We start from the raw sequence: 144,179 nt of genomic DNA on the forward strand, positions 1-144,179 counted from the left end.
TTGATTGAAATTCAGGCCCATATAACAAATACAAGTTTAAAACATCAAACCAGAAAGGAGAAAGAACAGTTGGAACATACAAACGCACCTTCTTGGGTCTGGGATTCAGGACAGCCATGCCCTAGAATATTTTGTTGAGGAATATTGGAAATCTCACCATCGATAGTATTTGGCTCACATTCCTATGACATGTTTAGGAAAAAGGTTAAAAAACCTGAAGACTCAAATGTATATTCTACCTATTTTTAAACAAATATTTCACAAGTTACCTTTATACTACACATCTCTTGCAAATTAGAGTTCCTTCAAAACTAATCCTTACATTTCGGGTTTTATCATTTTCAAAAGATTAGCATGTAGCAATTCATTGTCTTGTGAAGTTGAAAAGCCTGAGTCAACTTTAATTATGGTTTCAAGACTGCTCCACTGTAATACAGAGGCCAATCCACCCAGAATACATTGAAACAAGTCAGCTCTTGATTGCTGTCTCTGCTTCTGCAGCCCTCGCTCAGCTCTCCAGGTCCAGGCAGCTGCACTTACAGGAAACTTCTCTTTGATGACTGAGTCATTGTCTTGACATACTTTTCCTGCCAAACACTACCTTGAACTTCTTTAAAATGAAAAATTCATTATTCAAATTAGCTGAACGGAATCAAATTAATTTAATTTTTTTCCTAATAGGTAATATTCAGACATTGTGTGATTCTATACCCACAAATAATCCAATAGTCTGCATTCCCAGTGTTAGTCTTGATATGGATTTTAGCATTAGCCCCAGACAGGAGATACTCCTGACTGTTAACTTAAACATGCCAAAACTTTGAGGGAATTTGGATATAGATCCAACCTAAGTATCTGGTCCCTGTTTCCATACTGGGCTCAGCCAAACCCTGACCTGACCATATCTGAACTTTGGAGAAGATCAGAACTGTGTCTGAGCGCCTCAGCTCTGGTCTCTCTCTAGATTAATCTATTTCCTTTCCACTGAAATGGAACATGGTGGTCGAAGTCCTAGTTCTTGATAATTCACTGAATTTCAGGTCCAGCCAACCAGAGCCGCCCAGAGGATTCAGGGGGTCTGGGGCAAAGCAATTTCTGGGTCCCCTTCCATAAAAAAAGTTGCAATACCATGGAATACTATATTCTCGTGGGGGCCCCTGCAGGGCCCGGGGCAAATTGCCCAACTTGCACCCCCCTCTGGGCAGCTCTGCAGCCATCATTAACTGTAGTGGGAATTATGTAGATGTAAAGTCTGCAGTCTCAGCCCAAGTCCATAGCCAGGAATACTACCTATCCTAGAGAAATTATTTCCTGCGAGTTAATTTGTCTGAAGAAAATTAGAAAAACCAAATGCATTGACATCAATGCACAAACCACCTGAATGACAGCTAAAGAGACTAATAATCGTCATCATCATCATCATGACCATTCCCTTTGAAAACCATTTCCACAACATCAAGATGAAGTAATTAGTTAATACGGTTGTAATTTCCTACAAACAATTTGAATAATCCCTTTTTGTTCTCCATGTGTAGAGTAACTAGAATGTGTTCTGAAGCATTTTATGGGTCTATAGAAGATTTTATAAAACAGACTTATTACACATTATAAGATTCTCATTCAAATATTAAGGTTCACAGTATCTAGCTGGAGTCCTATCTTACTTAGCAATTCTCCTACTGGAGGGGCAAACATAATAATAGCAATTCAAGTGGGCAAACAGCAGGAACACTGAGCACACCAATCTGATTACAATAGAATTCCTGCTGGCAGGACAAAAGGAACACAACAAACAAGGCAGCAAAAAATAATGAGCTTTTAAATGATAAACAGACTGACAACGTTCTTCTTTAAACAATGTGAAAAGGGGGATATAGAAATTCAGTTATACATTTAAAAAAAAAGCTATGAATAAAACACCTTAGACAAGTTATTATAAAATGAGAGCTGTTTGCTGTACGGTTGTCAATGAAATTGTATTGCAGCATTTGAATTTTGGAAAAAATATAAGAGCATCTGGAGACAGCTGTTGACTGATAAGGAGGGACTGCCTGGATTTCAGTAACATTTCCTTGCAACAGCACGTAGAAATTAATTTGGTTAAAAGGAAAGACATCAACACAAAATGGAAATAGAATGAATTAAAAGAGGTTTCCTCCAAAAGCACAGGTTTTTCCTTTGTGTTTTATCCTTTATTTCCCTGCAGTTTCTGAGTCTGAAATGTGTATCTTTTAGACAATTCCCTCCTGTTGCAAATTCAGATAACTCAGATGTAATGACAGTTGGAGGCACTGGGAGAAATATTCTATATGTGTTTTGATGGAACATTTCACATTCTGCATCCTATCTTTAAAGGGTTTACATAAGTTGAGTGAATATCAGCCAGTACAAGATTTGTCTGGAAATGGACCAATAGCCACACCTTTGCTGTCATTTGTGAACAATGCCTAGGGATTTAATGGAATGGAATACCTGCTGTATATAAAAATCTCATTTTACAACAAAATGAGATTTGGCTATTTTTGGCCACCTGGAATCAGAAAGCAAATCATAAACAAAACAATTTCCCTTATGTTACATCTGAGATAGCTCCTCAAATCTAGATTTGTTTTTTTCTGGGAAGAGAGTGTAGTTTTGCTTTTCTTTTGCTTTGATTTAACTCACTGAAACTCAATAGCATTTATTTGAAATATTCTCCTCATTAAACATTGCCTAAAATTCTATGAGAACAGGGATTTCCACGTGGGATTAATTCCCACCATTCCCAGAAGAAATCATAATTATATGTTGTCATGACAAGTTGAATTAAGACACTCATCACTTTATAATTCTACAACTTTATGACTTCAGTTATACTGACTATAAAAAGCTTTGAGATTTGGCAAAGATCTGAAAAAATATATATCAGGTATATAATATTTAACAAAAAACAATACATGTCTTTCCCATTCAGGAAGAGATCCCCAACTGTGATGGCTTTCATTAATTGTGACATTTGAGACAACAATACTCTAACTTGATCCAATTTCTAGACCTATGAAATGGCATTTATTATTAATTATAAGTTATTTTATCTATAAAGCTCACTCCCCATGCATCAAGGGGCTCAGGGGTCTACCTAAACCATTTCAAATGAGATTGTAACAATAAATATTTATAAACATGAGTTAAAACATCATACAATCTTTCACAGAAAAACTACTGTGACAAAGCTCCAAGCCTGTATTGGTGGGTCCCATGCTTCCTGGTGGATACAGTGGCCTCAGAAGCTCACTAAGGCCCTCAGTACAACCTCCCTTTCCCAGTATGGTGGCAAAGGTTACAGCTGAGTGAGCTATTTTCATCACAGGCCATTATGGGAGGTGGGAAGGTGTACACAGTACACAGAATACCCACAGTCTCTATTGCTCCTTAGAGCTCCATAGGCACCATTTGGTCTCCCACCTGGACCAAAGTCTGTTTCTCCTTTCAAAGGGATCTCTGTAGATCATGCAGGGTAGAACCCAGGTCCACTCTCTACTCCAGGTTCCAGCTAAGGGACCTTAATGATAGCAGCTGCTAGCAGCTTCCCTTCTCCACTGATGCTGCTTTGATTCCCTGAGCCACTTCCCTTTTTCAAGCTTCACCCTTATCTCAGGGTTCAGTAATGCTTCCTCACCTCCAGCTCCTTTCATCTAAGCTCCTCTGAGAGGACTGGAAAGGAAATCTTTTAAAGAAGCATAAGTGGGACCTTAATTGGTTCCAGCTGTCTCCATTAGCCTAACAGCCTTAACTGACCCTTTGTCAGTTAATTGAGGTCAGGTGCTGGCATTAGCCTAATGACCTTCACTGGTTAAATTGGCGTCAGGTGTCTTGATTGGCCTGGAGTAGCCCTTGTTTGGCTATCTAGGGAACAGGGCCCCACTCCTTCTGAGGCTGATCTACCTGCCTTCCACTCTCTTGAGGCCGGTCTGCTGGCTGGTTGCCCCCCTGGCTGCTGTTGCTGCTGTGGGGAGGACCCTGCTGGTGTGACCCTCAGAGGGGAGTGCAAGGCCCCACTTTTGCCATCATTTTTGGGCCCCCCTGGCTAGGTTGCTGCTGCCTTTACTGCTGCTGGGGAGCTGTTACAGCTACTGCTGGAACTGAGGAGGGAGTAGAGGAGGCTTTGTTTCGTGGAGGGGGGTTTGTTACATCCCTGCTTCTGTGGTGGTAGGTGCCTTTACTGCGTGGAGTGGCCTGGACCCTCCCTTTGGGCTGCTCGCTCCCCTGCTGCCACCACCACTGCCCCCTCCACCTTTCCACCTGCCTTCTGGCTCTGTTCTCTAGCCTAGCAGTTCGCTCTTCCCCTGTAACCATCCAGAGAACATAGCGGCAGCAAACAGGCATTTGTTTTTCAGATGCCCGTGGGTGCTCGTTTCCCTTCCCTTCCTTTGGTCTTGTCCTCCCTCCCCTGCTGCGTTTGGCCAGTGGGCCCCCTTTCCCTCTGCCTCGCCCACTGCCCTATTCTTGCAGCTGCTTGCCCCCTTTCCCCTTGCTGCCTGCCCTGCCTGCCCCCCTTTTGGCCACCCCGTTTCTCTGGTTTGTCCTGGTTTGCTTTCTGATCCTTGCTTAGTTTGTTTGCCCTGCCCTTGTCCCGTGGTGCAGGCCTGGTTGCCAGCCACATTCCTCCCCTTTTTTTTTTTTTTGGTTTGGTTGTTTGTTTTTGAACCAACCCTGTTCTTTGCTCCGTGCCTGAGGCACACCCGCTTTAGCCCTCCCCTGAATCCCACCCCCTTGTTTCTTGCCCTCCCTCCAGGTCAGCCCTTCTTGCCTGTGTGCCCACGTTCCGCTGTTGGCGTTTGAGATTCCCTCCTCCCCATCCCCCCTTTTTTTAATTGCATCCTTCACTGATGCACTCTCCTCCATGATGTCTTAGTTCTCCCTTCTTTCCCTCAGTGCAGCCGGGGGAGCCGGTTTCTTTTTCATCTTGTGCTGGAGTTGTGTTCCTTGTCTCCCTTTGTTCCTTTCTGTTGGTGCCCCTCCACCCTGCTTTCAGCCTAGCGAGTGGGGTGGGGTAGCCATTCTTTTCCTCCCTCCCCTGCCCCTCCCTTTCCTCCCATTCCTCCCTCCTCTTCCTTCCATCTACCTGCCCTAGTGGCTGTCCCCTTCCCTCCCTTTCTGTGGTGGGTCATTCAGGGGGTGGGACTTCCCTGGATGCCCCTGCAGTTCCTTTTCGGTCCTCCTCCCCATACCCTCCCTTGTGATGGCTGCCTCGACTGCGGCTGCCAGGCTGCCCGCCATTGCTACTATTGAGGCACTGGCAGGCATGGATGGGGGCTCCTGAGACTCCGCTGTTGCTGCCGCAACCTCTGCTGCCTCCACTTCTGAGACCGCTCCCTTGGCCGGTGGGAAAGGCCAGGGGACGAAGAAGGGCAAAGGCCCTGCCCGGAAGGTGACTCCCCCCGTGGCAGTGGTTCCTTCTCCTGCTGCGGCCCCATCACCAGCTGCAGCTCCCCCTTCTCCCTTGCCCGTGGTTCCCTCCACCAGCTCTGGGGATGCCACTCCTTTGGCCCCCAGGACGTACGTCCAGGTGGCTGCGACCCTTCCATTCGCCACCTCGCCATCTGCTCCAGCCACCTCCTGGAATACCATTCCTGGCGGCCAGGGCCCCTTTCCCACTCTCACCACGGAGCACGGGGTGCGTTGCCTCCTGGTGCCAGCCTCGCCCCACGTGGAAACCTACGTGCGGGTGGTGGGGTCCACGGCCATGATGGTGGCCTCTAAGATGTTTGGGAAGGTGGTGTTCTTCCCGGTGTCGGAGGCCGCTGCCCAGGAGGCGGTGGAGAGGGGCTTGGCAGTGGGGGGGGGGGCATTCACGTCCCCCTCGAGCCTTTGGAGGACCTGGGTGTATGGGTTGTTCTCTCTTCTGTTCCTCCCTTCCTCTCCATTGCTGCCCTTTTGCCATTCCTCTCCACCCTGGGGAGGCCCCTGTCCATCCTCAGCCCCCTTTTGTTGGGCTGTAAGGACCCCACCTTCCACCACATTTTGTCGTTCTGCCGGCAGGTGCAGTACCGAGTTTATTATTCGTCGGGGGTGGCCCAGTGCTTTCTCTGCCGAGTGGCGGGGCACGTCCAGAGGGACTGCCCCCTGACCCGGCTTGGAGGGGCATCTGGGACTCCCGATACCCAGAAGGGCGTCAGGTCTATCATCACCAGCGTCCCTGATTGCCCAGTCTCTGGGGTCACCCCTCCTCCATCCTTGACCTTTGTCAACTCCGCTCGGCTCTTGGGGGAGGCCCTCCCCCGACGTGCCCAGATGAGTGTGCGGGCCCCGCCACTGAGGCGGGTAGTAGACTGGGGCCCGCGGAGGAGAGGGTGGCAGGGCCGGTAGCAGGACTCGAGCGGGGCTTGCCTCGGGGAGTTTGTTCCTTTCCCTGTTGTCCAGCCCTTGTCTTCCCTTGCCCTTCCGTCATTGCTCTCGCTCTCTGGCCCTGACCCAGCTGGCCAGCCCCCCTCTTCGTGGAGCTGGGATCTTGTGCGGGGGAGACATCGCAAGTGGGGAGCACGGACCCAGAACCCCACCATCATTGGCGAGTGGGAAGGGACCCCCTGTAAAACTATGAAGGGGGTCGCTGGTGCTGGGTATTCCGTTGCCTCCCCTGCTGACGTTCATTGTTTGGAGTCGGCCGAGGTCGCTGTAGCTGCAGAGGCGGGTAGTACCATCTCTCCAATGGACTCCCTCCCTGAGGGGGTTCCAGACAATTCCCCCACTGCCCCATTGCCATCTGTGCCCCCTGTCGGTGCCGCAATGGCTACTGCCCTGGCTGCTGTCGAGGGGGAATCTGTAGTGGCGGGTAGGGACTTTGCCTCTATTTTTGCCGAGACTGAAGCTCTGGGCTTGACCCCAACCACCAAGGGAGTGGATGCCCCCCCGTTGGAGGGCCTTGGTCCAGGCGATTGCTATCTGTCGTCCCCCCATCCTCCCTTTCCCTCCATCTCAGGTGGTTGCCCCTGATTTGGCCTCTGCAATGCCCCAGGCCCTGACCACCTGCCTGGCCACGACTGGTAATCTGGGTGACGCCACTGTGCTCATTGTGGTGGTGGCCGACACTGAGCGGCCAGGCTCTGAGCCCATGGGTGCCCTGCCCCATGAGATGGGACCGTAGTTTTCGCCTCCCCTCAGTGCTGTAACTCAGGGTGCCTCGTTTAGTGAGACATCTGAGGCTAGCGCTGTGGAGTCACTCCATTCCCTTGCTGTCCCTTCAATTGCCGTGTCAGGTCAAGAGGCAGCGTGCTCCAGTAGCTCTGCTGTTCAGGCCCTAGATGTTGCCCCCGTTCCCTGCCCTGACCCTGTTCCCATCCTGGATCTGTGTCCTGTCCCTGACCCTGACCCTGTTCCCGCCCTTGACCTCTCTTCCCCCCCTCTTTCTGTTGTTGCCGTCCCCAAGGTTGCCTCATTTTCTTTTTATACAGGCTCCCAGGAGGCGGTCTTTGTTTTTCCTTCTCCCGGCCCATCTGGGGCTGCAGTTCTCCCTCTGCCGTTGTCCTTGAGGCCAAGTGTTGTGTCAGGTGGCACGGTGCTGGACGAACGGGCACCGCGACGGGGCTTTGATCCCTGCATGCCTGTTTCTATAGAACACAGGGCTGGCAGAGGGGGTCCAATTGGGAGATGCCCCAGGGTCCGTGACCCCGGTCCCCGTCGCACAGAGAAGCAAGATGCACTCTTTCTTGGAGGACACTCGTGGCTCCACGAACAGAGCGCATCTCACTCTTCAGCGCTGGGGTGATTTCCATCTTGTTCTCCAGACCATGAGGGCCATTATGGGAGAGGGCAAAGGGACCGGAAAGCGGGATGCTGCAGTTTACCAGAGGACCCGCTGCTTCCGTGATGCCCTGCTAGCTTTCGGGGTTGGTCACGGTTTGCTGCGGGGTCCAATAGGCGCCGCTAGTGCCCCAGACCTCGAGGATCATCTCCAGCCCTCTTTATGTCACCGTCCATCTTTGCCACTTTGAACACCCACGACTGTAGGTCGGGTCTCTGCAGGTGCCAGGTGCTCTCCTTCCTTCGGGAGGGGAGATACTCGGTTATTTTCCTTCAGGAGACCCACATGGACCCAGCCGCCGAGGCAAGCTGGAGGCTGGAGTAGGGGGACAGGGTCTATTTTAGCCACTTTTCAGCCCATCAGGGCGGGATGGCGACCCTGTTCTCCCCGCACCTACAGCCCGAGGTGCTGGGGTTTACCGAGGTCATGCCAGGTCGTCTGCTGCCCCTTCGGGTTCGGATGGAGGGGCTAATGTTGAATCTTGTCAATGTCTATGTCCCAGCATCCGGCCCAGTGAAAGCGTGCTTTTTTCGGCAGGCGTCCGCCTTCCTTGGTACCTTGGGTCCTTGCGAGTGCCTGGTCCTGGGTGGAGACTTCAACTGCACCCTCAAGGAGTGGGACTGCAAAGGGATCGAGCTGAGCCTGGCCACTGCAGAGATTGTAGTCCATCACTCTCTGGTGGGACGTCTGGCATGACCACCACCCGGATGATGACTCTACGTTCGCTTGTGTCCAGGTGGAGGAACACCGGTCAAGCCACTCCCGGTTGAATCGCATTTACTTTTCTCAATGTCATCTCTCACAGGCCCACTCCTCCAGCATTCGGCCAGCCCCGTGCTCGAACTACCATTTGGTGGCCGTGATGGCCTCTCTTTCTTCGAAGAGGCCGGGGCCGGCCTATTGGCGTTTCAATAACAGCCTGCTGGAGGATGTGGGGTTTGTGGCATCCTTCCGGAAGTTTTGGCTGGCCGGATGGGAACAGAGGCATGCCTTTTCCTCAGCGCGGCAGTGGTGGGATGTGTGGAAGGTGCGCACCCAGCTCTTCTGCCGCAGCCATACCTGGGGCGCCAGCCGGCACAGGGATGTGGTGATAGAGCAGTTGGAGCAGGAGGTATTGGAGCTGCAGAAGTGTCTGGCCACCAGCCCTGGAGATCCACTCCTCTGTGGAGCACACTGGGAGAAGCAGGAGGAACTCCGAGCCCTTGACAATCTTCGGGCCCGGGGTGCCTTTGTACGATCCCGCATCCATCTCCTGTGGAAGATGGACCGCGGCTCCCGCTTCTTCTACTCCCTGGAGAAGAAGAGGGAGGCGAAAAAGCACATCCTCTGCCTTTTAGCAGAGGACGGAGCCCCCCTCATGGATCCGGTGGAGAGGCACGAGAGGGCCAGGGCCTTCTACGCTGGCCTTTTCTCCCTGGATCTAACTGATGCCAATGCCTGCGGAGCGCTTTGGGACGGACTCCCGACGGTCAGCACAGGCAACCAAGACCGGCTGGAGCTGCCTCTCACTCTGGCCGAATTCTCGGAAGCCCTTCATCTCATGCCCACTAATAAATCTCCGGGTATGGACGGGCTGATCGTGGAGTTCTACTGCGTGTTCTGGAACGTCCTTGGCCCGGACCTTGCCATCGTCTGGGCTGAGTCCTTGGAGAGCGAGGTCCTCCCTCTTTCGTGCAGGCAAGCGGTGCTCACCTTATTGCCGAAGAAGGGGGGACCTCTGATCCCCAGAATTGGTGTCCCGTCTCGCTCCTCAGCATGGACTATAAGGTGGTGGAGAAGGCCAATTTGCTGCAGCTGCAGTCCGTGCTTGCAGACTGGTCCATCCAGACCAGACCTACACTGTCCTGGGCCGTGCCATCTTTGACAATCTTTATCTAGTCCAGGATCTTTTGGAGCTTGGGTGTAGGGATGGTCTGTCATTCACCCTCCTGTCTCTGGATCAGGAGAAGGCGTTCGACTGGATGGACCTCGGGTATCTCCTGGGCACTCTGCGGGCTTTTGGCTTTGGACCCTGGTTTGTGGGGTTTCTCCAGGTGCTGTATGCCTCAACAGAGTGTTTGGTCAAGCTCAGTTGGACCCTGATCGCACCTGTCAGCTTTGGGCGAGGGGTGCGTCAAGGCTGCCCGCTGTCGGGTCAGCTGTATACTCTGGCCATTGAGCCCTTCCTTTGTCTCCTTCACAAGAGGTTGATGGGGTTGGTGCTCCATGAGCCGGAGGTGCAGCTGGTTCTGGCAGCATATACTGACGACGTGCTCCTCGTTGTCCAGGACCTGGACGACCTGGTGCGGGTGGAGGCTTGTCAAGATGCTTATTCGGCGGCCTCCTCCACCCGGGTCAACTGGGTCAAGAGCTCTGGCCTGGTGGTTGAGGCCGGGTGGTGGGCGAGCCCCCTCCCACCTGCGCTTCAAGCTATTCGGTGGGACACGGGTCCACTGCTCTATCTTGGCATTTATTTCTTGGCCACGCATCTGTCTCCGCCGGATAACTGGCACGGTTTAGAGAGCAGGGTGACTGGGCGGTTGCGGAGCTGGGCAGGACTGCTCTGGTGCCTCTCTCTCCGGGGTGCATAACCAACTGGTCCTGTCCATGCTCTGATGTTGACTCAACACCCTGTGCCTGCCCCCGGTGTTCCTGGCCAATCTGCAGAGGTTGGTTCTGGGGTTTTTTGGCCAGGACTGCACTGGGTCTCTGCGGGGGTTCTCCATCTCCCCTTGGAGGAGGGGGGATAGGGCCTGATGTGCATGCACATGCAGGTCCATGTCTTCTGCCTCCAGGCTCTGCAGAGACTCCTTTATAATGCAGGTGGCTCGGCATGGAGCACATTGGTGCACGCCTTCCTCCACCGTCTGCGAGGGCTCCAATACAACCGGCAGCTCTGCTTTCTTCATCTGAGAGATCTTCCGCAAGACCTCTCTGAGTTGCCGGTCTTCTACCAGGACCACCTCCGGACCTGGAGGCTGGTTTCAGCAACCAAGTCCTTTGTGGCCACCGAGGGGGTAGATCTCCTTGCGAAGCCTCTGTTACACAATCTCTATCTTCATGTGCAGGTGGCGGAGTCCTCCTCGGTGTGCCAGAGGTTGGTCCTGGTGGGAGTCACCAAGATCAGAGACCTCCTGGACTATGACCTGGGGAGTTGGGTGGATCCCCAGGCGCTCGGTCGGCACATGGGGCTCTCCACCCTTACGACCCCCCAGAGCGTACTGCAGGAGGTGGAGGCAGCCCTGCCTCCCATGACTCGGTTCTTCCTCGAGCAGGTCCTGTGAGAGGGTGAGCCCTGTCTGCTCCTCACCCTAGGCCCTCCGGACCTTTCCATCGGCCCCCTGCCCTGTGAGCCTTCCCGGCCTTTCCACATGCATACATTTAGCCAGCTGCATGTCATGCAGCCGGTTCGTTTCCAAACTGCACCATGGGACCATCTGTACACACTCATGCTGCACACGCTTCACTACTCCACCCTCATGTCCCACCCAGACACCAAGTGGTGGGACCTTTTACCAGCAGTGGCAGGTGGGGAACCCCGGTGGGCCAGTTTCTATTCCACCTTAGTCCCACGGCCTGCCGGGGATATCAGCTGGCGGCTCTTGCATGGAGCTGTGAGCACGGGTGTGTACTTGGTGCGGTTTACCACTGTCCCTGACATCTGTCCCTTCTGTGGCATGAGGTAGACCCTGGCTCAGGCGTACCTTCAGTGTGCCAGGCTGCAGCCCCTTTTCCAGCTCCTCCAGAACCTCTTATTGAGGTTCTGGCTGCACTTCTCCCCACATTTATTTCTCTATGCACACCCAATCCGAGGCCCCATGAAGTCGCGGGACCACCTTCAACCTCCTCCTCGCTGTGACCATTCATAACACCAGAGAGGGGAGGTTGGCAGAGGGGGAGGCCTGCGACTGTGGGCTGTTTTCCATTCTTTCATCTGTTCACATATCCGGGCAGAGTTCCTCTGGGCAGCGTCCGCTGGCTACTTTGTCGCCTTTGAGGAGCAGTGGGCGTTGTCCGGGGTTCTCTGCTCAGTGTCCCCATCAGATTCCCCTCATTTATCCCTATGACCTCACTCCCGATCCTGTTTTTTTCATTGGTTGTCCCCCGTACTTATTTGGTATCACAGACCTGTGGATCCTCCCCTTAGACTGGGGAGAGATCCTTTAGCAGTGGGCTTCGCCCGCCCACTTCCTGGATACCAACAGGACTACCCTCTTATATCCTTCTGGCCTGAGTCCATCACACTACATTAAAGGAACATTAAGATAGCAAACTGAAGCATTCACAAAGAATGATAGGAAATGACAAAGTTAAGGCACGGCCATGCTACTGTGGCTACACTTTAGGGCACTAGATCTCTGAGACCTAGGTGCACTATGTCTACTTGATCTGGGAATCACACCCTCAGCTCCAAGTGTAGACATAACCTAAGTGTATATTTCAGTTTTGTGTTTTTAAAGAAAAAACACTAATGCTATCACATGTGATTATTTGTTTGACAGCACAGAATGCTCTGATCAGCACAATATCTGCCATTAATAAAGCTGGGGCCTTTCCTTTCTATACATACAACCTGTAATGGTGCATAAAGAAGTAGGGTGAGTAGCATCATGTACACACGTATGTGCAGCTTCAGTAGAATGTTGGCAAACTGCGTAACTGTACAACAAAAAACTGTGTGTGTGTGTGTGTGTGTGTGTGTGTGTGTGTGTGCGTGCTTGTGCCTATTTTAAACCACTGTAACTCAGATAAATCAAAATAGATTTTCATCAGACTATTAAAAAACTTACATCTATGATGTAAAATGTAGGTCCAAATTTCAATAATCTCTTCTAAGAAGTTGCAAAAAATTTTACTTCAGCAAAAAGACGTTTTTGCCCTCTTTCTGCAGCTGAAAGCCACTCAGCCATTTTTAATAAAGCTTTCAGAATAAAGCTTGCTCTCCAACCGACAGCAATCATGCCAAAACTTTGAGAAAGTTATAAGCAAGTGAAAGTGACACATTAGAAAGGAAAAGTGAAAAAGCTTGAGCAATCTGAACTAGAACATAAGAACAGCCATATTGGCTCAGAACAATGGTCCATGTGGCCCAGTATTCTGTCTTCTGACAGTAGGCAATGCCAGGTGCTTCAGAGGGAATGAGCAGAACAAGGCAATCATCAAGTGATCCATCCCCTGTCATTCAGTCCTTGCATGTGTCAGTAAGAGGCTGAGGAACACCAAGAGCATGGTGTTGCATCCCTGACCATCTTGGCTAATAACCACTAATGGACATATCCTCCATGAATTTATCCAATTCTTTTTTAATCCAGTTACAGTTTTGACCTTCACAACATCCCCTGGCAATGAGTTTCACAGGTTAACTGTGCATTGTGTGAAGAAATATTTCCTTTTTTTTGTTCTTAACCCACTGCTTATTAATTTAATTGGGTGAGCCTGGTTCTAATGTTACATGAAAGAATAAATAACACTTCTTTATTCACTTTCTCCACACTATTCATGATTTTATAGACTTCTATCATATCTCCCGTTAGTCACCTCTTTTTCCAAGCTGAATAGTCCCAGTCTTTTAAATCTCTCCTCATATGGAAGTTTTTTCCACATCCTTATTGATTTGTGTTGTCCTTCTCTGTACTTTTTCCATTTCTAATAGATCTCCTTTTGAGATGGGGCAACCAGAACTGCACATAGTATTCAAGGTGTGGGCATACCATGGATTTATAGTGGCATTAAATTTCCTGTTTTATTACTTATCCCTTTCCTAATGGTTCCCAACATTCTGCTTGAACCCTGCTGCATGTGGAGTGGATGATTTTTAGAGAAGTATCCACAACGATGCCAAGATCTTTCTTGAGTGGTAACTAATTTAGATCCAGTCATTTTGTATGTATGGTTGGGATTATGTATTCCAATATACATTACTTTGCATTTATCAACACTGAATTTCATCGGCCATTTTGTTGCCCAGTCACTTCATTTTGTGAGATCCCTTTATAACTCTTCGCAGTCAGCTTTGGACTTAACTATTTTAATTATTTTAGTTTTGTCTGCAAACTTTGCCACCTCATTGTTCACCCCTTTTTCCAGATCATTTATATGTTGAACAACACTGGTTCCAGTACACATCCCTGGGGAACACCACTATTTACTTCTCTCCATTGTGAAAACTGACCAAATATTCCTATCCTTTGTTTCCTGTCTTTAACCAGTTACTGATCCATGAGAGGACCTTCCTTCTTATATCCCATGACTGCTTAGTTTGCTTAAGAGCCTTTGGTGAGGGACCATGTCAAGGCTCTCTACAAGTTCAAGTCCAGCTATAGGCATCACTTTACATTCTGCCTGTAACGGAAAACATAACATGTCAGATGCTAAGGTATTCACTGAAGGCCTGATTCCAGACATACTTCCACAATAAGTTCTCTTTTATATGTTTAAGAGTTTTTGGACAGTAGGACTCCAGTCATGCAAAGAAATCTGCAAAGTGATCACCACACTCTCTGAAGTCAATTAGGGTAGCCCACATAAATCCTTTTAAGATTTGAACCTCAGTTTTACTCAACCCATGGAAATTTGCATCAGGATCAATGGGAGTCAATGTGGGTACAGGCTGAGTAAAAACCATCATTTGGCCCCACAAAGAGTAAAACCCAACTCTACCAGCATCACTTAGCAAAGCCAGAGAATCCTATAGGGGCCAGATCCAAAGTCTACCATATTAACATTGATTTAAAAACCACTTTCAAATAGGGGGTGCAGGTGTTATTTGGGATTGGGTAGGTGTGATGGGATATTCACCCCATGCTAGCCCAAAAAGAGTTAATACAGTCCAAGCAGGGTTAAGAAACTTCATAGGACACACGTGAGAGAGAATTAGGCTTGATGACCAAGCACTGATTGAAGATGGAGCCCAGCAAAGCAAGAGCAAGTGGGACTAGCATAAAGCCAGAAAGTTTGCAGCAGAAAGCAGGGCTGCAGTCAGAAGCCTGAAGTCACTTTGGGTTGAGAGAAGGAAAGGAGGAAATCCACGGGGAGAGTAGAAGCCCTGGGATCCTGGCCCGAGGGAAGGTTTTATCCAGAGGGGTGGTGGAGCAGAAGCTTGAAAGAGGCAGAATAGGAAAAGACTCAGAGAAACAGCAGCAAGGGGCAGACATTGGCCACTGATTCAACTGTCCCTGAACTGGAACCCAGGTGTTGGCAGGCCTGGGTTCCCCTACCAGCATTTGGGGAAGTGGCACTGCTTTGGATTGGAGGACTGCTGGGAATGACATATGGTCACCTGAGTGAGACTTTGGTACACCAGAAGGGGAAGATATAGTAACCTGGCCAGAGGGCCAAGCGATGAAGGTGGAGCTCCTTGGGTCACAAAGTGGAAGCACTGCAACTCCTGGAGCATGAAAGGATTCACAGTGCAAAGGAGACAGAAAGAGGCACCAGACTGGGCAGAGCTATTACTCAGACATAGTTACAAGGAGGTGCCCCAATGGTGAGCACAGGGCCCTGCAAGAGAAGGGATTGCCTGCAGCAGATGCCCAGAAGGATTGCATTCCACAGAATACATAAGAAAATTTGGGCCATATCCTTGTCCCATAAAGTCAATGAGAGCTTTGCCTTTGTCTGCAGTGGGACAGGGACTTGTCTCTGTTTTTCAGGGGCAGGCTCAAAGTATAGTTTCTGGCCAAAACTGAAACACCAGAACTGCTATGAAGTGGCAGAGCTGACAGAGCATTTTGTGCAATGACTAGCATATCAAGCATCCTGCATGTCCATTACTTCAGAATCCCTATACACAAAAAGACAGCTTTGGTTTTACATACTGCTTCAAAATATTAGGTTCTTTGTCATTCATTCTGACCAAAGTGTCAGTCAGCCCCTTCTTCACACATTGTCCTTGCAGAAATCTATGCAGTAGAAGTACAGTTAGAGGTTTGTGTTTGTTTGTTTTTTCCCCAATACTGCAGCTTTATGATCAAGAATAACTTTCACAACCATCTCAAACACAAATATTTAAATCCTGGGACATTTTCCTTTCTGCACAGAGAACAAAGTTAGTAAGATTACATATTCTATGGCACACTCCCTACATACCAATATTGAAACACAGGAAAAGAAATAGGACTTCAGGACTTGACAGTTATTTCTTAACCTACTGTGCCACCGTGAGGCCAGAAAACAAAAATACAGCTATCATACACTAATTTTTGAGACAGTGTTCTGTGGAAAAAATAAATATTTGTAGGTATGAGACTGTAAAATTGCTTTCAATTTTCCAGAAAATAGTATCTCAAATTCAAATATTAATGAAGCAGAAGGAAAGAAATACTGTGACTGAAATCTCCCAACCAGCAGATTTCTGTGAAAAACACAATGTACATTTCAAACCGATTGCAGATATTGGCACAATACATAAAGTTGTAGTGACTTACAAATCTGCAAGAAAATGTAGCTAAGGAATGCCATAGAACTATAATCATCATGGGTTAAGTTTAGAAGTATATGTAAGTTTGACCCAGCACAAATTTAGACTCCCTTCAATTTACTTACACCCATTTACTGATATGTAAGGGAGTCTAAGTACCTACACACTGAGAAGCCAGTGAAAAGGTATGAGGAATAAATTAATGGAATAGGGGCTATATTAACTTGCAGCTCCTTCTAGTTCCTCTGGGAACACATTACACAAATGTAGACTCCTTTGCATGTACAGGCTAAATAGATCTAAACATTAACAAACAATTAACTAGTCATCTAAGACAATCCATACTGGAGCACTCATCTGATTCACGAAAACTTCCAAAACAGTGATTAGTGTTTCTCACATGCCCATTAATGCTCTGATTCAGATGAAAATGAGACCTTTTCATTTCTTCTTTAAAGTGAAGAATCAATACTGCATGTGATTGTTAACCTGTGATCCATCACTCTGTTAATGTGTAATGTTGCAGCCACAGTGGAACTGATAATGATAAAGAGGTAGAAGCATTTGTAGGACACAGAGAAATATATATGCCAATATTATGTGACAAACTGTCAGAGATCAGAAAAGCTGCAGGAGTGGCAGGTTTTTATTTGTACTAAACATGTCAGAGGTACATGCTCACAATATGAAAAAGATGTGTCTCGAAATTCTGGAATATTCTATGCAAAGAGACACTACTTAACAGTGTTAAAGGTCTGCCATTCTGTGACATTCTTTCAACATTGAGAAAGAAAACTTTGAAAAGAATACATAATTATCATTAGCAAATGCAGAGAATGAGCAAAGTGATGGTCAGGAACAAGAAAATATACACCGGCAGTACTGACAACCAGCAGGCACTGTGAGGCTAGGGGAGGGATAGCTCAGTGGTTTGAGCATTAGGGTGATGAGCCCTAATCCTTGAGGGGGCCACTTAGCAATCTGGGGCAAAAATCCATCTGGAGACTGGTACTGCTTTGAGCAGGGGGTTGGACTAGGTGATCTCCTGAGATCACTTCCAATTCTCTGAAGAGAAAGGAAAGAACCTTTGATGATACCACCTTACCTGTCAGGGCCCCATCATCTCAGCTAGATAATCAAATATATCTAGTTGCCATGGACTATAATTTGGATATTGCATGTTTGTCATAAGGATGAACCAATTGTTCTGTTACTCATCATGGAAGTTCAGAGTAACTATGTTTTACAGGACAAGACTCAAACTTCAAAGAAAGATATGGCCCAGATCCTAAAAGAGTATATTTATATTGACATCAATGGGATTATACCAGTTTACAGCAGCTGAGAACCTGATCCACAGTTTCCATCATATCAATATCAGCCCTCAATATACTCAGAAATGGAGAAGCTGGAAGAGCTGTGTAGACAGGAATCATACATCAGGAAGATCCATTTTTAATAGGGCTGATTGGAAATTTTCCATTGAAACTGTTCATCCAAGCCAAACAAGCAAACAAAACAAAAAAACCTGAAACAAAAATATTTTTATTTGGAAATTATGCTGCAGGGCCTCACAGGAGTTAAGGTTTGGTTGCTTCATCAGATACTATGGTGATAAAGTGCAGCATAAGAACTTATACATAATTTAATAGTGTGTTTTGAGAAGACAGTTCTCTCTTTGCTCTTATGCTTATTTGCAGTACACCATTCACAGCCAGTAGATGTTTCACTGTGCTGTTTTGAGTTCCAGACAGAGTGTAGTCCCTTGTAAACAAAGGAAAGAAAGCTGGAATTCAAGCTGTGTGGTAGTCTATTTGTTTGTGTCTATAGTTGCAGCTGCTTTCTTTAAATGTCTCCAGTTTCAGATGGACTCTAATTCCTTGTATTATGACAACTACACTTCAAGGTGTAGCGTGAACTGTGAAGAGAGATGCCTTCCCCTGGAAACATTAAGACCTATGTACTATTCCTACTCTCAGCAACAAAATGGCCTTTGAGAAAGAAGCCGAAAGGGCCTGTCATAAACAGATGGTTAAGGGTTAATGTCTCTTTTACCTGTAAAGGGTTAAGAAGCTCAGTGAACCTGGCTGACACCTAACCAGAGGACCAATGAGGGGACAAGATACTTTCAAATCTTGGTGGAGGGAAGTCTTTGTTTGTGCTGTTTGTTCGGTTCGTTGTTCGCTCTTGGGGCTAAGAGGGACCAGACGTACACCCAGGTTTCCTCCAATCTTTCTGAATCAGTTTCTCATGTTTCAAAATAGAAAGTACTAGCCAGGAAAGGTGGATTAGTCTTATGTTTGTTTTCTTAACTTGTAAATTTGTATTTTGCTGGAAGGATTTGTACCTCTGTTTGCTGTAACTTTGAATCTCAGGCTGGGGGTGGGAGGGGAAGTCCCTCTAGTCTATATGTATCTGAATACCCTGTAAGCATTTACCATCCTGATTTTACAGAGATAATTTTTACTTTTTCTTTCTTTAATTAAAAGTTTTCTTTTTTAAAACTTGATTGATTTTTCCTTGTTTTGGAATCCAAGAGATTGAGTCTAAACTCACCGGGGATTGGTGGGGGGGAAAGGAGGAAGGGAATGGTTAATTCCTCTTTGTTTTAAGATCCAAGGAGTTTGGATCTGTATAGCTTCCCAAGGCTACCCAGGGAGGGGAAAGTCTGAGGGGAGAGAAGAGGGGGAATGGTTTATTTCTCCTTGTTTTAAGACCCAAGGGTTTTGGGTCTTGGGTTCCCCAGGGAAGGTTTTTGGGGGAGCAGGAAGTGTGCCAAACACTATATTTTGGCTGGTGGCAGCGTACTAAATTTAAGCTAGTAATTAAGCTTAAAAGTGATCATGCAGGTCCCCACTTTTTGGACGCTAAAGTTCAAAGTGGGGGGAAAGACCTTGACAGGGCCATTTGCTAAATCCGCTTACAATAAGTGGAAATTGGCTTTGTTTTAAGTGGAGTTGGCCTGTACTTGCTGTTGGTTGCTTGTTGACTTGTTTGGGGCTTGTCCCGGTTTTAAAGTAACTTGTTGCTGCTTTTTTATGAATTTTCCGCCGGAGAGCATGAGTGGCTGTCAGGCCCCGAACCCAGCCAATCAGTTGTTGGCTCCTGGTTGCACAATCAGTTAAAAAAAAAAAAAAAAGCTTTATAAGCTGCTGCCACGGCTGCATAAAATTCATCACTGAGTGCCAGTCCTTGCTTGATATCAGACTGCTTTCTGCAGTTTTCACGACAAACAGTCTCCCCCCTGTACTGACTGGCTGATTCTTCCAAGCCTCCTGCCCCATCCTCACTTATTTCAACCCCATCCTGCTGAAGTAACGGTAACCAAAGGAGTCAACGCTACCACATCTTTCTAACACACCGGGGGGAATCCAGACAGAGCCCGAGTGGTCTTTTTTGCAGTAGAGCTCATCTTGCCACCACGGTCTCCTGTTGGTATCAATGGTCTCTTGGAGCCCAATATTTTAGGGTCTCTATGCTTAGGGTCTCAGTGTCTGAGTCACCAGCGGCCTCACAGGTACCATGTCAGAGATCGAAGGGAGCTGACATCTTTGACTTTTTTGAGGTAGATTCCCTAACCTGGAGAACTCAGGACAGAGTCTTTGGAAGACTTATGAGAAGAATCTCGGGTCTTCCTTTTAGATGCCCCTGCAGAGTGTGGTTCAGAGATAGCAGAAACAGACAATTTACTTGGAGACCAGTGAATGGGGTCAGACACTAGACACAGCAAGTTCTCCATCATAAGGAATCAAAGTTTTATTTCCCTGTTCTTTCTGGCTCTATATTTTAACAACAGACAGCAGTTGCACTTTGGGAAAATATGAGATTCTCCAAGGTTGCAGATGCAACAGGAGTGGCCATCGCTTACTGAGGTCACTTCCCAGCACAACAGGCAACACTTAAATCCAGGAGAACCAGACATATCCTCAGAGAGAGCAATACCTCCCTAGAGTGGTGTGGGGGGGAGGGAAGGAGGAGACTAAAAGCTATGTCTGTACACCTTTTTTTAAAGAAGAAAACCTAACACAGCTAATGCTTACAAACTACAATAATATATCAGAGGGGTAGCTGTGTTAGTGTATAAGGTGCCACAGGACTTTCTGTTGCTTTTTACAATAATATACTAACTACAAAAGCTAAGAACACAGCTCAGGCAAAAAACTCATCTCGAACTAAGCTAAGGCTCTGTCTCTAGCCAGGGTGGTTGAGAAGGAAGTAAGGATGGTTAGCTCACACAGTGCTGTACAGCAATGGCATGGAGCAAGAGGCTGAGTAACACGGCGTGCACAGGCTGAACGACACTGCTGTGTGAAATCTCCAATTGAAGGCACAGGGAGAACATGCACAAATAGAATGGAGCACCCACGGGGACACTACTTGAAGATCAGAATGTTATTACCTATCACTTTCTGAATGGTTCCTTAAACAGAAAAGATCATATTGCCACTACATACATCCCTGGAACACGCACACATTGAATACTGCATGCAGTTCCTGTCACTCTATTTCAAAAGGGATATTAGAATTGGAGAAAAGTTGTAAAGAAGGGCAACAAATGTGATTAGGGACATGGAACAGCTTTCATATGAGAAGAAATTAAAAGACTAGGACTGGTCAGCTTTGAAAAGAGATGACCGAGGAGCAGGGCCGGCTCTAACCATTTCGCTGCCCCAAGCATGGTGGCATGCCAAGGGGGGGCGCTCTGCCACTCGCCGGTCCCGCGGACCTCCCACAGGCGTCCCTGCAGAGGGTCTGCTGGTCCCGTGGCTCCGGTGGATCTCCCACAGGCGTGCCTGCGGATGCTCCACCGGAGCCGCGGGACCAGCAGACCCTCCACAGGCACACCTGCGGGAGGTCCACTGGAGCCACCTGCCGCCCTCCTGGCAACCGGCAGAGCGCCCTCGCCCTCTGCGGCATGCTGCCCCAAGCACGCGCTTGGCGCGCTGGGGCCTGGAGCCAGCCCTGCCGGGGCGCGATATGATAGAGGTCTAAAATCATGACTGGTGTGGAGAAAGTGAATAGGGAAATGTTATTTACTCATTCACAAAAACTAAGGATCATCTGATGAAATTAATAGGCAGCAGGTTTAAAAAAAAATAAAAGGAAGTACTTCTTCACACAACGCACAACAACCCATGTAACTCATTCCTACAAGATGTTGTGAAGGCCAAACGTATAACTGGGTTAAAAAAAGAATATAAGTCCATGGAGAATAAATCCATGAATGGCTATTAGCCAAGATGATCAGGGACACAGCCCCATATTCTGGATGTCCCTAAACCTCCAACTGCCTGAAGCTGGGACTGGAGGACAGGGATGGATCACTTGAAGTTATCCTGTTCTATTCATTCCCTCTGAAACATCCAACACTGGCTACTGCCAGAAGACAGGACACTAAGCTAGATGGATCACTGGTCTGACCCAGTATGGCCATTCTTATTTTCTTATGTAAATTGTGGTCCAGTGACTAGCTGAAGATTTGGTATCTCATGACTAATCAGAGCTACAAAAGAACACCAGACTCCCCCAGCACCCCAGTCTTCCCAGTAATATAATGCAATTGTGTATAGCCCAGCTCAATCTCAAGATATTGGAGATCAAAAATAGCATTTATGCATATAATTAATGTCATGATTGACAGTTTCTGTCTCTTAGAGCCCTGTAGAGATGGACTCTTTGTGATAAGACAGCCTGATGCTGCAGGTGGAGGAACATGAAAATGAGTGCAGATGCTACTTTCAAAAATTCTAAAGTATTTCTAGATTAGTTTTCCTGAATATGATGGTGGGCTGTAATATTCCATTTGTTCTTACATTCATTTGGGATGACCTGCACTTTTGGATTTACAGATGCTAAGTCATCCCAGACAAACGCTGATAAGATACCAAACCATCCTGCTGTCACACATTCATACATACATACACACTTAGTTGTTTAGCCGTTAAAAACATGCCCTCTTCTCCACTTGCAGGCCCTCTAGGTATTACTGCCACAATAACTCTATTCAACATACCACAACCTTAACTCTGCCCCTCTTTGCTGCCTTTCTACACCTGTCCCTTTTCAAGCTACCCCTCCCCCCACTATTAGCAGTGGGTGATGGATGCAGCAGTTGTAAGAGGAGGGGGATCGTTTGGTACAGGGGGTGACAAAGTTAGTATCCTGGAAAGGTGTTTTTGTTGAACGTTTGAAACCTTCAACCCCACTGTATGAATGCAGTGTTTTGGTTCCAAGAGGTCCGTCCTTAACGTGCAGCTACTGACAGAAAAGGCTTCATCAGCAACTGCATATAAAACTTTGCTGCTGTAGGATAAAAATCTAACAAAAAAGTGCAGCCATTGATGAAGATTTTATCAGTTTACTGCCTGCTACACAAACTCTCAGTTATTAGGATTAATGGATAAAAGGATGATCTATCTAAGATACACATTTAGGATTTATTTGTTGCATCAAACCTCCTCAAGAGTCTCCTCTCTCACTTTTTGAGTAGTTAGACAATTTTTTAAAACAGTATCAACTAACAGAAAAAAGTCTGATTGCCAAACTTAAATTTAATCTCCCAACACATCAGTTTATTTTCAAACACCTGTTATTAAACATTTACATAAAGAAATGCAATAACTGAACAGAAAATTCAAAGGACAGAACAAATACTAAATGAAATTTCAGACTGAAAAACTACCTACCTTAGGGAAATCCAACCCCCTGCCCCCCCTCAAAAATATGCCCATTTTAAGTCAATTTCAGAGTTACATATGGAGCTGCAACCTGCACCCTCTATAAGATCACAAAAAGATGACTGAAAACGTTGCTTTCAAATGTACTCGGATTTATCTATACCAGCAGCATTGTTAGAGAGAACATTTCACCACATGAGGGCAGTCTTTCAATGGCTACAAATTAAAACACTGACGTTTAGAAGTCATTTTGTACAGTTGCTCTGAGTTACAGGGAGTCATTCAATGTCATACATAAACAGAATAATTAAACAAATGGACAAATATTTGTCCTGGAGGGAGCCTGATTCAAAGCCCATCAAAATCAACATTAGGAGTCTTCCCATTGACTAATGAAGTTAGATCAGACCCAGAATCCAGATTAATATTCTTGACTTGCATTTTTTTTTGCATCTGTAGTTTTCATTATTGAGCTGAAATAAAGAATATAAACATATTACTTAAGCTCTATAACATCATGCATCCTTAGCTTGAAAGTAGGCAAGCCAATATGAAATTCAGAAAACCCAGATAAAGCCAGGATTATTGGAGTGTCCTGTGTGGGGCTGACGAATGAAATCCACTCCATCTCCAGTTTGCTGCAAGCGTTTCCTCTTGGTATTCCCAGTGAATATGTTCTTCTTGAAAGAATTGTAAATCTCAGTCAAACTCCTTCAAGCAGGGCCCAGCTCCAGCATTTCTGCTGCCCCAAGCAGGGAAAAAAAAAAAAGAGCGGTGGCACTTCACACTTCTTCTGCAGCAGTTCGGTGGTGGGTCCTCCCTCTCTTCGTGTTCAGCGGCAATTCTGTGGTAGCTCAAAGAGGAAGAGAGGAAATGAGGGACCCGTCGCCAAATTCCCGCCGAAGACCCAGATGTGCTGCCCTGATACCGGACAGAGTGTGGCCCCTTTGAATTGACTGCCCCAACCACCTGCTTCCTATGCTGGTGCCTGGAGCCGGCCCTGCCTTCAAGGCATCATATTAATCTGCCCCTTCCTACTTATCCTTCCTTGTCAAGTTTCACATTGCCTCTACTACCTCTGCTTTACTTATGTTCCTACCTTCACTGCCCATTCAATTCTCTCCTGCAGTGGCCTCCAAGACTTCATAGCTTGCACAGAGGCCATCTGGATGATCTCCCTGAACTCACCTCAAGATCTCTACTGTCTCCACTGTTAAGTTCCTCTTAAAATCTCATGTCTGCCCCACTGCCTAGAGTGAATCTATTTGTTGCCCCCTTTCCCTGACCATTTTGTTGATCCTTAGATTGTGAGCACCTCAGGGCATGGATCATCGCTTCTTGTATGTCTGGATAGTGCCTAGCTAATTGCAGGTGCTACTGTAACAAATAGTTAATTATACTTAAATATTGGTTTGGCCCCAGCTTTGGCATTAAGTTTTCAACCTGGGAATGCTTCTACCCCATGACTTTTCTTAACAAAAATGAAATCTTATCTCAAGTATCCATTTGTACTTTTACATAGGAAGCCATACAAATATTTTTTCAGTTTATCCTTACTTTACTCATAATTTGATGATATACTGCCACAGTTGCAGTGAGTGGGGGCATGGATATTAGATCCCACTTGATACAATAAGGAGATGCCTGGCAGCTTGTTCTCCATATGGCTCCAGGGCTCTTGAATGCCTTCCTGCCTCTGGTCGGAAATAACCCAGACTTGTTGACACTAGAGGCCTACATTTTCTTCTTCCCACCTGGCCTTTGAGGAGAATTTGGGAGGTTGAAGTATTGGCCAGTGTGCTAAGTTTTATTTGTATTTAGAGCTACTGCGTAGTAGGATATGGTGAGAAGATTAAAATTTGCATTTGGATTTGCTATTTTAAGTAATTGGAAGGGTGCCCAGAATCTCTGTACAAGGGATTTGTGTTGTCCTGAATCAAAATAAAATGTAAAAATACTTACAGGTTTCTCTAATCCAAAGGCTAAGTGATAAATTAGGGCTCTTCAGCCATTGCCATGGTAGGAAGCCAAAGAGGTCAATCAGCCCAACAAGCTCTTCTGCACCAGCCAGCAAGGTTGCTGCCACCATATTTTGAAAGAGCAGAGTGTGCCCCTCTCTCTATATTGACCCAGCTGTCCAGGCTATTGCAAACAAAATATATAGCCATAGTCCCACTCTTTGGTTGGAACTAGTTTCCAGCATTCCTTGTGACCAGAGAAAGTAAGTGATGCAATTTTGACTGACCCCATGGCAAGCACTCAGAGGGAAGGCTTTTTGAACATAGCTCCGTAGGCTACTCATAATCTAGCCCTTATTCCTCAGACTGTCCCAATTTAATGATACAGTTGAGTAATGCAGCAGTGATGTGTCCTTATGTGTGTTTGTGCAACACTGAGCACAATGGGTGAGATCCATGAATATAAACAATTAGCATTTGCCAATAATTATTCTAACTGTATCTTACATTAAACATAGCATCTTTTATCCCAGAATATTCCCAGTCATGTTACAAATTACATTCTGATCCTTTAGCTCTTTGCGCCAACAATTTTTCATGTCTCATTTTGCGGTAGTATGAATAGCCATACAAATTTCACTTGCCACTGTGGTGGAACATGTTGGCTGTCCACTGCAAACCTAATTCACAACAGGTGATAAAAGCCTTCTCACCCTGAAAACAGGGGAAGATGGATGTGATGAGACCTTACAACAATGATTGACTATTTTGAAAGAAGATACACACACATCACAATTTGGGGGGAATACAATGTGGTTGATTCACATTCCCAGCTAATATATGTTTATCACAACTGATGATCTGGCCCACTAATTCTCTGAGGTATGCATGCATGATTTCAATATTAAACAAACCCAGCTACTGAATAAAGTAATTCTAAATTGCTTAAAGAAGGTTCTAGCTTTAGCTATCGGCACATGATTATATGTTTCTTTATAAAAGGCAAGCAAAAACACTGATTTCAACAAGAAAAATAATGCTTATAACAATAAACCTAATGGTTCACAAATGATGAACCTACTATGAAACAACAAGAAGGGAAATATATTATAACATTCATTATGTTGAGGTGAAAGGAAAATTACAGGTCATTATATACTACAAAAGACTAATCAGTTTCTAACTTTAAATCCCACTCCAAAAGTAGAATTTGAAGTTGGGACACACACAAAAAACCAAAAACAAAACACAAAACAAAACAAAACAAACTCCTGCAAGGTTCTATAGCATATTTCATACATTTGTCAGTCATCCTGCTTGTTTTAGCAAAACCTCGCTATTTAATGGGAGTAATGTCCATATTTATAAGTGAATTTGCATTGTATAGAGGAAATTAACTGATTTTTGAAAAGATCCCATTGGTGTTAAGTCCGTAGTTCTTTTGCCATGGATTTGGTGGTTGAAATTCACAAGTATTTAATCTTTACAAATTTTAACAATTAACACAATTTACTAGAGATCTATAATCAGTTATGGGGACAAAAAGAAACTGGCCGAACAGAAAAGAAAGGGAAAGAAATTAAATCAACTCAGTCTCAGAAAGGTGAATGAACAACTCCTCTGTCCTTCTCCTTTTGGGTTTCTGATGACTAGACAGGAGCTTTCGCAGATATTGACCAGCAGATTCCTATTAGGCTTTAGCAACACTGTGAAAAATCTACCATGCTGCTGGCTCTTGCTACAACACGATATGCAGTTTAGTTAAGACATTTCACACTTACCAAGTGGACAAACAACTGTATTATCACATGAGTTCCTGGAATATGCTTCAGCCTTTCATCTTTGATGGAACTATGTGAGAAGCTGGACTGGATAAGTAGAAGGGACACAAGCCATGCAAAGACCTAAAGGGAAAGACAAGAAGCTGGAAACTAGGGCTGTTGATTAATCGCAGTTAACTCACACAATTAACTCAAAAAAATTAATTGCAATTAATCACAGTTTTAATCACGCTGTTAAACAATAGAATACCAATTGAAATTAAGTATCAGAGGGGTAGCCGTGTTAGTCTGTATCTGTAAAAGCAGCAAAGAGTCCCGTGGCACCTTGTCACATGCGATGAAGTGGGTATTCACCCATGAAAACTCATGCTCTAATATGTGTGTTAGTCTATAAGGAGCCACAGGACTCTTTGCTGCTTTTAATTGAAATTAAATATTTTGGATGTTTTTCTACATTTTCAGATATATTTATTTCAATTACAACACAATATAAAGTGTACATTGCTCACTTTATATTATTTTTATTACAAATGTAACGTTAGAGCCCTCATGGCCAAGATGGAATCTGCTCTGCAGGCAGCTCCGGCGAAGAGAAAGTGTGTGCAGGAATGCAGCAGGAAAAATCTCTTCCACCCCAGGGACACCTGTTCCAAAACCTTCAAGAGTGAACACACATACCCATAGGAAAAGTACAATGGATATAAGAAATGGAAATATTTATTTACAGAGGGATGAGAGGAGAGAAACAAAAAGGGAAATATAGGGGGAGCAGTAAAACAGAGTTGCATCCAAGCCAAGGCCCCACGGGCTCAGTGGAGGCACAGTCTGGAAGGGCAGAGCAATGTGTCTGCACACAGAGTTCAGGAGTCCTGAGCAAAGTTCCAGTTCAGTGGTGAGTCTTGGGTACTCCTGGTCGTCTTCAACACCAGTGAACTTTCCCCCAACAAACTCCTGCAGTGCCCTCTTCTGCCGCTCTCTGCAAAGCCACACAGAGCAACCACTCTCTAGCAACCTCCCTCCTTGTTCCCAATGCAGAGTACTCACAGCCCCATGCAACTCTGGGCAGCCGTGATACTGGGTCCAGATCTGGCCTGTCCTTCTCGGGCGATTCCTCTCTGCCACAGTGCTCCTCCTGGCTCCTCTCCTGGGGTCTCCCCAATTGGCCACCCTGTCCTTCCCAGGCTTCAGGCAGATTCTCTGCTGCTTCCTTTGCAAGGACCTGCGGACTGATGCCTCTCTCTCCCTTTGAGCTTCAGAGCACCCCCTAGAGTTTCCCTCCTTTTTCCTCACTCTCCCGCTCCCCCCTAGGAAAAAGATTTAAAAGGGCCATGCTCTCTTAAACCCCAAAGAGTTTACACAAATATTTGCACTGTAAAAATGAGAACCAAAAGAAACAGTATTTTTCCAATTCACCTCATACAAGTACTGTAGTGCAATCTCTTTATCGTGAAAGTGCAACTTACAAATGTAGATTTGGTTTGTTACATAACTGCACTCAAAAACAAAACAATGCAAATCTTTAGAACCTACAAGTCCACTCAGTTCTATTTCTTATTCAGCCACTCACTCAGACAAACAAGTTTGTTTACATTTACAGTAGATAATGCTGCCTACTTCTTATTTATGTCACCAGAAAGAGAGAACAGGTGTTTGTATGGTGAGTTTTGTAGCCAGCATTATAAGGTATCTATGTGCTAGATATACTAAACATTTGTATACCCCTTCATGCTTTGGACACCATTCTTGAGGACAGGCTTCCATGCTGATGATGCTCATTAAAAAAATGTGTTAATTAAATTTGTGACTGAACTTCTTGAGGGAGAATTGCATGTCTCCAGCTCTATTTTACCCTCATTCTGTCATATATTTCATGCTATAGCAGTCTTGGATGATAACTCAGCACATGTTGTTCATTTTAAGAACATTTTCACTGCAGATTTGACAAAACGCAAAGAAGGTACCAATGTGAGATTTCTAAAGATAACTACAGCACTCAACCCAAGGTTTAAGAATCTGAAGTGCTCTCCAATATCTGAGAGGGTTGAGGTGTGGAGCATGCTTTCAGAAGTCTTAAAAGAGCAACACTCCAATGTGGAAACTAGAGAATCCAAACCACCAAAAAAGAAAATCAACCTTCTGTTGGTAGCATTTGACTCGGATGATGAAAACGAACGTGTGTCGGTCCACACTGCTTTGGATTGTTATCAAGCAGAACCCGTCGTCAGCATGGACACGTCTTCTGGAATGGTGGATTAAGCATGAAGGGACATATGAATCTTTAGCACATCTGGCATGTAAATATCTTGCATGCTGACTACAACAACGCCATGCAAACACCTGTTCTCACTTTCAGGTGACACTGGGAACAAGAAGCGGGCAGTATTATCTCCTGCAAATGTAAACAAACTTGTTTGTCTGAGCAATTGGCTGAATAAAAAATAGGACTGAGTGGACTTGTAGGCGCTAAAGTTTTGCATTGTTATTTGCACTTATTTTTGTACATAATTCTACATTTGTTAGTTCAACTTTAATGATAAAGAGATTGTATTACAGTACTTGTATGAGGTGAAATGAAAAATACAATTCTTTTGTTTTTTACAGCACAACTATTTGTAATCAAAAGTATAAAGTGAGCACAATACACTTTGTATTCTGTATTGTAATTGAAATCAATATATTTGAAAACTCCCAAAAATATTTAAATAAATGGTAATCTATTATTGTTTAGCAGTGCGATTAATCACACAATTAATTTTTTTAATCACTTGCCAGCCCTACTTGAAACTGATGCAGTGTAAGAGGGATTCAAAGCACCACGGGAGTGTGACATGATCAGGATGGCAAAAACATGATTATAGAATCTGTGCTTTGTATGAACTGGAAGGGACACCATCAGATAGGTCAGATAGGACGACATTGAAATGATCAGGGCCTGAAGAAGATTTTTAGGTGAAGGGGTAGAGAGAAAAGTGTGGAGCTTAGATGTTGAGGAGAAAAAGTCTGGATAGAATTAGTACATGTGAGAGTTACAGAGGAGTCAAAGATAACTCCCAAGTTATAGTACTTATGGTCATCATATGTGACCAGCATTGATGGGAAATGGAGAGTTTCAGAAGAATAATGAGAAATTTACTTTTGGCCATGTTAAAATAAACTGTGGCAAACCATCCAGATCTTGTGGCTACATCACACATTTTACCTTCCTTAGACTAAAGGAAAATATTGTCTGAAATTTTAAGTGACTTTGGCACTTGTGGAAGATTTCAGATTGACAACCCACAGAAACTAAAGTAGTATTTTTAGCCACAAAAGAAATTCAGTTTTAGCAGCAAAGATGTAAACTTACCCTTCCAGTTCAGCGTTGGAGCTTGTCTAGGTGTCAAAGGCTAGCTCAGGCTTTGTATCCATTTAGGACTTTTTGCTGAAACTGCAAACAGGAATATCATGTATTGCTATTTACTGTTTGAATGGTCTTGTGGTTAAAGTGCTGGATGGAGATTTAGCAGATCTGAGTTCAGATCTCAACTCTACCACAGACTTCCTATGTGAACTTGGGCAAGTTACTTACTCTCTCTGACTCAACTACTCATCATTGCTTATCTTAGCTATTTAGACTGTAATCTCTTTGAGTCAAGAACTCCCCCTTGCTATGTGTTTATAGCATGTCCAATCTTTGTTGGGGCCTTTGGATACTACTGTAACACACACATAATTACAGCCCTATGTAATTTACAATATTGCAGAAATTATGATCCCGCAACATTAGGCTTCCACAGCAGTTTTGATATTAGCTTGCTTTGCACAGTCCCCAATTTTGCATACATTCTGAGGTTTGCAACACACTTTTTTCATCCTTAGTACAGTAGAATCCCAATTATCCATGCTGATAACGGCTGGGGCTTGGACTGTCAGCGCCACACACGGCAGGGCTCTCGCTGTCAGCCCCATGCATGAATAACTGTAATATACTTGCAGCAAAAGTTAGCATGCACTACATAATACTTGAGTGTTTATTTTGTTCCAGCCTTTTTTTCTTAAACAAATAGGTCTTCTCTGGCTTTTCCAAATTACTTCAATTAAGAAAGGTCCATTATTACTTTTCCACAAATTTTCCATTTCTTGTCCGCAACTCAGATGCAATTATTTGACAATCATCCTGCAATTCAAGTAAGGCCTTTATATATAATAAAATCTTAACAGGTAGCAAAAAGCTCTGCCTATAATATTAATTTGTGATGGTGGTTTTATGATGTAGACTTCTGTCCACTGGGAAATAGCCTGAGACAACCAAGTCATTTCACATAGGTCATGGAAGAGACCTGAAATATTAAAGTCAATGCTTTGCTGTAACTTTCTTATGACCAATTACATTTCACTCAGTATTATGATAGGCAAGAGTTCTGACATTCCTTTAAATAGAGAAACAAGGTGGGTGCACCAACTTCTGTTAGTACGAGAGAAAAGCTTTCAAGCTTATACACAGCTCTTCAGTTGGTCCAATAAAATGCATTACCTCACCCACCTTGTCGCTCCAATATTGTCTGGACCAACCAAGCAAGAACACTGCATTGCTTTAAATTGTACAAAAAACTCATGTATTGTTCACATTTTTTTTCTTACACAAAGTTGGCTCTGCAGTGCTCCATCATTTACATTACACCTTTTAAAAAACCTTATTGGTTGCTCATTCTGTTACTGCAGCTAAAAAACAATGAATAAACACATTAGTTGGATGGTTCTGCTACAGTGATCAGAAGCGGTCATATAATTTTAGCTTTTTTTCCATGTCTCAGGGAAGTAGTCCAGAAGAGATGACAATTACTCCCAGCTAGGGAAAATGCACTTAAATACCAGGTAGTATTAACTAGCAACCCTCTTTTGAAGCTTGGATGATACACAGGACTCCCTCCTATGGAACTCCAACAATGAAGCCCAGATTGCTGAGACATCTGATAGGCAGGAAAAGCTACAAGAAAGTCTGGAATTAGATGTGCATAGAAATATTCATATCCCTTTTCAGGGACTTTGCTGGATCCAAAATCCTCTCCTCTATTGGAAGGCCACTCTGCCATTGTGCTTTGTGTAAAGGATGTACTTTCCTTAAAAGCAGAAGGAAAGAAGGTACAAGGAGATTCATTAGTTCCTGGAAATTTATTTTATGAGGGTTTTGGTTCTTTTTTTAAGCCACCTCGTTTATTTGGTGTAAAACTGGTGAATCCCTCCCACTCTCTGCCAACTCATTTTCATTTAAAACCTTTTAAAAGCACATTCTCAAAATGTGTCCCAGACTTTTTCTCATATTGTGTATTATTTGGGGTTATGTCACTTTGACATTTTCCTGTTTTATTGCTGAAATTTCTGACTGGGCTTCCAGTTTAAATAACTGACAGACCAACATTGTTCCTGATTTATCCTTATTGCTTTTCCTGAATCACATAACTCTCCCCCCACCCCAGAACATTTCCATGGCGTACAGCTCACAATACAACTTTGGAGTAAATACATTTCAATTCAGAGTGGAAGATGGACTAAAGCAAAGTTCCTTAAAAGACAATTAATGACATCAGTAAATTAGCCACTGCTCTCCCCAGATACAATATCTGAATATGGTTGGTTTCTCAAAAACTGCTACATACCAAAAACATTAAGCAGCATGATTATTGTGCTGCTTCTGATCTCATTCTTGTTTTTAAATCTTGGTGCTCCAGAAAAAAAAAGACAAATTCCTTCCCAAAATAGGTCTTCTAACCTGCCTATTGGTAGAGACTCTACAAATGGGATTTGATATTTCAAAATATAATCTGCTCATTTTAATGAACTTTTTTATAATGAACTGGTAACAAAAAAAATATATAGATGGTGGTACAAGTCAGTCCTTTACAATTGAAAACATTGGATCAACAGAGTTCAAGACAATACGTGTACTGTAAGCAGGGGCGGCTCTAGACATTTCGCCGCCCCAAACACGGCAGCATGCCGCAGGGGGTGCTCTGCCGGTCTCCAGTCCCGTGGCTCCGGTGGACCTCCCACAGGCGTGCCTGTGGAGGGCCCGCTGGTCCTGCGACTCCACTGGCATGGCGTGCTGGGGCCTGGAGCCGCCCCTGACTGTAAGGACATTCATGCAGTGTCTTGACAATATACATATTGTAAAGAAAACAAAGGAGAAAAGAAATAGAGCTCCTCAGCCCACTTTAAAAAGAAAAACTGAAAGCTGTTGGGTTTATAAAGCATTGCTGAGACAAGGAATGCTGAGTAAGTAATAAACTTAGTCTTGGAGTAAATAAGTGCTTCAGCTGTATTCCCAAATTTAGAGTCACTGGCTGATTTTCAGTACCTTTAAATAAAATATTTGTCATAATTGGTGTTTTCCCACATTGTGATTATTCAAATATCTGAAGATAACAGCTGTCTAACCTATAATGAGTGTTTTTTCATATCACACTGCACATGAGTCACCAAAATGTTACTGACAACACATCATAAACACAACACAAAACATCCATAAAAGATATATGTGCTCCCCAAGTGCTGTTATTTATTTCTGGAACTGCCCATGATGTTCTGGGACTTTCCAAACATAAAAAGGAGATACAGGCCACTGAAATGACAAACAAAACAAACAGATAAATGGTAGGAGAAAGGGATACATACTTACAGCCAATTCTTATTAACTAAACTAAAATTTAATAAAAAAGAAAAAAGAATTGGTTAAAAGATCAGCATAAATACAGACATGAGCACAATCCTTGAGGTTCGGATTCATAGCAGAAACGGTGAGCTTTATAGTTGCAAAGAGTTCTTGCAGAAATAGTTCACAGGTTATAGTCCAGTGTTTATATTCAGGGTGGTCCAGTCAGGACTGGAATCTCAATCCCTATGATTTAGGCTTTCCCTGCATGAAGCCTCAAGGAGATCGGAGATGACAGGATCAGGACCTTGGGGGTCTTTTATACAGTTTTCTAGCAGCCACTTGACCATACAGTCCTGGGGAAACAATTGGCTTCTGATGTAACCTTCTGTTTCCTAATTAACTACATGGATTAACATAAGATAATTTATCCACTAAGCAATTTATCACAAACTTTAAAGAGACATATAGACAATGATATTATTGCATTAAAGATTCATCTAAATGTTAATATTCCTTTTTGATCTCTGAATTGCTTTAGTAACAGATAGGAACTGTCTATTTATAGATACTAGCCATGTAAACACACACAATTAACATCACCTCAAATTCTCTAATACAGGATTGCACTTCAAAGTTCTAGCCTACCTAGTATGGAATAGGCCCTAATTGCCATTCACATACTTTTTAACAGCTCTTTAAAGGTTGGCTTTGGGTTAGATAACCTGCAAGCTGTTTAACCCTTTCTGGCCATGTATTATACTTTGAATAAGGTTTCTTGCAATTATACATCAGTGGTAGCAACACTGGTTTGCATGGTTATATTTTAATTAGACAATGTCACAGGCACCTGCAGAAAGAGTTCCAAGAACAGCCAGGCTCAGGTTTATGTTTGGTTGTTCCCACTTGAGTTAGCAATAAAACCAAACCCCAGAAACTGGGTAAATTTGGATTATATACATCAAGTATATTCTGTTGAGAGCATCATGAAAACTGTAGGTGCTTATAAGCCCAATGAGAACAAAACGATAGATTTGGGATAACAGCATCAGCTGTCTGAATTATCAAAATTAATGGTCCAGTACACTTAGCTCAGAACTTGGGGGTTCCAGTTCTAATTCTCTACCACTTAATGAATCCTTTATTGCCTTAGGATGGTTAGCATAGGCTATTCTATGGCCTTTAGAAATACTGTACACTCTCTGCCCTGCAGCTCCACTGACATGCAATGAAAAGTAAAAGGCTCACCTTTAGAGGACATGCCCTGGATGTGCACATAGATAAGAGCCACAAGGGGCTTGGTTGTACATACACTTGCCTGTTAGAATGTGTGGTATGACAGCTCTAATTGTGTATTTGAATGTGATATTTTATATGACCTACATTAAGAAAACACTGAAGTTGTACACATCAGAAGTTGTTAAAGCTCTGTCTGTTTCAGGATTTCATATTTCCGCTGACCCTTGTAGTACGAGTACTTTCCACATTTGAAAAAAAAAAAAAAAAAAAGCTTTCATAGAGTTTCTGGCAATTTTCCCTTTCTGGGTTATAAACTGTTCAGGGTAGGATTTTCTTTAGGGTTGGGGAAGGGGCGTTGAGCTGAGGGAAAGGTTTGTATAGGGGTAGCTGTTAGTGTTGTGGCTATCATGGTTATGCTAGGAAAGTTTTATAAAAAGAGGAAGGCTTTTAATTATATGATCACAGACTGGTTCTCAATTATACACACAATAACACATCACACAGTGTTTTCTATAATCTTAGATATGCATTACTCTGTAGGGCAGGTAGAATCAATGAAAGTCCTTTAACATGGTGTCATAACCTATTCCCAGATTTGGACCTTAGCGTCCAAAATATGGGGGTTAGCATGAAAACCTCCAAGATTAGTTACCAGCTTGGACCTGGTAAAGCTGCCACCACCCAAAAAGTTAGAGTGTTTTGCGGCACTCTGGTCCCCCCAAAAACCTTCCCTGGCGACCCCAAGACCCAAATTCCTTGAGTCTTACAACAAAGGGGAATAAACCATTTCCCTTCCCTTCTACCTTCCAGTGTTCTCTCCCTGGGTTCCTGGAGAGATACACAGAAGCAAGCTCCGTGAATCTAAACAGAGGGACGCCACCCTCCCTGTTTCCAGTCCTGGAAACACAAGTACATCCCTCTTCACCCAGAGGGTATGCAAAGTCAGGCTAGTAAATCTAACACACAGAGATTTTCCCCCCTGACTCCTTCCTCCCACCAATTCCCTGGTGAGCACAGACTCAATTCCCTGGAGTTCCCCACTAAAGAAAAACTCCAACAGGTCTTAAAAAGAAAGCTTTATATAAAAAGAAAGAAAAAAATTCATAAAAATGGTCTCTCTTTATTAAGGTGACAAATACAGGGTCAATTGCTTAAAAGAAATATGAATAAACAGCCTAATTCAAAAAGAATACAATTCAAAACACTCCAGCAACTACACACATGTAAATACAAAATAAAAAAACATATAAATCACTGTCTTATCTTTTTTGTACTTACAACTGGGAAACAGAAGATTAGAAAAGCAGGAGACAGAAATCCTCTCATAGCCGAGAGAGAGGACAGGCACAAAACCAAAAACAAAGGACTCACACACAAACTTCCCTCCACCCAGATTTGAAAAAGTCTTGTTTCCTGATTGGTCCTCTGGTCAGGTGTTTTAGGTTACTCCTTTCCAGGTAAAAGAACATTAACCCTTAGCTATCTGTTTATGACACATGGTAAGCAGCCATCTCACACAACTTATCTTACTTATGAAAGGCTTGACAACAATCACTGCTTTTTGGGCTGACCAGCATCACCTCATTGTTTCCTTGTGCTTCCCCCTTCCCCATATCTCTACTGCATCCACTTATCTCAGTTTATCCTTAGACTGTAAACTATTTGGGGTAGGGACTGTCATTTGTTTTGTGTTTGTATAGCACCTAGAACAATAAGGCCCTCATCCATTACTAGAGCTGCTAGGCACTAATGGGATACAACCAACATTGATGAACTAACAATCTAGAGCAGTGGTTCCCAAACTTGAACAATCTGTGACCCCCTTTCACTAAAACATCAAGTCTTACAAACCCCCTCCTAAAAATGAATATTTCCAGGGATTTTCTTCTTTACTAGAGTATATATTATAAAAGCAGTGATCTTGGAAACATAAAAGTTGTTTTTATGACATGCTTATTACACACTATTTATTATTAATCATTACAGTATTTTTTATTACATTATGAAAACGGCAACACTTCCAAGATCTCACTTTCGTAGCTTGTATCACTTTGAATAAGCCTGTTATAAAACAAGGCTCCTATGCTTCATCAAGGAGTATCAGACGTGAAACATGAAAGGTATTTAAGAAGCCAACTCAAAGAGTTCCTCCTACACAACATTCAAGTTTTGAGCAGTTCAGGCAAACAACGCACATTACAACAAAGCTTAAACTTGTTCTTCATAATAATTTTTAAAACAATACTAGCTGCCTATTTAATTTCAAAAACAGCAAAAAATATCCACCTCCCTTCCCATTTCTTGTAAGGAGTCTTGAAGTTTAAATTTCCTCAGTGTGATTGATATGCTTGCTTTCATCTGCTTAGTTCTTGGAAGTCCAGAGACTGCTGGTCCAGTGCTGCTCAGGTTTCTAGGGACAGCTCTGTCTGCCATTAGGGAATCTCGAACCCCCTGTAACATTTCACAAAAACCCAGGGGTTCACAAACCCCAGCCTGGGAACCACTGATGTAGAACGATAACGAAAGTGTTTTAAGTATTTCCTGCAGAGGAAATAAAAGCGTGGATCCAAAACTTCTGCATCACAAAAAGAACAAGATGAATTGTGAAATGTTTCACAAGACATCTAGAAGTTTGACTTTCCACTGAAGAAACAATCCTAAAAAAAAAAAAAAAAAACCCAAAAACAAACAAACAAACAAACAAACAAACAAACAAACAAACAAACAAACAAACAAACAAAAACCCCTAGGAATCCTATTAGAATTTTAATGGCTCTGTTCTACCCTCACTTGCTCAGGTATAACAATCAATTGACTTCAGCAGGGATTGAGCATTTATAACTAGGCTTGGAAGGATTTAATTTTTAATCCGTACATGTCAGTGACCGCTAATTTCACTGTACACGCAAAGTATTTCTACAGATGATAATCAAAATTTACATATAGGCAAAGTAAGAAAAAATCACTTGATAACTTAGAGCTTGATTTAAGTATATTTGCTTTATATATTTTGATGTGATTCTGATCATTTGTATTTTAACAGCTATAAAGCTTTAAATTTTTGAATCTTAAATTTGTGATTTAAATAATTATTTTTGGACCTGGCTCCCCATAATTTCCTGCAACTGTGAAAATTTAAAGATAAAAAAAGTATTTAAAAATAAATATCTAAATAAAATCAAATTCTGCCAAGCTTATTTATAAGAGAGGGGAGGACTGAGTACTAAGGCCAAAATACTCAGTTAGGTGCCCAAAGCTAGGCTACCAACTCTATATTTGGACACCAAAATAAGACTTTTGAAAGTCAAAGAGTCCACCAATCCCAGTGATATCAGTGGGAGCTGCATGTGCTCAGTGCTTTTTAAAAAAAACATATTTATTTAGGAGCCTAACAAACGACCATCCTGTGTGAAAGTTTTGGCCTTTGAATCTTAACTACAGTAGATTTGTTGTTCTGGAATACATGACGAAAGAAAAAAGGATGCAAAAGGTAACATCTAGAACCAAATATATAAATAAAGTATGTCATCCACTCCTCAGCATTAAGACAAGCAGAGGAAAAAGAAAAAAAAGGCAAAAACTAAACTTAAAATAAATCTGTGCTATCTGCATAAGAATAGAAATCGAATCCCAAGAACAATGTACAGTAAATGCTGACTCATCACAGAGCTCTGGAGAATACCAGCGAACATGACAGAAAGGGAACATTTAAAGAGCAAAAGAAGCTAACTGCACACAAATGTATTTTAGGGTAGGCTGGTAAGCTTGCCCAACATTTCCCATTAAAACACTTGATTTTCAATTTCTTGTAACTTTGCAAACTTCAACCTTTTGGCCTGAAACTTTCCATGCTGGGTATCTGCCTCACACTGAATATCATGGGAAAAATTCATTCAAAATGGTCTACTCGTTTCTGAGAATGAGGAGGAAATACGCTGCTTACTCATGTAAATATAATTCTAGTGTGGCCTGATCTTTAGCGTTTTGGAGCAGGGACTTGAAATTTGGCAGAAGGAGAACCTTTGTATCAAGGACATGCCTTACACAGTCCTACAGAAAATTGAGCCATGTTATGCACCTTTCAAAAAATGAACGAACAGTTTGCACATGCTCAGTAGAGACTGATTTTAATTGACTAAATTCTCCTAAGATGCCATCTGCACTGGGCATACTGAAATCATGGTGAACTGTGAGCAGGAAGACTTCTTCTCTGTGCAATCGATAACACCCTGCTGGGAGACTCAGGCAGCTGGGGGAAGAAAGCTGCCTGATTTGACTGCAGGGGAGCCAAGAGGCTGCTGGTGGCAGAATGGGTTGGCAGGGTGGAAGAGGACTGGCAGCCTTAATTCTAGCATTTCCTACCTTTCAGGGTTTGACTTCACAACCTCCATAATGTCCTTTGAATGCAGTTTGCAGGTGTAATACAAGGAGTGCACTTCCTGTAAAGCTTAGTGTGTACCACTCTGTGATGAAGCAAGCAGCTGCTGGAGGTGAGAGAGCCCAAGGAGTATCGCCATTAAAGGGTTAATAACTAAGTCTGATTTTTATTAAAATTGAACAATTTCTAAAGTCTCCACAAGAAAAAAGAAGAGGAGGGAACCTAACTGCAGAGAAGGTTCCTACTTCCATTTGCCCTGACAGTACCACAAGTAGAGACAAGGGCACTCTTACCTTAGACTAGGATCTTCTTATCTGGAGTTTTCTCTGGCCTCAGAAAAGGCCAGCATCATTTACTGGTGAACACCATTTTGGGTCACATGGGGAGTGTTTGTGAGTGTAAGCTCACACAGCTCAACCTACTCCCAGGGCTGTAAGTTAACACAACAACTTCCCATTGAGACATAGGAAACTGCCAAATATTTGTTGTGGTTGGTTCTAATTCAGGTTTGTTGTTTTGAGAGTTCATGGGCAGGCAGCTGGTATCCAGGCTTCTTATTGCCCCTGTCCAGAGGAAGCTAGAGTAGCAAGCTGTTTTAGTGGTTAAAACAACAAAACATACACTTTGTAACAATTAGTTAGATGGGAGTAGGAGGAAAGGGTTTTCTGAGCCTGGGTGTTGGGAAAGTGGGGAACCTTGAGGATTAGGTGGGTTTGAGAGAAAGTCAGTCATGACAGCGAAACAAAGAAGGACTTATTTATAGCTAGGATTGATCAAGACCACGACACTGAGGACTCCAGCTATCCCACAGTCCCCAGCAGTCTCCGAAAAGTATGTGCATTCTTGGCTGAGCTCCCAGTGCCTGAAGGTTCAAACACATTGTCCTGCGTGGTTCAGGGAATAGATCGTCAATTTACTCCCCCCCACCCATGAAAGAAAAGGGAAAGAAATCGTTTCTTGACTTCTTTCAATGTCACCCTATGTCTACTGAATGCTGCTGGTAGACGTGATGCTGCAGCAGTGAAGAGCAGTATCCGCTCCTCTCCCCTCCCTGGTGGCAGACAGTACATGCTTGATTGCTGAATACCCCTGGCTGGCCTCAGGGGTGCCTGGGTAAAAATAGGAATGATTCCTAGTCATTCCCAGTAGATGGGACAGAACGGCTGGTAACTGTCTTCATCATAGCCACTGGGGGCTGAGCTGCATCAGCCCCCTCCCTTTCCTGTGTAAAGAAAAGATTCTGTCCTGCCTGGACTATCATAGTACTAACAAGTCACTGTTTCTTATTCCTGCATTCTTTATAACTTTATGACACAAATGGGGGGGGACACTGCCACGGTAGCCCAGGAAGGTTGAGGGAGGAGGGAAGCAACGGGTGGGATTGTTCCAAGGGCACCCTCCGTGAATGGCATGTAGCTCATCATTTCTGCGGGATCTGACACGGAGCAGCTGTGCTCTCTGATACACTGGTTCTCTAGTACACTTGCCCCAAATTCTAGGCAGGACTGACTCTATTTTTAGAAACCATAAAGGAGGGATTGACTCGGGGAGTCATCCCCAGTTTTGCTTTTGCGCCCTCGGCCGATCTCAGCCAGGGGCACCCATGATAGCAGCAGACAGCACAGAAGGACAGATAACCGTCATCTCATTACCAAATTACACTGGCAGTAGACGGTACAGAACAACTGGTAATCGTCTCTGCTATCATGCAAAAGCAAATGAATGATGCTGTGTAGCGCTGGAGTATCGCCTCTGTCCGCAGCATCCAGTACACATACGGTGACTGTAAAAAAAAAAAAGCTGAACGGGCTCCATGGTTGCCATGCTATGGTGTCTGCCAGGGCAATCCAGGGAAAAAGGGCGTGAAATGATTGTCTGCCGTTGCTTTCCCAGAGGAAGGAATGACTGATGACATTTATCCAGAACCACCCACGACAATGGGCTCTCAACCCAGAATTGTAAGGGGTGGGGGAGACTGCGGGAACTATGGGATAGCTATGGAATAGCTACCCACAGTGCAACGCTCCGGAAATCGACCCTAACCTCGGACCATGGACGCACACTGCCGAATTAATGTGCTTAGTGTGGCCGCGTGCACTCGACTTTATACAATCTGTTTTATAAAACCGGTTTATGTAAAATCGGAATAATCCCATAGTGTAGACGTACCCTCAGTCTCTGCTTTCAGTACATCACTAGCCCCAAACACAGACCTCCCAGCAGGGAGGGGAAGCCTGTCACACCTGCTCCCTATCTACTGTTGTTCCTGTTGACATCAGGAGAATAAGGGAATAAATTGTATTCTTATTCATGTGCAACTTCCATTAGGGCACATGTTGCTCCAGCTGAAGTTAAGAGAAGAATCTGGCCTTATGGAAAGAGGCAGGACATCATAGGCGCGACCTGAGTCATTATTGTTGTGTTGTATTAGTGCACAAACCCAGAGGATGACATCTTAGATCTCACATCCTAGTTTAGGACAAGATGCAAAGAACGGGTTTGACAAACGGTAAGAAGGAGGATAAGGGAAACAGTAATGCATTCATGCAGTGCCATAGGCTGGTTACGTGTAGAACTTGATGGTTCCACTTGGTTCTATTGTTTACACAATCACCTGTGATATTACTTGGAAGTTCTTGTTCTTGAAGATTAGAGCTTGATGTGATCTACGTTAGGCAAGTGTAGTGTGTCCTTCTTTTCTTTTTGGTAGTTTGAGTGCTGTACAGACTGGATAAGCACCAGGGGTAATGCTGCAGCAAATTCCTATCAGCCCCAGTTGTAAATTAAAGTTTATAATTTAAAAAAAAAAAAAGGAAGAAAAAGTCACCTTTATCTAAAAGATGTTTGAAAGGCATATTAGGACACTTATTTTCTGTGGATTGAGGGACTTCATATAGTAGAGTTTGTTCTGTAGATTAAAAAACCCTTTTCAAAGAACTGAATTCAATCTGCTGAGATTATTCAAGAGGAACTTCTGTTTACCTTTGACACTGTTCCTAGGTTTAGTATCAAAAAGTGTGTGTGTGTAGAAATATCCAGTTTTTCTCTTGATTTGCCACCTTATGTAATTACACTACATTATATTGATACAGAACATCAATCAAAACAAATATAGAATTTGTATGTGTGTTCTAAACAACTGACAGTAATAATTGTAGTGACTATTGCCTGTGCTTTTATGATTACATCCGCCTCCCAACCGGTTTGGAATCTAATACAGATGTATGTTTTCCTGATTATAAAAAACAGTGTTAAAGTATTGTTGTCATTTTGACCATTTCAGGAAAGTCTGTACCTTGTATTCAGGCTTTATTATACTTTCTCATAATTGACACTTTTAACAGGCAACTTACATAGATTCTGTATACATTGAGGGGTCATAATTCAACTCAGAGGACTGATTTTTTTTCATCTCATTCGGGACAAGTCTACATTTAACAATGGTAAAGAACAGATTTAACTTCTAGACGTTAAAAAATACTTTAAATTAAGTGGCCATGAAACAAACCCAGAAGTCATGGTGACTCTAGCAATAAACAACTATTTAAAATCACTTGCACTATTAACGGTATTCTTTTATGAGAGTTTGTCTTTGAGACTTGCATTTTCTTTGGTGGAGGCAGAAATAATTGTAGAAGTTATTTTACCTAAAAGGTATCAAAAGGATAAAATAAGTTTGAGTCCACTTGAACACTTTCTGCTTCCATCATAAGCAGACACTCTGTATTGTGCAATGTATGCATGGGGGCAAAGGCAGGGGGAGAAAGAGTTCCAAGGAGACAGGATGCTAGGGGATGCTTCTCCTCATCAGTCTGACCCCACTGAGCCCTTTAGCAAGTGATGGCAATTTGGCATTCAGTGAAAGTCATTTCATTTGGATTATGATGAATTTTCTATGGGTGCTGCTAAAACCCACCTCTTATTATTCTGCAAGCTGTTCAAGCACTTGAATCAGAGACTGTCTGAAATTTTCAGAGTAGAGAAGAACTGGCTACAGAGTCAAAATAACAATGAACACTCTCTGTTCTACAAGCTGAAATTGATGGTGCCACATAGCATTAATAAGAGAGTTCTTAGAAAAGGCAATGTACTCTTGTACAGCACTTCAAAATATAACCGTGACAGTGTCTTGCTGTCCAGTATGAATTGTACTTGCTATACAAACCTTGGTGTGTTCTGTGCCTTATAGTGTACTGTAGATGACTGGAGAAGAGTCACTCACCACGCAGTGCACCTCATCATGGCCAAGCCTGGTGTAGCAGCTTCTTCAGCTCTGGCATCCCATGATAATGGACAATTCAAGTGTTGGACAGCTTACCCCTTTTCACAACTCAGTCCTCCAGCTAGATCACTTGTAGTTCCACACATTCCAGGGTAATAAACAGTCCAATAAAAACATAAGTCTAACAAATCTGTCCAAGCCTTCAGCCCCACCATAGGCTCAACAGCCCTTATCCTGCTTAGTGTCAGGGTTTATTTTACTTCTCTTTCTTTGGGATGCAGTAAAGGAACCCAAGATCTCCCTCTGCTCTGGATTCCAGCCAAGGATCTTGTATTAAATAGCCAGGATCTGCTTCCATAGACTTATTGCTGCTTCTCGAGTCTAGACCACTTTTACCTTCAGGCTGATGCAGAGTCCCCTAAGGCTCCCTAGCAGCATATAACCCTTTACAGACAAGACTTCCTCCAATTCTCTAGAAAGTCTCTCCCTAAGTAGCTCTTCCTGAGAGCTCTTCTTCTGGGGAAGGGATGAAGAGAGAGGAGGGGCCTGCCTCTTTCTCTCAGGCTTCTCTCAGCTGTTGTGGGTCAGCCACTTTATCACAGATGGGGCTGTAACTGTCTGCCCATTAACCTCTTTGTGACTGCTATAGTTTCTTGTTCTATATGCATTTGATGTACTAGTTCTCTGTTTGTGGACTTCATAGAAAATATTCTGGCAATGCATTTGCCTCTGCCCTCTCTGCTTGTATTTCTGTTATCATGTTTGTTTCTTTGTTTTTATTTTTGTATTTAATATAGATTTATGAAATACCTCAAAATTAGTTTAAAAAAGAATTTGGTAAAATCCAGAACCAAGTGATCTCGCTGAGAGACCAAGTTTTCCTCAGCAGATGACCTTAGATCAGGTTTGGAACTGACCAAAGCCACGATTTCCCACACTTTCAAATTCCTTTGAGGTGGGCATGGTGTTTCCTGACCTTTTAATGCAGAAAAGGTATTAACCTTCAAGGGCTGACCTAGACAAGATTTCCAATATCCCTGATAGAGCTTTCATAAACATGAACACAGATGTAATTTCCCTGGCCCAGACAGGCCAAAATAATAATAAATAGACAAAATAAATAACCCACAAAGCAAATAACAGTGCAAGTGTAGAGAACCAAGGCAAACACCACACACATAGGGCATTTCTGGAGAGAAAAATTTGAATCAGGACACATACACATGAATAAATATGTCAGAGAAGGCCCAGTATGAAATGAAGCAGTGCAAAAAGCAAAGCAAAAATAATAGGTGGGACTGAGATCTTGTTCTAGGTGTTTGTTGGTCACTGATAACTCAAGGCAAAAATAGACTCTATCTAGACCTCTACTGGTTAATAGGTGCCTATATACTGCCAGGACAAGCTCATGAGTCTATTGCAAATGCCATAGGTAAACTAGACTATAAAGATCATTTACGCCTGTATAACATATTTACTTTTAAAAACCCATATATTTTCTAACATTCTATATTGCTGGCTCAGCACCAGATTCTGTCACCCTTCCTCACAGTAATACTGCAACCAGCTCAATGAAGGTGGAACCCAGTGCTCATTGCAGGATCAGGGCCCTACTACAAAAGTACAGTTCAATTGAAATCAATAAGGCCACTTGCAAAGATACTTCTTATTCTATGTGAACAAGAGTGACAGAGTCTGACCCTTAGCTATTTTGTGTATGTAGGTCAGGTTTTCTCAGCTATTTACTAATTCAGCAGTTTATATGTCATTTATAGTTTTAAAATTTGCAGTGTACCACGAACATGCAAGATAAATGGTCAGCACCTATGACAGGCCAGATTTTCAAAAGGGCTCAGCAACCAGCAGCTCTCATTGTGACACTTGTGGCCAGATTTTCCAAAGAACGGTGCACCCAACATACTCAGATCCTTCATGCAGAAATCGGACCACTTATTTCGGTGCCCAGAGGGAGCTGAGCTCTTTGGAAAGTCAAGCCGTGAATGTGGTGGTTGAGCTCTTTTAAAGGGCTTGTTTGGCCTGTAATTGCTACAGTGACTGGATCTCTGAATATCTTTAATTGATACCAATAAAGCCATTCTTCCTGTAAATGACAAATTAGGCAGCTCTCCCCCACCACCACCACTTTTTTTTTTTTTTTTTTTTTGCTAAAGGTGTATTTTGATATTAATATTTTGGGCCAGGAACTTCTTTTTTTCTGTTTGGAAAGAGCCGAGTATTTCAATGCAAATAGAAAAATAACAAGAATATGTTACATTTGAATAGCCCCTCTCACTTATAGTGTTCTAAAGCACTCTATGAATTGTTAATTGAAATGCAGTCACTTCTAGGGTGTGGCAGGCATTCTGCTCTGCACTGGAAATAGTTCACAACAGTCTTCAGGCAAGGACTGAAGAATAACTGCCCCAAAGGGAACATCAGTGGGAATTTCTAGGAATGCAGAATGTAATTACACAAAATGGATGTTAGCCAGGGTTAAACCGTGTATCCTTGCAAAGAAATGAGATGGCATTTTCAGCAACTTGGGAAATATGGGTCTCAAAGTTACATTTCATCTGAAAGATCTGGAGTCAAAATGAAGGAGAGCTAGAGGGCAGGAGAAGCAGGGAGACAGCTCTGTCACCCTCTGCCAAAAGCAGAGAGAGATCTCCCACTTCTAGCTTGGAGGGGGAAGCAGTTCCCCCTCCCGTTTCAATCTACTTTAACCACTGTGAAAGATGGCACCTCCAGCGGCATGTTCCCTTCCAAAAATCCTGTTGGAGCATTGAGTAGCTACTGACTCAATGCCAACCAGTGTAACGCCTGCACTTGCAGCACTTGTGTTTTCCCGGGACCTCTCCCAGCAAAATATTGACCAGATACGTTTCTGCTTAGCCTGTGAAATCTGAAGAGCTCACATACCAAGATGATGTGGCCACACACATATTTGAATAGGACAGCCTGTTGTAATTTTAATAGTACCACAGTGGTGCTTGTTGAACTGTTCTTCTGCATATGGGATCTGTTCATGTGATCCTTAGCTCTCTGTGGCAGAAACCGGGTCTCTTTTATGAGTTTGTCATTTGCCGTGTAATGATATGGTGCTCTATAAATAACAAAAATAGAAGCCTCACCTGCTTGTGAATCATAACATTCCCAGGCCATTTTTATGAAAAGAGGAGGTTTGTCCTGGTGACCTTGATCGCAATGCCTCTTCACCACTCTCCACTCCCATTGTGCAAGGAAAGGAATGTTGGTAAAACTACTGCCTTCCACCCCAGAAACAGCTGCATTTCTAGCTAGATGCTTTATGCATATGGTTTATTAAATGCTTGGGCATTCTTTTGGATGAATAGTACTGCACAAGAAGCAACATAGGCGATGTTCCTTCAAAACAAAACTCCCTTCCTGGGAGACAGGGGGAGGCTTTCCATGGGTCTGGCCTCACAAAGTGAGAAACTGTGGCACACAAAGCAATGTTGTACCCCACTCCCGATTCGTGCCTAGCAGTGGTCCCAAGCTTGCAGCTGGATAGAAGACCACAATCACTTTTCAGTATAGGGGAGAAGAGTCCTGTTTAGCAGGAGAGCAGGTGCGGCTCCCCCTGGATCCGCACTATTGAAAGCCAGCTGGTAGGAACCTACCCCCAGTCAATCCCCAGCTGCACGGCAGCTCTAGGGCCAGGAGAGGGGAATTCAGGAGGGCAGCGTTCTCGCGGCACGGAACAGCCCATCCGGCAGCGCAAGCCGGGGTGGGGGCTCGTAACTGCTAGGTACAGCCGCCACCCGCTGCGAACCTGCAGCCCCCGCGGCCGGTTCCCGGGACCTTCACTGCGCGCGCGCGCGGTACCGCAGCCCCCCGGGAGGGGGAGGAGCGAGCCCCACACCCTTCTGTGGGCAGAGCCAGCCCGCCGCCCCTCCCCGCGAAGTGCGGCGGTCCGGGGGAGGGAGGGAGGGAGGAGGCGGAGGATGACTTCATGCCGCCGGAGCGCTGAGAATTTGGGAGCTTCAGCTGGCGCTGGGATGCGGGGCGCGGAGTGACAGCGTGAGCCGCGGACATAGACCCCCCGCTCCCGCACTGAGCTGCAGCCGCCCGGGGGCTGGCCGGAGGGGCCCCAACGCAGCAGCAAGGCGCGGGGGAGGACGATGCACTGAGTCGGTCGCTGGGCAGGTGAGTCGGTAGCGTGTCGGCTGCAGGGGGGCGTCGAGCCGCCGGGAGCTGGGGGACGGAGCGTTTCCGACAGCAGCGAGCGCGCAAGCCGGGGGAAGCTCGTGACTCGCTGGGAGAGGCTCCAGCCGCACGGCCCGGCCGGGGGAGGGTGCTCCTTTCAGCTCGGATAAGCAGCGGTCCAAGTCGGGGTCCCCCTCCCTGGGTGCGTGACCCGGAGCGTGGGAGGCTCAGCTGAGCCCTGGACTCTCTGATGCGCGCGGGGAGGCGGCCCCAGCGGCTCCCGGCCGAAAGCTCAGAGCAGCTGCGAGGTGCCGGGCCTGGGGGCTTCCCTGGGAGGCGGCCGAAGAAGCCTCCTCATCGCCCCAGAGAAGCTGCCAGGCGTCAGCCTCCGGATTCCCTGCAGTGCCTCCAACACTGGGAGTGTTTGGCTGGAGAGACGCAGGCTGGCAAGTGTCTGGAGCTGTGTTTGGTTAATTTGTCACTTCCCTCCAGCAACAGAAAATCCCTCCAACTGAAACATGGGTTCTTTTGTGCCAGAATGTGGGATGTTTGATGCCTATTCTCTGCTTCTCAGCAGGGCTGCTTCTCTTCAGCTTGTCACAAGCCAAGTAAACAATGGGAATTATATTTCCCATTTATCGAAAAAAGAAATTTAAAGTGGAAAGACCTATTGGATCATCTAGTCCATACCTGCCACAAGTGCAGGATTGTTCCCTGTAGCTGTTTTATTTTCTAGTGCTTTTTCCAGGCTACTTTTAAATTTCACCAGTGATAGGAAACAACATCTTAAGGTAGAAAGGTTTGACTGGAAAGGAACCATATTAGATAGAAGTTGGTCTCTTGGTTTACATCCCTAATTTTGGAAAGCATCTATAACCTGAAAGCCAATGTAGTAGAAGTTACAGGAGTAGAAGTAGTGCCTAAAATGGATTCTGCTGCTGGTCCCTGTTCTTTTATCTTATGTTTTGAACCAGAGCATCAAGGTAAAATGTCGGATACCACTAACAGTTCCTAGGTTCAGTAGAACAGAAGGCTTGATGAACCACTGATTGATGGTATATATTTTGGAAGAGTAAGAGGAGCCAGTTCTGCTCCCATTAGTACAGCCACAATACAGCTTTGCTATTGATGCTATATCTTGCTTATGGAATACACCCAGGAGTTCATGTTTCCTTGATGAGAGACATTTTTAAGAGTTGAGCCAAGGGATGAAATCCACCTGGCATGTGTGTGTATATATATAATTTGTTCTATTCTAATACCCCCAAAAGGCTTCTCTGTACAAGAAAGGGACTAAGACTGGCATGCAGAGACAGTTCATTAAACTGGGAACTGATTATAGGAGCTACTGATTAGCAACTCTACATGGGTTGAAATAAAAGATGCTTGTGGGAGGACAAGGAGGAGGCGTGAGTTTATATTGAAAGAGAGAGTGAGAAGAGGATAGTAGAAGTTTAAACAGCTGTTCTATTTATATTTTCAAATTAAAGCACCCTGACTTGGCCTGTCTCCTTTTATGTGTTGGTCAAATGATTGGCACGACTGAGGTCTCTAGATGCTACTGTAATTAGATGAAATGCAGATAAGAAATGTAGGAAGTAACTCTAGTGGTTTCCGCTCTTTCTGGGAAGATGTGGCTTAGCACTGTTGTGGAGAATAGAGCAGAAGGCAGAGGAGATGATATCAGTAGGATCAGAGTGTTATAGGACATCCTAGTGTGTTCACTGGTTTGGAAAGATACTAACAAAGAACGATTGGTTAAGGACCGTATTAAAAATGAATTCAGCTGACACAAGTATTGGCTCTGAAGAACCTCTATTAAACATGGCCATTAATTTTAGTTTCTAAGATATCCCTTTTGGAACACTCATAATAGTAGAGCATTGGTCTTTGTCTCCATTTCAACCCAATGAAATTGTATTATTTTATCAATCGAGCTATGGCTTAAAATTCATTGGAAGTCTATTATGACACTTTTACATGGTATTCTAGTTAACAAAGATCATGCTTGATCTTTGCTAATTCCAAAGGTGCACCTTCTGGTATCATATATGCTGGTTTCTCCCATAGCTGTCCCTGAGTGGCTCACACTCCTGTGTCAGGCCATATAGTCTATATTCTACAGTTCATCTGTCTGCTGAAGAGAACAGTGATATTTTTCCATTTTATGTTAAATTATATAGTGTCAAATGGCATAAGTAATCACTTACATTGACACAGCATTAGTGCAGTAAATAGAACTATTTGTGTTTTCCAGGAAAAGAAAGTAATGCTTCTAATCAGTGTTTTGAATAACAGCTAATAAAGCCGGGGTGGTGGAGGTGGGGATCTAGTGAGACTCTAGCATTATTGAGTAACAGACCAAACACTTACATTCACATCCGTCATGATGTCGATATTATTAGTTTAGTTTAAATGGAAACTTCAGTTGCTTTTATTTGGGTCCTTGGTGCACCTTGCAGATGCGTGTGCAGTGTAATTAAATAAAGTGCACAGAGAGGTAATATTTGACTATTAAGAAGAACTGTAGTGCACTTGAAACTGCAAAGAAATAATCTCATTTGTGTTAGTGCCCTATGGTTGAATTTAAGCAACTCAGTCAGTCTATTCCGTTATCTTAGATTTAAAGAGATTGCAGTGAATATTGTTCATGTTTCCAAATGTTGGCTTGAACTGACAGAAGTGCCACATTTCAGAGTAAGCACATAATCTTTCAATTATGCTTTTATTTTGTTTCTGTCTTTTGAATCTGCTAATTTTCCTAAATTAAGCAATCTTCCAATCCTCATGTCATGTCAAAGAAAGGTCTGAGCTAGGTATAAATCCGCATTTCTCAAATGTGGCCACCAGGGGCCTTTCTTGCAGTCATAGCTTCCTGGGTTGGGGATGGGTAGCAAAATAGTGGCCCCTCCCCCTCTGTGTTGCTCCTGTGTGCACAGTCTTGGTGTTAGCTGCTGGGACTGCCAGCAGGGGTTGGGCTCTGCCCCCCGCTGGAGACACCAGGGGCACAGTGCGGGAGGAGCAGGCAGCCAGTGAATTCCCCACCTTCCTGGGGGAGTGGGGCTTAGGCTTTGAGGTGGTGTAGTGGCAGATTCTGGCCATGGGTCTTCAGGTTCTGGCTGTGCGGTGGCAGGCCCCAGGCTTTGGCCACAGAGCTTCAGGCTCTGGTTGCAGGTCTTCTGGCTCCAGCTCCCTGCTGCCTCCCCCACCCACCAACCCCTAATGCCCCTGGCCCCTGTTGCCTCCCCTGACTCCCCATCCAGGGCTTAATTTGTCCCCATACTTGGCAGGGCTGTGAAAAGTGATACTTGTATGTTAATATCACTTTTCACAACAGACTTACTAGCTAACAATAAATAAATTACAATTTGGCTTTGTATAAATATGCATATTTATTTGTTTTTCCTAAAGCTAAGATCTTTACAAATAGCTGCTTCAGCCACTGCAAACATGTTTTTCAATTATATTTACAATTCACTTTAAAGTATTACTTCAGGATGATACTAGCCTTGATGAGTTGCATACTCTGAAGATTGCCTTATTGTACTTTCCACACCAAAAAAGTTAGCATATCATTTCTCATACACCTAATTTTGTAAGAAATAGGTGGTATTTGCAAATATAAAGGGGAAACTTCCCTCTGCGATTCAAATGGCACCTGTCAACTTTCATATCTCCCTCTTTCTGTGTAAGTAGATCTCTTACTAGAGTCCGTTTTTAGTAATTGTCAATCGAAGACCTGTGTGTGCACAGGTGAGTATCAAAGTTGATTACTGCAGTACAGATTTGAGAGAATTTTATCCACTGTTAATAAACAGTGATGGGTACATGATATCTTCATACCCACAGCCAATTAAGTATGTCAAAACATTTTGCACTTCAAAAATTGGATGCTGAGACCCTGAAACTAACACATAATTAGGCTAGGCAGAATACATATTTTTGTAATTTGACAATAATATTTTAAGCATTTTTTAATTTTTATCTTTTTAAATCTTTATGGTTTTAGGAAATTATGTGGTGAGTAAGTAATGGGGATCAGACAATTATTTAACGATGATAGAAGTTGATATTTTCCTGACCTGCTTTCTTGATGTTCCAATAAAGGATATACATTTTAAACAGAATGATAAACTAATCCTTTTTTGTTAGCATGATTTTGTATTTCACTTTATTGGGAGAAATGTGACTTCTCCTGTGGAACTATGGTATAGTAAAATATGGACTGTCCTTGTAATGAATAAACTTTCACATCAAGTACATACACAACAGAAATGACAAAAGGGGATAGGTATTTAGAAATATGGTCACCCTTTTCAGCGTACTCGGAGGAAAAGGGTTCCCCAACCAGCAAGCCAGAATCTTTAGCCAAGCTCTTTGAATATTAACTTTATGCTTAGTAAGTAACTTATGACGTTGTATGTTAATGTTTTGTTGTAACTTTGCCTTAATAAAATTTAAAAAAATATATAAAGATCTTTAAATCACAGTCTGATAAGTTCTGAAGCAGCAGTTTTCTTTCTTTTGCCTGTCTGTAAATTTAGATGATTATCCTTTATGTTTGTGCAGGGAAATTGACATTTACTGCATAAGCTTGGAAGGATTAGATTTTTAATGTGCAGAGAAACGGACACACAAGGCTAGATCCACAAAGGGAATTTAGGCTCAGTGTTGCAGTATCTAGGGACTGGCCTACACTACGAAATCAGGTCGGCATAAGTGTGTCGCTTAAGGCTGTGAAAAATTTCAGGCACTGTGCAATGTAATTAAGCCGACTTAAACCCCACATGTAAACACTGCTAGGTCGACAGAAAAATGCATCTGTTGACCTAGCTACTGCCTCTCAGAGAGGATTTACTACAATGACTATTTATACACAGCTTCAAGAGGAGACAGTGAGACGTATCACAGAACTTAGTGGTTAGAGCACTCACCAACACTATGGGAGACCTGGGTTGAAATTCCTGCTCCACATTGGGCAGAGGGGCTGGATTTGTACCTGAAACTCCCACATCCTGAGTGGATGCTCTAAGAAATATAAGAGGGGTGGCAGAACTCCTCTCCCAGCTATGGTTTCAGTGAGGCCCAATCCAGTAGTCATGCTCTGAGTAGTCCTATAGGATCAGGCACCAAAGGTAAGATAGGCAGGGCAATGCCTAGTTTGAGGAACCCTCTGAGGCTAAGGCGTGAGCTAGGCAGAATATAGGCAGTTATGCATATGCCCGTTGGTAGATTTGCAGATTTTAGGTGCTACAGAACTTTATCAGCAGAAATATAGGCATGTATGGCTTTAGGTGGCAACTGAGTAGGAGTTTTGAAGATTCTAATTTTAGATTTAGGTGCTTAAAGTCACAGTTAGGCCCCTAAATCCTTTTGTGGCTTTAACCCAATGTCACATACGTTTCTCCCAAATGCAAAATCAATTTGTAACTTTTTAAAAAAGAGGATTGTTTGTTATGCTGCTGCCGCATCTGCTGTGTTTCAGTTCAGGAGCACATGTAGATCAGATCAATCTTCTTCATTTGTCATGTCATAGCATGATTAAAGGAAAGACCAGTTCTGGCAAATTATCTTCTCTGTGAAACAACTCCACTAAGGTAACACAACGTAAAAAAGAAAACCTATATTCAGGAACTTTCTTTATTAAAAAAACAAAACCAAAAAGCTTACAAAGGAGTTTATATAAAGATATCAGGAACAAAAGAGCAATAATTAAACTGATGAATATCTCAGGGGTGTTTAATCCTAGTGTCTTGGCCTCCAGTAATTGCATTCTGCATCCTTAAATTCTTCTTGTGGTTTCAGTAAGATTAAAATATTCTCATATTTTCCCCTAGATTACTATGGTTGCTGCATTACATTACATTTCTGAGGTGGCTAAAATGCCCCTACTCTACTTCCTGGGTTAAACTGAGTTTTTCTAAAACTGTTCTCCATAACCCTTCTTGAATAATTAAATACGAGAAATAAATTCCCACCCCACTTTCTGTATGCATTTCAGTGTGTCACAGGTACTCTGGTCCTTCCCATTGTTACTTTCGTTTCAAGTCTTCCCTAAAAGAATCTTAAGGCCATGTCTACACTACAGCATAAAATTGAAATTATTAAAACCGGTTTTATAAAACTGGTTTTATAAAATCGATTTTATGCGTCCACACTAGGGCACATTAATTTGGTGATGTGCGTCCATGGTCCTAGGCTACCATCGATTTCCGGAGCGGTGCACTCTGGGTAGCTCAGTAAAAGAATGAGACCACTAACTTCGATTTCCGTCCACACTAACCCTAAATCGATATAGTAATATCGATTTTAGGGTTACTCCTCTCGTTGGGGAGGAGTACAGAAATCGATTTTAAGAGCCCTTAAAATCGATTTAAAGTGCCATGTAGTGTGGACGGGTACAGCGTTAAATCGATTTAACGTTGTAGTGTGGACCAGGCCTTAGAAATGTTGCCTCTGTGATGCTGGCAGACCAGGTGCCTCACTGAACACTTACAAATGCATTTTGAAATTTATTAATATGGGAAATCACCAAACACCAATTTAACCGTAAGTTTCTTTATTAAGTCCAAAGGCCAAGTACTTTATGTAGTTGCTCTAAACATGCTTAAAAAGCCTAAATAATAAACAGGTTACTACATCTAAACAGTAACAAAATATTTATAAGCATTTGATCAAGTTACTTACAAACGGGCTAACCCCAGGGATGCTTAGACTCATATTGGTCAGCTCCAACGATGAACCCTTGAAGAGTTTACTTTTTGTACCCTTTAACAAACAAATGATGTCGCTGCCAGTTACTGACTTCTGCTAAAAGCCTACTTGGAGACAGTTCATCCTTATTTCCAGTCTTAATCCAGATAAGATTTATAATTCTCTTTCCTCCTCTCCTTCTTGCTGCCCAACAGTTTTCTTGTTGCACCTGGGTTCACGCAGGCTTTAACACTGGTGTGTGGAGGTTGGGGAAGGACTAGGTTGGCTTATTTTGAGACAGATTCTGTTAGATTTAAAACCATCTGCAGTCAGAGGCCTTCTTTTTAGAAACTTCCCCTTGTCTCATTAATTATTCTTTGAACCAGACATCCTCCCTTCTTCATTCCTTTTGGTCTTAAAACTCATTATTTCCAAGGCCTGCCTTCTGCCTGCTAGTCAGGGCCTTTCTTTATATAGCTTGAATTTTATACTTATCCTATAGCTGGAAACCAGTCTTGCTCAGCTGTATGTTAGCACTATCAAAATAGATATTAGATGTTAAGTTGATAAAAATGGGTTTAGACTTTATAGAATGCTTATATGATGCGGTGTGTATTGATCTCTCTTACAACCTCTATAGCCTGTGGTGCAAATTTATGTTTGCATTGTAAACCTCTGTGGTTGTGTAACTCCCCAAACAGGAAAAGAGGCATTAATTAGGTGAAAGGGCTTGTCCTACTACAAGATTGCCCATGCAAGGTAAATAAGGTATTGCATAGCATCAAAGCAGAGAGGCCCTGTTGATTCATTTCTAATTCCCTTCAGGAAGGAGAGATCTATGCATGAATTCATCCCATCAGTTTGGACTATGGAGTAGAGGGGATAAAAATCCCTGACAAGGAGAAATGGAATCTCTCTATTGCTGTTTGGACTCTGAGGGGCATAAATTCATAAACATAAGCAAAGAGATCCTCATGCTGCTTGGCATGGGTTAGCCCTGAAAGACATTTTGAGCTGACAGGTTTCTACAGCTCTATTACCTTTTGGATTACAGACTGAAACTCATTTGCATATTATATGGTTGCCTGTTTTAATCTGTAAATAATAATTCTCGTTTTTTTCCTAGTTAATAAACTAACTAAAGGTTTATTACAGGATTGGCTACAAGCATTATCTTTTGTGCGAGATCTAAGGTGCAAATTGACCTGGGATAAATGTCCAGTCTCTTGGGACTGGGAGCAACCTAAATACTTTGTCATCTTTGGTGTAAGTGACTATTTATCACTAAGTCCAGCTTGCTTGAATGGCAAGATAGACTAGAGTCGGTGCTTAATTTATGCCAGAGCTTGCCAGGACTGAGCTCTAGCACCCCTAGTCTTGATAGCCCTGCCACTTCTGGGCTTGCTGCATCAGTTATGAATGTAAAAAAAATTGCTTGTGGCCTGTCACCTCCTTTTATTACAAATTTAACACTGACTGAAGTGCCTAAAGGGACTGTCTGTGACTCCATGGTTAGACTGTCAGAGTGCTCCAGGATTTCCCCAGCCCAGTAACAAATGTCATAACTAATTATAGAACGTACCACCAGTTTGAGGTGTCTGCCCTGCTTTTCGACAGTCTGCCCGGAGGTTGGCACACATGGTCATGAACCACTCCAGACATTGTGACAGCATCTCTGGTTTTGCAGGGTTTATAGGGTGCTAAATCTTCACTATTTCCATGGAGTGCTTGAACCTGCTACTCAGTTTATAAACAAAACTATGGGAGGTGAGATGAAATTGCATCTCAAACTATAAGCAAGCATGCCCTCTTCCAGCAGTGTTCTCTCTTTGGTTGTCTTAACCTTGATGGCTCTTTCCTGTTGGCTCTTTTTTTAAAGCCTATTCTAAAAGATTCCTGATTGCATCTATCTAAGTTACCGTGGCAACCCTTAGGTATCCTATAGAGTGTCTCAAAGCTACAGTTCCTCATATATACATACATTTAAAAAAAAATTATATTTATTTTAAGCAGATGCTTATCTATTTAGTATTCCCCTACAGGAATCACCATTTTCAACTTAAGATGAGCACATAACCATTGGGAAAAGAGCTCACCGCATGCTGTTTTAAAATCACACAAATGCTTGTTAACTGTCCTCCCCCACAGTCCTCCTTCCTTCTTCTTTGATTCTCTTCATAGCACTGTTAAACCTCATTTGAACTATCATGTATCATATTGGTCAGAGTTTCCAAGAAAGGATATTATTACCTCAAATGGATGCAGTAGAGGTAAAGCCTTAAATACGGCCCAGGTTCAAGAACTCCATTTAACTGCTGATCTTTTGAAAGAAAATTCTTAGACAAATCTTGGCTTTTCTAAGCCCTGATCCTGCAGTGAGTTCCATATGGCAATTGAAGTCAGTGGAGCTCCCTGTGGCTGTAAGAGATCTGCCCATCTGAGTTCACTGCAAAATAAGGGCCATATTGTTTTATTTCTTAAAAAAAATTATGATGCAGCATGGCTAATAGTGGAAGAATGCCAGGAGCACAAAGCAGTAAAGTTGATACTAAGCTTTCATAAAGCTGCATCTGGCAAATATATGAAAGCACCAAATATAACCATATAGGGACTGAGAGACCAAGAGGACAGTTCTGTCTGAAATCTTTTCATAGTTTCATATCGCTTCAGATGTAGTACAATTAGTGGATGATGGCATTCTTACCAAGCTGAATTACTGTTTGTGGGCTGAAATGTGGTGAGAGGAAATACAAAACGGAGCAAGACGGGTTAATTCATAGATTCCAAGGCCAGAAGGGGACTCTGTGGTCATCTGGTCCAGGGATCAGCAACCTTTGGCATGCGGACCGTCCAGGAAATCCGTTGGCAGGCCGGGATAGTTTGTTTACCTGCAGCGTCTGCAGATTCGACCGATCAGAGCTCCCACTGGCCGCAGTTCGCCATTCCAGGCCAATGGGGGCTGCGGGAAGGGGCAGCCAGTACATCCCTCAGCCCACGCCGCTTCCCACAGCCCCCATTGGCCTGGAACAGTGAACCACGGCCAGTGGGAGCTCTGATCGGTCGAACCTGCAGACGCTGCAGGTAAACAAACCATCCCGGCCTGCCAGCGGATTTTCCGGACGGTCCGCGTGCCAAAGGTGCTGATCCCTGATCTAGTCTGACCTCGTGTCTAACACATGCCATATAGAACTATTTATGAAATAATTATTATCACACATCTTTTAGAGAAACATCCAATCTTAATTTAAAAATTTCTGATAATGGAGAATCCACCACAACCCTTGGTAATTTGTTTCAATAATTAATTAAATCACTGTTAAAAACGTACACCTTATTTCCAGCCTGAATTTGTCTAGTTTCAACATCGTACGATTTGATCATATTACACCTTTCTCTGCTAGACTGAAGAACCCATTATCAAATATCTGTTTCCACATGTAGGTATTTATAGACTGTAACCAAGTCACCCCTTAACCTTCTCTTTGTTAAGCTACGTAGACTGAGCTCCTTGAGTCTATCACTCCATGTGAGAAATGGAGCTTGTGAAAATTTCAGACTCTTAAGGGGCTGACTTAGTGTGTAACACTAAAAGAAAGCATCACGTCTAAATATAGAATACTGAATTTTAAGTAACCTTTATTTGTAATGCTTTGTGGAGCCAAAGTCTGACATGAGATGTGCATGGATAATATGTGATCTGAGAAAGCATCATTGCTTGAGAAATAGGTGTGATCTCTATAAAAAATAGAGATGGCCTGCATTGGAAGCATAAGGGCACCACAGTTCACCACCTAGGTAGGTTAATTGTACGCTGTAACACAGTAGTGCCCAAACTTTTCCTGTTGTACCCCACCCTCACTAGTAATGGAATCTCTCTGCACCACCCCTCCATTACTGCACAGTTGGTTCAGCAGAGGATTGTGGGCTGGGGGCAGAGCTGGGGCCGGGAGTTGGACTGAGTGACGCTTCCTCCCCAACCCTTGTGGGGGCTGGCTCGGCCCTGCTGCACCCTCCGAACTTTCCTCCGTGCCCCCTTGCTGTAACATATCAATCACTTTATATAATAAGTATTGTGGTTAAACTACTAAAACCAAAACCTCAAACCTCACTCCGAGCAAAGAGTTTTTGGGTTTTTTTAACCTCAGATCGGAAGAGGTTCTAGAGACTTGATGAAGCCCATTGGAGACTGCATTGTTGGTATTAATTTTACATGCAAGGTGATGGGGAGCAGTATAACAACATAAGGTGAAAGAGATAGGAGCCACAGGATGCTGGTATTATCTAAGAGTAAATGGTGATCTGTGTAAGAAATATGAAACTTCTAAGCACACAGGTCTGATGACTGTACTAAGTGTGGTGGTACCGGAGCATGCTCAGAGACAATGCTGTGGTTCAGCTGGCATGGTGAAACACAGTAAGGCAAAAACTGATAATTGGAGACTAGGATATGCATATCCTCCATCAGAAATGCTGCACGCCCTGTCATCTCCACATCAAGCTACTATATGCATGAGAAATATGAATGCCCAGAAGTACTGCCACAGTTATTTGGTAGATATGTACCAGCAGCAAACAGTGGAATCCTAGATATTATGTAACAGGGAACATACGTGTGACATCTGCCCCACTGTGCTACAGACACTCAGTACGCAAAGACTGCCAAACAGAGTAGTAGGTCTCATACAGATGACTCCCCACATGTCATAAGCCTCCAGTATTGGGAATCTGATTACACGGGTACAGGATATGAGTGTGGGGAATAAGAGATGTTATACCATGCAATAACTGATTGATTGCCACTCTGTGTCTCAGAGGTGGATGCATTTCAGTTGTACTCTGTATGTGTGTTTATGTAATTGCTTTAAAGACTGCAGATCAAGGACACACATTTCTGTTAGCTCCCACTTTACATATTTGGGGAATTTTAATATTTATATAACATCTTTAATCTTGGAAGATCTGAGAACAATTTCCAGCACTTTGTTTATTGCACAGCATTTTTTGTATCTGGGTTAAAAGGTGCTATGTAAATATATTCCCACAGTTGTACAGTCAGTAGCACAAAAGACTGTCCTTTGATCTGTTGCCCTAATCTCAAGTCAAAGATACGGGTTTCTAAATATGCTACAGCGCATTGACCCACGCTGTTCAGAAATGTCTCTTGTCCATGATTGCTGTGCCTCATAAAGGCTACACTTTAAGGCCATGTATTTATTGTAGAACGCAGCTGTCTGCCTCTGATGGTAGATTCCAGTGGGGAGCATGCATACATGTGCCCTGTCCTGACTAGTAGTTCATTTCCAGATTAAGTCTGAAGTGTTAGCTCTAAATGGGTCCCTCTCTGCCTATTTTAGAAGCTGTTTCATTCCTTTTGTGATTCCACAGCACTTACGCTCAGCCAAGATGCTTGAGATAATGGTACCAGGTTTAACAAGAGATGCAGCTGATAGCAGGTTGTTCTCATTGGCTTTAGAATTTATTTCCCCCGTGCTCACTTGGTCTGCCAGAGCTTGACTTCGATGATCCTGCTGAAAGATCCATTTATTTTCCCAGGCTTATCTGGAGGGAGATATTAAGCAGAGGTTTCAAGTGGGTAGCCAGGGGAGTCTTTGTTGCCAATAAGCCATTTTATTAATCAGGTTCTTTTAAATTTAGTGTCTCAAAATTGCATACATTTGCTTATGGAGAATTGATTAGCATACCTGAAACAAATCTAAAATAAATGTCTGGATATTTATGGAGAAAACTTACACTTCCATGCTTAGTTTACTATAACTGAATCACAGAAGATGAAAAGGAAGGCATGAATAAAACCATTCTTGGCAAGACTTAGTCAAATCAGAGGTGACATTCAAATAGTTAAAAGTAAGCCAACAGAAAAGGACATTGACTATGGATGCTCAAATGCAAGATGGAAATTTAGGAAGGCTAAGAGGGAGTTGGAATAATAAACTACTGAAGACCTAAAATGAGACACGGGCTTCAGAATGTTGCTGAAAACCAAGGTACAATACTCTATCCCAACTCAGGAGTCCTTGTGGACCATTTTACACAACCCCATGCTCTGAGTAACTCTAAACTTCCAACTACCAGAAGCTGGAACTGGACAACAGGGAATAGGCCGCTTGATAATTGCCTGTTCTGTTAATTCCATCTGAAGCATTTGGTACTGGCCACTGTCAGACAGGATACTGGGCTAGATGGACCATTGGTCTGACCCAGTTTGGCCGTTCTTATGTCTGTCTTGCCTCCCACAAAAAAAAAATGCCGCTTTATCTGTCTGGGTCAAACTAGAAAACTAGCTCCTTCCAAATATATCTGTCAGCTGTTTGAGCAAATTCGGCAAAGATTTCTGCAGCTTCTTGTCGTCGTCAGTTTTACTTGGGGCTTCTGAAAACCCCACATTGATATGGACCCAACAAAACTGCCAGAAACTCATTTTGAACCACTCATTTCCTGTCTGCAGTGACTTCACAGCGAGTGAGCTTTAGAGACTAATTCACTTTATACCAAGCTTTTGAAGGATGTTAGCTCTAAGAACCTCTCTGATTTTTGAAGGTGGGATCAGAGTTCAGCCTTCACGACCCTATTTATGGCTCCTTGGTGGGACACTTTTTGAATGTTTACAGTGTCTTCACACACTAAAAGCACCACTTTTTTACCTACTTCTTGTTTATTACCAATGGAAGTTGTTGAAATAACAGAACTGTGTAGTTGAATGCATTTTTGTTTGGCTTGTCATATGACTTACCACTTTCCTCACCTTACTTAAACCCTTTGCACCTTATTAAATGCCTGTCATTATATTTTTGTGCCTTGGTTCTTCCAACTATTCCAGCTTTTTGTGTGAGACAACAACAACTTTGGTCTCTTTATACTGTCGGCACTGAACTTCAGTACATATTTGTCTATTCTGAGTTCAGAGTATTTACCAAATTCTTTGTTAGAGACCCCACATTAGTATAATAATCTTTCAACACTTGTCCGTATGTTACCTGAAATTCAAGGGATGATTAAAGTTGAACTATCTACCCAATTTTTCTGAAAACTAGAATTTCACTATTCTGAAATCTGTCTAGGATCAGAACAGCTCAGTCTGGGTACTGTGTCTGGTAGTGTGAAGAGATAATACACACTTAAACAGGATGCAGTCAGACAATGATTACTGTCTCTATTTATTAAATCTCAAATCATAGAGCATGAGACACACAATGAAAGTGGAACAAACAGCGACAATTATAATTCGAAGTTTAAAAAAGGCTCTGAAAAAAAACAGGTTTCTGCAATAAGAAGGTGTAGATATCCATAATTTTTAACAAAATGGGTAAATTGCTATTCTTTATCAGAGGGATAGCCATGTTCGTCTGGATCTTAAAAGCAGCAGAGAGTCCTGTGGCATCTTGTAGACTATCAGGCGTATTGGAGCATGAGCTGTTGTAGATGAATACCCACTTCGTCGGATGCATGTGACCAATACGTCTATTAGTCTATAAGGTACCACAGGACTTTTGCTGCTTCTGCCATTCTTTGACGTCATGACACATTTGGCATCTCTGGCTTAGACTTCTCCACCCCTTTTGTTTCCCCAAAGGACTGAGAAGAAAGTCAGGTCCACATCATGTGTAGAGAGGGTGCACGTGCGTGCGTGTTTGTGTGTATGCTACGTATTCACATCTATGGCCTATCTTCTTGATTTCTTTCAAAACTATGTTAAACTAAATAGCAAAGGCTTTGCAATATCCTATAAAGAAGATCCCAATGGGAAAACATGGGTTTTATTTAGCTTCCTCCCACTTAAGCAGTTGTCGTCTTTTCTTCTAATTTTTTCTCCTATCTTGATGGAATTTCTGCACTGTTTTTTACAACCTGAACATTTTTTTTTAAATTTGGATCATTGTTCATTTTGTGTCTTTATGTAGGAAGGCTTCAATTAAATACATAAAAATAGGCTCGCAGGCCAATATGCACTTAGCCTTAAAACATACACATGGCATCTCCAAATCTCATTTACATTGGCACACATCACCCTGTGTCTCAAGATTTGACTCAGGTTATGGACTCTGTGTGTGCATCAAGATGCACAGCCATGTCTCTCAATCTCTTAAGGCCAAAGTTTTCTTTGTGAAATTGGCAGTTAAATATGCAAGCTCCTCCCCAAAACATATGTGGGTAGAGGCTAATGAGAACTTAGTTCCTGGTCTTTATGCATTTAAGTTAATTGAAGGTGATGTCTTGAGAGACAGCCAAAAGCCTTGGGGTGGTTTATTTCATGTGAGACTGATATCTGTTATATGTTGTGGCCTTAATTTATCAAATATTAGTGATCACTAAAATGTGAGGCCTTGCTTTGAGCCAAAAAAGCAAGGCAATTTATTAAAAACTTGTCCCGTACATGCACAACATTCAAAAACAATAAATCTGATTCTGGTCTTCTACAGCAGAATAAATCCAAAGATAATTACATCAACTTCAGTGTAGTTACATGAATATAAAACTAGTATGAGATCAAAATCAATACCAAGATGTAGTCAAATGAATAAATGTACAAGCAGGCCTTGGACTTGCGACACAATTGGTTCCTGAAAATTGCGTCGTAAGTCAAAACATCGTAACTCGGAACCACAATTTGCTCCATTGTAGGACCGAGCATCATAAGTCAAATCAGGGTGTAAATTCAGAAATGTTGTAAGTGCCATTCGTCATAAGTGGAATATAAAGTCGAGAGCTGCCTGTATCTTTTTAGAAAAATCTAAATAGATACCTCACAAGTATCCCAGTGGAAGATGAGAGGTTTTACTGTGCCTAGAAGGCCAGCAAACTTTTTGACTTTCAGATTAGTGGAGATAGCAAATTGTAGAGTAGGGAAAATTATCCTGCTTTCATGGATATCCCAAAGAAATCAAGGACTTGTAGCAGAGGCTGCACTGCTGAACTGGGCATCTGGATTGGCAGGCTAAGTAGAGAAGCAGTCCATCAGATAATTAGAACCTTAACCATATATATGTGTGTGCACAATTACCTGCAGTAATCCAAGTAATATAGAAGAGAGACCATTTTGGGACATCTTTTAAGAATGCCCAGTGATAGGCTACCTAAGCATTTCTTTGGCCACTGCAGGGCAAGAAACAGGTTGATCTAAAGGCACACTCAGTAGCACAGTAATAGCTGAAGTGGCATTATTGCATTTGAATATAAAAGGCCTGGAAAAACAAGCCCAGGATAGGGATGGCTAGTTCTGTTTGACTTCTGCCCTCTGCACCTGGTGGTGTTGGAAGAATGACTATCTTCCCTATCTTCCAATGCCCGTTGCATTGGCAGTGTTTCTACACTCTGTACTAACTCTGCACTCTGTACTACACTCTGTACTAACATTTGATTATGAAATATTATTGTCCAATTTCCCATCCCTAACTTTAAGACAAATACAGTATTCCTTTCCCAAAAGAAAAGGCAAACTGCAAAAGTCCAGCAGAAGGTGAAGGCCCCATTAAGAACCTTGCATCCTCAAGGACACCTACACTAGAAATAAAATGCTGGAAATCAATAATCTTCTCCTCCTCAGCCTTTAAAACTTGGCAGTGGTAAGGATGCTTGCTTATAAGGCTGTCCCTGTTTCCCCACTCCAGTGGATAGTGTGAGCCGACGTCAGGGAGCAGCTTCTGCTTGACAGTATCAGTAAGTTTGCTTATTTGCCTAACAGATACGCTTTGTACGCTGTCTTGTCCTTGAGAACTGGTATAAATGTCTGTTTCACTTAAATTTATTTGGCTTATGCCCAAAGAAATTTGTTAGTGTCTAAGGTGCCACAAGGACGACTCCTAGTTTTTGTTGATACAGACTAACACACTACCATTTTGAAAAATGTTTTCACTTTAAGTCCATCAATGAGAACAGAAGAAAGCGCACGTTTGCCCACACTCTTCTGCTTTCAGACTGTCCCCAATGCTACATTACCATGCAATTGCTTTATATTAAGAACTTTTTGAAATAGATGTGACTTTCATTCTGATCTTGATGTTCTCCTGTACACAAGAACTCTTCCACTAAACTGAAGTTCTTTTTAGTCTTACAGCAAATGCTATAAAATTACCATGCAAAGTGTTTCTGTGTGGTTTTTTCAAGAGGAAATCAATCCAGGATTATAACAACTAGCTCCTATTGTTACTAAACATTTACCCTCTAACTATAAATTACATTTTATAATACAATAAGACTTTTCTTGTTCCTAGGAAATGCAAGATGTCTGTAGTTCAGGATTCTTGTAACAGACTGGTGTTTTTTTGTTAAAGGGAAAAGATGCATTACACAGCTGGATGAAATGTTACGATGAGAAGCACTTCTTTTGATGTATAGACTGAATTTTATATTTAAAAATTACTTTCAAATATATCTTACCAGGCTTTTACAGCATTGGTTGAAAACTCTTTTTGGGGCAAGGATCATCTTTGTACTGTGCCTAACATGGTGGTGTCCTGGTCCATGATTGATATTCCCGTGTGCTCTGATGATACAAATAAATAATAAATACACAAGACCAACAGGTGTTAAGAAGGATAAGCATGAAATATAATGAGAAGCTTAGTAGAGAATGGCATTTCTGAACCAATTGCAGTAGTGATCAGGGGTCTGAGAGAGATCGTATGCTACCCTGGCTGCATGGAAACTCAATGTAAAAATAGAAAATAATTTCCAACCCATCTCCTAATACTTACTTATTTAACAGTCAGACTTTTAACAGTTTTCCCTCTGATTTTAGTAAATCAGGTGATTAGTTTCTCAATGGTGGTAGTCATGTGGTTTGTTTTTTATGTGGCTCCAAAAAGTTAACCATAACTGAAAGTGTTACCATGAAAAATGTTCAGAACAACTTCTTGTGGTGTGGGTGTTTTAAACCTTTTTTGTACTCTGATTGCTAGGCTGAACTCAGTGACTGACTGTTTCATTGAAATTATTGAGGTTAGCATGAAGAGAGCATTATTTTTAGGATTTCATCCATGCTTCCAAAGAGCGTCCTCATTGCATTGTCAGGCTTTGTCAGGACCTGAAAGTTTGTACACACTCAGCTACCATTCTTGTCTTCAGAGAGCAAAGATAACCACCATCTTTGTGTTTGTGGTGAATCTAAGTCAAGCTATACATATTGCTTCTGCACTTGCAGAGTTTTTGCACTGTCCGTTTCAACAATGATAGTGAACCGGTGAAAGAAAAGTTCTGTTTTGTGTACTCACTCACTTCCACAGGAGTCAGAGAGTGTTTACATTTGCAGCACTTCCATCACCAGTGAGAGCAGCGCACTGAGGGCAGCTCTCTCGATTTTGATGGTGGGTCTTGTGGGATGGGGAGCAGACTACTGGGGGCTGATCAGTGTTTGAGGAGAGGAGCCTGTGCAGGGACCCGGGACATCCAGTAGCTCAGTATTGCTCCAAGTAGGGGATCCAGAGCGGGAATTGTCACCCAGCTAGATAAGTGAGCACTCGCCAAGACAACAGGAAGAGTTTCAAAGTTCCGGGGGCCTTACAGGGGGAGGAATGGATGTCTGTTTATCTGGCAGCAGAGCTGCTGGCCAGAGTGCTCAGCTCGGCACTGTGGGATATCCTCAGGAGGCTAAAAACTTTGTAAACAGGAAGGATGTGTCTTCACTTGCAGATCACCACAAAAGCATCACCTGTAAGAGCCGTGCGTCTCTTATAGAGGTGGTTTTCTGTTTGCAGTGAAACTTCTGAATTTCACTGCAAAAAGTCACTGGCAGGTGTAGGCGCTCCCATGTTTTTTGCGCAATAAAAGGGACTTTTTCCGCTTTAAATGGCAAGTGTAGACATGCCCTTAGTCTGTAAGTTTGGGCAACAGAGTTGAAATAGTATACTCCAGTCAAAGGAGCTGTTTCCTTTACCTAAAGATCTGTAATTGAATAGATGAATGAATGAAATTCTACATTATGTACGTAGGGTGAAATCTTGTCCCTACTGATGGTACAACTCTCATTGACTTAAATAGGGCTTAATATTTCCTCCTTAAAGTAGAAACATTATCATAAAGGTTGTTTTAAAAACCCAACAAACTGGCATTATTCACCATTTGCTATACATTCTGCATCATTCCATCAATGTTGGCTGCTTCTTTTGTACGGGTGTTTTTGGGGGTGGGGGGAAGAGAAGGAGGGGTGGTTAAGTGCCTGTGTCAGGTGTGTTCAGCTATGCTTGAAATAGAATAATTGGTGAAATGTGCAGTGTTTGTGTGAATCTTCACCCAAATGTCAGTTGTTCAAGAAACCAAGTTTTCCACTTCATATAACCTTTTAGGGTGCTTGTTTTTGTTTTTATTTTATTTTTTCTTTTGTTTAATGCAGAGATGGGCAAACTACGGCCCGCGGGCCACATCTGGCCCATGGGATGCTCCTGCCTGGCCCGTGAGCTCCCGGCCAGGGAGGCTAGCCCCTGGCCTCTCTCCTGCTCTGGGCAGCAGGGCTGCGAGCTCCTGTTGGGCAGCATAGCTGGCTCTGGCCAGGCAGCACAGCTGCCAGTCCTGATAAGGGGGCGAAGACCGGGGGAGTTGGATAAGGGGCAGCGGGTCCTGGGGGGCAGTCAGGGGACAGGGAGCAGGGGGTGATTGGATAGGCTTGGGAGTCCCAGGGGGCCTGTCAGAGGTGTGAATAGGGGTCTGGGCAGTCAAGGACAGGAAGCAGGAGGGTTGGATGGTGTGGAGTCCTGGGGGGGCGGTTGGGGCGGAGGATCCCAGAAGGGGGTGGTTGGGGGGACAAGGAGCAGAGGGGATTGGATGGATCAGGGTCCTGAGGGGGGCAATCAGGGAATGGGAAGTGGGAGGGGGCAGGGGTCAGTCTGTTTGAGGAGGCACAGCCTTCCCTACCTGGCTCTCCATACAGTTTTGGAACCCTGATGTGGCCCTCAGGCCAAAAAGTTTGCCTACTCCTCGCGTAGCAGCTGAGTTCCAAGTACCACTCCAAGGGATGTTTTTCACTGATGTGAGTGACCTGAGAGTATCTTTCTGATTCCACCTCCTTCCCCCAATATAACATACAGAGGCTAAAGGTAGATCGAAACAGGAAGATGAGCTTTCAGGCCAGGAGGATGGGGAGTGGGGTGGGAGCACTGTTTACCCAAGCCAGTGAGAAGAAGGAAAGCTCTCCTTATGCTTTTAGCAGAAGGGGGGGGGGGGAGAATGTACTCCCCACACCTGCTACCATTTTTTAAGTCCTTGATATGCAAGTTCTTATATAAAACTTTCCAGAGTAAAGAGGATCAAAAAGCTCTTTACTTTACCCATGAGACAGGCAAGTATTCTCTCCATTTCAGAGAGGGAGAAATTGTAGAAACCTTGCAGCCTTGCATTAGTAATGCCCTCACCACCACAAAATGAAGCAAGTAAGCAATTGCCATTCCAGGTGAGGCATTTCAGGCACTTGGCAGGTATGTGAGTGCCATGAGTGGAGCCTGCATGTCACCAATACCCACAATCACAAACTGATCTGGGCTCTCCTGTAGAGCAAGGGACCTATAGCCATGGTTTCCATAGCTGCCAAAAAACTCTCTGACAGTGGCCGTTCAGTCTTGCAACTCAAGCCTCTTTTTAAAAAACAAACATTTCAATTATATCTTTACATGGCAAATAATTAGAAACCATTTTTTGTTTATCTTGAAGCTGAGATTAGCCTTGACATTTCTAGGTTCCCCACATCCGAGAAAGGTGGAACGGATACTTGCCAATTTTGCAGGCTCACAGGCTACTTCTGAAGCAGTTTACACTAAGTAAAGATGTCATAACATCCTTCATATCACACCAGATTAGGAGCCAGGATTTCACTTGCTATGAAGAAACAACACTGCACAGTGCAGGAGAAGGAAAAGACTTAATCCGTTTTTCTCTGAGTTACTAGAAAGTTACAGGCCAAGTTTCCAAACATAAGATCATAGAAATGTAGGGCTGCAAAGGACCTTAAGAGGTCATCAAGTCCAACCGTCTGTGCTGAGGCAGGACCAAGTCAACCTAGACCATCCCTGACAGGTGTATGTCCCACCTGTTCTTAAAAACCTCCAATGATCAAATTTCAAAATCTCTCTTGGAAGCCTATTCCAGAGTTTTACCATCCCTACAGTTAGGAAGAACTTTCTACTATCTAACCTGAATCTCTCTGGCTGCAGATTAAGTCCATTACTTCTTGTCCTACCATCAGTAGACACTGAGAACAATTGATAACTGTCCTCTATATAACATTAACATATTTGAAGACTGAGAAGGGACCTGATAACAGTCTTGTTTTCTCAAGACTAAATATGCCCAGTTTTTTTTAACCTTTCCTCGTAGGTCAAGTTTTTTCTAAATCTTTCATCATTTTTGTTGCTCTCCTCTAAACTCTCTCCAATTTGTCTCTTTCTTAAAGTGTGAGCCCAACATGGAACTGTCTGTCTACATCAGGGTTTGGCAACCTTTCAGAAGTGGTGTGCTGAGTCTTCATTTATTCACTCTAATTTAAGGGTTTGCATGCCAGTAATACATTTTAACATTTTTAGAAGGTCTCTTTCTATAAGTTTATAATATACATCTAAACTATTGTTTGTATGTAAAGTAAAGAAGGTTTTTAAAATGTTTAAGAAGCTTCATTTAAAATTAAATTAAAATGCAGAGCCCCCGGACTGGTGGCCAGGACCTGGGCAGTGTGAGTGCCACTGAAAATCAGCTCGTGTGTCGCCTTTGACATGCATGCCATAGGTTGCCTACCCCTGGTCTACATAGTGTGCACATGTGCTTTGCAGTCATGGCTGCAATTAAAACTTACCATCACAGGCATAACATCTATTCTTCTACTAATTCCTGCCATAATAGCTAATATAGTGACCAGTCTACAAAATTAACAAACTGTAAGCACACTGCCCCCCGCCACCCCAATAAATAAATAAATAAATAGCAAAGCAGACAGAATTTTACAAGGTTGTTGCTGTATTTCAAAGTCTCTTCCAAATGTACATTGAAGAGTTACCTGTATTTTCAATGAAAAACAATGACAAAAAGGAGGGACTGATACTTTAATGACATGGAATATCATTTGTTTACTCCTCAACTATAGACACCAACATAGCTCATGGTTAAATCATGACTAAAATTCACCCCTAGAGTCTCTGAAATCCTAGAATGGGATCTGAGGACAATGTGGGTGAAACAGAGCTCAGAAAACAGTGTTCTAGAAATTTAGTCTGATCAGCTTCATATTCACGTCTTCTGTAATTCTCCCTTTTTGAGAAGGGCAGGCAATTTGCACTCAGTGCCTATTAATTTATTTCAAATTAGAGGAATATTTAATTATGACCTTCAGCATTTAGCAACCCCTTCTTTCTCCTGTATTCTGCCATTCTCCCTCCCTCCAACCCCAAAAAGCCAGCATGTTGCATTAAACCAGGGGTGGACAAACTTTTTGGCCTGAGGGCCACATCAGGTTTCCAAAATTGTATGGAGGGCCAGTTAGGGACAGGTTGTGCCTCCCCAAACAGTCAGGTGTGGTCTGGCCCCTGCCCCCATCTGACCTCCCCTGCTTCTCGTCCCCTGATGGCCCCTCCGGGAACCCTGCCCCATCCATGCCTCTCCTGACCTCCTCCAGACCCGACTGACCCATCAACCCCTCCTCTCATTCCTGACCATCCACCTGAGACTCCTGCCCCATCTAACCACTCCTTCTCACTGATCACCCTTGGAACCCCTGCCCCTGACTCCCCCTCCACCTCCCCTGCCTCTCCTTCCTGCCTGTCCCCCTGGGACCCCTGCCCCAATCAACTCCCTTCTTCCCCACCCTCTGACCACCCCAACCCCTATCCACACACCATCGCTGACAACCCCCTGAATTCTCCTGCCCTCTATCCAACTCCCCCTGTTCCCTGCCCCCTTACCGTGCTGCCTGGAGCACTGGTGACTGGAAGCATTACAGCCGCACTGCCCAGAGCACCAGGACAGGCAGTTGTGCTGCCCAGCTGGAGCGAGCCACGCTACCACGCAGGCTTCGGCTCTGCAGCTGCCCTGCCCGGCCGCCCAGAGCATTGCACCCGTGGCACAGTGAGCTAAGGCTGTGGTGGAGGGAGAAAAGCCAGGGGCGAGCCTCCCGGGCCAGGAGCTCGGGCCGGGCAGGAGGGTTCCGTGGGCCGGATGTGGCCCACAGGCCATAGTTTGCCCACCTCTGTCCTTGGTGGTTTTTAAATAAAAAAGATAAAAACTAATTGTGTTATTTACACTTGTAACAACCCCTCCTCTTGTCCCCTGCAAGACTTGAACCCTGAACATTCATCACTATACAGTCTTTTCTTACTGAGGCTACAGGACTATATTAACTGGCAATGAATAGGAGAAGGCTGTTATCCTAGAGGGGTGTGAGAGGCTGGTGCTATGAACTGGGTTGAGAAGACTGGGGGAAGCCTAGTCCCCTTTTGATAAGGGGAGTTGGAGGAGCTCCTGCCCCATAAGGTGCCTGAGGTGGTGAGGAGTGGATATTGGGTCTGAGAGAGTGAAGTTGCGGGGCATTACAAAGCCAAGCTCTCAAAACCTAAGAAATACCTGATTTATGGTTGCCTGGGCAACCTTAATTCTACTGCCTTGTGGTTATGTAATAGTCTTTTTAGTTATGTGCTCTCACACAGTTTTTCCACGGGTTCTCTGTCTTATTCGGTGTTCAGGATGGACACACAATGAGGCAAAATTAAAGATGCATGGGAAACTGTACATTTCCTAAGTTTCATGTGCTTAATTGTGCATCCTGAATAACTAGTTTTTTAACAGATTTTTTTTAACATAAAATAAAATGGGGGAAGGTTTATTGTGTGTCATCTTGTGATGTTTTCAGCTTTTAACTGTTCTTAACTTTCTAAGGTGAAGATAATCAATTGATGGCATGATCCTTGATAATAAGAGAGAGAGCTGCTACATGGAATTTCTTGCTACTTTTTAAGGGATGGTTTTGCAGTTCATTAAGCTAATCCATGAACAATCAGTATTCCCCTCAGCACTCGGAAGGCCACTGATGAGAGAGGAGGTTGCTGGAGGATTGGAGATGAACCCAGAACACTGTGTTGGGGGTGGGGGGGTGCTAAGATAGAGGGAAGAGATGCAGCCAGGAAGAGAGAGATTACAGGATTCATTGTGCATGGCTTTGTGTCTGAAAATTTGCACACAGGGTCACTACTATGATGGAACTGGGATGGCAGCTGCCTAGAGCAGTAAGTTCTCCAAAGCTAATGTTAGACCAGGGGTTCTCAAACTGGGGGTCAGGACCCCTCGGGGGTCACAAGGTTATTACATGGGGTGTCGCGAGCTGTCAGTCTCCACCCTAACCCCTGCTTTGCCTCCAGCATTTATAATGGTGGTAAATATATTAAAAAGTGTTTTTCATTTATATGGGGGGTTGTACTCAGAGGCTTGGTATATGAAAGGGGTCACCAGTACAAAAGTCTGAGAACCACTGTGAGAACCACTGTGAGACCTATCTGTGTGAAAAAACTGGAGCTTTGGAACCAAGGTGAGCTCTGATTAATGCCTGCTGAAATCAATACAAGTTGCACTCCCTTAGTTCAGGGCTGAATTTGGTACAAACTATTTTTGTCTCTTTCAAAAAAGATCTGTTCTTGGCTATAGTTTATGGTGCAAGATAAATTCTGCTTATCCCCAACAACCTTTATTCTTTGAAATGGGAAACATCTAATCAGGGTTGGTCAAACAGTTTGCGCCAAGCTTGAAACCCATGTGATTTGGGTGTATTTGAGCCTTCTGAACCATAGCCGTAATTTACGAGTTCGGGTTCAGCAGGATCCTAGAGAGCTAGTGCTATTGTCTAAGTGAATCCATCCAGAAGAGACAATCTCAAAGTGAGACAGCTCAGAAGAATTCTTCAAGCCTTGTTTGACTGGAAAAGAGCCCTAAAGGAGCCACACTAATTTTAACAAATTAAAAAAGCAACTAATAGTATTTTGGTTTTTTAATCTGGTCGGTCCATTACACCCTCAAATCCTGCCACCAGGATCCTTTGGTAAGTCAGGTAGCCAGCTTCTTATGCAGCAGTGGGGCCCAGAAATTCTCTCTCTGCTGTAACCCTTCCACTTGGTAGGACTCTGACTCTGAAACCCCAGAGTGCAAAGTATATTAAGAAATCTTCCTCCCACAAACACACTTTTTTGGATCAAATTAAGTAGTATCTTCCTTACCACTCTGAAAGATTATGGAGCGGAGGGATAGTCTGATTACCCTTCCTGTCCATATCCTGCAGTAGGTTGGAGAAGGAAGGACTGTGGGTGGTAGTTCAGATAAGATCTTTGATAAATTGGTGCAAGCAATTAACCACAAGGTTTAACCACATTAATCCTTTTATTTAGGAACTGTAAATCTAACCCCTAGTCTCTATGGGCCACATTTGCAAAGGCTCCTTAACCCATTCTCCCTTTGCACATGTGCAGTTTCTTGTGGGTGGGTGGGGGCGGTTACCCATCATCTATGTGTACAAATTATTGTATATGCTATTTCATACATACAGCTAATGACTGAATTTTCAAAATGTGACCCTCTGAGACTGCCCAGCAAAAACTCAGCCCACAAAGTTTCTTTAGCTAATTCTTGTTGTTGTAATGTGCCTTTGAAAGGAAGCTTCAGAGGCCAGGATGGAGAACGTGGCCTGTATAAAGATTTTGGGTAACTGTGTTTTCTTGGCATGAGTACAAAACGTCAGTTGTGCACAGATGCTATTTGAAATAGCCCATCTTTTAAAATGATTACGTTATATCGTGCTTGTCAGAGACCAGGGTGCTATGTGAGAATCAAAGAAGTATGTGCTGTGTTTTGGTTTCTTTCCTTCCTTGCACCGTGCTATATCTCTCTGCTTCCTGGCCACCCTCCTCTTGTCTTCTAAATGAAACATTCCGGGGAATAGGCTTGAATTTTTGCTGAAAAGTGGGACAATAGCCATACTTGAAACTCAGTCTTCAAAGCACAAAACTAGCACTGATTCTCTGAGTCACACAAGCTCTTGTTTGCAGTGATCTAAAGGGGCCTCTTGCCATTATCTAAGGTGCTGATGTATGAGTGCTTGTGTTTGCAGAATGAAATTTATCTGTCGAAAACTAGCAGTAAAATCCACAGACTCCGTGTAATACGGTGCAACCACTCACTAAACATTTGTGTATGCAAGTCATTTCTTGGTTTCCATCTGTTGTCAGCACGCACAAACTTGTCAGTATTGTTTATGAGGCAGCTTGGATTAATACCACTTGTACAATGTAGGATTGCCAAAAGTCTAGTATCAGGCACTCAAAACAATACGATTAGCTTAAAAAACATGAGATTTTTTTAAAAAAATAAAGAATGTTGGGTTCTTTATTTGCCTTGTTTTTGAGCTTTTCAGATTCATGCTTCCAAGTTTCTCTCCAAACATTGACTAGATTTCTTTTAAATATTATTTATTTATCTGAAAGCTGAAATTCTCATGTAATCATGTAGCAAAGGATCTGGGATGTGAAGAGTAACGGATTTCACAAGCCTTGTGATAAAATTGTAGGAGTTCACAATATTGAAAATGTCTTAATCAAAGCTGCGATTTGAGTGGCTAGCTGAAGAGGATCAGTTTTAAACCATGTAATTCTCTCCCAAGGAATGCACCCATCTGAACTGTAAATCTTCTACCCCAATCAGATTGTTACACAACATTGAAACTTTCCACTCAGCTGAGCAATGGGGACTGTGTTTTAAGTCCCTGATACAGTTCTGTGGTGACCTAGAATCCTACTTTCGCCGTCTCTGACTCAAAGAATACTTCCAACACACCTCTGAACAAAATACTAACCCACAGAATCCTTCCTGCCAACGCTATAATAAAAAAAGGATTCTGCATGGACTCCTCCTGAGGGTCGAAACAGACTGGACTTCTACATAGATTGTGTCTGTCAACGTGCATGGGCTGAAATTGTGGAAAAGCAACATCACTTTCCCCATAATTTAAGCCGTGCTGAACACAAGGCTATCAACAGCCTCAAGAACAACTCTGACATCATAATCAAAAAGGCTGACAAAGGAGGCGCTGTCGTCGTCATGAGTAGGTCGGAATACGAACAAGAGGCTGCTAGGCGGCTCTCTTAACTCCACATTCTACAGGCCATTACCCTCTGATGGTTACCAAAAGAAACTATACCATCTGCTCAGAAAACTCCCTGAGGAAAGCACAGGAACAGATCTGTACAGACACATGCCTAGAACCATGACCAGGTATATTCTGTTTGCTACCCAACATCCATAAACCTGGAAATCCTGGATGCCCCATCATCTCAAGCATTGGCACCTTAAAACAGCAGGATTGTCTGGCTATGTGGACTCTCTCCTCAGACCCTATGCTACCAGCACCTCCAGTTATCTTCGAGACACCACTGACTTCCTGAGGAAACTACAATCCATCGGGGATCTTCCAGAAAACACCATCCTGGCCACTATGGATGTGGAAGCCCTCTACACCAACTTTCCACACAAAAATGGACTACAAGCCATCAGGAATAGTATCCCCGATAATATCACGGCTAACCTGGTGACTGGACTTTGTCCTCACCCACAGCTATTTCACATTTGGGGACAAAATATACCTTCAAGTCAGTGGCACTGCTATGAGTACCCGCATCTCCCCACAGTATGCCAACATCTTTATGGCTGACTTAGGGAACAAGAGCTAAGGAAGCGTTGTTCTAACGCCCCTACTCTACTTGCGCTACATTGATGACATCTTCATCATCTGGACTCATGGAAAAGAAGCCCTCGAATTCCACTGTGATTTTAACAATTTCCATCCCACCATCAACCTCAGCCTAGACCAATCCACAGAAGCGGTCCATTTTCTGGACACTACTGTGCTAATAAGCGATGGTCACATAAACACCACCCTATACCGGAAACCCACTGACCGCTATACTTACCTACATGCCTCCAGCTTCCATCCAGGACACACCACACGATCCATTGTCTACAGCCAAGCTCTAAGGTTCCATTCTGTGCATCCAAAGAAGTGAGCTGTAGCTCACGAAAGCTCATGCTGAAATAAATTTGTTAGTCTCTCTAAGGTGCCACAAGTAGTACTCCTGTTTTTACAATTTAAAAAAAAATCCCACTTTTAGTATGAATATTGTTTTTAGGATAAATACTTTAATTGCACTGCTAGTTTTTTAAGAATTATTTTCCCCTTCTTGGGGAATCTATTAGTGGGACCAGATTATTGGGTAACCAAATCTACTTGCATTTGCTGAGTCTGCTCATTGGATAGATTTTTTTCATATCCAAATGATGCCCTCTGTAAGATTGAGAACGCCACCACAGGCCTAGTGTTCTGTCTTCATTTGGCTGGAGCAGCTCACTATAAGGAGTTTGAGGCACAAGTGGTGGTCTCATCCATCCTCCCTGTGCAGGGAAGAGGCCTGGGTAGAGACCGTCGAATTGTGGAAGTCGTCAAATGGCTACGCAGGTAGTGTCGGAGAGAAGGCTTTGGGTTCTTTGACCATGGGATAGTGTTCCAAGAAGAAGTGCTAAAGAGAGATGAGCTCCACCTAATAAAGAGAGGGAAGAGCATCTTCACAAGCAGGCTGGCTGGCTAATCTAGTGAGGGAGGCTTTAAACTAGGTTCACCGGGGAAAGGAGACCAAAGCCCTGAGGTAAGTGCGGAAATGAGATACCAGGAGGAAGCATGAGTAGGACTGAGAGAGCAGGACAATCAATGAGTTATCTTAAGTACCTATACACAAATGCAAGAAGCCTGGGAAGCAAGCAGGGAGAACTGGAAGTCCTGGCACAGTCAAGGAACTATGATGTGATTGGAATAACAGAGACTTGGTGGGATAACTCACATGACTGGAGTACTGTCATGGGTGGATATAAACTGTTCAGGAAGGACAGGCAGGGCAGAAAAGGTAAGGGAGTTGCATTGTATGTAAGAGAGGAGTATGACTGCTCAGAGCTCCGGTTTGAAAGTGCAGAAAAACTTGACCATCTCTGGATTAAGTTTAGAAGTGTGAGCAACAAGGGGGATGTTGTGGTAGGAGTCTGCTATAGACCACTAGACCAGGGGGATGAGGTGGACGAGGCTTTTTTCTGGCAACTAGCAGAAGTTATTAGACCGCAGGCCCTGGTTCTCATGGGAGACTTGAATCACCCTGATATCTGCTGGGAGAGCAATACAGCAGTGCACAGACAATCCAGGAAGTTTTTGGAAACTGTAGGGGACAATTTCCTGGTCCAAGTGCTGGAGGAACCAACTGGGGGCAGAGCTCTTCTAGACTTGCTGCTCACAAACCAGGAAGAATTAGTAGGAGAAGCAAAAGTGGATGGGAACCTGGGAGGCAGTGACCATGAGCTGATCGAGTTCAGGATCCTGGCACAAGGAAGAAAAGAGAGCAGCAGAATACGGACCCTAGGCTTCAGAAAAGCAGACTTTGACTCCGTCAGGGAATTGATGGGCAGGATCTCCTGGGAGAATAACATGAGGGGAAAAGGAGTCCAGGAGAGCTGGCTGTATTTTAAATAATCAACCTTGAGGTTGCAGGAAAAAAACATCCTGATGTGTAGAAAGAATAGTAAATAAGCCAAGCTGGTCTCCTGCCGTAACAGTGAAATCCTTGCTGATCTTAAATTAAAAAAAGAAGCTTACAAGAAGTGGAAGATTGGACAAATGACAAGAGAGGAGTATAAAAATATTGCTCAGGCATGCAGGAATGAAATCAGGAAGGCTCAATCACGCTTGGAGTTGCAGCTAGCAGTAGATGTTGAGAGTAACAAGAAGGGTTTCTACAGGTATGTTAGCAACAAGAAGAAAGTCAAAGAAAGTGTGGGTCCCTTACTGAATGAGAGAGGCAACCTAGTGACAGAGAATGTAGAAAGAGCTAAAGTACTCAGTGCTTTTTTTTGCCTCTGTCTTTGCAAACAAGGTTAGCTCCCAGACTGCTGCACTGGGCAGCATGGTATGGGGAGGAGGTGACAAGGCCTTTGTGGAGAAAGAAGTGGTTCGTGACTATTTAGAAAAACTGGATGAGCACAAGTCCATGGGGCTGGATGCACTGCATCCGAGGATGCTAAAGGAGTTGGCTGATGTGATTGCAGAGCCATTGGCCATTATCTTTTGAAAACCCATGGTGATTGGGGGATGTCCTGGATGACTGGAAAAAGGCTAATGTCATTCCCATCTTTTAAAAAAGGGGAGGAGGAGGATCTGGGGAACTACAGGCCAGTCAGCCTCACCTCAGATCCTGGAAAAATCATGGAGCCAAGTCCTCAAGGAATCAATTCTGAAGCACTTAGAGGAGAGGAAAGTGATCAGGAACAGTCAGTATGGATTCACCAAGGGTAAGTCATGCCTGACTAACCTAACTACCTTCTATGAGGAGATAACTGGCTCTGTGGATGAGGGGAAAGCAGTGGATGTGGTGGTCTTTGACTTTAGCAAAGCTTTTGATATGGTCTCCCACAGTATTCTTGCCAGCAAGTTAAAGTAGTATGGGCTGGATGAATGGAATATAAAGTGAATAGAAAGCTGGCTAGATCGTCGGGGTCAATGAGTAGTGATCAATGGCTCCATGTCTAGTTGGCAGCCGGTTTCAAGCGGAGTTTCCCAAGGGTCGGTCCTGGGGTCGGTTTTGTTCAATATCTTAATTTAATGATCTGGAGGATGGCATGGACTGCACTTTCAGCAAGTTTACAGATGACACTAGGAGTGGTAGATATACTGGAGGGTAGGGCTAGGATACAAAGGGACCTAGACAAATTACAGGAGTGGGCCAAAAGAAGCCTGATGAGGTTCAGCAAGGACAAGTGCAGAGTCCTGCACTTAGGATGGAAGAATCCCATTCACTATTACAGACTAGGGACTGAATGGCTAGGAAGCAGTTCTGCAGAAAAGGACCTAGGGATTACAGTGGATGAGAAGCTGGATATGAGTCAACAGTGTGCCCTTGTGGCCATGAAGGCTTATGGCATTTTGGACTGTATAAGTAGGGACATTGCCAGCAGATGGAAGGACGTGATCATTCCCCTCTATTCGACATTGGTGAGGCCTCATCTGGAGTACTGTGTCCAGTTTTGGGCCCCACACTACAGGAAGGATGTGGGAAAATTGGAAAGAGTCCAGCGGAGGGCAACAAAAATGATTAGGGAGTTGGAGCACATGACTTATGAGGAGAGGCTGAGTTAACTGGGCTTGCTAGTCTGTAGAAGACAAGAATGAGGGAGGATTTGATAGCTGCTTTCAACTACCTGATAGGGGGTTCCAAAGAGGATGGATCTAGACTGTTCTCAGTGGTACCTGATGACAGAACAAGCAGTAATGGTCTCGAGTTGCAGTTGGGGAGGTTTAGGTTGGATATTAGGGAAAACTTTTTTACTAGGGGGTGGTGGAATACTGGAATGGGTTAGGAGGTGGTGGAATCTCCTTCTTTACAGGTTTTTAAGGTCAGGCTTGACAAAGCCCTGTCTGAGATGATTTAGTTATGAATTGGTCCTGCGTTGAGCAGGGAGTTGGACTAGATGACCACCTGAGGTCTCTTCCAACCTTGAGAAGAGCAGGCAGTGTGTATCATAGAATATCAGAGAAGGCCTAAGACTTTTTGGTTCTTGCAGACAGTGTGAAACCCCTTCTCTCTGCCTTTCCTTTCTTTGGCAGGCTGCAGATCAATTAACCTGAGCAGGGTATTTGGAGTACAGCTGGAGTTACTGAGTCCTGCCCTGCATTTCACTTCCTCTGGCTGTGGGAAAACATCTATGCCCCCTGTCTCAGTTCTGTGCTGATACCTGACTCTCCACAAGAACACCAGGCAGTGACACACATTAAAAGGAATGACCAAAAAAAAGAGAGACAGACAGACAGACTGGGGAATGCCAATAAGACTTCAAGACTATGGACATTCATTTCTGTCTCCATTATGGCCTAATAACAGTCGGGGTGTGTCTCTCTCTCTCTCTCTGTTTTGTCATTCCTTTTAATATATTTCACTTCTGGTGTCAGACCTTCCTATATTGTTCCTGGCCACAGTGGGCACTGTGGGATTTGGCCTCCGGCTTCAATCTACAGGTTGTCTGACCTCACTGTTGTTCCAGATGGGTCAGCAGTGAAGCCTTGTGTTTCTATATCTGCCATGTGCTACAGCATTGAAATAGCTTAAACAGAACAAGAAAAAACACACATGCACACCCCTGCCCTCCCAGACAGCAGCGCTAAAAGGTGATGGTGAACAAAGCACCGTGGCGTGGGGGTGTGAGGGGGAAATGAACAACTGACAAGCCAGTGCTTCTCAAGAGCTATATGAAGGAGGTTGCCTCAAAAAGCAAACACAGCTGGGACAGGAGGGAGTAGTGGTTAATGATACTTTAACTGGTGCTTTATAATTAAAGGAGGAGATAAAATATGTCAAGCTCTATGTCCCAGATCACTGAAACCAGTATATTCTATATTGATTCGCAGCATGAGATAGTTGCAGAAGGAATTGGTCTGCCCTATAGTTCTGTGGGGGTTTTTTTGTTTTTTTGTTTTTGTTTTTTTTTTTTAAATCTTCAACCAGGGATTTTTTTTGATGGTGATATGATTCTCTGCTAGGCAGTGCTTAGGAGAACAACAGACTATAATAAAAAGACCCCACCCCCTCCTTCTCTCTTTTGATATAGAAATGTGATGCTGTTACTTACACTTGCCAGCTTTCCTCTAAAGCAGAGGTTGGCAACCTATGGCACACGTGCCAAAGGTGGCACGCAAGCTGATTTTTGATGGCACGCAGCGTGGGCTGAGCTGCTCAGCCCGCCACCACTCTGGGGCTTTCCGCCGCTGGCTCCTGCCAGCTGGGGTCCCACCGCCAGTCCCATTCAGCACCTGCTGCCAGCCTGGGTGAAGGAACCCCAGGCTGGCAGCGGGCTGAGACCCCAGCTGGCAGGAGCCAACGGCCGAAACCCCAGAGGGGCAGCGGGTTGACCCGATCAGTTGCTGCTCTGGGATTCCAGCTGCTGGCCCCTTGCCAGCCAGGGTCCCCCCCACCGCAGCCCTGCTCACCTTGCGCAGGCCCCCTGCCAGACAGGATCCAGGCCTCCGGCCCTGCTCAACCCTACCAGCCGCCAGTTCCACTCACCTCAGCTACTGATCTGGGGTTCCAGCCACTGACCACCTGCAGTGGGGTCTGGATCTCCAGCCTAGCTCAGTCTCCTTTCCGGCCTGGAGACCCAGCGGGCCACCCTGGGCTCTGCTCCTGGCCTTGGATCAGTGCTCTGCAGCCTCCTCACTGTGGCCCACTGTCCCCAGCCTGGGACAATGAGGGTTGCACGCAAGGCAAGAGGGGGTGCAGCTTAGCACCCCCATCTTAAAATTGCTAACATCAGACCATTCTGTGTTTGACCCCTGCCTGCCTTCTATCATGATTTTTTTTTTTTTCCTCACTGAGAGTTGAAGGGAACATTTGACAAAATGGCAGCTCTTAAGAAAGCGAAGCTAGATGTCCAATCATTTCAGCCTGCTTGGACAGACTCATTTGGATTTATTGAAATGAAGGACCGTGCTATTTGTACTTTCTTTTATGAAAGTGGTATTTGTCGCACATCAAGTGTTCGACATTTTGAAACGAAGCACAAGAAAACCTTTCTTGACGAAGCAGACAAGACTGACTCAATTAAAAAGGCAGTAGCAGCCTATAAGAAGCAAAGCAGTATTTTTAAAAGCTTAAGTGTAAGTAAAAATCAAGCTACGGAAGGAAGTTACAAGATTGCACAGTGCATTGCAAAAACAGAGCTGGTTACAGAAGGGGAATATATAAAAAGTTTTTCTCAGCAGGCAGAGATTTTGTTCAATGATTTGCCAAATAAAGATACAATCATATCTATAATAAAAGAACTGCCTATCTCTGCCAGAACAGTTGAGAGACGCATAAGTGAAATGGCAGAAAATGTTAAGGAAAAGTAGACTGCCGCATTGAAAGAGACAGCAGTGTTTAGTGTTGCAGTGGATGACAGCATGGATATAAACGATGTTCCACGTTTGACAGTTGCTGCACGATACTGTGCTTCCAATGAAATCCAAGAGGAACTTTGTTGCCTAAAACCCCTGCATGGCACAACAAAGGGAGAAGATATACTGGAAAGTTTTTTGTGAACCATTTTGAAGAACGAGGAGTTGACATCAGAGAAATATTTTGTGTTGACAACAGATGGTGCTCCAGCCATGGTCGGAAAACAGAAGGCATTTGTAAAGTTACTTGAAGATCAAATTGGCCATCCGAATTTCACTGTATCATCCATCAAGAAAACCTGTGTGCTAACATTTCTAATTTGGAGCTTAATAATGTGGTGAAGACAGTCGTGCAAATTGTGAATTTCCTTGTTGCTCAATCTGCTTTGACTCAGACAGTTTCAAGCACTGCTAGAAGAGATGGACAGTGCTTATAATGACATCCCACTTCACAGCAACATTCGATGGCTAAGTCGTGGCAAGGTTTTGGTGTGCTTTGTAAACTGTTTTGATGCAATCATGGCCTTTTTGTCGGAAAAAGAACAAAACTGCCCCAAACAGGATGATGACAAATGACTCTGCAAGCTCATGTTTCTAACTGATATCACCGCTCACCTAAATGAACTCAACCTCTGTCTCCAGGCTGCAGGGCAAACAGTTTTTGAGCTTTATGAAGCCTGGAAAGCATTTGTTGTGAAACTAGCAGTTTTTTCCAGGGATATTCAAACTTCTTCTTTCCGCTACTTCCAACTCATAAAAGAGCTATTGACATGTTGCAATGTGGATGAGATTGGAAAGTACATGCAAGAACTGGAATCAGAATTTTCTGACAGATTTCAAGATTTCCAGCGATTTGACCCAATGTTGTTTTTTTTTCTACTTAAACCTGAAAAGTTCAACGAAAGTGACTTGGATTTGTCTATATTTCACTGGATGGGTGTTGAAGATTTTGAAATGCAGCTCATTCAGTTAAAAAGCTCAGAATTGTGGACATCAGTTTGTGGATCTACAGAACGCACTTGAAGCTACCGAGAGAGATCATGCGGTCTCTATTCTGACCTGCTGGACGTCCCTGCTAGTGAAATTTAACTGTTTGAAGAAAATAGTTTGCAATGCTTTCAGCATTTGGATCCACATACCTGTGTGAACAGGTATTTTTCACACATTAAATCTGTCTTCTGTCCCTCTTGGAGCTGGTTAACAACTGATCACTCAGAAGCCTGTGTGCAGCTTAAAGTATCCAAATACGTGCCAGGCACTGGAAAACTCAGCAAGGAAAAGCAAGGGCAAGGATCATACTAAACTGATAAGATCTGCATTTTAATGTAATTTTAAATAAAGCTTCTGAAACATTTTGAAAACTTTATTTACTTTACATATAACAGTTTGGTTATATATTATAGACTTAGAGAGAGACTTTCTAAGAAACGTTCAAATGTATTACCGGCATGCAAAGCCTTAAATTAGGGTGTATAAATGAAGACTCGGCACACTACTGCTGAAAGGTTGCCGACCCCTGCTCTAAAGAGATGTGGTTACTTGGGCTATGTACTTCTCTGAGCTTATGGTAGAAAGAATGCCTTCAATTTTGCAAATACTGGAATCATTATTTTGTCATCTGGGGTAACTGGCAAGATTTCCAGGGTGACTACTGCCTACTATTATAGTGGGAACCTTAATGTTCCATTAAGTGGTAAGATATTCTTGCTAGAAATGGACCTAAAAACCAGGCATGTTCTAGACAATTAGCCTAGCTAGGACTTCCTGATGAAATAATAAACTGTTGCTTAGCAACAGAATCAGGCAGACTTTAGAATTTAAAGCATCCAGTGAACACATAGGAACAAAAGGCAAAAATGGATTGAAACTTTGCAAATGTAAGACTCGGACTAACAGAAGTCTGAGTGTGTGCACAGTGTTTATATATTTATCATAAGAAGATCCTGGATTGAAGAGCTGTTACTAAGTTACATAAAAGCTAAAATACTGTCAAATTGTATCCTTTTATAATTTCTAAAGAATATTTAGAAGAAAAAGAACAAAATCAGATTATCTAGTGGCTGGGGAAACTAATGCAAATGTGAAGTAGAAGTTAAGCTGGCCACAGAAAAATTGTTTAAGAAACTTTGAGTTATTAATTATCTGAACATTCACCAAATAATTCATAAATGAAACATTTATGAAAATATATGAAAGGATTGTGGTTTGGTGACTTAAATATAGTCTCATAACCTTTTAATTTTGGTTTTAATTTTGTATTCTTGGGGGAACTCCATATTAGCATTTCAAATATCAAATATGAACACAAGAAACATGTCTGCATTTAGTACCTGCTTCTTATGTCTGCATAAAGTGATGGAGAATTTCCTTGCCCAAGTTGTAATTTATTTTTATTCAAAGGGATGTGAGGAAGCAAATGAAATGCCTCCTTTTTGGAACCCATAGCAGCTGATTATTTTGCTGACAAACAAGCATACTGTCTCCGATCCTAGTAGTTTTTGCCATTGTTCCTTTCACTGCCCCAGATGAAACAGAGCTCTTCAGCTCTGGGTATTGCAACACATACTTGAATGATGAATCAAAGGGCTGATCTGTGTTTTAAAAGGTCACCAAATGCTATCAGTTGCTTTATGGCACTGGAGTGTTAAGAGGAAACCTGTCCCAAAGACATTTGTATGGAACAAATCCTGTGCTTCTGTAATAGCCCAGTATATAGTTAGGCATGAAGAAAAATGTAAAAACATCAAGAAACTGGAGTGTTCTTCATATTGGATCAATGAAGGTGTTCAAGAGGCCATGCTTTAATAATGCAGAACCATTGCAGCTGACATTTTAAGATATCTGCAGAATATATGTCGGTTACAAAATTGCTTCCTGCACCCAATGGGGTTGAAACTGTGCTGGAAACAAAACTGTGGCTAGCATGGCTTCCCTGACCACTAGGAACAGGTCTTGTATGTCTGAAAATAATCTATAATTATAGACGTTCTAGATAAGCATCCAATGGTGCTTTTAAGGTATCAGAGAGAGTGGAATTCTGTAGCATGGTTTTCACTCTAGACAAAGAAACTGTGCAGGAACCTTGCTAATCACAAGTGTATTTAAATACGGTTATGGTGCTATAATTTCAACCCTGCAAATTACAAACCCTAATTGTTGTTGTGGACTGTTCTAACTTGCACCTTTTTCCCCTTCTTAAAATCCTTGTCAATTTTTTCATGAATTGACCTTTTAGATACTGCATGCCTACAGTCCCCTTTGTCAATCTTTGCACCATTTTTAGCACACGCCCCCCCTATTGACTTTGCCACTTTCTGCTGCACTGTGGGCCAATTTCACAGAATGCAGACATCTGGCTTTGTTCTCCTTCTTACACTGGTGTAATTTGTGAGTAACTCCACTGAATTTAATACACTCGTGAGAGTTGCTTAGCAATAACGCCAGTGCAAGTGTGAAAGAGTCAGGCCCATTATATCTTACAGAAAACCTGCATTGTGGTGACTTTAGTTTTCCTTGTGCATAGCTGGAAAGAAAACTGAGTGAAAGCAAAATATATTCTATTAGTGCCAAATCTCAGTCCCAGGGCCCTCAGTGGAAAACCTCCTTTACGACTTCAGTGGAAACAAGATTTGGCTCTTAGGACTAGATTGCCTGTTCTAGGCAGAGGCCATATTAAGAGCCAGGCAGAATCTGATTTTTAATAAATAAGGTCCAGGATGTTGTTGCAACCTTTTAATATAATTGTAATTTGTAAATTTAGTGATGTGTACCTTAAAATGATTTTCTATGGTATTAGACTTCTAAGTGAGTCCTCTGCACTGCTTACCTCCTTTGTCTGGCATGATACATAGTTAGGAAACGAAGAGTCTCAGCATTATTGTCTAATTTCTTTTCATTAGCTGTTAGCTTTATTGACATTTTAAGCCAATGGAAAACATTAGCAAGACTCTCTCATTGATTAAACTAAGATCACACAATTAATGCATGCTAAATCTCTGATAAGGTATCTGTAACTGGATTTTACGGGAATGAGAGAATGAAAGATTGTGTACATTCCTTGGGTTGTCAACAGCTTAAAGAACCTGAATTAGAACTCTTCATACAAGGTGCGTTTGTCTTTGTTAGAAACTACAGCAGCTATAGTAAAGCACTTAAAGATGTTCAGCCAGCATATACTTTAATTCTGCTGAATAGAAGTTGTCCTGCACTATGGTGCTGTTTCTTTACCTACCCCCAAAAAAGTACAAAATGTACTATGTATCTTTCATGTGCTATCTTTATTCTGTCACCTGTTCGCTCATAAAAATAAAACTGTTTCTCTTTACTTGTTGCCTAAACCAATGGTTCCAACCTCTCTAGACTACTGTATCCCTTTCAGGAGTCTGATTTGTCTTTTGTACCTCAAGATTCACCTTGCTTAAAAACTACTTGCTTACAAAATCAGACATAAAAAGACAAAAGTGTCACAGCGCACTGTTACTGAAAAATTGCTTGCTTTCTAATTTTTACTATATAATTATAAAACAATTGAATATAAATATTGTACTTACATTTCAGTTTTTTCAGTTGTGACCTTGCCTGAAGCCCAAGCCCCACATGGTGGGGCTGAAGCATGTCATTTAGTTTTGTAGCACTCCCTGTTTCGTGGAGCTCTGGGCAGTTGCCCTGCTTGCCAACTCCTATGCTGGCCCTGCACATGTGATCCCACTAAACTCATCCCATGATCTCTGGGGCTTGAACCCCCAGGTTGAGAAACACTGATCTAGATGAGCTGAATACCTGCTGGAAGACCGCTGCATACCCCTGTCATAAACAGATAGCTAAGGGTTAATGTCTCTTTCACCTATAAAGGGTTAACAAACAGTGACCTGCAAACACCTGACCAGAGGACCAATCAGAAGACAAGATACTTTCAAATCTCGTGGAGGGAAGCCTTTGTTTGTGGGTTTTGGGTTTGGCTTTGTTCTCTCTGGGTCCTGGACCGGACTAGAGGTGCAACCAGGTTTCTGCCAATCTCCCTGCTACAGTCTCTTGTCTATTCAGAATTGTAAGTAAGAGAAGGCGGTCATAGTCTCTTTTAATTTTTTTTTTTTCATTTACATATGTGTACTTGCTGGAAGTAGCTTAAATTGTGTTTCTGCTGGAGAAAGTTTCTTTCTATTGTTTATAAGTTGAAAGACCCAGTAACTTTTTACCATCTAAAGTGCAGAGATAAACCTTTTACTTTTTCTTTCTTTCTTATTAAAAGTTTTGCTTTTAAGACCTGTTTAATTTTTTTCTCCTAGTTAAGCTTCAAGGGAATTGTGTCTGTACTCACCAGGAAATTGGTGGGGAGAAGGGAAGGTTAAATTTTCTCTTTGTGTTAGATTCACACAGCTTAAAGCTTGTATTGCCTCTGGATGAGGGGGAAGGTAACACTTCTCTCAGTGTGGTGATTCAAAAAGTTGAATCAAGCGATCTCCTAGTGTTCCCAGGGCGGGAAGGAGCTGGGAGGAAGAAGAGAGGGGGAAGGGAATGGTTTTTTCCCCTTTGTTGTGAGACTCAGGGAATCTGGGTCTTGGGGTCCCCAGAGAAGGGTTTGGGGGGACCAGAGGGTATCGGGCCCTGGAAAATTCCTGATTGGTGACAGCATATCAGATCTAAGCTGGTAACTAAGCTTAGGGAAATTCATGCTACTACCCATATTTTGGACGCTAAGGTCCAGAATTGGGAATTATACTATGACAACCCCCATACATGTATCCCAGTTGAGAACCACTGGCCTGAAGTACTAACACCTGTGCATTTTATACAGAAGAGCAATATGCATCTACAATTGCAAAGATGTAGACAAAAGAAGGGGGAAAGGTTTATTATAGATAAGTATCCATTTGCAGAATAGTGGAAATCCAAGATGAGACAGGAGTAAGATCTATTAGGTTATCTAGTCCCTGCTGGTGCAGAATGACTCCACGGTAGGAATGGAAAATTCAGATGGCAGCAGTTGATCCAGGCAGCTGTTTCATTGCTGTTCTAAGATTTCCTTTGGTAAAAAAGCATTTAGAAACTGTCATGCATGATAGTGGCTTGAGGTGATCTGGTTGTCTGCTGCAATTTACAAAAATATTTATTGTAACGTTCTTACAACCAAGGTTCTGGGGTCTTTTTAAGGTTTAGGTTTTGTACCACAGAACTTGCCTTGGTCTAGTTCCTAGAGGATAATTAGAATACCCATTATATGACGCTTCCCAGGTTTGTGAGGTGTCCTGGTACCACCTACTCTCAGCATGGGGGAGCCTTGTCTGTGCCTGCTATGTCTCAGCTCCCTGACTCCACTGGCCATGGGCAACACAAGCACTCCCCTCTTAGCCTGCACTGGTTCTGCTGTTTCTCTGCAGGTTAGTGATAGGCACGCTCCAACTCCTGAGCCCTCTGAGCATCTCCCTGGAGTATCCGGGCCCTGGTCAACCGGACGTTTGCAGAATCATTTCTCCCAAAGGAACGGTACCCCCATCGCTTACCAGTTCCACAGTAGTTCTGCTTAACACGCAGCACTTAGATAGGTTTTTAGTGAAAACAAGCAAATCTTTTATTTTAAGAAAGAGCAGTAGAAAGTAGAAATACTGGTAACAAAACGGTTACATATAAAATAAAAACATAACTCACATTCTAAAACCTAGACTTTGTTAACTAGTTCCTGTCATGTCTTATAGAGCCAAAGCTCTGCCCAAATCCTTCCAGAATATTAGTCAGGCTTTGCTGTGATCTTCTGTTCATAAGACAAGTCATGCTGTCCTCTTGCCTCCTCAGTGGAAAGATGCATTGGTGGTATACTGGTCTCCCAGATATACTCCAACCATCCACTGTCTTTTTATTTTAAAACAGGATCCCCTCCTGCTGTTTTCTTTCTTTCTTGAAGATTTCACAGTCCCTTGATTAGCATTTGGCTCAGTCTGTAGATAAGCTTTCTTTGTGAAGCAGACAATACACACATGACCAGCCAGAGAGAGGTAAGTGTCTATCCTGTCTACCTGACAGGAACATTTTTTCATCTTCTGATGACCTGTCTTAACTTACATACCTAAAGTGCCTAATTTTTCAGTATAGACCCACAATTCCTTAAATATTATTCATACATACATTTTGCAAAGATTATTATGCCCAGTGAGCTATGCTACTAACTCTCTGTAGAGACCTGGTGAATTATTGTACATCTATTTGACTTAGAGGATCCCTGTTACAATGTATGGAGACCAGAAACTGATTACAACAGAAAAAAAGGAGACCCTTTTTTATTCCGGTACAGGTTCATGTAGACCACTAAGTAGCCTCCATCTTACACCTTTCTGCCCCGCCCTTCCCCCTGCGCCCCCTGAAATCCTCTGGAGTGACCTCAATAATGACTTTAGGGCTTCTAACAATAAATAGCTATTCTCATATTGGCCACCAGTGGCAATATGCATAACAAATACCTGCAATATTACATGCCTCCCCCTTTAAATTATTAATAAACTTAAAACATTAATATTAGGGCTGTCAAGCGGTTAAATTTGAAAATGTAGAAAAACATCGACAAATATTTAGTAAATTTCAATTGGTATTCTATTTAACAGTGTGATTTAAAACTGTGATTAATCGCGATTAATCTATCTCAATTTTTTGAGTTAATTGCATGAGTTAACTGATTAACCAACAGCCCTAATTAACAACATTATAACAACAAGGTTTGGATGGACTACTTAATCTTCAGGCAATTGCAAGGGATTATTCTGCCCTTTTCTAGCGTAATTGCCTTATTACTACAAGTCCAGTCTGTCTCTAAGTTTGGGAGATCTTCTGGAGTGGTACAGTGGAAACACCTATAGTCTTTGATTACTAGCAGATGCAGAAGAGCTTTTTGTTGATAAAACTGTCTCTGCAGGCTTAACTTCCAAGTCTGCTGTAGTGGTTGGTACAGGGTCCTGAGCAATCTCACTATTTTCTTGATGGATTAGTTGGATAGTCTGACTCCATAACGCTTCGTACCTTAACCTATCTGAATGAGAATTCTTAACTCCTCATGGTGCTGCAGACAACCCTTATTGTGATGTCTCCCATCTAGTAAATCAGTCACCCAAGAAAGTGGTCCTGCCTATGCTACGATGCAACCTGATAATTTTTGCAGTAGCCCTCACTAGTTAAGAATATATACTGCATTACCCACACTTCATACATCATAATATAACTCTTGTGTTGCCTGCTTTTCCCTCGTGTTAGCAGCTTGAGCGGAGTGTAGAGTCCAGATTGTATTTTTCGTTTCCTTCCTTCTGAAGGTAACTTTTCTGTTGTGGTTTGTGGTGTCATGCAATACTGGAAAAGAAGCCTCATCGGCTTGGCTTCTATGCTATCATATGCCATCTTCTTCGTTTCCGTTTCTATGATTTACATAGCCTGCTCCATTAAATCAGTGGTTCTCAAACTGGATCAGGACCCCAAAGTGGGTGGCGACACCATTTTAATGGGTTGCCAGGGCTGGCTTAGACATGCTGAGGCCCAGGGCCAAAGCTCAAACACCAGGCCCAAGGCCAAACCTGAGAGCTTCAGCCTGGGGCAGCAGGGCTCAGGTTATAGGACCCTTGCCTGAGGCTGAACAAGCCCTTGGGCTTTGGTGCCCCTGCCTGGGGCTGTGGGGCTCTAGTGGGATCAGGCTTCAGTCCCCACTCCTGGGGTAATGTAGTAGTTTTTGTTATCAGAAGGGGATCGTGGTGCAATGACATTTGAAAATCCCTGCGCTAGGCCATTGAAAGAAGGGTGGTATGGGGCAGTTCTATTGTGTGTGCGGTTTTTTTTGGTTTTGTTTTGTTTTAATACATTCCTGAAATACAGCACTACTGAATAACAAGTTTAGCACGACTAGTTTACTTACTGGAGATATGATTATCTGGGACCCTAATAATAAGTACGCAGCCTGGACATTTACAGACTCCTGCTGGTTGTAATAAAGTTGGATTTCTGTGCTTACCCTCTTTTGTCTAGTAATTTTGTAATCATTCTCTGCATTCCAGACAATAATGAATCTCTATCTTTTTATCTGTGCTGTGTTGATTAGAGAAGTAAAGAGGATGGTTTCTGTAGACTGAGGTACTTCGGATGGGCTATCTGACAAAGGAAATCTACTCCGAGTATGCACATTACCCAATGCTTTTCCAAGTTTTATAATCAAATTCGTAGTCATAAACTGATACTTTGAGAGACCATCTCTGAATTCTGGCAGATGCCATAGGTAAGGATATGTTTTAGTCACAGGTATTGTTAGAAAAAGTCATGGACAGGTCATGGGCAGTAAACAAATATTCACAACCCCATGACCTGCCCATGACTTGTACTATATACCTCTGACTAAATCTTGAGGGGTGGGAGAGCAGTGGCCCGGAGGTGCTGCAGGTACTCGGTCGAAAAAGGACTCTGGTGGCTCCGGTCAGCATTGCTGATGGGACCGTTTAAAGGTCTGGTCCGCAGCACTAAGGCAAGCTAAACCCTATCTGTCTTGGCACCACGCTGCATCGCGGAAGCAGCCAGCAGGTCCAGCTCCTAGGTGGGGAGCCATGGGGCTCCGCATGCTGCCCCTGCCCTGAGTACTGGCTCTGCACTCTTGTTGCCTGGGAAGCGGCTAATGGGAGCTGTGGGGGGAGGGGGCAGTGCCTGTGGGCGAAAGCAGCATGCAGAGCCTTCTTATTCCACCTCCCCCTGCCTACTAGCGCTGGACCTGTCATATAGGTAAGAGTGGGAACTTCTTTAGCCCAAAAACCACAGCTAGCCATTTTCATTCTAAATGTGAATACTTTTTTTCTGCTGGAATTAGTGATCTTGATATATAATTGATAGGACACTCGGATCCATCGGACATTCAGTGAGCTAATACCACTTTTTGCCCCCACTCCCGCAACATGGTGAGACATCACAAAACAGTACTACTTCTAATAAATTAAACAGTTTTGATGACATTAGCGATTTCTTTGCTCCTGCAAAAACTATTTCTTTGTTTTTGAGCCCACTGGAATTTTATCCCTTCTGTAACAGTTTGTGTAATGGAGCCAATACGGATACTAAGTTGGATAAAATTTTACCGTAATTTAGCAGGCCTAGAAAGGATTTCGGTTTGGACACTGACTTTGGTGACCTTGGTAATCCCTGTACCCACTGTACTTTCGGTAATGGCTGTACCTTCTCCTCTACTGAGTGTAAGCCAGTTGCATTAATGTTGTGTCCCAGATAAATGATAGCAGCCTGAAAAATACTTTTTCCCTCTTAAGACACATACCTGTGTCAGCCAATTTTTGCAGTACCCAGTCGAAGTTCCTACATATCACAATTCGCTATCTTGTTCTGATCAGGTCCCCTTGTCTTCTCCATGTCATGGGCCATGAGTGGGCTGTCCCTTTTGAGACTCTTTTCCAAGTCTCCATAGTGCACCCTTTTCAAGTGGCAGGCTTGTGCCTCCATTTCTCTTTGAGGTAGGATCCAGCTGTTTTTCAAGTAGATCTCCCAGGTTACATCACGCAGTCCCAGCAGGCTTGACAAATGCAAGAGTTTCCCTTTGGGAGCCTGTGGACAGTAACAGTACGCAGTGACACAGAAGCAGTTGCTTCAAAACCAAAGTTTGATTTATTTGCCATAAGGTGCATAGCATTCTGCAAAATGGATTTAAAACAGAGGTTCCTCTGACAACAATTTGCTCTACCTCCTAAGCAAGCCCTTCATCAATGCTGTTTAACGTTTTTATCAATGACCTGGAAGAGAACGTAAAATCATCACTAATAAAGTTTGCAGATGACATACAAACTGCAGGAGTGGTCAATATTGAAGAGGACAGGTCACTGATTCAGGGCGATCTGGATCGCCTGGTAAGCTAGGTGCAAGCAGACAATGTGTTTTAACATGAGTAAATACAAATTTATACATCTGGGAACAAAGAATGTACAAAGAATGGAAAGGAGTAACTCCCAAAAAGATTTGCGAGTTACGGTGGAAAATCAGCTGAACATGTACTCCCAATGTGATACTGTGGCCAAAAGCAGCAAAGAATCCTGTGGCACCTTATAGACTAACAGACGTTTTGGAGCATGAGCTTTCGTGGGTGAATACCCACTTCTTCAGATGCATGTGGTGGAAATTTCCAGGGGCAGGTATATATATGCTAGCTAGCAAGCAAGCTAGAGATAACGAGGTCAGTTCAATTAGGGAGGATGAGGCCCTGTTCTAGCAGTTGAGGTGTGAAAACCAAGAGAGGAGAAACTGGTTCTGTAGTTGGCAAGCCATTCACAGTCTTTGTTCAATTCTGAGCTGATGGTGTCAAATTTGCAGATGAACTGAACCTCTGATACTGTGGCCAAAAGAGTGAGTATGATCCTGGAATACATAAACAGAGGAATCTTGAGTAGGAATAGAGAGGTTACTTTATGTCTGTATTTGGCACTGGTGTGACTGCTGCTGGAATATAGTGTCCAGTTCTGGTGCCCACAGTTCAAGAAGGGTGTTGATAAATAAGAGAGGGCTCAGAAAAGAGCCATGAGAATGATTAAAGGATTTGAAAACATGTCTTACAGTGATAGACTCAAAGAATTCAATCTATTTAGCTTAACAAAGAGAAGAGTGTGGGGCGACTTGATTACAGTCTAAAAGTACTGATTTGGGAAAACAAATATTTAATGAGTCCTTCAATCTAACTGAGAAAGATACAACATAATCCAATAGCTGGAAGTTGAAGCTAGACAAATTCTGACTGGAAATAAGACACAAATTTTTAATGGTGAGAGTAATTAAGCATTGGAATAATTTACTAAGGGTCGTAGTGGATTCTCAATCACTGACAACTTTAAAATCAAGATTGGATGATTTACTAAAAGCTCTGCTCTAGAAATTATTTTGAAGAAGTTCTATGGCCTGAGCCACATATGATCTCAGGGATCCCAGCTAGCCTTAGAATCTATTATTAGTTCATGTGGGAAATTTAGTCACAGAGGCTTCCTGTTGACTGGAAAGAGCTTACAGGAAAGCTGAATCTTCACTGAATTTTATTTTAAAAACATAATTGTACAACTCCTCTATTGCTTGCATAGTAATAAGGATAGGGTTTTATGTTCTTATATGAAAGCTGAATATAGATCATTATTTTTCAGTGATGCTCAGATCATGACACAAAGTTTACCTTCCAAACCTTGAGAATTTTTTTAATAAAGCTGAAAAATCCACTCTTAGTTCTCAGCTGTGTGTGTGGAGGGGGAGAGCAGGGAGGATTGTGTCTTGTAAGGTTTTATATTACAGTAATTTTAGTGCAAACAAAGCTACCTCTTCCTGCTGCCGGTAACACATGCCAAATCCTACACTGAAGTTACTATTCACAGGGTTGTTGTGTTTTTGCTTTCATTTTGTTTCTTTTCTTTGTGATAGTACAGTAATGGAAACACTGACAAAACGTGGATGTGAGGCAATGACAGGTTAAAACAATAGACTTTCCAATAGAGGGGCCAGTCCCTGAAACAGGTTTAATTCAAGCACCAGGTATACTACTGGTCTGGTTAGTTTCTGGGCATTGATTTTTAATGTGCATTGAAAAGTTCAGTGTTATGTGGCATAATTTTATGCTTTCACTTCCAGATTCTTGAGAACAGCAGTAAAGTACTTAAAGTCAATAGAAGGTTTTGTCATTGTCTTCAGTGGGGTCAGGATTTTACACTACAGTCCAACTAAATGTCAGGCTGTGTTCCAGTAGAACCAGATTGCATTGAAGAAAGAAATGTAACACACATTGCTAGGAAATCTTGGGGATACAATAAACAGTATATAAAAGTGATTAATATTAACCCATAAATTGGGCTAGTGAGATCAAAGGATGGAAGCAGAGAGACTTGTCAAGAAGGTATTTGAGGGAACAGCAGTGAAGCACCTATTCTGTGCACCTGCCTAATGTATGTTGTAATGGAGCTCCTCTTCTGTTCCCCCAGCAGATCTTAGGAAGTCTTCTCTTCTGCCTGAATTCCTGGGGGTCTTATTCTGCTCCCTATGACACTGAGTTGCTCGTGTGTGTGTGTGTGTGTGTGTGTGTGTGTGTGTGTGTGTGTGTGTGTGTGTGTGTGTGTGTGTGTGTGTGTGTAAGTTGTTGTGTCCAGAATTTCAGGTGACAGTATGTGAGCATTCTTTGTTTATAGTTTATCTTCATCAGATTCACTAGACTTGTATAGTAGTCTTAATTTAATGAGCTTTAGTTCCCCACCCCAATAACAAAACCTATAAAAAGTACAATTAGATACATTATGCCCCATCAAATCTTGAGCTGTAACTTGATCCTACTATGGAGAAGAATGGAAGAAAGATCACAAAGTCTAAGCTTGGTTCAGAGAGGTCTTCTTTAAATTAAACATTTTGTAACTGTTAGTGTTTTCAGGAAGTATGGGGTATGGAGAAGGGGAATTAATTAAAATATTGCATTGTAAGAGTTAATCTGGAAGACTTTGAACCATGAAAATCTGAATTTGAAATGGCTTTTGAAAGATCCCCTGGTTGCAACTGTAATGATAAACTCATTACTAGTCTTTCCATGCTAAATATTAGTGCTATCAAATACTTTAGTTATATTTTTATTATGTTTTCAATATTTTGTTAGTAATTGTTGTTGAATTGAGTCCAGCAGAAAATGTTGTTGAAAAATGTCAGGAAATTATTCAATAACACTTGGTAGCAGGCTATTCATAAACATTTCATTTTTAAAGAACCTTTAAAGTTAAGGGATGAAATTTTGGCCCTATTGAAGGCAATGGGAGTAGAATCAGGATTTTTATCCAAGGAGACAGGTTAATGCAGTTAGGTAAGAAATTAAAATCATGTTTCATGAAATATTAATGTATATACTAAAAGCCAGATTCCACTCATCCCAAAGAGAATGGAAAAAAGGGTTTTTAAGGAGGAATGGTACTTACTTGGTGGTTGCACTAAATAAATCAGACTTCCAGTCATCAAGCCATCACTGTGAAAGGAGATTTCTATAGTGAAGTCACTGAAATTCCAAATTTAAGGTAACATCTCATGATTCTGCCTAAAATGCCAACACAACAAAATTGTGTTTAGTGACACTAAGGAGATTATACAGGCACAAAAATTAGAAGTTGTCAATAAATATTGCAGCATATGTATTAGGAAACCAAGCCTATTGATCAAAGACTTCATTTCTGTGGGGTTTAAAAAAAAATCTTCTCAGGGTACCTTTATTACTAGTTTATATACAAGAAATATATTTTCAATATAATACAGTAACTCCTCACTTAACGTAATCCTGGTTAACGTTTTGTTACGTTGCTGATCATTTAGAGAACACGATTGTTTAAAGTTGCACAATGCTCCCTCATGTTGTTTGGCAGCTGCCTGCTTTGTCCACTGCTTGCAGAAAGAGCAGCCCATTGGAACTAGCTGGTGGAGGCTTGAAACCAAGGTGGACCGGCAGCCCTCCTACCAGCTCCCCTAAGTTCCCTGTGCGCAGCTGACGAGCAAGTTATCAACTGCTGGCAGTTTAGCTGTCCCTCCCCCCGCTGCCTTGTGCTGCTCCTGCCCTCTGCCTTGGAGCTGCTCCTGGGAGCCTCCTGATTGCTGTGTGGAGGATGGGGAGGAAGAGAGGTGCTAATGTCAGGGTGTCCCCTCTCCCCCTGCTTCTGCCCCCTGCTCCTTTACCCCATCGCCACGGGCTGGGGGGAGGAGGAGGACATGACAGGGTTCAGGACAGAAGAAGCTTTCTGGCAGCAGCTTCTGTCTCAACTTGCTGATCTACTTAAAAGGGCAATGTACTTAGAGTGGGGTAAGCATACTTAAAGGAGCAATGCGCATCTCTCACACACTGTGTGTGTCACACACACACACACGGTGTGTGCCTCTGTTTCTCTCTGCCATGCTATTTTTCCTCCCTCCATTCATGTTGTCTTGTAGAGTGTGAGGCTACATTAACTACAATGTGTTAACTATTGAGGGCTCAGCGGAGTGCTAGTTCATCATTTAGCAGTAAGGCATTCCCTGGGAAATATCCCTCCCTCTTCCACCTTCTGATTTCACCGCCTCAGCCAAGCTTCTTACTCATCATTACTCTGTACAGTATTAAATTGTTTGTTTAAAACTTGTACTGCGTGTGTGTGTGTGTGTGTGTTGTCTTTTGTCTAGCAAAAGAAAATTTTCCCTGGAACCTAACCCCCTAATTTACATTAATTCTTATGGGGAAATTGGATTCGCTTAACATTGCTTTGCTTAAAGTAGCATTTTTCAGGAACATAACTACAATGTTAAGCAAGGAGTTACTGTATGTGTTCATTTTAAAATGAGAATTCAGAAGTGTTCATGTTATGTGCCTTGTGAGATAACTCCAAAAGTTTATATTCTTTTGTTACTCTAGAATAACATGGAAAACACTCCTGAATTCTCTGTAATATAGTATACATTTTTTTATATCGATATATAAAAAAGAATGTGATGTAGTCATTACTTGAAGGGTCGCTAGGAAAGCTTTGAGGAGCCCACTTCTGTTCTGCGTCCTGATAGCACGCAACATTCCCCTACATACCAGGGAATTTTTTTTAATTTCACTTGCTGCCAAACCCCATTAATATCTGAACATGTGAAATAACCCAATACCTGCCATCAGAAAAGAGGTCTTGTCACAGTGTGAGCTCAGCATGTATGGGGTTGAAGCCATAAGCTCTCACCAGCACCTGAGTCAGGGGTCACCTGAATGCCACCTGGAGGCAGTGCCTCCTAGAAGCGGGACTGCTTGCTCACACCTGGGAGAGAGCTGCTGACAGTAGAAGGGCTTTCTGGCAGTACAGCCAGAATGGTGGCAGGCTAGAGAAGCTTGCCAGACTTTAGGCAAAGTCCCTCGAAAGAGGGAAGCAGAGAACCCTATACCAAGGGCAACCATGCTGCAGTCCCTGGAACAAAGGCTGTAGGAACTCTAGTATCTAGGGGAGAGAGAGACCTAAGCCTGGCAGGGCAGAGGGGGATTATTTATGATGCCCCACTGATCAGGAGGGAACCTTAGTATCTGGGAGCACAAGCAAACTTAGGCTATAGAACTGGAACGACTTAAAACAGATCTGGGAGGGGAAGCATTAAATAAACCCCTGGTTTCATGTGAATTGATGGAGAACCAGGAGAAGAAACTGAGGTTAGGGTGACAGCTGCCATGATGTGGGAGTGGCCTGTTCTAACTCTACTCAACAGTTGGCCTGGTGTTTCAGGGTTACTGAATGCTTTCCACTCCAGTTTTGTTTAGAAGTGCTGAGTATCCACAGCCCCTACTGAATAACTATTTTACGGTTAATATGTAAATAAGGACCTTACAGGCAAAGCTAATCCAAGGCCTGGGGAGAGGATGTACTCTAGTTATAGAGGTGAAATAAAGACTGTGTCTATGTATCTCCTGACACCTAATTCCTGGAGTGGTATGGGTGTTCATATTGGAAGAAACCACTTCCCTGTTTGTTGTCATCTAGTAGATCTGGTGGAAAAAGGCCCTCTGAAGGAAGGAAATGGAGGTCCTTGGATTCTGGCAGTATGAGCTGTAGATCAGTCAATCCGGTGAGGCAGGAGGTGCTAGAGTAGTACCACTGTGAAAGGTGGCCGCTTGTCACTAATTTCTTCCCATGACAGACAAATCATCCTGGTTTCTAAATTCTGAGGGAAAGTTAAGGGTCGCCCTTTAAAACTATGAGCCATGTTTGCTCTAGAAATTGCCATAACTGGTATGCGGGGGTGAGGATATTGCAAACATCTGAGGCAAAACACAGTTTAAAGCATTCTGAATGAAATTGAGCAATAGTGTGTACTTCATCAATTTGTGAGCAGATCCACTGTGATCAGCAAAGTGATGTACAGCTTTCTGCAGAATGAAAGAATGCTCCTTCTGGCAGTGTGCTGCTGCTGCATTTAACAGATTAAGACACCATCCTGGCAAGAAACAATTGCTGTGTAGACTTGGGACTGATGCTATATTAGCATCAAAGTTCAAGCTATTTGTTTTTGAGGAGCAGCTCCTGTGGCTAGATACTTACTCATTGGCTTTGCACTTAGTCTTCTTGAAACCTGCCCTAAATAAAAGAACAAAACAGTTATTACTTAAGGTGCATTAAAATCAAGTAGTAAATCTGTCTTGTCATCTCAAGTTTGACATGTTTTGGAGGAAAACACAGGTAAGTCTAAAGTCTTGTGTTGGATTTTAACCTGACCTTTGGCTGGTAATGACACCATTATCATCATCCCCACCCTGCTTTTAATCCATTTATTTATTTTGTTTTAAAAAAACACAATTGCAGATTGGGGCTGAACTAAATAGTAAATTCAATAAGTTATTAAACGGCTTCAGTCCTATGTCCTGTCATGGATTAATGTGAAGCCCAAGAAAGCTTTGGTTAACTGAAAGGCATAGCACGATTCTGTGTATACCAGAAAGCTTTTTGTCACTGCTGACCTCTTTTAATTCCTCTTTCTTCACAGCAGGTCTCTTGTTTCATAGGTCTCATTCCCAGGAGTGAAATTATGTCAGCCATTCAGCATTTGGCGTGTGACACGGTGTCACTAGTTCATTCTCAGAAGCATCATAGTCTCAAAATTCTTTGTGGATAAGTCACTCTTACAATGATATTCAGGATGGCTATATTTAGCCAGATAAAATATTGTACATAGCCCTGTTTCCCTGGCTTCTCAAATAGCTCGTCAGTAGATTCCAATATGGCACACTAGGCTGATTAACTGACTCTGGCCGTGCGAAGATGGAGGGAGCTAAGGAATGAAAACAAAAGCAGGGTGGGAATGGACAAGATTTGTGAGGATAGTGTGTGTTTGTTTTTAAAATGAATGGGCATTTATAAGACAATGAAAATACAGCATTTTAGAGGAGAAGTTGTTGAATCTTTTTGTATTCTAAAGGATTGCATAATATTGGTATTGGTTGTAGAAAATACTTCATAGTAAACAGTAGTAACAAATGCTTTACGTTAACAGTAATATGTCAATGAAGATTTTATACGTACTTGAGAACCGTTGGCATCAGCTGCTGTAACTTCAGCTACTGGTAGTTAAATCTTACTACTGTGTGTGAATATTTTTACAGAGAGGGAGCGTACGCTGTTTCCTTTTTGACAATGTCATTTTTTTTGTAATATACTAACCCAGAGAAGCTCAGCTCGTACTTAGCATCTGTTCTTCATAGCTTCTTCGGCACAAGGCAGTCAAGTGAAATGCCTGTGGTCCTAAAGAGTCAGTTGCATTTAAGATCTTCCTGGTATATGATTTTTGTGCAACCACTGAACTACACCACCTGATTCAATCTGAGTGTTTTCTTTTAAGTCTATAGCAGCCAGGGAGGTGACTATAAAAGGAAACATCTACAGTTACGCTGTTACCTGCACACTCTAGGGCAGCAGTTCTCAATCTTTAGCAACCCGAGGACCCCCATTTTGATTTAAAATTTCTCAGGAACCCCCAAGCCCCCCCTCAGCCCTTGCCCTGCCCCTTCTCTGAGGCCCCGCCTCCACTCACTCTATCCCCCCTTCCTCTCTCACCCACCCTCGCTCACTTTCACCAGGCTGGGGCAGGGGGTTGGAATGCAGGAGGGGCTGAGGGGAACAGCACTTACCTCAGGTGGCTTCCACCCAGCACATTCTTCTGACAGAGGCTCCTAGGCAGAGGATGGCAGGGGGAGCTGCGGAGTTGGTGCTTGAGGCGGGGGCAGCACACGGAGACCTCCTTGCCCCACCCCCTGGAGCTGCAGAGATGTTGCTGCCTGCTTCCGGGAGGGGCACAAAGCCAAAGGCTCTGCTCCTTCCCCTCCCTCTCAGCATCTCCTTCACAGCTGTTCCCTGGCATGAAGAGGAGTTTCTCAGCGAGACCAGCAGACCCCCTGGAGTACCCTTGGGGACCCCCAGGGGTCCACAGACCCCAGTTTGAAAAATGCTGCTCTAGGGCACCTACAGTTACCCTTCCATAGGCTCAAGACGTAGCCTTACACTCTGTGAGTTTGCAGGGTCTTTGACCAGCGAAAGTGCCTTACACAGTAATATCCTTAATCTCTATTAACAATCACCAAAACCGAATGCACACACTAAGCATACCATGCTCACTACTCCCAATAAGGCAGACAAACTTTTCCTGCTGGCCAGTCAGGATCAGGTTGTCTGGGGACTCCAGCTTGTGCACAATATACTTGGCAGGGTGTTGAGGTCTGGCAGCTCTGATCTTGGGCTGTGTTCTGGAGTCAGTTCCAAAGAACTTCCTTTTGGACCCCAGTTTGTTTCTGTCTATTATATAACTAATATAATCAAAGAACCAGGCACAAGCCACAGAGATGAAACAATAGAGAAGTAGGGATCATAGAGGGCAAAAGAATAAAATAGTGGAAATTTCACACCCACAACTGTTGATAAGCGGTTCCTTACCAGACAGACTGCTACAAACAAAGTGTCTTTAAACATCTTAAGATTTGTTTCTTTATCTGGTGAAGGTGGGCACTGTTAGGACAGGATCTCCTTCTTAACAGCCCAATATTACATTACTTTAATGTGAGGATGTGACTTTCTGGTTCTTGGCTCCTGGCTGCTGCTCTCTTAATATAACTGCAGAAAAAGGCCTCAGACCTTACAGTGCAGAGAAGGAAAAAAACATGTATGCTGTGACAGTAGTGTTCAGCCCTGTACAAGACACAGAAGGTAGTCCCTAACGTAAACACATTGTGATATCTAGAGAAAGGGTTTCTCTTTAGGGCATTATTTACCCCCCAAAAAAGTCTTGGTAATGGATGAAAGTATTTTTTGCTGTAGTTTCACTAAGTAACTCTTTGCTCAGTCCTGTGGAATTGGTGATATACTTTCACCCACTTAGCCAGGTTTAAATTGGCATCAGGGACCCAATTCTTCCCTTGGTGGCTTCACTGGAACAGCACTCATGTAAATGAGGGCAGAATTTGGCCCCATGTGCACTTCCTTTGGTCAAAGCATACTCTATTCCTGAGGGCATTCTGTGCCAAAAAAATGAAAATTCTGCTTATTTTATTTGTCAAATGTGGAGGTTCTAGCATGGCATTGGGGAGCACAGGCCACAGGCTGCATGGTGGTGGTGCACGGTGGTGTGGCTGCACCCAACCCTGGCACAGTGCAAGGACTTGGCCTGCCCCAGAAACACCCAGGGCCCTACTCCTCTGTACCAGGTTCACCAGGTGTGGGCAGGCAGGCTCAGCAAAGCAGGATCCAAATGTGGAGGGGTTTAGTGTGGGGGATCCAGGTGTGGGTTGAGAGGGTTCTGTGTGGGGCAGTCTGAGTGCAGGTGGTTCAGTGGGGGATCTGGGTGCAGGGGGAGGGAGGATCTGGATGCATAAGTGCTTGTTGGGGGGGTTCTGGATGCAATGGTAATGGGACTCTGCAGGGGTGTGTGGGTGGGATAGAGCTCAGCAGGGAGGTCTCAGTGTGGGGATTTCAGTGGGGGGGTCCAAATGCTGGAGAAGTGGGGCTCAGTGGGCTTGGGATCCAGGTGCAGCTGATTGGGGCTCAGTGACTCATTAAGATGTTCCAGGTGCAGGGGGAGTGGGCTTGGCAAGGGAGGTTCTGGGTACGAGTGGAGGTGAGACTTGGCGGGAGGGTCTGGGTATGAGGGAGTCTGGATGCACAGGGCTTGGGCGGATGGGGGAGCAGCTTCCTCCTGCTGCAGCTGAGGAGTGATGGGTGCAGGAATCTTGCGGGGGCGGGAGTGAGGGAGTTTGCAGAGCTTCCTAAAGTGAGGGAGACATCTAGGGGTGAGTCTGACATGGTCCTGCAGGGAAAGAGGAAGTCCCGTCTTCCCCAGCCCAGCCGGGACCAGCAGCTGAGCCTGGTTTAGGGTAGGAGCCACCAGTTGGGTGTTCCCCAGTGTCCTACCCACTGCCTCACAGTGATTTGCTTCTCTGCTGGCTGTCCTAAGCACCTGAAACATACTTCTTAGGGAAGGTCGCATGATGGCTCTTGTGGCTTCCCTGTCAGAAAGTCATTTTTCTGCAGGGAAGCAGTCAAATCTGTGGGGGACATAAATTCTGTGCATGTGCAGTGGCACAGAATTCCCCCAGGAGTAATGCTCCTTCCCTCTTCTTCGTGGATCTTCGTGCTCCCTTTTCTTTTGAGTACTGGTGTAGCAGACTTGACTTGTTTGAAATTTCATTAATGAAACTTAACTATCTAGATCTCCACAGGAAGCTTTAGGTGAGCATGCTAATGGAGTTTGGGCATGTAAAAGCAATATGATTGTCAAAAGGAAGCCTACAAAATTTAATGATTTTTCAAGAACATTCTCCCATAAAGGGAAAGGAGAAGAGAGGTATTGAACCACGAGGAGATAATGCAGATCAGATCCTCAGTAGGTGTAAATCAACATGACTCCATTGATTTCAGTGGGTTTATTGCAATGCATTGACTTTGGAGCCAATACCACAGCAAGGCAAATTCGCCTATGAAGCTCTAGTGGTTTATACAGTACCAATATTATCAAAGCACAACCTCTGCACTGCAGGGAAGAACATTAAACATGCAGAAACAAAGCAAAACTTCACTAATTCAAACTCTTAATTCATGTGCCTTGTATTTCATGCAGAAAAGAACTCGTTCCAACTCCCACTTTCCTCCCACTTCCCAGCAAACACTAAATAGAGTTCTTATGGTACTAAATTTATCATTAAAAATACACTTATGAATGTATTATGAAATATTCTTTCAAATATTTAACCTACAGTTGTCAAAATAAAGAACATTTGTTGTACGACATCCTTGCTCTTTTTATTTTTGTTCATTTTATTCTCTTAATTTGCCAACTTCGTTTAAGGGGGGGTCCTCTGTGCTACTACTGTAAATCCAGCACATTTTAAAGGTTTCATACTTCATGATCAGAGACATCTAGTTATCCTCTTCTGCCTCCGTGTCCTTTTTTGTCTTTCCCATGTTTTAAATATGGACCTTTTTTTCTGCTCCATGTTTAGGTACTGCTATGTGGATATTTGTTAGCAATGACTGATGTGGAATCTACATATGCAGATTTTATTGCTTCGGGAAGAACTGGTAGAAGAAATGCAATACATGATATCCTGGTGTCCTCTACAAGTGGGAACTCTAGTGAACTATCCCTAAAGTTATCAGAACTTGATATAAACAAAAGAGGTAAGCACTTGTATTCTTTTATTTCAACTGTTTACAAAAGAGAAAACAAAATAAATTTAGTAAATCTGGTTGGCAAACACTCACTGCTTCCCATGGGTGAATGGTTAAACTCCAACCCTTCATTTAATGTGGCAGAATCAGTGGGTTTTGCTACTCATACAGAAGCTCAGATTTAAAAATGGCTTCTCTTCCCAAACTTGACACACAACAGAAATGAGTAGTGACTTTCTACAGTATGTCGGAGCTGGTGACCTATATAAGGATTTTGCTTATGGAAGATCAAATGTTCTTTCCACTGTGAAAGAATAAGAAAGTTAAAAGTCAGTTCAGAAGGTCATTGTAAATGCCCTTATGGTTGGTTTTTAATGTGAATTTTTTTTTGGGGGGGGGGGGAAGGGGGGAAGAAGCTTAGTCTCCAGTGTTCAATTATACACCTACTCTTGCCTCTTTGGAGGCTATGGGGTAGGCTAGTGGACACAGCCTAGGAGCCAGGCATGCCTGAGTTGTTCAGTTGTGTCTGTTTCTTTGTGCTTTTTAATCTTGGCTCTGCCACTAGTACGCTGAGTGGGCTTGCACCAACTCATTTAAGCTTTCTCTCTGTTTTCTGTTCCCAACTGGATAATGGGAATAAGACATCCCTATCTAAAAGGTGATGGTGAGGAGTAATTACTATTTGTACAGCAGTTAAGATAGTGATACTCGTGATTATTGTTTTGTTTTATTTGAAGCTGCTTTTCCTCCCCCCATGCACACCTGTAGTAAATATTGACATTTTCTCCTTCGATTCTAATGACCCTGACATAAATCTATACTTACTCTATCTGCAGCAGATTGTTTGGCCCTAATTGGAGGAGAAAACAATGGGTCAGAGAGGACAAGCCAGCAGCTATCTTGTAGGACCACATATGCACTTTCAGTGAGGACAAAGATCTGAGAGTTTCTCTCTCCATTGAACAGATCAGGGCATAGAGATTGTGGAGTTTTGTTTATCTTCCTGGACTTGTGTACAAGGCAACTTGTATCCTTAGTTGATCCACCTCCAATGCGATCACTATTTACAGCCTTCTGGGGCTGTATACTCAAAATTCCTACAGATAAGATTCAACATATCCCTTTAAACTTTTTTCCTACCATAAATTTACATTTTACAAAACTGCAATTACAGAGTCAGACTTCAGTGTTTTGACTACATTCAGTATCTCAATGATGAACGAGCAATTACTAGCAAGAGTGTCGTTCTCTTGTGATCATTCAAAGGAATTTGATTTGTGTTAGCATATTTATCACATAGATGCAGTAGGCTTTGCCATGATAAGACTTAAGATCCTGAATCTTCATAAATCCTGGGAATGATTAAATAATGCTTTAGCCTAAATTTGATACATGTTTCAAGATTATATTTAGTTTGTTTGAGACCTCTCTTGCAGCTTACATAAATGCTAATAATTTCAGACAAGTTTTCAGAGCAGCCCATAAAATCTTTAAGGTCATCAAGATACATGGAAATACCATCCTACCTCCCTCTTAAACTACATAGTTGGATATATTGTTAACCTTCCGGATTGGGAATGGTCTGGATTTTTTGAAATGTTCTCCTTTCCCCTTAACCCCCTCCCCCCAGCTGACTTTGCATAGTGAATGTAGTTCTTTTAAAGGTGCCAAATCAAAAGCCTCAAATTGAGGTCTTCTGCAGTGTCTCTAGCACTGTTACACCAACAGCAGAAAAGGATGTCCCACCATACCTGTGTCAGAGTAAGAGAGTAGATTGCTCTCCATGCCTGTCTAATACCTGGTGCTGCTTTTCAGTTTTGGCAGCTTTCTGATGTAGACACCTGGTGCTGAGGAACAGACTGCTTTTGCCAATGTATGTGCTGCCGAAAACGTGTCAGACTATTTATGCTGAAAAGTGCTCTTTTATTAGGTAAATTGCACCACTATAGTGACAAACTCAACTAAGTTGGTAGGTCCAAAATTTGACTCATCTTCTACTTCATATTTGTTTGCAAAAATACAAGTAATTATGTATAAGGCTATTCCTTCAAAACAAGTACTCCAGTACTCTCTAGTCAAAATCAATTAGCTGCAATGAGCAACTTCCTAATAACTACAAAGTGGGCACATTTAATTAATAATGTATTTAAAATAAATACATAGTATCATTTTTTTGCAGCAATGTGACTTTTAGTCATATGGGAGAATTGCTTTTCAGGTTGGATAAGTAGGGAATCCACAACAAGAAACTTGAGACATCTGTGCCCTCAGTAATGCCTGACAATAGAGAGCAGGGTTTTGTGCTCATAGAGAAGTTGTTAGCTCTGAGCTGAGCTTTCACCTTGTCAAAATAGACCATGAAACCCAATTTGAAGCATTTGTTTATTTCAGAATTCAGCACAGACTAGCCCAGCACCTGACTTAACTAAAGTGACCTGTGTACCAACGTTAAAAAGTACAGTGAAGGATGTTGGCTTATGAGATTAGATGGATACAAATTGCTCAAGAGGGAAAAAAAAAAAGTTACAGGTGCAGTATATGCAGTTGCATCATAGAGAGTAGTGAAAACAGAGTGTCCAGGCATCTCAGAGTAAAGCAGGACTGTTGATTTAGGCAGAGCAATACAGAATTGGAATGATAGCTAAAGTTTGGATCAGTAAAAATGAGCAGAGGAGATAAATTTTGATAGGATTAAGTCAGTGATGTGACTTCTGGGAGAGCTGATGGACCATAAAAGGCCAAGAATATCTGGAAGGGAAAATAAATTAGTGATTGATCAGAGAGGTCATTAACAGCAATATTTAAAGTATTTCTACTGTTTCCAACTCTCACAATTTTACTGCAAGCCTTGTGATATTTCATTTCTTAAAACCCACCTGCTGGAATCAAAACATTGGATGAGAATCTGTTTCTGCTGGCCCTCCCCCCCCAACCCCCCAAATAAGGTTCTAGTCCTCATGGTTTCAGGGAAAAGGCTTGAAAACATGGCCCAAGAGCACCTTGGAATCTCAGAAAACAGAAAGTAAATCAAAAGAACCTAACACCTTATTTTTTAAGCCAATCATGATTTTTGGATGTAATACCATATCTCACTCAATGAGTCTCAAAGAGCAAACATCAGTGGCAGCAAATGCAAGACAACTGGTGTTGTAGATTGGTCAGTGGTGGAATGAGTTGAGAAGAATCCTTAAAGGAAAATACGTTCCTGGAGCCTTAACATTGCACCTGTGCGCTGGAAGCATGTGCAGGAAGTTATTACTCACCACAGTTCTCCCTGCAGGACAAGAGAAATGTTAAAGCTCCAGAACTGTTCACTGTGTGTGGAGTGGGATGAGCCAGAGAGGGTACTGAAAATCGGATTTTACAGCCACTTTTGTCAATATATACTAGAGTGTTCAAAAAGATAGCAAACATGGGAGGCTTTGAGGTGAGGAAAGAGTTCAGTGCTTTCAGCTGGGAAAAGGAGACTTTATCTTCAAGTAGGAGGTGTCCATATGCCAATAGAATTCCTTTTAATTGTTGGGTCATTGATAATGATGGGTTGGGGAAGAGGGGACTGCAGGATCTGAGGAGTTGGTGCAATGCCGATATTGACAAGTGTTCAGAGAAAAAGGATGGCAACAAAATATTTTTTTTTTTAAAAGTGTTATCTACAGGTCAGCCCGTAATGAATAGAATAAGCATCTGTGTTAGTGAATGCATCCAAATAGGAACCTCCTATGCTTACCCTTTGTGTAATGTTGTTCTCCAGAAAAGAGGGGAACAGGGAGTAGCTATGCTAGGAGAAGCTTTAAGCCAGGTATGATCATAGATCATACCTGGAACTACTTATTTGGAACCTCCAAATGTGGAAGTAGATCAGGAATGTTTAGAAAGACGTGATTAGGTTTATTTTTATTTATTTCTTATGGCTAGTGGACTCCTCTGTGCTAACCGCAAATGCTTTTGTTTTGGTGTAACCTTTAAGCTGGATCTCAAGAAGGTTATTCTTGTAAGTGGTTTTTTTAAAATGTAACAAAAGCCTAAATTCCAGATGTATTTTCTTTTTTTGTTTTTAATAAAATTAACCTTTTTTAAAAACAGGATTGGATTTTTGATGTCCGAAGAGGTTTGCGCATGTTCTTTTTAATTAGCTGGTGACAACAGCTGATTTCTTTGTTTTCCTTTCTCAGCTCTTCCCCGGAGTGGGGGTGAAAGGGCTTGAGAATTCCCAAGTGCGCCTTCCTGGATTTCAGTGGGATTTTGCATTTGGGTGGTGGCAGCGTTTACCAGTCCCAGGTCAGAGAAAAACTGTAACCTTGGGAGTTTTACAAGCCTGGAGTGGCAAGCATTAATTTTTAAAATCCTTGCAGGCCCCCATCTTCCAAGTGCCAGAGTGGGGAATCAGCCTTGACGCACCCTGTGACAATGTTTAGATGTTTTAAGGCCAGAAGGCCTTATTATCCTCTAATCTGACCTCAGCGTGACTTGGTCCATAGAATTTCACCCAGTAATTCATGCATCAAGCCCTATAATTTATACTGTAATTCAAACATCTATTTTTAGGAGACATTCAATCTTTGGAGTACACCTGACGAATAATCCACCACTTTGTTTGGTAAATTGTTTCAATGGTTAATTACCTTCTTATTCCAAATTGAAGGTGTCTAGCTTCAACTTCCAACCATTGGATCTTATCTAGCTGCTATAAGAGCACTTTACTAGCAGCTGTGTTCTGCTCCTGTCGGTACTTACAGGCTATCATGAAGTCACTCTTAACCTTCTTTTAAATTAACTAAATTGACAGACTTAAGGAGTTCAATCACTGTAAGACATATTTTCCAGTCTGCAAATCATTTGTGGCTTATAATGAGACAGCAGAAGTAGTGGCATATGTGGAGTGTGCTCCGTGGAGAAAGTACTACAGACAGTGAATTTAAAAAGTAATTGTACCTATATTGTTTAATATGGTACTTGTCTACCATAATTGTGTAGCCTACCAGATTGTTTATATTGTGCCTAAATACAGCTGTGATTTTCTTATATAGTCAAATTTAACATAGTAAAGAAAACTGTTAACATCTTTCAGTTTTAGTAATCTTAATGGTACTTGCAGTGATAGCTGATAACTGTTCAGCCAGAAATAGGTTTGTCAAGGTGTGTCTTTTAAATATGCAGTCTTGATATTTCATCAATGTAGGGTATCTTTAAAGCATACTGGAATTAAATGCACCATTATTTTGTCAGCATAGTAGTTCTCTTTTTGGCTTTATTTCTCAGATATCTTCTGACACTTCAGATTTGAGAGAGGATAGGGATGAGGCAGTATCTTTTATTGGAACAACTTCTGAAAGCTTGTCTCATCAACAGAAGTTGGTGCAATAAAAGATATTACCACACCTATCTTATCTCTCTAATATCCCGGGACCAACACAGCTACAGTAACACTGCAAAATTCTTAAATTTGGCAAAGGATAAAAATTTTATTCCAGGAGCAAAATACAGATCTAGAATAGATCAGTCTGAAAATGGGTTGTTTTTTTCCCCCAATCATTCCCCTCCTTTGTTCATTCCTTGCAGAAGGTGAAGGAGATGCACAAAGAAACCCCGCTGAACAAGCTGGGGAGACCCAGGGGGAAGCAGAGAAACAAGAAAGCTGACATCCAACTTTGAGCGACAGAAGCAGCTGCTGGATGTTTTCAGACTGCAAGAGTTTACTGGAACAAATTTGTTTCCATGAGCAAGCTGGTGGAAAAGAAAATGGATGCATTTCACTGCTGGAACCTGCTCAATGTAATGCTAAAAATGAGGGTGCAGGCTGTGACAGCAGACAGAATTTGTTCTTCTTCTGTCATTAGCAATGGTTGAAACGTTACTAATCATGGGACATTGTCATTCGATGGATCTTTTCATAACCACTTGATGGGAATGCTTGTAGAAAGTAGAACAGAGTAGATAATTCTTGTAGCAAATGGTCTTTGAAGCATCAGAGGATTTAATTGTGTTTTGTGGCAAAGGTTTGAGTGATCCTCAGAGTTTAAAGTTCTCTGGCCAAAGTGATCACCTAGTAAAAGAACTATATCGAAAGCACTGGTTTTAGAACTCCGCATCTGTGATTTAAAGCTCTGTTATTTACAATGTTTTGTATTGTACTACTTATAAGCTCCAGCCTGCCCTGTCTCAAATGCTCATGAAGAATATTTCTGTTGTTGTGAATTTTTCTATCACTTGTTTGAAAGGGCTGGTTTTTGCATAATGTGGTGGTGTGCACATGACAAATTAAAATGTCAACCGCTAAATTGATTATGCCTAAAACTATTGACTCATCAGCACTCCAGTTTATTACTAGATGAGCCTTCAGAGTGATTCACTAATGTGAATATTCGCTCAGTTGGGTATGTTGTGTGTCTGTGGTACAGGTCAGCCACTTGACTGTAGTTAGTTGCAGATCAGGGATTCGAGCTGAATCTTAACATTTTGTGTTTTCCTTGTATTTTTTCTGATTTATTTTTTTATTTAAAAAGTCCCAGAGAAAGATTAAAGTCCAATCATTTTATTATTGTTTTAGAGCAAATGTGTAACCTGGATGGTTTGAAAAACATTGATTTGAAAATAATGAAGCCAGTGTTGCTGATGAAGCTATGGTTCCTGGTAAACCTAGCTCTTGTCTACCTGAGAGAAATTGACCAGCCTGGCTGTTCCAGAACAACCATTCTGGAACAGCTCCCTCTGTGGACTTTCGGTTCTGGAATGAAAGTAATTTTATTCCAAAATATCTCCCCTGCTTTTCTGAGATTTAATTATTTTGGAATAAAGTCACTCTGATTCCAGAATATGTCCACCTGGGTAAATTACTTTGGAATATCTTATCAAATAAGGTGTTCTGCAATAGCTATGATGGTCAATTTCCCCTGGGCAAAAAGGCCATAGATATACACTAGTGCTTAGTCTTGAGGCAATCCCATGTCTCCCTGATCCAGGTGAATGAAAAGGATGACTGCTACTGTGGCAACTGCATAACCACCAATCAGAGTTAAAAAAGAGAAGCTTTTTTTTTTTTTTTTTTTTAAATTAAGACAGGATGTCACTTTTTTCCTTTGGTTTCAAATGTTATGCACTTTTTAATGTTTGTAAATTCTTACTAATTACTAGTTTGATTGCTTTCTGGTATATTAGTAATCAGTTAATGAAACATTCTCTACTGTTATGGCCACAGCTGTTTCTACAATATGTATCATGATATTTGTCACATGAAATTTTTTGTGAACTGTGTAAACTCTGATCAGTATTATGAGCTCATTTATTAGTGTTAATAAATAGCAAACCAGCAGTTTTCTTGTGGTTCATTAGCACAATCTGGCCCCTTTTACCTCCTGTTATCTGGAAGTTGGATACCTGGCTGTTAAACTCATAGCATTCCTGGTGCCTGCAGGAATAGCTTGTTTCCTTTCAAGCTAACTGCTGATAAACTTGTACTAATTGTGCCTTGATTAGTTTCCCTTGGAGTCCCTTTGAAAGAAATTAAGTTGTTGTTCAAAGGTTTCCCTTCACTTCTGCATCAGGACTTTGAAATTTGTGGGGTGGGGGGATTTTCCACTGTGGCATGAAACAGTTATCCCAGCACTAACAGTGCAAAGTAGTAATACTCTAGTCCTCAACAAAACATTTTGCTAGTCTCTTCCTCTGGATTTACAGCTCTGTTGGATATTTGCCTGGAAAATGCCATTGAGAGGGAGTACTAACAGGAATAAATACAATGCATTAGCCCAAGTGCTTGTCCTTACCTATTTTCTCCATTTCCCCCTCCCACCCCCAACTCAGTGTTTTTCTTCAGTCTCCTAGTCCATGGACTACAATTCCATTTTCTCCTTCCATCTCTAACTAGTATTTGTTCTTTCCCCTTTATTTATTCCCATCTTGCTGTGCTTCCTACCCTCCTCTGTCTTACGGGAAAAGTGGTACCTTTCTTTTTCTAAGAACCCAGTTCTGCTGCTTCTGCACTGAGATGGCCCTTTACGCTGTTTTATAGCAGGAGTTCTACATACAGGTTGCTTATCTCCCTAGCCTCAGCATGCCTCAGTTCCACCACCCTTCCTCAAGTTAAGTGGTGACTTGAATTGGGCCCTAAATATGCAATTTTTTCCCTTCTTGGCAGTCTCTAAAGCCCCACCCTCTGTCCTTTTCCCACAAGAGAGGAGACAATAAGGCATAGGAAAAGGTAAAGTGCTAGAGAGTTTGGTAATTTTAATACAATATGATTCTATAGACATTACTCTTAAAAACCTATAGGATGTAACTAACGTGGACTTAATAGGGTGACTTAATTCTGTAGGAAGGCTACAACTGTTAGGGTGGGCTATTCGATGGGCTCTTCTTTCATAATGTTCTTTTCCCTTATCCCCCTCACATTTCTGTCTTTCATACTCTTTCCCCATATTGTCTTCCTTGGTCCTATTAACAAATGGAAAACTACATTTAGTAGTGGCTGAGGATGCAATGTAGCTACCAAAACTTTAAGCATGGAAATCTGAAATTAAGGCCTGGTCTATACTACGCGTTTAAACCGATTTTTAGCAGCGTTAAACCGATTTAACACTGTACCCGTCCACACTACGAGGTACAGTCAATATAAAGGGCTCAATATATCAATATAAAGGGCTCTTTAAATCGGTTTCTGTACTCCTCCCCCACAAGAGGAGTAGCACTAAAATCGGTATTACCATATCGGATTAGGGTTAGTGTGGCCGCAAATCGACGGTATTGGCCTCCGGGTGGTATCCCACAGTGCACCACTGTGACCGCTCTGGACAGCAATCTCAGCTCGGATGCAGTGGCCAGGTAAACAGGAAAAGCCCTGCAAAATTTTGATTTCATTTCCTGTTTGCCCAGGGTGGAGCTCTGATCAGCACGGGTGGCAATGCAGTCCCAAATCCAAAAAGAGCTCCAGCATGGACCGTACGGGAGATACTGAATCTGTTTGCTGTATGGGGAGACAAATCTGTTCTATCAAAGCTTCGTTATAGAAGACAAAATGCCAAAGCGTTTGAAAAAAAAAAAATCTACAGGCTACACAGTGCTGTGTGACAAGCGTAACGGGAAGCCAGAGACTCAAATGGATGCTCAGGGAGGGGGTACTGAGGACTCCAGCTATCCCACAGTCCCCAGCAGTCTCCGAAAAGTATTTGCCTTCTTGGCTGAGCTCCCAGTGCCTGTAGGTTCAAACACATTGTCCGGCATGGTTCAGGGAATAGCTGGTCAATTTACTCCCTCCCCCATGTGAAAGAAAAGGGAAAGAAATCATTTCTTGACTTCTTTCAGTGTCACTCTATGTCTACTGAATGCTGCTGGTAGATGCGATGCTGCAGCAGTGAAGAGAAGTATCCGCTCCTCTCCCCTCCCTGGTGGCAGATGATGCACTAGGACTGGTAACTGTCCTTCTTATCAACGCGTGAGTGCTCCTGGCTGGCTTCAGGTGAGGCTGGCCAGGAGCGCCTATGTGTGTCATAACCTTAGTCCCAGATTTGGACCTTAGCGTCCAAAATATGGGGGTTAGCATGAAAACCTCCAAGCTTAGCTACCAGCTTGGACCTGGTACTTGCTGCCACCACCCAAAACATTAGAGTGTTTTGGGGCACTCTGGTCCCCCTGAAAAACCTTCCCTGGGGACTCCAAGACCCAAATCCCTTGAGTCTCACAACAAAGGGAAATAATCCTTTTTCCCTTCCCCCCCTCCAGGTGCTCCTGGAGAGATACACAGACACAAGCTCTGTGAATCCAAACAGAGTGACTCCCCCTCTCCGTTCCCAGTCCTGGAAACAAAAAGGACTTTCCTATTCCCCCAGAGGGAATGCAAAATCAGGCTAGCAAATTCAACACACACACAGATCTCCCCCCTGATTTCTTCCTCCCACCAATTCCCTGGTGAGTACAGACTCAATTTTCCTGAAATTTCCCAGTAAAGAAAACTTCAACAGGTCTTAAAAGAAAACTTTATATAAAAAGAAAGAAAAATACATACAAATGGTCTCTCTGTATTAAGGTGATGAAATACAGGGTCAATTGCTTAAAAGAATATTGAATAAACAGCCTTATTAAAAAAGAATACAAATCAAAGCACTCCAGCACGTATATTCATGCAAATACCAAAGAAAAGAAACCATATAACTTACTATCTGATCTCTTTGTCCTTACACTTAGAAACAGAAGATTAGAAAACAGAACTACTTCTCCAAAGCTCAGAGAAAGCAGGCAGACAGAAAACAGACTCAGACACAAACTTCCCTCCACCCAGAGTTGAAAAAATCCGGTTTTCTGATTGGTCCTCTGGTCAGGTGCTTCAGGTGAAAGAGACATTAACCCTTAGCTATCTGTTTATGACACGCCCCCCAAATTGCAGACAGTGGGGAAGCTCACTGGCGGCGATTTCCTTCTAGAACTTGAAAATAAACAGATTAATACAACACATGCACCTTTACATATACTCCTAAGCATATAACTAACAGATTTCTACATTTTAAGAACACTTTTTAACTACTGAATTCTGGGAAACTCTCACGGGAGAGTGCATCAGCTACTTTGTTAGAAGCTCCTGTGATGTGCTGAATTTCAAAATCAAAATCTTGGAGAGCTAAACTCCAACGAAGAAGTTTCTTGTTGTTCCCCTTGGCAGTATGAAGCCACTTTAGTGCAGCATGGTCAGTTTGTAGTTGGAACCGCCGTCCCCAAACATATGGGCGCAGCTTTTCCAGGGCGTACACAATGGCATAGCATTCCTTTTCACTGACTGACCAGTGACTTTCCCTCTCAGACAGTTTCTTGCTGAGAAACACGACAGGATGGAAGTTGTGATCTGTTGCTTCCTGCATGAGCACTGCTCCTATACCACGCTCAGATGCATCCGTGGTTACTAGGAATGGCTTGTCAAAATCCGGGGCCCTGAGCACAGGATAAGACATGAGCGTTCCCTTAAGCTGGGTAAAGGCTTTTTGACACTCATCAGTCCACTTAACGGCATTTGGCTGGGTCTTTTTGGTTAGGTCGGTCAATGGGGCAGCGATTTGGCTGTAGTGTGGTACAAATCGCCTGTAGTATCTGGCCAAGCCTAAGAAGGATTGGACCTGTTTCTTTGACCTTGGGACAGGCAACTTTTGGATAGCATCCACCTTGGCCTGTAGGGGGTTTATGGTTCCTCGACCCACCTGGTGCCCCAGGTAAGTCACTCTGTTTTGGCCTATTTGACACTTTTTGGCCTTAACAGTTAGTCCTGCCTGCCTGATGCGCTCAAAGACCTTTTCCAGGTGTAGTAGGTGTTCGGGCCAGGAGTCTTAAAAAATGGCCACATCATCGAGGTAGGCAACTGCAAATTCTTCCAGTCCAGCTAGTAGACCATCTACCAGCCTCTGGAAGGTGGCGGGTGCATTTCGAAGGCCGAAAGGAAGGACATTGAATTCATACACCCCCGCATGGGTGACGAATGCTGACCTCTCCTTGGCAGGTTCATCTAGCGGTACTTGCCAGTACCCCTTGGTTAAGTCTATTGTAGAGATGAACTGGGCACGTCCCAACTTCTCCAATAGCTCATCGGTGCGTGGCATTGGATACTTGTCCGGACGAGTTACAGCATTTAGCTTACGGTAGTCCACGCAAAAGTGTATTTCCCCATCTGGTTTGGGTACCAGAACCACTGGAGATGCCCATGCACTGGTAGATGAGCGGATTATACCCATCTGTAGCATGTTCTGGATCTCCCGTTTTATAGCAGCTTGGGCATGAGGAGACACCCGGTAGGGTGGGGTTCTGATTGGGTGAGCATTACCTGTATCAATGGAGTGGTATGCCCGTTCAGTCCGTCCTGGGGTGGCTGAGAACAATGGGGCGAAGCTAGTGCACAGCTCCTTGATTTGTCGCCGCTGCAGATGTTCCAGGGTGGTTGAGAGGTTCACCTCTTCCACGCCACCGTCTTTTTTCCCGTCGTAGTAGACACCGTCAGGCCACTCAGCCTCATCTCCCTGGACTGTAAACTGACAAACTGTAAGTCTCTGGAATAGAAAGGCTTGAGAGAATTAACATGGTACACTTTAGGTTTTAGTGAGGAATTGGGAAATGCTATGAGGTAGTTTACAGTTCCCAGGCGCTCTTGGACCGTGAATGGCCCTTCCCATGATGCTTCCATCTTATGGGCCTGTTGCGCCTTCAAGACCATAACCTGGTCTCCTACCTTGAAAGAACGTTCTCTGGCATGTCTGTCATACCAGGCCTTTTGCTCTTCCTGAGCATCCTTTAGGTTCTCTCTAGCAAGGGCTAAAGAGTGTTGGAGGGTGCTTTGTAGGTTGCTTACAAAGTCCAGAATGTTAGTTCCTGGAGAAGGCGTAAACCCCTCCCATTGCCGCTTCACCAACTGTAATGGCCCCTTAACCTCGTGACCATACACAAGTTCAAATGGTGAAAACCCTAAACTGGGATGTGGTACAGCCCTGTAGGCAAACAGCAACTGCTGCAACACTAGGTCCCAATTATTGGAGAATTCGTTGATGAATTTTCGTATCATGGCCCCCAAAGTTCCATTGAACCTTTCCACCAGGCCATTGGTTTGATGGTGGTACGGGGTGGCAACCAAGTGATTCACCCCATGAGTTTCCCACAGTTTTTCCATGGTCCCTGCCAGGAAATTAGACCCTGAATCTGTAAGGATGTCGGAGGGCCAACCTACCCTGGCAAAGATGTCTGTTAGGGCCGGGCACACAGTGTTAGCCCTGGTGTTGCCTAGAGCTACTGCTTCTGGCCATCGGGTAGCAAAGTCCACTAAAGTCAGTACGTACTGCTTTCCTCTGGGCGTCTTTTTTGGGAAAGGGCCCAGAATATCCACAGCTACTCGCTGAAATGGGACCTCAATTATGGGGAGTGGCTGGAGAGGGGCCTTGACCTGGTCTTGAGGCTTTCCCACTCTTTGGCATACCTCACAAGACCGGACATACTTGGCAACATCCTTGCCCATCCCCTCCCAGTGGAAGGACTTCCCCAACTGGTCCTTGGTTCTGTTCACCCCAGCATGGCCACTGGGATGATCATGGGCTAAGCTTAAGAGCTTCCCCCGGTACTTAGTTGGAACCACCAACTGTTTTTGCGGCTGCCATTCTTCCCGGTGTCCACCAGAAAGAATTTCCTTGTATAAAAGTCCTTGGTCTATAACAAACCGGGATCGATTAGAAGAGCTGAGAGGCGGTGGGGTGCTCCGTGCCGCCGCCCACGCTTTCTGAAGGCTGTCATCTGCTTCCTGCTCAGTCTGGAACTGTTCCCTTGAGGCTGGGGTCACCAGTTCTTCCTCAGACTGTGGACTTGGGCTTGGTCCCTCTGGAAGCGATGTAGGTGATGGGATTGTTTCCGTTGCTGGTGAACCGCTCTCCGCTGGTGCACCTGAGGGTATTTCAGGCTCTGGCTGAGCCTTTTGGGTATGGCTGTCTGTTGCTTCTGCCAGTTCTGGCTCGCTGGCGCCCTCTGGCGTTGAGTTTGAAGATGGGGTTGCAATTGCTGGTGCTGGTTGCTGTTCCAGTTCCGGGCCTGGGACTGGAGATGCTGTGGCTGTTTCAGTGGTAGGCATGGAATCCGGGTCCACTACCTCTGTCTGGGTCTCTGGTAACACAGACGGGGCCTCTGTGGACGGCTCAGGAACAGGAATGGGTCTGGAAGCTTGCCTGGTGTGGCTACGTGTAACCATTCCCACTCTCTTGGCCCGCCTCACCTGGTTGGCCAAGTCTTCCCCCAGTAGCATGGGGATAGGATAATTGTCATAGACTGCAAAAGTCCACATTCCTGACCAGCCTTTGTACTGGACAGGCAGTTGAGCTGTAGGCAAGTCTACAGCTTGTGACATGAAGGGGTAAATTGTAACTTTGGCCTTTGGGTTGATGAATTTGGGGTCAACGAAGGATTGGTGGATAGCTGACACTTGTGCCCCGTGTCTCTCCACGCAGTAACCTTCTTTCCGCCCACTCTCAAATTTTCCCTTCGCTCCAAGGGTATTTGAGAGGCATCCGGGCCTGGGGATCTTTGGGGTGATGGTGGTGTAATGAATTGCACTCGCATGGTGTTCTTGGGACAGTTGGCCTTGATATGTCCCAGTTCATTACACTTAAAGCATCTTCCATCTGATGGGTCACTGGGCCGAGGTGAGTTACTGGAGACTGGTGAGGTGGAAGGGTAGGGTGTCTGTGGCTTTACTTGGGTGGTATGTGGGGTCTTTGGCTGTCCTCGGTTGTAGGGTTTATGGTCTGTGTGCCCCCTGGGGTAATCGTTCCCCTTGACAGTAGCTTTCTTGCTTTCTGCCAGTTCCATCCATTTGGCTCCAATCTCCCCCGCCTCAGCGAGATCTTTGGGTTTTCCATCTTGTATGTACCGTGTGATGTCTTCAGGAACACCATCCAAGAACTGCTCCATTTGTATGAGGAGGTGCAGTTCTTCCAAGGTTTGAACGTTGTTTCCTGTTATCCAGGCCTCATAGTTTTTTGCAATGTAGTAGGCGTGTTTGGGAAATGACACCTCTGGTTTCCACTTTTGGGTTCTGAAGTGCCGACGGGCATGATCTGGGGTTATCCCCATCCTGTATCTGGCCTTGGTTTGGAAAAGTTTATAGTCATTCATTTGCTGCTTAGGCATTTCAGCTGCCACCTCTGCTAAAGGTCCACTGAGTTGTGGCCTTAATTCTACCATGTACTGGTCTTCGGGGATGCTGTACCCAAGACAGGCTCTTTCAAAATTTTCCAAGAAGGCCTCGGTGTCATCACCTGCCTTGTAGGTGGGAAATTTCCTGTGCTGTGGAGCAATAATTGGCGCTGGGTTGTTAGGGTTGGCTGGCACATGCAGCCCAGCTTTTGCCAACTCCAGTTCATGTTTTCTCTGTTTTCCCTTCTCTTCATTTTCTTTTTGTTGTTTTTCCATTTCTTTTTGTTGTTTTTCCATGTCTCGGCGGTGGGCCGCCTCTTCTTCTTCTTGCTTCCTTCTGTGGGCCAACTCTTCTTCTGCTTGCTTCCTTCGGTGGGCCACCTCTTTTTCTTCTAGTTTTCTTTTGTGTGCTGCCTCTAAGGCTGCCTGTTCTCTTTGGTAGGCTGCCAGTTTGATGCTTTCTTCCTTTTCTTTCAGCTCCACCTCTTTTTGTCTTTTTTCCAGTTGTCGCCTGTGTTCAGCTTCTTTGATTTGTTCTTCGGCCCCCATTTTTGTCTTGGTAGACATGGTTCCTGTTTTCTTGTGTTGGGGTGCCCTCCGGTGTTTATCTTCTGAACTGCAGGCTCTCTGTTGCCTCCTGAAGTCTGCCTAGCAACAGTGCCTTTAGCTAATCTTCAATGTTAAGTAAACCTGAAAAACCACTTTATTTGCATATATATAGTGCTGCTAATGACTCTCAATGGGAGTGCTATTGTGTGACAAAAGACTCTTATTAGCACCTTAATGACTTCTTGCTTAACATGCAAACCACAAACTGCCAGAGAGAGCAGAAAAAAAAATTCTCTCTGGTTCCCTTTTAAAACCAAACTGTTTCTCTCTGCTAAAAAGCCCTTAGCAGAGAAAAGAAAAATATAATATTCCTACTGGCTTCTGGATTCTGTCTGTCTCCCACCGCTGCTACACCATGTCATAACCTTAGTCCCAGATTTGGACCTTAGCGTCCAAAATATGGGGGTTAGCATGAAAACCTCCAAGCTTAGTTACCAGCTTGGACCTAGTACTTGCTGCCACCACCCAAAAAATTAGAGTGTTTTGGGGCACTCTGGTCCCCCTGAAAAACCTTCCCTGGGGACCCCAAGACCCAAATCCCTTGAGTCTCACAACAAAGGGAAATAATCCTTTTTCCCTTCCCCCCTCCAGGTGGTCCTGGAGAGATACACAGACACAAGCTCTGTGAATCCAAACAGAGTGACTCCCCCTCTCCTTTCCTAGTCCTGGAAACAAAAAGGACTTTCCTATTCCCCCAGAGGGAATGCAAAATCAGGCTAGCAAATTCAACACACACACAGATCTCCCCCCTGATTTCTTCCTCCCACCAATTCCCTGGTGAGTACAGACTCAATTTTCCTGAAATTTCCCAGTAAAGAAAACTTCAACAGGTCTTAAAAGAAAACTTTATATAAAAAGAAAGAAAAATACATACAAATGGTCTCTCTGTATTAAAGTGATGAAATACAGGGTCAATTGCTTAAAAGAATATTGAATAAACAGCCTTATTCAAAAAGAATACAAATCAAAGCACTCCAGCACTTATATTCATGCAAATACCAAAGAAAAGAAACCATATAACTTACTATCTGATCTCTTTGTCCTTACACTTAGAAACAGAAGATTAGAAAACAGAACTACTTCTCCAAAGCTCAGAGAAAGCAGGCAGACAGAAAACAAAGACTCAGACACAAACTTCCCTCCACCCAGAGTTGAAAAAATCCGGTTTTCTGATTGGTCCTCTGGTCAGGTGCTTCAGGTGAAAGAGACATTAACCCTTAGCTATCTGTTTATGACAATGTGAAAATAGGAATGACTCCCGGTTATTCCCAGTAGATGGTTACCAGCCGTTCTGTACTGTTTTCATCATAGCAACTGGGGGCTGAGCTTCAATCAGCCTCCTCCCTTTCATGTGAAAAGAAAAGATTCTGTCCTTCCTGGACTATCATAGCACCGGGAGGCTGCCTCCCCCTCATTTTATGTCACTAAAAACTCAGTGTTTCTTATTCCTGCATTCTTTATTACTTCATGTCACAAATGAGGGAGACACTGCCATGGTAGCCCAGGAAGGTTGGGAGAGAAGGGAAGCAACGGGTGGGGTTGTTGCAGGGGCACCCCCCGTGAATGGCATGTAGCTCATCATTTCTGTGGGATCTGACACAGAGCAGCTGCACTCTGATACACTGCTTCCCTAGTACATTTGCCCCATATTCTAGGCAGGACTGACTATTTTTAGAAACCATAAAGGAGGGATTGATTTGGAGTCATTCCCAGTTTTGCTTTTGCGCCCCTGGCCGATCTCAGCCAGGGGCACCCATGATAGCAGCAGACAGCACAGAAGGACAGATAACTGTCATCTCATTGCCAAATTACACTGGCAGCAGACGGTACAGAACGACTGGTAACCATCTCTGCTATCATGCAAAAGCAAATGAATGCTGCTGTGTAGCGCTGGAGTATCGCCTCTGTCCACGGCATCCAGTAAACATACGGTGACTGTGTTTTTAAAAAAAAAAAAAAAAAAAAAGCTGAACGGGCTCCATGGTTGCCGTCCTATGGCATCTGCCAGGGCAATCCAGGGAAGAAGGGTGCGAAATGATTGTTTTCCGTTGCTTTCCCGGAGGAAGGAATGACTGACGACATTTACCCAGAACTACCCATGACAATGATTTTTGCCCCATCAGCCACTGGGCTCTGAACCCAGAATTCTAAGGGGCGAGGGAAACTGCGGGAACTATGGGATAGCTATGGAATAGCTACTCCCAGTGCAACGGTCCAGAAATCGACACTAGTCTCGGACCATGGACGCACACCGCCGAATGAATGTGCTTAGTGTGGCCGCGTGCACTCGACTTTATACAAGCTGTTTTATAAAACCGGTTTATGTAAAATTGGAATAATCCCGTAGTGTAGACGTACCCTAAGGGAAATACTTGTGTGTTCCTTTCCACCTTCATCTTACCTGTGCTATTGATAACACACGTATAAGGCCTTCACTTCCATCTCCAAGAGATACCAGAAAAGCAGTAAGAACCCTTATTTCATTAAACTTGCACTCTGTCAAATCTTAGCAATGATCCTTTAATGCTTTTAAATCAACAGATCAGCACATCTGACTTGTACGCATTCCATGCATCTGAGTGGTTGTGCCATAAGTATGCTAGCAGTACTATTGCAGGCAATGTTAAGGAATTCCTCTAATTAATTTCCATGTTTAAGTTTGTGGCTGGAGTGTGTTCTGCCACAAAGGATACATCCCAGGGTGTTTTAGATTTCTTGCAAAAGAACAAAAGGAAAGTGAGACAATCCAGCAGGAATACAGTGCCCAAAAGGGGTGATTTTAATACACTAATATTCTTGTGGTATCAATTCATTTATCAGACCAGCATGAAAATACTGCTCAAAGTTTCTATTCTGTATTTTGGTGTTTTCAATAAGTGTTCAAAATAAAAGTTTAAAGCTCCTGTTAAAACTGAACTCTGTAACACAGCATTAACTATGGTGCAGTCACTATTTCACCTTAATATTGGTTCCCATGGGTTCTGCCTCCCTTACCTGGGTATGCTGCATTAAGGTTTCTGGCCCTTTTTTGCTCCCTTGTTCTGTTCTATTATGGTCTCCTTCCTGTCTGGAGTTTTCTTTTTTCCTTGATTCACCTCCATCTCCCTCTGAAATAGGAAACTGATGCATTGGTAGAGATGGGGGCTGGATAACTATTGGTCTCCAACGGATTCTCCACCTTCTTTGTAGTAAGAGAATGCTGTACCTCCTCCTTCCTGTGGCCTGTACACCAAGAGACATGCTTTGAAGTATCCCCACAGGCTGTGGATATGAAGGAGCTGGAATTCAGGGGAGCATGGAGGTCAAGTAATACAGATGCTGCTGTAGCCATCAAAGAGCACACACCAGCAGCTGGTAGTATGGCACTGCCTCTTTATGGTATCCGTATTAGGACCATCTGCAGAAAGTTATTCTTCAGAGGCATCGTGGATAGTCAGGGTGACAGACTGACACCATGTAGTATCCTGAACTGGAATTAAGATTAATTTACTTCACTAAAGTTTGCCCCTATTCAATAAGGCAGTGGTTTTCAACCAGGGGTATAGGCTACATAGAAAGCACTAGTGAAGACAGTGTAAACAAAAATTTCATACAGACAATGACTTTATACTGCTCTACATATATTATACACTGAAAAAAAGTAAGTACAAGGTATAAGGGTTAACACCTTCAGGGTACATCATATTCAAAATGCAATTGTGTATGTGGTGTATTTATTTGTTCAAAATGGATTCTTCAGAGACCAACAGACAAAAGAAAAGACTTTTGGATAAAAGCTTAGGTTGTAAACTGACTGAGGACCTTCTTCTTGATCCAGCAAATAGACAGGACTCTCACACCAGAGGACTTCAATCTTTTGAAGAGGATTGGAAGGACTTGGCCTACTGAAGCCTGTTGTATTCATTTAGTTGGAATAAGCAGGCCAAAAGGTGTTAACGTAACCAATCACTCTCCAACAATAAACAGTTGGAAACAAGGTCTGCGGGTTGGTTGACAGCAACTTCAGGCTATTTAGTACTATGGCAAACACACCATTAAAGGTCCCTTTAAGCTTGTATTAAAGATACAGAAAAGGACCACTTACTATTTGAAAGGATTTAATTTTAGCAGTTCTTGTTTCCTTTAGCTTTGACCATCTTAATTGGTAACATCTCTGTGGGGGAAAGAAGTTGAGATGAGCTGGAGTTGCTGCTGCTGCTATTAAAGTCTGATACCATTTAATCTGAGATGGTGTTTGGGATTCAGCTGTAGCCAGTGGAGTGGCAGAGTTATTTGAGTCCCTCTCTTTGACATGGTCTGGTTAGAAACTCATCTCAGGATTAGGATGACAAAGGCTTAGGGTCACAGGAGATGAGTGTGGCATTTTGCTTCAGTCAGTTCTTCCATGTTTGAGGGGGAAAAAGTCGTCTCTTTAAGGACCCAAAAAGGGAGTGAGAGTGGAAGAGCTTGTGTCATTTGTCCACCAGTTAGGCCTAATATACATTTGGTTCATTAGTTTCTGATCCACATCATCTGTTTTTAACAAGGATCATTTCAACACAATCTTAAACAAGGAAGTCCTGCTGATTAGTTCAATAGGTCTCCCTTACCTATCTTTTCCCCATCAACACTTGTTATAGGTTGTGACATTTTATGAAGTTTCTTATACTTTATACTTCTGAGCTCACAATGAGAGTGAATTTGTAGGCCAATCACCAGAACAGGCCTCTTAAGACTGAGCTGAAGCTCTGATGAACTCGTAACCACAGAAACCCCTAGGGTGATGTGATGTTCACTAAGCTTATTAGCATGCATGTAGGTTTTTATTATTTTAATATGTCATCTGTAGTGCTTTTTACTTTAAGAATAAAGTAGAAACTTTAACTTAAACTGGTTAAAAATAAATCAGTCTGAGGGGAAAGCAAGCAGACTGGTCAGCAGGGAGAGAAACAGGCCTCCACTCAGAAAGGCAACAGATGGGGAGCTGCAAGCTGAGAATGGGTGCCCTTTCTGAACTGCTGAGGAGAATACAGATGCAATTGCCCTGAACTGTGACAGGAATGTGGCAATGGGGGGGTGAGGGGACACCTTACATGACCTAGCTGATATCTGGACCTCAGACTAGCTGTAGGTTTAACCATAACTGATGTGCTACGTAAGAAAAGCCTCACTTCAACAGCAGGAGCATGATGCATTGCAAGGAAGAATGAGACACTGTGGCTAGATACTCTTAAATCCTTAGGTTTTTAATTAGATCAAACAAGAATATGCAGTAAATTAGAATGGTAGCTGGAAACTTTTCTTCAATTCCTGCATGCTTGCTGACTAAATACCAAACAGTCTTGTTTGCCTTCATCTTGAATTTAAAAAAAACAAAACAAAACAAAACACCACACACACAACCCTCACCACAAACAGACCTTTGGTCAGGTGATTCTAAATAAAAAAAGGAAAAATTAAAAAGAAGACAGATTGTGAATGTGTGTAATACATTGGGGGGGAGGGATAGCTCAGTGGGTTGAGCATTGGCCTGCTAAACCCAGGGTTGTGAGTTCAATCTTTGAGGGGGCCATTTGGGGAACTGGGGCAAAAAATCTGACTGGGGATTGGTCCTGCTTTGAGCAGGGGGTTGGACTAGATGACCTCCTGAGGTCCCTTCCAACCTGAGATTCTATGATCTATATTCCACTTATGTTTATTCATGCTAATTGCTACAACTATCTTGCTGTACATATTGAGGGTCATGTAAATAGCAATATTCAAAACAAAAAACTATGGGATAGTGCATTAATAATTGTTATACATTATCTTTCACAGGATCTTACAACTACTTTGTATTTCAACAGCTCTTTGAACAGGAATCTAATCTCTCTAAATTAATTATATAAAGCAAATAATTAAACAAAGGTTGAAAATTGTACAGCTGCTGTGGTGACACCAGCATCTTTTGGAAGCAACAGCACTTGGTCCTTTTGCCATATGTTCTATGCACATGGTGGAAAGATGGGGTGGGGAAAAGGAAAGGCTACTCAGGATTGTCTACACCACAACGTGGGGTCGATTTAAGATATGTAACTTCAGCTATGTGAATAGCATAGCTGAAGTCAACATACTTGAGCGGTGTCTTCACTGCAGTAAGAAAACAGCTGACGCTCTGTCGACTCTATTTGCGCTCCTTGTTCTGGTGGAGTACCAGAGTTGACGGGAGCATGTTCAGCAGTTGATTTATCGCATCTATACTAGATGTGATAAATTGACCCCTGCTGGATCGATCGCTGCCAGCCAATCCAGTGGCTAGTGTAGAGAAGCCCTCAGGGACATTGAGAGCTTTGCAAATGACCTATCTGTTATGCAGGTGAGAGGCAGTGGGGCTATCAGATGGATGTTCTCTGGACAGCCTGTGTGTGTTAGCCAGGGCTTACTCCACTGTACATCAGTTAGAGTTTCTATAGCATCTGAATCGACTCGCATTGCAATCATCAGACCTGGAGCTCACAACTATGGATCAATGGTTTGTGTGTGAGCTGAGGGATTAGGGTTCCTGCCTAGTCAAACAGAAAAATATTTGTCTAACAATGATATAATTTCTGGAAACCTGAGAGCTATCATTTAATTTTATATTTATTCTTAATCTGTGTAATTATCTGGATACTGGTAGTCCCTCTAAAGACAGAAACTAGCACAAATAGATTGTACATGTTAGCAAAAAATGGTCTTTTGCCCCAATGATGATTCATGGAGGTTTTTAATTGTTACTTTGAAGCTAAAATAACTAGCATGCAGACAAAAAAAATTGTAGCCATATCTACCTGCCTTGGAGTCTATATGACCACTCATTTTCATAATCCCTCATGTTTCCCATTAGTACTACCAGGATATCACCCTTTGCCTCATAAAATAAATTTAATTATGATCTGCAGTCTACCCTCTTTATCTATACCATTTCCTCAAATTGCCAGCATTTTATCCCCGGTAAGACTTCCTGTGGGATATGTAAATTAATGCTGCAAGTGTACTCACACACTTTACACTGGCTTCATTAACATATTATACTACATGTAGAACTGACCCAAACCTACAAAAACACAAGCAATTTTGCACGGTCATGTCTGGTGTAGATGCAATATTTGCACAGCTAGCAGAGAAGGGCCTATCTGAGAAGTGCTTGTCTGGTCATTAACACTGATCAGTAAAAGTGACCCACCCTATCAAGTCCAAATGGTATTAAATACATACATCTATTATAAGAGGGGGTAGTCAGTGCTCAAGTGATATCATATCAACATGCCCAACATTGCTTTAAATCTAGACTTTTTTGTGGAGGCGGGGGTTGGATATCTTAGTTGTTAGTGCTTTCCACTGGGCCACCAAAGGACTTGTACAGATGTTATATTTGGATTGTAAATCCTCCTAGACAGTGACGGGTCTTTTGTGTTTGTACAATACCCAGCCAAACACGGCCCCAATCCTAGTTGTGGCCTTTTGATGCTAGCACAATATAAATTATTCTATTCCTAACAGATAATCCTATCATAATAGGATATTTAATCTCATAGCAAAGTGGTGTGACCTCCCTCAGACTGACTGCAAGGGAAAGTCAGATGCCCTCTCATGGTTGGATCCAGGATGACCTAGGCTCCATGCCAGAAGCAAAGGGTGGGACAGGAACACGAAGTAAAAGAGGTGGGCTCTGCAGCTCAGTTGAGTGGGAGACAGATGCTTCTAGCCTGTTGCTGGAACCTGTGGAAGATTTGTTGTCTCAAGGACACATGGTAGGTCTGCTGGACATGCTGAGGAGCCACTGGCAATGTATCCTGGGGAGATGGAGGATGACCCTAGGGGTTTAGGTATACCCTAAGGGGAGGAGAGGGGAGAGAGTGGCTTGGGGCACCTGATTACTGTTTGGCTATGGTGCTGGCTGATTCTAGGTCAGTGTGTTGTGGCCAGATCCCTGCTGACCCAGTAGCTCTGCCACTGTTAGGGCCCTGGGCTGGGATGTGGAGTCAGGTGGGCCTGTGTCCCCCAACCCCCTGCCACCCTACCCCTGGGGTGGCAGCCTCCCCACATCAGCCCAGGAGGCCTGGCCAAGTCTGCTGAGCTAGGACTGTAGATGGCTTGTGGTGGGCTCAACACCTGCTGATGCCCTAGATTCTTTATTTGGTGCCCTGCCCTGGTTGAGGGCCTGGGCCCCTGAACTACTTGTGGCTATACCCTGCCTAAGGGTTGGAGCCAGAGACTCTAACTTCCCCCTTTACTTAAACTGTTTCAGGAGTGTCCAAAAGGGGTGTGGTCTCCCTCAGAGATGGATAGTGAGGGAGAGACACCTGTCTAGATGCTTACAAATCTATATAGCCTTTTATATTGCTGCTTACTCATTTTACTGGTAAAGATGGTTACACATAAGATGTTTGTTTCAATGAGCTTCTCCCTCCCCCCCCCCAACCCTATATCTAATCTTGAAATGAAGTCAAAATGTAGTCTTTGTAACTTCATTATATTCATCATTTGCCTAGCAGCAAACTGATGTCTTTGCTACCTTATAAAATGTACTTCAGGGAACAATGCATGTTGTCAGGGCAAGGGATGCACAAGTTGATTTAATAAGTCTTTCCATCTGTAATTTCTAAGATTCTTCCAATGAATTATGACTTCACTCTGAGAACAAGCAGAAGAACAAGCTGACTTGTAACATGAAAAATATAGAAAATTATTAGCACAGGAGTTTTCTATTTTTAGAAAATCTTTCCCACCTTAAATTTAAATAAAGAGGGGCAAGGATGAGAATACATGGTCATAGGCAAAAATGTCTCCTGAAGTGTTGACCTAAACAAATGTGAAGATTATGCAAATTGTTTTATTACTGATTTAACACAATAAGTAATCTGGAAATTTAGTAATTGATTAACACAACACATCTGCCTCCTGGTGGCCATCTGTAATAATTTGAGAGAGAACTTAGAAATAAAATCCATCTGATGCTGGAAAGGGATGCCTGAACTAGAAAGGAGGAGCTGGGGATTTTGGGGGATGGAGAGAAGAGGGGAACTATCAAGACTTCTTAAAGCAATAAGAACAAAATATTGTAAGCCATTTATCTCTTGTATGTATTCCTTTACCTGGGTCTTGCCCAGAGTTTTTTTGTTTTTTTTAAAATAAGTTTTAAAAAAATGTATTCTGTCTCGGACCATTCCTAAAAAAGTTTTACTTATTTCCTCAAAGGAAGAAACCTTGGCATCTAGCTTAGGTAGCTGTGCTAAGCCAGTATCCTGTATGATTCCTGAACTGCCAAAAGGGGTGCCCACAGAATTCCATCCTAGATTCTCACAGATTCTCTAACAGCAGCTCTACTCAAATTGCTTTCTTTGCCACTCTCCTAGCAATCCTGTAGGCTTTATGTACAATGCTAATAGCAAGTTAGGAGCTGGTTTTGCAATGTAAGATCTGAATATCTCAAAGGCTTAAAATAAAGTTTACCATTGCAATAGTTGGGAGTAATGAGACTTGCCATTGGCAGGTAGTTTAATCCCTGACTGGTGATAAATACAAAGTACCATGAGAAATTCCAAATAGCAAGCCTAGAAGACAGAAGTATTATTACAAGAGGATACACAAGGGTGCTGATAAAGGACTGATCTCTATTGCCTTATCCTAGTCACAGGACCAGAATCCAGGTTACAAAAGGGTACATATGTTCCAGACACCAAGTAGGGGCCAGTATCCATTGACTCCAGTGACTTCAGGGGCACAATGCCCACAAGAAAGCAGCTACAGTTGGGGAAATGAAGTAAAAAGGGAGGTATATGAGTGTAGAACAAGAAACTAGGTCATTATAGTCATTTATTTAAGCGTGCCATTGTATCAGAGGTGCTCAGTATTACAGGATTTAAGAGAAGCAAAATGTGCCATTAATTGGCTTACAAAGAAAACTATATCAATAGTTTCCAAACATGTCCCAACAACATGAGAACAGCAATTGGGTACTTGTCACTGTCCAATGTAAATGCAAAAGTCTCTGCCGAACCATTTATTTCCCCCAGGCTAAACCAAGTCATCCAAACTAATACTAACATCTACTTTGGATCCCTTCCACTTTCTCCACCTGCCTTGCCAAAACATCTGTTGCTGACTCATGCACTCACTTCAGGATCAGCCAGGTGTCTTGCCTTTTTCCTCAACACAGAAGAGGAAGAGGCATTTATTCTATTTACATCACAAAGACCAAGGGTCCTGAGCTTGAATGTTAACCTCAAGTGGCAGAAACAATTTGTACAGGACAAGAAATCCAAAATGGAGCCTCTTTAATATAGGTTGGCCACCATCAACCTCAGGGAGCATTCAGTTTTTCTCTGGAGTTTTCCATTGTTTGTCTCCGGTCACACACACAGTTTGAGGGCCACTCTTAGGCCATAGTATAATACCAGTACTTCTCCTTTTATTCAGGTGTGGGCCTCTTCCATTTAATCAAGATTCTGATGATAGTGACGGCAGCTCTGGAAAAGTTTAGGATTCCAGGTGAGCACCTCTCTAGATGACTGGCCAGCGAAGGGGGTGTTTGCATGGAAGAGGGAGATAATGTACCTTTATTGTAACCCACAACCAGTATTTCTTCAGCTCTGGTGTTTAATGTGCATCTGACACACATGCTTTTACTTATGTTAGAATATGTCTGGTCTTGTCAAGAGTTCTGTCTGGCACCCCTAAGGAATCCCTCCTTACACTATGGGTAATGTGACCCTATTTTCAAAAGCTAAATGCTTTTTGGAGATATGTCTAAGATTTGAATGATCATTCAAAAGAGAATGTCAGATTGGATAAATGAGCTTTACATGGCAGCCACTGTGTTTTAACAAATTCAGAGTCCCCAAAGGTTAAAAGACTGCAGTTTGACAGTAATGGTTATGCTTTCTATCAGAGTGTCCCCAGATGTTATGCTTTGCCTATTTTCTTGGAAGATAAATGTCTTATTGAACTGTTACAAAAAATAGGCACCAGTTCAGCAGGGTATTTGAGTATGTGCTTAATGTTATGCAATGGAATTGTTCATAACTATGCACATATTTAAGTACCTTGCTGATTTGGGACCCTGGTTATTTTTGACACTTCAATAATCTAGAATATATTGTATGTAAATACAGAAAGCTGAACACTAAGTAAAAACTCCCAGATATTGACAGTGTGACAAATAATGGATTTTAAATAGTTCAAGATCTTCTGCTTAAGTAATAAATTTAATACTCAAGGACTTGCTGGAAAAGGTAGACATTCACCATGTGTGCTGGCCTTGGTTCAAAGTCATCCCACATACTTCATTATAACACAAACAGCAGCAAAAACATTTAATGTCACAGCAGGAAACTCTGCAAAATGTTATCAAATATTCTGCTGAAAATGTCATAGGTTCTGCTCCTTTGGGGAATTAACCAGCATCATACTTCCCTAGAGATTTTTTTTTCAAAAGACTAAATGCCTTGTTTACTCTTGCATACAATTGTATTAAAGGCCTTAGAAAGGCAATTGTGCTGATGTAGGTTATATTTGTACAGTTCCTAACATGCTGCTTCTATCGTTATTAGACCTGCAGATACCTACTTTCATGTCAAGTATTCAAGCCACCATAGAGAATCCTACTAAACACTCACAGCCTTGTTGGCCTCTCCTTAAGAGTATATTAAATAGTTTCTCTCTGGAGTTTTGTTCTCCTCTAAAAATACTTCAGTCCATGTCATGTGGGGGACTGAAGTCAAAACATTTGCGCCTTATCATTTTAATGTAAAATAGACTGCTTTGGTGCTGAGGATTTTAGTGCATAACTAGCATTAGTGTGCAGTGGATTTACCTTAACATTTCAGTAACCTCAGTGCCTGATTCATCACAGCACTATTCCAGTTCTGCATAAGTGGAATTCCAGTGAAAGACGTTACAGTGGTGATTCGGACTCTTGGTGTTTATGGACTCATATCTGCCAACCTTTATTTACACAATTAACCTCTATGCATGCCAGGTCCATAGGACTACAGTGTGACATCCAAACTATTTCTGCTGGTCTGGAAGCATGTACCCATTTTACTTGTTTCACCATTATATGTAAAGGAGATATTGCTTAAACTGGTATGAACACTTAAGGTTTAACCACTATAGTTAGTGCTCATGTGAGTAAGGACTTGCACGTTGGGGTCCAATCCTATAATTTTGTCTGAAGTTTTGTTGGACAAAAATAGCCATCCTGGCATAATTTAACAGTGAGAAACTTTTGATCTTAATGACATTTGGATACTTCCTCCTGCAGCCCAGGTGAGTGCCGCAATCACCAGGTTAAAGGTTATAAGTCACAGTTGCTCTTCTGGCCATTATGCAACTCCACCTCCCCCTCACCCCCGCCCAAAAGTCAATGTTTCAGTAATATCAAAATGAACCATTTTGTTTCAACTCTACTGAAACATTTTGATTCAATCAAAATATCTGGTGCACTCAACATGAATTGGCCAATAGTTTTGGATCAACTGAAACTACATTTTTTCAGCTGACAAACTAGTCCCTGAAATTTTTTTTTGCCTAGTTCCACTGCCATAATGGATTAGACTACCAGGGTAATCCAAACTAAATGCATGACAGGTGAGTGTCCATCAGTTAATGACACTGATTTTCATTTTCCATCCCATGCTTTACAGACTAATTTCTCCTCCCCCCACCATTTTGATTGGTATAATGATGCACCTTGAATGGGTGGAGCAGAGGAAAAGTAGGGGGAAATGATCACCCCAGGTCCTACCTGTGCCCCTGCCCAACCCCAGGCATTGCAGCAATTCCTCCAGCTCCTGCTTTCACCTCCAACATCCCACACGTGTGCAGTTAGTGCCTCCCTATTGGCGGAGGCATGCCCTGCCCCCACCACTGGCCAGGACCTGATTGGCTGTTTGGTAGATGAAAGCCAATGGGAAGGCTGTAACTTGAGCTGGGTGGCATGGGGCAGAGCAGATCACAGATTAGCCGTTTTGCACTAATTCTGTGGCTGGGGCGTGAATCCCCTGTTTCCACCATCCCTGGACTGGTGCTGTATGCTTGAACTGAGGTTTTCACTGAGGTCTTCAAAATGATAACTTTTTTCCTTGATTGATAACTTATCACAGTGTGATTAATTCAAATTATTCTTTTCACAGTGCACTGATCTATATTTGTCATAGTGTTTCATCTGCTGTTTTGCTGCCCATTCGCCTAGCTATTTTAGGTCCCTCTGAAGTTTCTCAGTCTTCTCTGGTCTTGCACGGCCTAAATAATTTGGTGCCATCTGCAATTGTTTCCATCTAATTTCTGTTTTCTAAATCACTTGCTTTAGACAGCACGTGTCCTGTTACAGATATTGTGAACATCCCACTGTTAGCCCCTTGCTCCGTTCATTCATAGTCATTATTTTGATCACCATGGTAGAACTTTCCTTTTCATCCCTTTGCTACATAGGGCCAGATGTTGGTCCTGGTTAAGTCCTCTTTGCACTACTACAGTTGGACAAGGGGAGTCTTAAAGCTGCCTATATCATGCAGTTGAGGACTTCTTTAGCATGACAGTTGAAAAGAGGTTGTTATAGGAGAAGACTTGTACCTCAAGATCCTTTAAATAGATAAACAAGATCCCATAAGATGGTAGAGTTCATTCTCGGCATTAGAGACCAGTGTGAGCTTAAGGTCATTTGCTCACCCCACTGTTTCAGTGTAATGGGGATTCCAGGCCAAGGAGGGTCTATGAAGACATTAGGGGAAGACTTGGAGCATATTGTGCCCTGGCAATCCTGGTAGCATATTTTAGAGCATCCCTCTTGCCACTAACCATTCTCTGTGGCTGGTTTGGACATTAGCTGTCCTCAGGATCAAAAGGGATGGAAAGGAAGTTTAGAGCCACCTTTTCTTCCTCCTCTCCCTCAACTGGAGGGAACACGAGTTCAGCACAACCCAAACCTAACTCTTGGTTTCCATAATACCCTCTTGTCACAGACTGTCAAAGGCTTTTTGAAGGTCCAGGTAAATTATATCAATCAGTTCTCCTTTATTCACTATGTTGTGGACATTCTCAAGGAATTCTAGTAGACTGAATGTGTGTGTGGTTTCCCCTCCCGCCCCTTCCTCTGTAAAAAGCTGTGCTCCCTTCTCTTTCGACTGCTCAGCTCATCTTTATTACCCAGCATTTTCTTGATGAAAATGCTGCAAAGAAATCACTTAATTTCTTTGTGGTGTCCTTGGTATCTAATTCCTCCTAAGTAGCACAGTAGATCTGAGTTTTCATTTCCCTGTTACACCTTTTTTAAAGAATCAGAATGTTTCTCTCTTCAAATTTCCTCATCACCCCATTTTTCTATCTTGTATGTTACCTGCCAGAGTTTACAATTCTCTCTCTTGGCCTCCTCACTTGGATTTCCATTTTTGAAGGATACCTGCTGAGCTCAAACATCTTCCCTCATCATATAACCATCTAGGTGGGGTGGTGTAGGCTTCCTCATGCCACTCTGGTATGTTACGCTTAAATTACCCTCTGACTTCAAGAAGTTTAATTTCATTGCTATTGATTTCAAAGTCTTTCTGGCCTGTTTACTTACTTTTGTTTAATGCTCCCCCTTTTCTAATGTCCTATTTATCTAATGAACAAGTATAGTGCAGGAAGGGTCAGCGCATGCTTGGTCTCACCCCCTAAGAGAGCGCTCAAACGTACAGGTCAGATTCTGTTACCATTCTATTCTCAATTTATTCCAACTACATTCAATGGTGGTGGTAGTATTTCTGTGATGTGGAAGCTTGTCTGTTGGGACAGCCAACCCATTTCACTAAACAGACAGGGTTTTGGTCACCATCACAGCATGACTGGGCCCTGGGATTAAAGTAGGTCCAATGCCCTTGTGTCAGAGCAGGCACTCCCACTTGAGATAGATGGAAAGTGATGCACAGACTGAAGCTGCAGGGAGAGAATGTCTCCTGCAGTGGTCCCTGAAGAATGGAGTTGGGTAAGAAGACTCGGCTGAAAGTTGAGGGTTTTTGGGGGGAGAAGGCAAAGACAGTGGGACAGGCCATGCACCGTCCTGCTGTCTGAGCAGCAGGAGAAAGGACAGTATCTCAGAGGAGCGCTGTGCCCAACTTTAAGACAGGGTGGAAGATGTGTGGGTGTTTTTTGTTTTTTTTTGTTTTTGTTGGTTTTTTTTTTTGGTAACTTACAGAACAAGCTACCAAGGAGGCCTGTGATTGGATGAGAGATTCAAGTTCTTAAAAAGAACGAGGCAACCTCTGGCCACAAGGTGGTGTACAGGAGGCTGCTACAGTCACTAATGGCCTGTATTAGATATAAGAACCAGTATACTGTTAGTGAAAAACTCCCCCTCCCATTGCTACTCTGGAGCCATCCAGTCCCTCACTAAGGTGATATTTTATGTATAATTATTTTGAATGGAATGGAGCAGTCTCAGATATGGAAAATCGGTCCAGTCAGCAACTACAAAGCATGCAACAAATGACTCAGTCCTTATTTTTTCAAGTTCTACAACAGAAAAACAGGATAATTAGACATTAAGGGGTGACAGTATTTGCCCCAAATTCTGTCTATTTTTAGTTAAGTGTATATGCTTGAATAAATATGCCCTGTGAAGATATGGGATGTTGAGCCCTTGATTTCACATATACAGTGCAGTAGATATTTTACAATCATACCTGCCTAATGCATGTACATGAATGGTGAGGAGGCAATTTTGTTTTAAAATCTTTCCAAGCTGTCAAATCACAGCATGAGAATGAAATTTAATTTCTAAGAACTGTTCTGTGAGGCTGTACCCTTAGGAAATAGGATTGTCAAACAATTAAAAAATAATCAGTTTTAATTATTGTTAAATTTCAGTTGGTATTCTATTAAAAAATTTTGGATGGTTTTCAAATATGTATTGTGTAATTGAAATCAAAAGTGTACAGTGATCACACTGCTCATTTAAATTTGACTGAACTCCTTGAGGGAGAATTGTATGTCTTAGTGTTTTACCCACATTCTGCATATATTTTGGGTTCTAGCAGTCTCAGGTGATGACCCAGCACAGGTTTGTTTTTTAGGAACACTTTCACTGCAGAATTGACAATGCAAAGTGTACCAATGTGAGATTTCTAAAGATAGCTACAGCAAGGTTTAAGAATCCGAAGTGCCTCCCAAAAATCTGAGGGGGATTAGATGTGGAACATGCTGTCAGAAGTCTTAAGAGCAACACTATGATGCAGAAACTATAGAACCTGACCCACCAAAAAAGAAAATCAACTTTCTGTTGGTGGCATCTGACTCAGATGATGAAGATGAATGTGCATCAGTCTGCACTGCTGTGGATAGTTATCAAGCAGAACCAATCAGCATGGAAACATGTCCTTTGAATGGTGGCCAAAGCATGCTAGACATTCAGATGCCCCTTCATATCTGGCATGTAAATATCTTGCAACATCAGCTACAAAAGTGCCATGTGAACATCTATTCTCACTTTCAGGTGACATTGTAAATAAGTGGGCAGCATTATCTCCCATATATGTAAACAAACTTGTTTGTTTTAGCAATTGGCTGAACAAGAAGTAGAACTGAGTGGACGTGTAGGCTCAGTTTGACATTCTTTGTTACATAACTGCACTCAAAAACAATCTACATTTTCAAGTTGCCCTACAGTACTTGTTCTTTCAATTTATCTCATACATTTTTTTATAGTGGAAATATTTCATCAAATATAAAGTGAGCACTATATACTTTGTATTGTGTTGTAATTAAAATAAATATTTTAAAATTTAGAAAAAATACAAAACTATTTAGAATTGCAATTGTTTCACAGGGTAAATAACTGATTGATTAATGGTGATTAACTGAGTTAATAGTGAGTTAACTGACAGCCCTACTCAGAAATATAAATGTATTGTATGTTAAGTGAAGATGTTGCATGCAGCCTTAACGCTCCACAAATACCAAAACAGTAAGGTAATTTTTTTGCTACAACTTGCTTACTTGTAACCTCACCAACCACAATCAGAATTTGTTTGTAACCTAGATGACTCTTTGCCAGGGACTGATTAATTTTGGTTACTTTATTATTTACAGGAGTGAAATGAGTGCTTGTAATCTAAGGCTCTAAGCCCCTATTGAGCAAAGCACTTCAGCTTTGATCCAACCTCCCCTGAAGCCAACAAAGATTCCCATTGACTTAAATCGGCTTAGTATAAGGCCTTAAGCAGTTGTTTAAGTCCTATTGAAGTTAAAAATTACAGAAACACAAAAAGGCCAGACAAACACAGGAAATCAGGGTTGGAGTTCTAAGAACAACTTTAAAGCAGTAACTTGTATAGGTTTTAGTGCTGGTGTCTCAAACTGTGGGTCACGACCCCCTTTTAATGGAGTTGCTAAAGCTTGTGTGGGCCCTGGCCCTAGCAAGTCTGAAGTCCAAGCCCCACTGCTCAGAACTAAGGTTACATGCTCCCTCAGCCAGGACAAAAGCCCTTGCGCTTCAGCTTTGCTTCCCCGCCATGCAGGGCAGCAGTGCTTGGATAGACTCGGCTGTTGGTGTCCACCCCTCCACCACCACACACCCTTATTGTGGGGTCATGTAATTTGTCAGAAGGGGGTCATGGTGCAATGAAGTTTGAGAACTGCTCTTAGTGTAGTGTGGGCTTGAAATCACTCAATACCAGCATGCTCTAGTACATTGGAGCTGCTCTTTGGGCCTGTACAAGAGGGGATGTGGCCATAGCCTAGTCTCCCCACTCCCATTAAAGTGTCTTGTGCTAGAGGGATGTGAATGAAAGAAGTTGCCTGCTCAAGACACTACAGTTGTGCCTAACTACTGTGCATCTGTACAGCAGCTGTGTACAACCTGATCCTAAGCCAAATGGACTCAGCAATCTTTTGTGTCAAGGAGCTTTGCTACTTACTTAGCACTGGTTTTTAGGGCCCTGAGCAAAAGCAGCAGAATGGGCTTGCTTCCAAAACCCGGAGGGTGTGTCTACACTGCAGGTGGGAGAATGCTTCCCAGCCAAGATGCATGGGCATGTGGTAGCTCTGCTTGTGGTAGCATGCTAAAAATAACAGTGTGGATGTTGCACAAGAGGTGGCTCAGTAGCCACCCAAATAAAAGCCTGCCTGTCCCCATGGGTCCTTACTCAGAGGGCTGGCCCATGCCACAACACCCACACTTCTATTTTTAGTATGTTTAAAATAAGCAGGGCTAGTGCGTTTCTGACTGTCAGGCCTGGAGGCACGCTCCCAGATGCAGTGTAGACATCCATACTGTCTTCTTACAAACTCCCTTTCCACAAAGCAGCTGAGCTCCCATGCCCTCAAGCAGTGGCCTTTGGAAAAATAAGAATGGATCTCTTTGAGTGAACATTTAAAGCCTTCAACAAGCTGGCTAAATTACCAGCATTTCTGAGCCCTCTTTTCTTGGGGTGAATTGAAAGCCTGTTAGGGCACTCTATTCCCTCTAGCCACTCCAGCAACCCCTAGCTGCTTTCCTCACAAATAATCCAGGCAGGGTTTCTGGGAGACTGACAGAGCTCAGAAACAGCTGAGGTTCGTTAACCCTTTTTTCCCCAGCCTGGAGTCCTGTGGCTTTGTAACTCAACTACACTTCTCACTGTGCCAGCAGCTTCTGATGGATAATACATCCAGTCACACACCAGGAAAAAATGGAGAAACAAACTACAAAACAAAGGGAGTTAGTCAGTCCTCTGGGACGGAGAGTTATAAATTCAAGATATTATAAAAAAGTTTGAGTAGTTAATTTTCTAAATCTTATTTTTCTACCAAGTGTTTATACAGATAGAGGGGAAAATGAAGAGTTTACACACATTCCCAACAATAGGAATATATATGTATTGATAGCTATTGTGGACCCATTAAAATTAATTGGTCATCAAAATTGTGAATTTCAAGTGAGGATTCTCCTTTAACTCCTTATCTCTGCACTGTTTGGTAGTTGAGTAGGTATCAGGTTAGAAGGACCTGCTGTCAGTGGTGTAAATCCAGAGCAGTAGCATTGAAGAGAATGTTTCATAGCCCTGGTCTACACTACGAGTTTAGGTCAAATTTAGTGCGTTAGTTCGATTTAACCCTGCACCCATCCTGTCATAAACAGATAGCTAAGGGTTAATGTTCTTTTACCTGTAAAGGGTTAACCCAGGGAACCAAACACCTGACCAGAGGACCAATCAGGAAACAAGACTTTTTCAAATCTGGGTGGAGGGAAGTTTTGGGTGTGAGTCCTTTGTTCTTGGTCTGTTCTTTTCTCGGCTCTGAGAGTGATCTTTCTATCTCCTGGCTTTCTAATCTTCTGTTTCCAAGTTGTAAGTACAAGGATAGTAAGACAATAGATTTATATTGTTTTCTTTTGTATTTACATGTGTGTAGTTGCTGGAATGTTTTAAATTGTATTCTTTTTGGATAAGGCTGTTTGTTCATTTTTCTTTTAAGCAATTGACCCTGTATATTGTCACCTAGATACAGAGACCTTTTTATGTCCTTTTTCATTCTTTTTATATAAAGCTTTCTTTTTAAGACCTGTTGGAGTTTTTCTTTAGTGGGGACTCCAGGGAATTGAGTCTGCAGCTCACCAGGGAATTGGTGGGAGGAAGAAGTCAGGGGGAAAATCTCTTTGTGTTAGATTTCCTAAGCCTGACTTTGCATACCCTCTGGGTGAGGGGGAAGAGAGATTAGATCTCTCGGTACTTGTGTTTCCAGGACTGGAAGCAGGGAATCTCCTAGGGTCGTCCAGGGAGGGGAGCCTGGGAGAAAGTAACAAGGAAACAAGGGGAGGAAGTTATTTCCCTTTATTGTAAGACACCAGGCATCTGAGTCTGGGGGTCCCCCAGGGAAGGGTTTAGGGAGACCACAGTGAGCTAGGCACTGTATAATTCCTAGCTGGTGGCAGCAATACCAGGTCCAAGCTGGTAACTAAGCTTGGAGGTTTTCATGCTAACACCCATATTTTGGACGCTAAGGTCCAGATCTGGGAAGAAATGTTATGACACGTCCACACAAAGCCATTTTTGTCAACTTAAAGGGCTCTTAAAATTGATTTCTGTACTCCTCCCCAGTGAGCGGATTAGCACTGAAATCAACCCTGCTGGGTCAAATTTGGGGTAGTGTGGATGCAATTCAACAGCACTGGCCTCTGAAAGCTATCCCAGAGTGCTCCATTGTGACTGCTCTGGACAGCACTCAACTCAGATGCACTGGCCATGTAGACAGGAAAAGCCCTGCAAACTTTTGAATTTCATTTCCTGTTTGGCCAGCACAGTGAGCTCATCAGCACAGATGCCCATGGAATCCCAGAATCACAAAAGAGCTCCAGCATGGACCAAATGGAAGGTACTGCATCTGGTGGCTGTATGGGGAGATGAATCTGTGCTATCCAAACTCCGTTCCAAAAAGACAAAATGCCGGAATATTTGAAAAAAATCTCCCAGGGCATGAAGGACAGAGGTTATAACAGGGACCGGCAGCAGTGCCACATGAAACTTAAGGAGCTCAGGCAAGCCTACTAAAGAACCAGAGAAGTAAATGGCCACTCTGGGTCACGGCCCCAGACATGCTACTTCTATGATGAGCTGCATGTCTTCTAGGGGGTGCCCTTAGAACTACCCCACCCCTGTGCTTCCCTCTTCCCCTACCCCTCCCAGGCTACCTTGGCAGTTATCCCCCCCTTGTGTGACAAATTAATAAAGAATGCATGAATTTGAAACAATGACTATTGCCTCTGCAAGCAGAGATCAAAGGAGGGAGGGGAGGGCAGGGCAGTTGGCTTACAGAGAAGTAGAGTGAACCAAGGGGGCAGGTTTCCATCAAGGAGATGAAAACAGAACTGACACACCATAGCCTGGCTAGTCATGAAACTGGTTTTCAGAGCTTCTCTGATGCACAGCACACCCTGCTGTGCTCTTCTGCCCGCCCTGGTGTCTGGCTGCGCGTAATCAGGGGCCAGGCGATTTGCCTCAATTGCCCACCCCGCCATAAACATCTTCCCCCTTACTCTCACAGATATTGTGGAGCACACAGCAAACAGTAATAATGATGGGAATATTGGTTTCGCTGTGGTCTGAGTCAATCAGTTGCGCCAGCGAGCTTTTAAATGTCCAAAGGCACATTCTACCACCATTCTGCACTTACTCAGCCTACAGTTGAACTGCTCCTTACTACTGTCCAGGCTTCATGAGCCATGGGAGCAAGGGGTAGGCGCGACCGCGCAGTGTTGCCAACTAGAAGAGCAGCCTGAGGCAGAAGCCTCTAGCTGGCATAATATTCCAGGCAGGACTGAATCTCCATTAGAACTTAAGAGAATGACCTGAAATCATTCCCATTTTTGTCCAGGCACCCCCGACTGACTTCACAGAGGTCAGCCATGAGCACCCATAGATTGCCGATGATGGTTAGCAGTCGTATTTCACCATCTGCTGCCTGCAAGGCAAAGCAAAGGGATACTGCTGTGTAGCACTGCAGTACCATATTTGCCAGCAGCACCCAGGAGACATACGGTGACAGTGAGCTGAGTGGGCTCTATGCTTGCTGTGGTATGTCATCTGTATGGGTAACCCAGGAAAAAAGGCAAGAAACTATTTTTTGCTATTGCTTTCATGGAGGGGGGGGAAGGGAGGGGGACCTGATGACATGTACCCAGAACCACCCGTTGCAGGGTTTTTGCCCCATCAGGCATTGGGAGCTCAACCCAGAATTCCAATGGAAGGGACCTGAGGAGGTCATCTAGTCCAACCCCCTGCTCAAAGCAGGACCAATCCCCAAACAGATTTTTACCCCAGTTCTCTAAATGGCCCCCTCAAGGATTGAGCTCACAATGCTGGGTTTAGCAGGCCAATGCTTAAACCACTGAGCTATCCCTTCCCTGCCCCCCCTACCCCCCATAATAAAGATACTGCAATAAACACTGGGACAGCATTTTTTTTATTTGCTGTTTACAAATACAGGACCTGATTCTGCAATTTGTATTCACAGAATAGCACTTGCACAAAAGAAGGTCCTGTTAACTTCCAATGGCAATGGCTCTTGATAAAGAAATATTAAGATATCCACCAAAAGAATTGTTATAAACGCATAGACTTTAAGGCCAGAAGGGACCATCATGATTATCTAGTCTGAACCAGGTCACAAAATCTCATCCTCACACTCCCATAACAGACCCATAACCTCTGCCTAAGTTACTGCAGTTCTCAAATTGTGATTTAAGGACATCAAGTTACAGAGAATCCACTATTTACACTAATTAAACATGCAAGTCACTCATGTCACATGCTGCAGAGGAAGGCAAAAAAACGCAGCATCTCTGCTATATTTGGGGTCAGGAAGGAATTTTTCCTGGTCAGATTGGCAATCAGTTAGACCTTGAGTATGTGGGAAAGACCCACCTGGGAAAAAAAATTGCTGTAGTAACTCAAAGCCCTCCCCATCTAGTGGCCCACCGCTGGCCATTATAATACAGCTGGGCAGGTCGTGCTGTTATACATAGTCTTCCAAATATTTTTCTTAGCATGAGAGCAAGTGTTCATCCTTAGGAAGGCAGGCAGTGTGGTACTGATTTGGTTATTTAAGATTATGGTTAGAGGGAGCCACGATCATTTATTCTTGACCATGGTTTCTGATTAGAGTCAATCCCAGAGGTAGAGTTTCTCCCTGGAAACTGTGCTTTGCTATTCATCAGAGATCCCTGAAAGGAAATCATCCTACCTGCTCTTTGAACAGGTCTGTTCCAGGACTGGTGTATACGTAACTAAAAAACAAGTTACACTAAGAATACAGCCAGACTGCATGAGTGATGTCTATTAAAAAGCAGCTGTGCCAGGCCACTAATTCGCTACTGCTCTGCAGAAAGGCACCCAAATAACTAATCAAAATCAAAGTGATAAAAATCTATAGAACACTCAAATCCAATAAACAAGCAAGTCTCCACCTCAGGTTAAGTATTCCAAGCTTGGCAGAAACACTAAAATTAGAACAGAAGTGAGCACTCACCACCTCAAAGATATGGAAACAGCACAAGGGATGATTTATGTACAGAATCTTAGTACAAGTCTGAGCACAGCAAACAAGTTATACAGCATTGTAATAGAAAATAACAAAAGCATACCAAAGAACCAAGTACTTGAGAATTCATCAATGTTTGTTTATCTGGAATATCTTATGTATGTCAGAAGTTTACCACACCTGCTGGACCAGTTCCAGCATGGAAGGTGAATCTGAGTTGCACCATTCTTGTGAGAGTAGTAAACAAGCCAGTATTTTACTATCTTTATAATTACACTTCAGTTGTCTGGTCTATGATTTAACATTTTTCTTTTTGTGATTCCAATAAGATTTAACACTAACTTTTCAGGAGGAAGAGGCTGTTCTTGTTATTTGTCCAGATTAGTTTACAGACTTGGATAGATTACTACTATTTAAGGATTCTTAGTCAATCAATGGGATGGTCTAGACGGTATTTGGTCCTGCCATGAGGGCAGGGGACTGGACTCGATGACCTCTCGAGGTCCCTTCCAGTCCTGGAGTCTATGAGTCTATAATTATAACCAGTTCTTTGCAGTTCCATGGCACCTTTCAGCTGAGGGTCTCAGACAGCATTATAAACTTAACTAATTAAGCCTCACATCAGCCCTGTGAGGTAGATGAAGGACAAAAAGATCATTTCACCCATTACTAAAATACAGCCACCTCTGGAGTGGAAGGCACTAGCTGTTTAACAGCCACATAACAGCTTAAGATATGAAGTAAAAGAGAATATTGCATCAGATGGTGGGACTGGAATTTGCAGGGATATATTTATATAGGTAGAACTTAATGTTATTCAACTGGTATTTGACCAAGATGCTGGGATTAATACTCCCTTACTTTAGAATGCCAAACTGAACTGATCCTCTAAAACAATTGAGGTTCACTTGTCAAATTAAAGACCTTTTCCTGCAGTCCTTTGAGGCAAATCGCCTATTGAAATAAATAAACAGGTTCTCATAAGGACTGGAAAAAGAGAGAGAGACACCCCCTACAGAGTATGAGGTACTGTGGTCATATTTTATGCCCCAACTTCTTGTATACACTGAACACTTGAAAAGATCAAACACTTGCAGAATGTAACACTACAAAGCACAGAGGGTGAATTTTTGCCCCTATTTACATGACTGTATCTCCCATTGGCTAGCTAAGTGAGGCAGCCTAGAGACCAAAACAATTTAAAAACAAATACAACTCATATTATATATATTGTAGCAAAGTGAGACTCACCTCCTGTCAGTCATCTTGGGAATTAGCTCTCCAGCACTCAGAGCACCCTCTGCAGGCCACTGGCTCACCTGCCCAGACCCCTGTGCCCTTTACCTCAAGGTTCTGCCCCTGCAGTATCCCTGCTCTGGGTCTCCCCTCCCAAGGGAACCCCCATCCTCTAAACCCACCTTGCCTCAGCAACTACTGCCAGTCATCATCCAACCCCTGCTCTCTGGAGCAGACTTCAGTCTATAAACCACTCATTATTGGCAAAGGGGAAGGGGTAGTTTGGACCTACTGCCTCTGCCTAACCCCAGGCTGTACCTTTGCAACCCCTTTTCTTGTTTTAGCTTTGAACAAGGCCTGAAGCCTGAGGATTTACCAGGCTGGAGCTCCACCCCTCCCCAGCAATCAAATCCTTCTCTTTCTTCATAGCAAGAGAGACTATTACAGCTGCTGGCCCCCAACCCTCTTAAGGGCCAGCTGGGCCCTGACTGAGCTGGCCATAGCTGGGGCTGCCTTCCTAATCAGCCTTTTCTTATTGGCTCTCAGTCCCAGCCCTCTCCAAGGGCTGGCTTTTAACCTTTTCAGGGCTGGAGTAGGGTAACTGCCCCACTACTATATTTATTTCTATAAGGAAAAAAATCACACTTCTAAGTAAACAGCAGAATCTGATCTTTTAATATGGTCAGCTGTATTTTTATTATGGCTTTGTCTTACTTCAGTTTTATTAGGAAATTAGAGCAATAAGACTGTCTATTACAATAATGTTTTTACATATAATTCACAACAGATAATATAAAGATATTCATAAAATCATAGAAGATTAGGGTTGGAAGAGACCTCAGGAGGTCATCTAGTCCAACCCCCTGCTCAAAGCAGGACCAATGCCAACTAAATCATCCCAGCCAGGGCTTTGTCAAGCTGGGCCTTAAAAACCTCTAAGGAGGGAGATTCCACCACCTGCCTAGGTAACCCGTTCCAGTGCTTCACCACTCTCCTAGTGAAATAGTGTTTCCTAATATCCTACCTATACCTCCCCCACTGCAACTTGAGACCATTACTCCTTGCTCTGTCATCTGCCACCACTGAGAACAGCCAATCTCTGTCCTCTTTGGCACCCCCCTTCAGATAGTTGAAGACTACTATCAAATCCCCTCTCACTCTTTTCTTGTGCAGACTAAATAAGCCCAGTTCCCTCAGCTTCTCCTCATAAATCATGTGCCCCAGCCCTCTGATCATTTTTGTTGCCCTCTGCTGTACTCTCTCCAATTTGTCCACATCTCTTCTGTAGTAGGGGGCCCAAAACTGGACACAATACTCCAGGTGTGGCCTCAACAGTGCTGAATAGAGGAGAATAATTACTTCCCTCAGTCTGCTGGCAATGCTCCTACTAATGCAGCCCAATATGCCGTTAGCTTTCTTGGCAACAAGGGCACACTGCTGACTCATATCCAGCTTCTCATCCACTGTAACCACTAGGTCCTTTTCTGCAGAACTGCTGCCTTTTCTGCAGAACTGCCAGTCAGTCCCCAGCCTGTAGCAGTACATGGGATTCTTCTGTCCTAAGTGCAAGACTCTGCACTTGTCCTTGTTGAAACTTATCAGATTTATTTTGGCCCAATCTTCCAATTTGTCTAGGTCACTTGGACCCTATTC

The 144,179-nt window shown here is 43.1% G+C and overlaps 1 protein-coding gene across 1 annotated transcript; it reads left to right on the top strand.

The window, feature by feature from the left end:
• The first annotated feature begins 47,001 nt into the window (after nucleotides 1–47,001).
• PKIA (cAMP-dependent protein kinase inhibitor alpha) lies at nucleotides 47,002–110,361 on the top strand. The gene is made up of 3 exons (XM_030553310.1): nucleotides 47,002–47,228; nucleotides 102,884–103,061; nucleotides 108,612–110,361. The coding sequence occupies exons 2-3, from the start codon at nucleotides 102,911–102,913 to the stop codon at nucleotides 108,689–108,691; spliced, it is 231 nt and encodes a 76-aa protein (XP_030409170.1). The 5' UTR covers nucleotides 47,002–47,228; nucleotides 102,884–102,910; the 3' UTR covers nucleotides 108,692–110,361.
• The last annotated feature ends 33,818 nt before the right edge of the window (nucleotides 110,362–144,179 follow it).

Source organism: Gopherus evgoodei, chromosome 2 (genome assembly GCF_007399415.2).
Source record: "Gopherus evgoodei ecotype Sinaloan lineage chromosome 2, rGopEvg1_v1.p, whole genome shotgun sequence".
Lineage (NCBI taxonomy): Eukaryota > Metazoa > Chordata > Testudines > Testudinidae > Gopherus > Gopherus evgoodei.

What these genes read in the sequence shown, in the direction of transcription:
- PKIA (XM_030553310.1), top strand. Translation starts at nt 102,911, where the DNA reads ATGACTGATGTGGAATCTACATATGCAGATTTTATTGCTTCGGGAAGA. An exon ending in ACTTGATATAAACAAAAGAG is followed by an intron (nt 103,062 to 108,611) that starts GTAAGCACTTGT and finishes CATTCCTTGCAG; the next exon opens with AAGGTGAAGGAGATGCACAA.